Source organism: Bombina bombina, chromosome 4 (genome assembly GCF_027579735.1).
Source record: "Bombina bombina isolate aBomBom1 chromosome 4, aBomBom1.pri, whole genome shotgun sequence".
Classification (NCBI taxonomy): Eukaryota; Metazoa; Chordata; class Amphibia; order Anura; family Bombinatoridae; genus Bombina; species Bombina bombina.
Genome location: NC_069502.1, coordinates 241,915,025 through 242,059,203, shown reverse-complemented (window position 1 = coordinate 242,059,203; position 144,179 = coordinate 241,915,025). Strand labels below are relative to the sequence as shown.

The following is a 144,179-nucleotide window of genomic DNA, read 5'->3' as shown; positions in this document are numbered from 1 at the left end:
CAATTGGAACCAGATGCCTTAGGGGAAGGAGTGGTTTTTTGTTCTTTATTATGACGAAAGGAACGAAAACTATTAGGAGCCTTAAATTTACCCTTAGACTTATCTTGGGGTATAAAAACTCCCTTCCACCCAGTGATAGTGGAAATAATAGAATCCAATTGAGAACCAAATAAATTCTTACCCTGGGAAGATAGAGATAGTAATCTAGATTTAGACACCATGTCAGCATTTCAAGATTTAAGCCATAAAGCTCTTCTATCTAAAATAGCTAAAGACATAGATTTAACATCGATCTTAATAATGTCAAATATAGCATCACAAATGAAATGATTAGCATGTTGAAGCAGAAGAACAATGCAAGACAAATCAGAATCTTCTACCTGACGAGCTAAACTGTCCAACTAAAAAGTTGAAGCAGCAGTCACATCAGCCATAGAAATGGCAGGTCTAAGAATATAACCAGAATGTAAATAAGCCTTTCTGAGATAGGATTCAATCTTCCTGTCTAAAGGATCCTTAAAATAAGTACTATCTTCCATAGGGATAGTAGTACGTTTGGCCAGAGTGGCAATAGTCCCATCAAAACTCTAAATTAGCCACAGGTAAAGGATATGACTTTTTAAACCTAGAAGGAGGATTAAAAGAAGAACCAGGCTTAGACCATTCCTTAGTAATCATATCAGAAACAGCAAGACTTGCGTCACTATAGATGCAACTTCACAGCAAAAAAAATTTTGCGCCAAGAATGACGCCATAAAATATGGCATTTCGCGTCCTCACGAGCCTAGTTTGCTCGCAAATTTTTTTTTTTTTTTTAAGGCTTGGTCTTATTCCAATTTGAAGATGGTCTCCAATTGGAACCAGATGCCTTAGGGGAAGGAGTGGTTTTTTGTTCTTTATTATGACGAAAGGAACGAAAACTATTAGGAGCCTTAAATTTACCCTTAGACTTATCTTGGGGTATAAAAACTCCCTTCCACCCAGTGATAGTGGAAATAATAGAATCCAATTGAGAACCAAATAAATTCTTACCCTGGGAAGATAGAGATAGTAATCTAGATTTAGACACCATGTCAGCATTTCAAGATTTAAGCCATAAAGCTCTTCTATCTAAAATAGCTAAAGACATAGATTTAACATCGATCTTAATAATGTCAAATATAGCATCACAAATGAAATGATTAGCATGTTGAAGCAGAAGAACAATGCAAGACAAATCAGAATCTTCTACCTGACGAGCTAAACTGTCCAACTAAAAAGTTGAAGCAGCAGTCACATCAGCCATAGAAATGGCAGGTCTAAGAATATAACCAGAATGTAAATAAGCCTTTCTGAGATAGGATTCAATCTTCCTGTCTAAAGGATCCTTAAAATAAGTACTATCTTCCATAGGGATAGTAGTACGTTTGGCCAGAGTGGCAATAGTCCCATCAAAACTCTAAATTAGCCACAGGTAAAGGATATGACTTTTTAAACCTAGAAGGAGGATTAAAAGAAGAACCAGGCTTAGACCATTCCTTAGTAATCATATCAGAAACAGCAAGACTTGCGTCACTATAGATGCAACTTCACAGCAAAAAAAATTTTGCGCCAAGAATGACGCCATAAAATATGGCATTTCGCGTCCTCACGAGCCTAGTTTGCTCGCAAATTTTTTTTGGAAACAAAGTCAAATTGAAAGAACTGGAACCCCAGGTAAGAAAAAATTAAAATAATCTTCCCATAATTTCCATACTGAAACTGATAGTCTGCAAAAAATAGAGCCGACTCATGGCAAATATAAGCACACACATACATTTAAAACTTTACAATATAATATAAAGCACCAAACATAGCTGAGAGTGTCTTAAAAAATGATACATACTTACCAGAAGACACCCATCCACATATAGCAGACAGCCAAACCAGTACTGAAAAATATCAGCAGATGTAATGGTATAGGAGTATAATGTCGATCTGAAAAGGGAGGCAGGGGATGAATCCCTGCGACCGATTACAGAGAGCCTTTGAAAAGATTTCCCATGGGTGAAACCATAAAATCAATAGGCAATACTCCCTTCACATCCCTCTGACAAACACTGTACTCTGAGAGGAATTGGGCTTCAGAATGCTTAGAACCGCCTATCACACAATAAATCAAGCACAACTTACTTCACCACCTCCATAGGAGGCAAAATTTGTGAAACTAAGGTATGAACATGGTGGGAGGTGTAATTATAGGCATTTTGAGGTTTGGGAAACATTGCCCCCTCTTGGAAGGAATGTATATCCCATACGTCACTAGCTCATGGACTCTTGCCACTTACATGAAAGAAATTATATTAAGATTATGGAAATCACGAAAGGTTGCTATGCTAGAAAATGTAATACTAGAACTTTTTAGTCAGCTTATAATAGAACAGATACATCATTCCTTATAGATAGACGTATAAGAAGCTTCATACGAAAATGGGAACAATTTATCTTGATTCAGGATCTAGGATTCCAAAACAGATATTATACCCTTTTATAAATGCCACTCTATAAATAGATTATAGACTTCAAGGGCAATGGACTTTTGTGGATGAGTAAGAGATACAAGGAGAGAGGGGAGAGACGGAGACAATAAGTAATCAAATGGTATTTCATTATTGTTAAAAGTGATCTGTGTATCACTAATCTTTATTTTCTCAATGTATACATTTCTGTGAGTAAATTCAATCTCAAAGAAATAATAAAAAAATGAAATTATTAGCCATCTTAAGGACTTTAATGCAGTTGCGAATATCCTCAGAATATCAGAAACCATCTGACACAGAGAATCACACCAAGACACTGCAGCGGCCACACAAGTGAATGCAACTTCAGGTCTATGCTGAAGAGCTGACTGGGAGAATAATTTCCTAAGCAAGGACTCAGATTCACAATCCATTGGATCACTAAACAAAGAACTATCCTCCACAAGAATAGTAGTGCGTCTAGCCAAGGTGAAAATAGCTCCATTAACCTTAGGAACAACTAGACAGGCTGTTAAATTCTTCTCTGAAAGTGAATACATTCTTTTGACCCTGTTAGAAGATGCAAAAGGAATGCCTAGTTTCTTCCATTCTTTGACTATATAATCTGTAACCAAGTCTGGTGCTTCAAAGGCTTTAGGCACTTTGCCGGAGCATTAAAAACCTGATTCAATTTATTTACAGGCTTGGTATCCTCTGGATTCGGTTCTGATCTGATAGTTCTAAGGCAGGGGTCAGTGACCTTGGCCCCCCCAGATGTTTTGGAATTACATTTCCCATGATGTCCAGACAGCCTAAAAAGTGTCTCAGAATCATGGGAAATGTAGTTCCAAAACATCTGGGGCCCCAAGGTTGCTGACCCCTTTTCTAAGGTATTCAAAATCTCCAGAAGTAGGAAACGTATATGGTCCACTTAAAATGGAATCAGTTTCTGGCTCATTTATTGGATCAGGGTCCTCAGAGGAGATTTTACCCTTACAAAGAGACTCAGCCGAATCATAGCTTTGTAAGCTTGGTGTTAACTGAGTCTGGGTTATAGGACCCTGCATGTCACAGGTAATGTTAAGTAAATCTACTGATTTTCACTTACGCTTACTTGGTTTGGAGATAGCTGCTAAAAACTCTGTCATAGTCTTTTGAAGACTATATGTGCATATATACACATATACACACACACACACACATATATAAATATATACACATACACACACATATATATACACATTATATATATATATATATATATATATACATACATACACACACACATTATTTATATATATATATATATATATATATATATACATATACACATACACATACATACATACACACACGCTGTGCAGTACTTTGCTTATTGTACTACAAAACGCATACACATCAGAGCTGGTGTTTCTGAGCTCATGGCATGTCTTTATATGGAACCGGAGCACAATTGATGCCCCGGTTCCATATGAAGGCAGATGACAAATTGTTACAGACGGTGACACTGTGCGTCACCGTCTGTAACAATCATCTGCTGATGGCGGCAGGAGGGAATAAGGAGTGGGATGGCCCCTACACTACAAAAAAATAAAAGGAGGAGAGAGAGGGATGGGGAGCTACACTACAGCTGGACAGATAGCTGAGCATGCTAAGGCACTGTGGCAACCCAAGGGTTGCAGGTTCAATCCCTGGCGAGGTCCACTCAGCCTTCAGAGGTCGATAAAATGAGCAGCGTCTTGAGACCCTTACAGGTGGATATCCGCTCTTTTCAAGTACCCCATACATACAGAAAAAAGTAGTAGCTCCCTCACGATTGCCATAGGTGGAGGATTATCCGGTCAATTGTCCTGTTTTGCGAAATTGACGTTTCTGAGGCTTTAGCCTACAGACTTTGTACCCATATACTTCAGATCACATTGTGATAAATACAGTGCAAGTATCCTTTTTTAGTATTTTACTATATGTCATATTGTGTTTTAAAATATATATATATATATATATTGATCATGTAAAGAAGTTTTACTGTTCATTCGTTTCAAGTGCGGTCTTATATCTCCCTTGCTTTATAGGGAGATAGCTATATGCTTTAAATATATTGCAAAAGGATACTTGCAGATATACCAGCAACCCCTCAGGTGCAGGCTAAGATACCGGGTCACTGTGACGCCTGAGGGCAACTATGGCTGAGAGATTTACCTGTGAGGGTACTGACATGCTATAACTTAGGTATTACTTTACCCCTGCTTCACTCAAAATCATGGAGAAATTATCCTGAAGTCTTCCCAGAGCCAAGATGGAAGAGGGCTACTGGGTCTCAAGTCAGGTCTAAGCTCTGAATAAATATTTAGATAGAAAATAATACAATTTTGCTTGCAGTGCAACTCTCTCCTCTGAGACCAAGATAAAACTAAGTGGGGAGAGGAGGTGGGAGGGATTAAAGCTCTTGTGAGGGTTCTTGACCACCTTCTTGTGTCAAGAAATATATCCCACATGTTATGGACACCTATGGATCTAATCAACTTATGAAAGAAAACATAATTTATGTAAGAACTAACCTGATAAATTCATTTCATTCATATTAGCAAGAGTCCATGAGCTAGTGACGTATGAGATATACATTCCTACCAGGAGGGGCAAAGTTTCCCAAACCTCAAAATGCCTATAAATACACCCCTCACCACACCCACAAATCAGTTTAACGAATAGCCAAGAAGTGGGGTGATAAGAAAAAAGTGTGAAAGCATAAAAAATAAGGAATTGGAATAATTGTGCTTTATACAAAAAAATCATAACCACCTCAAAAAGGGTGGGCCTCATGGACTCTTGCTAATATGAAAGAAATGAATTTATCAGGTAAGTTCTTACATAAATTATGTTTTCTTTCATGTAATTAGCAAGAGTCCATGAGCTAGTGACGTATGGGATAATGAATACCCAAAATGGGGAACTTCCACGCAAGAGTCACTAGAGAGGGAGGGATAAAATCAAGACAGCCAATTCCGCTGAAAAATAATCCACACCCCAAAACAAAGTTTAAATCATATAATGAAAAAAACTGAAATTATAAGCAGAAGAATCAAACTGAAACAGCTGCCTGAAGTACTTTTATACCAAAGACTGCTTCAGAAGAAGAAAACACATCAAAATTATAGAATTTAGTAAAAGTATGCAAAGAAGACCAAGTTGCTGCTTTGCAAATCTGATCAACCGAAGCTTCATTCCTAAATGCCCAGGAAGTAGAGACTGACCTAGTCGAATGAGCTGTAATCCTTTGAGGCGGAGTTCTACCTGACTCAACATAAGCATAATGAATCAAAGACTTTAACCAAGATGCCAAAGAAATGGCAGAAGCCTTCTAACCTTTCCTAGAACCATAAAAGATAACAAATAGACTAGAAGTCTTACGGAAATCTTTAGTAGCTTCAACATAATATTTCAAAGCTCTAACTACATCCAAAGAATGCAACGATCTTTCCTTAGAGTTCTTAGGATTAGGACACAATGAAGGAACCACAATTTCTCTACTTATGTTGTTAGAATTCACAACCTTAGGTAAAAATTTAAATGAAGTTCGCAACACCGCCTTATCCTGATGAAAAATCAGAAAAGGAGACTCACAAGAAAGAGCAGATAATTCAGAAACTCTTCTAGCAGAAGAGATGGCCAAAAGAAACAAAACTTTCCAAGAAAGTAATTTAATGTCCAGCGAATGCATAGGTTCAGACGGAGGAGCTTGAATAGCCCCCAGAACCAAATTCAAACTCCAAGGAGGAGAAATTGACTTAATGACAGGTTTTATACGAACCAGAGCCTGAACAAAACAATGAATATCAGGAAGATTAGCAATCTTTCTGTGAAAAAGAACAGAAAGAGCAGAGATTTGTCCTTTCAAGGAACTTGCAGACAAACCTTTATCCAAACCATCCTGAAGAAACTGTAAAATTCTAGGAATTCTAAAAGAATGCCAAGAAAAATGATGAGAAGAACACCAAGAAATGTAAGCCTTCCAGACTCGATAATATATCTTCCTAGATACAGATTTACGAGCCTGTAACATAGTATTAATTACGGAGTCAGAGAAACCTCTATGACTGAGAATCAAGCGTTCAATCTCCATACCTTCAAATTTAAGGATTTGAGATCCTGATGGAAAAAAGGACCTTGCGATAGAAGGTCTGGTCTTAACGGAAGAGTCCACGGTTGGCAAGTAGCCATCCGGACAAGATCCGCATACCAAAACCTGTGAGGCCATGCTGGAGCCACCAGCAGAACAAACGAATGCTCCTTAAGAATCTTGGAAATCACTCTTGGAAGAAGAACTAGAGGCGGAAAGATATAGGCAGGATGATACTTCCTAGGAAGTGACAATGCATCCACTGCTTCCGCCTGAGGATCCCTGGATCTGGACAGATACCTGGGAAGCTTCTTGTTTAGATGAGAAGCCATCAGATCTATTTCTGGAAGTCCCCACATTTGGACAATCTGACGAAATACCTCTGGGTGAAGAGACCATTCGCCAGGATGTAATGTTTGGTGACTGAGATAATCCGCTTCCCAATTGTCTATACCTGGGATATGAACCGCAGAAATTAGACAGGAGCTGGATTCCGCCAATACAAGTATTCAAGATACTTCTTTCATAGCCAGAGGACTGTGAGTCCCTCCTTGATGATTGACATATGCCACGGTTGTGACATTGTCCGTCTGAAAACAAATGAACGACTCTCTCTTTAGAAGAGGCCACGACTGAAGAGCTCTGAAAATCGCACGGAGTTCCAAAATGTTGATTGGTAATCTCGCCTCCTGAGATTCCCAAACCCCTTGTGCTGTCAGAGACCCCCATACAGCTCCCGAACCAGTCAGACTTGCATCTGTTGAGATCACAGTCCAGGTCGGAAGAACAAAAGAAGCCCCCTGAACTAAACGATGGTGGTCTGTCCACCACGTCAGAGAGTGTCGTACAATCGGTTTTAAAGATATTAATTGTGATATCTTTGTATAATCCCTGCACCACTGGTTAAGCATACAGAGCTGAAGAGGACGCATGTGAAAACGAGCAAAGGGGATCGCGTCCGATGCAGCAGTCATAAGACCTAGAATTTCCATGCATAAGGCTACCGAAGGGAATGATTGAGACTGAAGGTTTCGACAAGCTGAAACCAATTTCAGACGTCTCTTGTCCGTCAGCGACAGAGTCATGGACACTGAATCTATCTGGAAACCTAAAAAGGTTACCATTGTCTGAGGAATCAACGAACTCTTTGGTAAATTGATCCTCCAACCATGTTCTCGAAGAAACGATACAAGTCGATTCGTATGAGATTCTGCTAAATGTGAAGACTAAGCAAGTACCAAGATATCGTCCAAATAAGGAAATACCACAATACCCTGTTCTCTGATTACAGATAGAAGGGCACCGAGAACCTTTGTAAAAATCCTTGGAGCTGTAGCTAGGCCAAACAGCAGAGCCACAAACTGGTAATGCTTGTCTAGAAAAGAGAATCTCAGAAACTGATAGTGATCTGGATGAATCGGAATATGCAGATATGCATCTTGTAAATCTATTGTGGACATATAATGCCCTTGCTGAACAAAAGGCAGAATAGTCCTTATAGTTACCATTTTGAATGTTGGTATCCTTACATAACGATTCAATATTTTTAAATCCAGAACTGGTCTGAAGGAATTCTCCTTCTTTGGTACAATGAAGAGATTTGAGTAAAACCCCAGCCCCTGTTCCAAAACTGGAACTGGCACAATTACTCCAGCCAACTCTAGATCTGAAACACATTTCAGAAATGCTTGAGCCTTCACTGGGTTTATTGGGACATGGGAAAGAAAAAATCTTCTTGCAGGAGGCCTTATCTTGAAGCCTATTCTGTACCCTTGTGAAACAATATTCTGAATCCAAAGATTGTGAATCGAATTGATCCAAATTTCTTTGAAAAATCGTAATCTGCCCCCTACCAGCTGGGCTGGAATGAGGGCCGCACCTTCATGTGGACTTGGGAGCTGACTTTGGCTTTCTAAAAGGCTTGGATTTATTCCAGACTGGAGATGGTTTCCAAACTGATACCGCTCCTGTAGGGGAAGGATCAGGTTTTTGTTCCTTATTGTGACGAAAGGAACAAAAACGATTAGCAGACCTAAATTTACCTTTAGATTTTTTATCCTGTGGTAAAAAAGTTCCTTTCCCCCCAGTAACAGTTGAAATAATAGAATCCAACTGTGAACCAAACAATTTATTACCCTGGAAAGAAAGGGAAAGCAAAGTTGACTTAGAAGACATATCAGCATTCCAAGTTTTAAGCCATAAAGCTCTTCTAGCTAAAATAGCTAAAGACATATACCTGACATCAACCCTAATGATATCAAAGATGGCATCACAAATAAAGTTATTAGCATGTTGAAGAAGATTAACAATGCTATGAGTATTATGATCTGTTACTTGTTGTGCTAAAGCTTCCAACCAGAAAGTTGAGGCTGCAGCAACATCCGCCAAAGATATAGCAGGTCTAAGAAGATTACCTGAACATAAGTAAGCTTTTCTTAGAAAGGATTCAATTTTCCTATCTAAAGGATCCTTAAAGGAAGTACTATCTGCCGTAGGAATAGTAGTACGTTTAGCAAGAGTAGAGATAGCCCCATCAACCTTAGGGATTTTGTCCCAAAACTCTAATCTGTCAGATGGTACAGGATATAATTGCTTAAACCGTTTAGAAGGAGTAAATGAATTACCCAAATTATTCCATTCCCTGGAAATTACTTCAGAAATAGCATCAGGGACGGGAAAAACCTCCGGAATAACTACAGGAGGTTTAAAAACCGTATTCAAATGTTTAGATTTAGTATCAAGAGGACCAGATTCCTCTATTTCTAATGCAATTAAGACTTCTTTAAGTAAAGAACGAATAAATTCCATTTTGAATAAATATGAAGATTTATCAGTATCAACCTCTGAAACAGAATCCTCTGAACCAGAAAAATCATTATCAGAAACAGACTCAGAATGATGATGTTCATTTAAAAACTCATCTGAAAAATGAGAAGTTTTAAAAGACCTTTTACGTTTATTGGAAGGAGGAATAACAGACATAGCCTTCTTAATAGATTTAGAAACAAAATCTCTTATGTTAACAGGAACACCCTGAATATTAGATGTTGATGGAACAGCAACAGGTAATGGAACATTACTAAAGGAAATATTATCTGCATTAACAAGTTTGTCATGACATTCATTACAAACAACAGCCGGAGGAACAGTTACCACAAGTTTACAACAAATACACTTAACTTTGGTAGATCCAGCATCAGGCAGCAATTTTCCAGAAGTATCTTCTGATTCAGGGTCAATCTGAGACATCTTGCAATATGTAATAGAAAAAACAACATATAAAGCAAAATTGATCAAATTCCTTAAATGACAGTTTCAGGAATGGGAAAAATGCCAATGAACAAGCTTCTAGCAACCAGAAGCAAATAAGCAATGAGACTTAAATAATGTGGAGACAATAATGACGCCCATATTTTTTGGCGCCAAAAAAAGACGCCCACATTATTTGGTGCCTAAATGCTTTAAGCGCCAAAAATGACGCCACATCCGGTGACGCCGACATTTTTGGCGCAAAAAACATAAAAAAAATGACGCAACTTCCGGCGACAAGTATGACGCCGGAAATGACAAAGAAAATTTTTGCGCCAAAAAAGTCTGCGCCAAAAATGACGCAATAAAAGGAAGCATTTTCAGCCCCCGCGAGCATAACAGCCCACAGGGAAAAAGTCAAATTTTAAGTTAAGAAAAATTGATTATTCATATGCATTATCCAAAATAATGAAACTGACTGTCTGAAATAAGGAATGTTGAACATCCTGAATCAAGGCAAATAAATGTTTAAACACATATATTTAGAACTTTATATAAAAGTGCCCAACCATAGCTTAGAGTGTCACAAAAATAAGACTTACTTACCCCAGGACACTCATCTACATGTAGTAGAAAGCCAAACCAGTACTGAAACGAGAATCAGTAGAGGTAATGGTATATATAAGAGTATATCGTCGATCTGAAAAGGGAGGTAAGAGATGAATCTCTACGACCGATAACAGAGAACCTATGAAATAGACCCCGTAGAAGGAGATCATTGAATTCAAATAGGCAATACTCTCTTTGCATCCCTCTGACATTCACTGCACACTGAGAGGAAAACCGGGCTCCAGCCTGCTGCGAAGCGCATATCAACGAAGAATCTAGCACAAACTTACTTCACCACCTCCATGGAAGGCAAAGTTTGTAAAACTGATTTGTGGGTGTGGTGAGGGGTGTATTTATAGGCATTTTGAGGTTTGGGAAACTTTGCCCCTCCTGGTAGGAATGTATATCCCATACGTCACTAGCTCATGGACTCTTGCTAATTACATGAAAGAAAATCCAACTTTAAAGGGACATTAAAGCCTAAATAAATGCTAGATAGAATGATGCATTCAAAGAAAATATTAGTCTGAGAATTACATGTAGATAAGTTTCATTAGATGATTAACCATTGAGAAAATGAGCATAAAGCTTTAGTGTATATAAAATAATTAGACCTGCCATGTTATAGCTTAGGTTGCCTTCTTGTGGCCAATTAGGGACAACTATAAATAGGTCACTAGAGTGTGCAGTCAATGGCTGTGTGGAATATAACAGTGTTCTGTACTTCTATTTCTAACAGGAACTGAAAATCTCACAACTTTAGAATGGAATTACAAAAAAAGGGGACAAATAACTGTGGCTAGCTGTGCCTCAGTAACAAATGCAGATCTGCTCATCCAAATAAAAAAAATGGCAGGTGGATTTTGGCTTTTGAAAAACAAGGTGATAATGCTTTTCAAATACAATAATTTTTGAGCAAAGTAAGATGCTCATATTTTCAAAAAAATATTTATCGCTTGAAGCTTTTCCGTTTTGCATATACAAATAGTGCTAAACTGAAGCCATATGCATGCTAATCTGTCAACCTTGTCATTATGATAATATATTTTAGAACTAGATAAAAAGTTAAGAAAATTATACTTACCAGATAAATTCCTATCTTTCCTGGAAGGGAGAGTCCACAACTTCATTCCTTTCTATTGGGAACAGTGTTAATTTCGTCGACTAAAACTAGACTAAAATGACTATAAAACTAAAGAAATTTTGATGACTAAAATACGACAAACTAAAATGACATTTTAGTCAAAAGACTATGACTAAAACTAAATCAAAATTACATTTTAGTCAAAAGACTATGACTAAAACTAAATCAAAATTTGCTGACAAAAACATTTTATGCAAGGTGTTAATCAATCCCTATCCAATTACTGCTCTTTTGTAAAATTTACTAAACTTAATTTTATTAAATTTTAAGCTAAATAAAGACATATTATATACCACAACAGTTAAATCTGTTACATCTGTATTGCATGTTCAAACCTTAATACCATAAATAAAAACAGGTTAATAAACCTTTACTCCAGGAGTATATAATGAGTTTGGAAGTTCTAGAGCAGTGCTAATATCTTTGCCGACATTTTTTCGAATCTGTGAACAATTAATTGATTCTTCCTATAGAAATAAGCATAACCCACGAGTATGGGTTTAAGTTATGCTGTGCCTGTGCTAGCTGCAGAAACTTTTTGTTGTGTTGAGTTACTTGATACTTGTTTTAATTATTAACAGAGAACTGTTAAAGTTTTTATATTGGGTAATATGTTCAATACAGCCAATACAGTTTACAGTTTTGTTTTTTATATTTTAAAGTTTAGCAAAGATGTTACATATCACAACGTCTAAATCTGTGTCTGTATTGCATGTTTAAACCTTAATACCATAAATATTAACAGGTGTTATGTTTACTCCTGGAGTATATAATCAGTTTGCAAATGATAGAGAAATGCTTAAACAATGCATTACACTTTAACTAAACCCCTTAGATTTTAGTCGACTAAAATCTACTGGAGATTCAGTCGACTAAAACTAAAACAATTCAGATGACTAAAATAGGACTAAAACTTAAATAGCATTTTAGTCAAAAGACTAAAACTAAATCGAAATTTGCCGTCAAAATTAACACTGATTGGGAATACAACACCTGGCCACCAGGAGGAGGCAAAGACACCCCAGCCAAAAGCTTAAATATCCCTCCCACTTCCCCTATCCTCCCAGTCATTCAGCCGAGGGAACAAGGAAAAATAGGAGAAACAAGGTATAAAGGTTTCAGAAGAAAAAATAAACAAGGAGCCGTCCATAGCAAAATATTATATGGCGGGGTCATGGACTCTCCCTGCCAGGAAAGAAAGGAATTTATCTGGTAAGCATAAATTTTGTTTTCTTTCCATAAGGCAGGGAGAGTCCACGACTTCATTAATTACTGTTGGGAAAACAATACCCAAGCTCCAGAGGACACTGAAGGAATAACGGGAGGGAGCAAGAAAGACCCTAATCTGAGGGCACCAAAGCCAGCAAAACCTTTTTCCCAAAAGCTGCATCAGCCGAAGCAAACACATCAAACTTGTAAAATTTAGAAACAGTATGTAAGGAGGACCAGGTAGCCGCCTTACAAATCTGATCCATAGAGGCTTTGTTCTTAAAAGCCCAGGAAGAAGCTACTGCTCTAGTGGAACGACAAGTAATCCTCCCAGGAGGCTGTTGTCCTGCTATCTCATAAGCTAGGAGGATGACACTAATCAACCAAAAAGACAGGTAAGGCGTAGTGGCTTTCTGACCCCTATGTTTACCCGCATAGATGATAAAGATGAATATTGTCTGAACTACTTAGTATCAATAGGAAAAAGAGTTCTGGAGCCGCAATAAAAATAATCTTCAGCTTTATTCCATAAAACAGATGGGTACAAAAAGACAAAAGACATGCCCTTTAGTGTATAGATCAGCTTACGCGTTTCAGCATATTTGCCGTACTCATAGCTTTCCTAATCACTTGGCTAAAGGGCATTCACAGGATTAACTCTTTCATCACTGTTTAACCTATTGTATGCCTGAGGTGTCTTTTGTAAAGGGCTTATTAAAGGGTGTAAAAACATTCAATTGGCTAAAGGGCATTCACAGGATTAACTCTTTCATCACTGTTTAACCTATTGTATGCCTGAGGTGTCTTTTGTAAACTGTCAATTCAATGACCTGTTAAATTTTTTCACTACTTTCTAACTAAGGTTCCACTCAAAAGCATTATATACGTATAAATGATGCTAGATAGTATATATATATATAAAAGGGAAATATGTATATTAAACCATTTAAATAGGATTAGGATTTTATATCACTATATTTGATGTATCCTAAATCTAAAAAGGATTATTTGTATCTTGTTGTGATACCTATTTATTGGTTCCACTATTGCAATGTATCAAAAATAAATTATTGTAAAGTCATATTTGCCTTTAACAATGTCTATGAGCTAACAAAAAGCATTTCACATAGATTTTAATACTAAATGCTGCTTCTATATTATTAGAGCTCACAGATTGCGTACAAATGTATATCTGCCTTTATTATAAATATTACCCTATTATTACTAATTCTAGCCCAGTTAAACCTGTAATGCCAATTCCAGCAAGTGTTGCTTCTCTGTCCCCACCTCTTCGTCCAGCATCCACTGTTTCTATTATGGTCCATTTAAAAGTTACACTCTCCTTATTATGGGCCAATTTGAAATGCTGTACGAGTGGGGTAGTCAGAGTGTCTGCCTTGATGTCAGAGAGGTGTTCCCTAATGCGTACTCTTGTCTCTCTGGTCGTCATTCCTACATATTGTAGGTCACAGGCCGTGCAGCCTGCTAAATACACTGTAAATGTACTTCTGCAATTCATGCATTTTCTGTGACTATACCTTTTGTTGGTGACACTGCATTTAAACCCTTCACCTATCAAAAGGTGTTCACACGCCTTGCACGTTATATTGCTACATCTGTATACGCCCTTGAATCTAAGCCAAGAACTAGGCTCATCTTTCTGTATGCTTTTAAGTTGCGTAGGGGCGAGAATGTTACCCATAGAAATTCCTCTCCTAAAGGAGCATTTACATCCTTTCTCTACTTTTTCTGCCAGAGCATTGTCTGCAGCCAATAGTTTGAAATGTTTTTTCACTATCTGGCAGATTTTGTGATATTGTACACTAAAATCCATTACAAAGAAAACTCCTTCATTTTTCTCTATCTTGGGTCCTACCTTGTTTAGTAATTTCTCTCTATTACTAGATACCAAATCCTTTCTAGCTTTACAGATGTCATGTGACTTATACCCTCTTTTCTTAAGGCGGTCAGACAATTGGTCCGCATGCATTTCATATTGTTCAGCATTACTACAGTTCCTTTTGAGTCTAGTGAACTGACCCTTTGCAACAGACTTAAACACCTGTTGTGGATGACTGCTCCTAGCGTGGAGGAGCGTGTTACCGGTTATTGGCTTTCTGTAGACTTCAGTCTCAATACCGACATTATGGATCCCTCTCAGGGTGAGATCCAAAACATTGATCTTCCTTTTATTGAGTTCAAAAGTGAACTCTAAACCAATGTCATCATTGTTTAGCCAATCCACAAACATTTTTGCACTTTCTTCCGTTCCCCTCCACACCAGGAGCAGATCATCAATATATTGTCTGTAAAATTGTATGCTGCTCTTGAAGGGGTTCTCATCTCCATAGATGCGGGACAGCTCCCACCACCCCATGTAAAGGTTGGCGAAAGACGGCGCAAATTTAGCGCCCATCGCTGTCCCGCATCTCTGGATAGAAAACCCCCTTGAAGATGAAGTAATGTGTCAATAGATACTGTACATACTCCACCAATTCATCAGTAAAGCCAACCTCCCTTCGTAGAAAGAATTCTAAGGCCTTGAGGCCTTTCTCATGTGGTATAGAGGTGTACAAAGACTTAATGTCTATTGTAAGCCACATATCTGTTTCATCCCAATTTAGTTTCTCCATTAATTTCAAAACATGTGTGGTGTCCTGTAAAAAAAAAACTGGTAAGTTTCCCTACCAGGGGATGCAATATAGCGTCTAGCCACTGGGAGACCCTCTCTAAGAGTGATCCTATGCCACTCACGATGGGTCTACCCGTGACTCCCTCCAAGGTTTTATGGACCTTCGGTAGATGGTTAAAAACAGGTAGGACTGGATTGGAAGTCAAAGGTAGACTCATCCAAAATCCCCACTTCACGACCATCATCCAAGATCTGGGTCAGTTCCCTCTTAAATCTGCTTGTGGGATCTCCACTCAAGACCTGATAAAATCTTGAGTCTTGTAACTGCCTTTTTGCCTCTGCTACAAATTGTGTTCTAGACATTACCACCACCGAACCACCCTTATCTGCATTTCTAATGACCAACTCTTCATTAGTTTGTAATTTCTTTAAAGCATCTCTTTCTTTGAGGCTCAAATTATGCAAGTTATTTGGGGTGGTCTGGTGTAGCAAATGTTAGATCTCTTTCAATCCTTTCTTGGAAAATTTCTAATATATTGCCTCTGTAATGTATGGGGTAAAACCTTGACGATTCTTTAAATTTTGGTTTAAGAACAATTGGTGTACATTCTTCTATTGTACCTTCCTGTAGCCATGCTTCCAGATTTAAGACAACACACCCTTCTTTAAAGGTAAGTTCATTTGTGACTGTCTGTCTGGTTTCACTGTTAGAGGACGCAAAATTAGTTTCTTCCGTATTCTTGTTATAAAAATGTTTTTACTGTCAAGCTTCTAATCATTTTATTTACGTCTATTAAGGTATTGAACAAATTAAACTTGTGTGCTGGTACAAAACCTAGGCCTAGATTTAGTACTCTAATTTCCATATCAGTTAGTGTATAGTCTGAAAGATTAATGACATTTACGTCACTAGTTACTGATACTTGCTCCCGTGTCTGTCCCGCCTGGTAGATTGGCGGTTCTGTTGTCCTGCCTGACCCCCTCTTGTTCCTCTCCCTCCCCACTCTGGTTTCTTGGGGGGAAGGGAAAAAATCTGTTCCAAATCTTGTTTATCATTGCGACTGATCCTAGCAGCCCCCCTCTATATTTGGTGGTTCCACATTAGGCATGTCATCTGGGGTATACTTAGATCCCCCCTGGCATTGTTTTTTTTAAGTATAGAGGGTATCACTGTACTCAAAGCTTTTGGTCTCACAACCAGTTGCTCTGAATCCAGGAGTACTAAGGAAATTGTTTCCTCATTCTCCTCTCCACCGGACACTGAGCTTTCGTCATAAGATTCAGCTTCGCTCTCTGAGAATTTAACTTTTTTCTCCTTCCCTTTTCTAGACTCTCTCTCCATCTGATCTTGATAATCATTATCCCTGTTATTTTTATTATTATTGTTAAAGAAGCCTCTGCCTCTTCCTCTGCCTCGTGACCAATTGTATGCTCTACGGCCTTCCAGTCTTTCCTTTTTGATCCAAATGTAAAGCCTATTCATGTCGTAATCCGATTGGTCTCTAAGGTATTTATTATGTTTAGTTGTAATTAACAACACCCTAGATTCTGTTAAAGTCTTTTGTAAGATGCCATCATATTTTGGAAATTCAAGTGCCTCACTCCTGAGATTTAGCTCTATTTGTAATGTCTCTATCTGTTGATTAATCACATTAAGGGATTTGGTTTTGTAATTAACCAAAAGGAGCATCAGATGTAATGAGCAGTCTGATAGGATTATATTCCATTCATTTATGAATTCACGGTCATCTGTTTGGAAAGTTGGAAATTTATTGACCCTCAAGCCTCTAGGTATAATTTTTAACTCATGGTACTTGTTGAGGGTCATTAAATCCCATCTCAATTTACTTTCTTTGAGTAGCAGGAATTCCATTTCTTCAAACAGTTTTGCGAACGTGAACTTAGATCTATCAGTACAAAACACCTCTTCTAAATCTAGGGTACTATTATCTCTTTCCTGAAAGGTTTTTTAATGAAAAGAATGTCCCTCCTTCATTTGAGACTGCTACCTCCATGTTTATATTACTGTTAGAAAGGTAGTTATTTACTTGTAGAATAATAAATAAATTTACTGGGCTCTCTTAACTTTCAAAGTTATTAAATAATCAAGCTCTCAATTGAAATACACTGCCTTCTACAAAACTATTTCTACCAAAATCCTATAGTAAGTGGGCAATTTGCTTGTAAATTATTAAATTACCAAGCCCTCTTTTCTCATAGTGATCACTGAATTTCCTAGCTCTTAAATATAATTAACAGGCTTCTAAGATTTTCACTCCCAAAATCCTAAAGTGTTTAGGATGGACAGTTATCTAAAACACTATAGTATAATTCTAAAGCTATACACACCATTGCTTTGAAACCAATCTATAAGCATGAAAATTTGATAATATATACAGTGAATGATATAATACAACACTATTATCTACTTCTATAAATATAAATGTTCTCTAAATGGAAACTTATAGCCTAGAAACAAACTCATCAGGCTTCTATCCCCCTTTCTGTTGTCACTGAGGAATATTATCCAGACCAATAGTCATCTATGTGTGAAAACAAATTACACATCAATGCATGAAGAGTAATACAGCAAGGCATAAACAATATAACAAGGCCTAGGTCACAAACTCCTTTGCACTCAAGCAAGGCAAAATTACAAAAATTAAGCATTAAAAATAAATGAGTCCACTTAGCAGTGTCCAGGTAACTGAATCACATATATGAAACCGGACTTTTTGTTATGTCCATTCTCAATCTTCTTATCACTTTGGGACAACTAGCGTTTATTGTAATTCATTTTTAAATGACGATATATTGATGATCTGCTCCTGGTGTGGAGGGGAATGGAAGAAAGTGCGAAAATGTTTGTGGATTGGCTAAACAATGATGACATTGGTTTAGAGTTCACTTTTGAACTCGAGAGGGATCTCTAATGTCGTTATTGTGACTGAAGTCTACAGAAAGCCAATAACCGGTAACACGCTCCTCCACGCTAGGAGCAGTCATACACAACAGGTGTTTAAGTCTGTTGCAAAGGGTCAGTTCACTAGACTCAAAAGGAACTGTAGTAATGCTGAACAATATGAAATGCATGCAGACTAATTGTCTGACCGCCTTAAGAAGAGAGGGTATAAGTCACATGACATCTGTAAAGCTAGAAAGGATTTGGTATCTAGTAATAGAGAGAAATTACTAAACAAGGTAGGACCCAAGATAGAGAAAAATGAAGGAGATTTCTTTGTAATGGATTTTAGTGTACAATATCACAAAATCTGCCAGATAGTGAAAAAACATTTCAAACTATTGGCTGCAGACAATGCTCTGGCAGAAACAGTAGAGAAAGGATGTAAATGCTCCTTTAGGAGAGGAATTTCTATGGGTAACATTCTCGCCCCTACGCAACTTAAAAGCATACAGAAAGATGAGCCTAGTTCTTGGCTTAGATTCAAGGGCGTATACAGATGTAGCAATATAACGTGCAAGGCGTGTGAACACCTTTTGATAGGTGAAGGGTTTAAATGCCGTGTCACCATCAAAAGGTATAGTCACAGAAAATGCATGAATTGCAGAAGTAAATTTACAGTGTATTTAGCAGGCTGCACGGCCTGTGACCTACAGTATGTAGGAATGACGACCAGGGAGACAAGAGTACGCATTAGGGAACACCTCTCTGACATCAAGGCAGGCACTCTGACTACCCCACTCGTACAGCATTTCAAATTGGCCCATAATAAGGAGAGTGTAACTTTTAAATGGACCATAATAGAAACATTGGATGCTGGACGAAGAGGTGGGGACAGAGAAGCAACACTTGCTGGAAGAGAGGTGTTTTGGATTTTCCAATTAAGAACTAGGCATCCTACTGGATTAAATTCAGCCTATGACCTTATAAATCATTGGCATTACAGGTTTAACTGGGCTAGAATTAGTTATAATAGGGTAATATTTATAATAAAGGCAGATATACATTTGTACGCAATCTGTAAGCTCTAATAATATAGAAGCAGCATTTAGTATTAAAATCTATGTGAAATGCTTTTTGTTAGCTCATAGAAGTTGTTAAATGCAAATATGACTTTACAATAATTTATTTTTGATACATTGTAATAGTGGAACCAATAAATAGGTATCACAACAAGATACAAATAATCCTTTTTAGATTTAGGATACATCAAATATAGTGATATAAAATCCTAATCCTATTTAAATGGTTTAATATACATATTTCCCTTTTATATATATATACTATCTAGCATCATTTATACGTATATAATGCTTTTGAGTGGAACCTTAGTTAGAAAGTAGTGAACAAATTTAACAGGTCATTGAATTGACAGTCTACAGAAAACACCTCAGGCATACAATAGGTTAAACAGTGATGAAAGAGTTAATCGTGTGAATGCCCTTTAGCCAATTGAATGTTTTTACACCCTTTAATAAGCACTTTAGCCACAAGGGATTAGGAAAGCTATGAGTACTGCAAATATGCTGAAACGCGTAAGCTGATCTATACACTAAAGGGCATGTCTTTTGTCTTTTTGTACCCCATCTGTTTTATGTAATAAAGCTGAAGATTATTTTTATTGCGCCTCCAGAACTCTTTTTCCTATTGATTCAATTGGGCCGCTTACATGGAGCCAGCATTTATATCCCAGCAACAGTGAACTCACTTTTTTGGATATGGTTCTACGAGGTGTAAGAGCCAGGACCAGTTATTTGTTCTCGGACACTGGGAACTCCTTACCCCCCATGAATCGGCAACCAGCGGTGACGTCATACCTGTGAGCCAGGGAGAGCAAGAGGCAGGCGGCGTCTGACGCGACAGCTTGTTTGAGCGTGGAGGCTTCAAGCTCAGTGCACGGCCCAGCAATCGCCCAGGAAGCAGGTCACTCCACCAGCGGCTCCTGAACAGGTAACCGCTTCAGAAGGTAAATCCGTGAAGACGGGGGTAAGTAGATGTACAGCACAATACTGAGTAGCCACACAGCTGATGGGCCACGTAAAGGTTTTTTGCTCCTTTGGGAACATTTGTTGTTTGAACTACTTAGTAGCCTGAAAGTAAAACTTCAAGACACAAACCACATCTAGATTGTGAAGCAACTGCTCCTTCGTTGAGGAAGGATTGGGGCACAAGGAAGAACATTCCAAGATAACAGTTTAATGCCAACATTATGCATGGGCTCAAACAAAGCCTGCTGCAACACATGAAGAACAATATTCAGGCTCCAAGGTGGAGCCACCCTTCAAAACACATGTCTGATCCTAGTCAGGGCCTCAACAAAAGACTGCCCATCCGGAAGCTCAACTAATCTCTTGGGCAGCAACACCAACAAGGCCGATATCTGTCCCTTCAGGGAACTAGCAGATAGACACTTCTCCAGTCCCTCCTGGAGAAAAGATACAATTCTGGCAACTTTAACTTTACGCCAAAAAAAAAACCACGTTGCTCACAACAGTGCAGGTAGATGCATCGAGTCACTGGCTTATAAGCCTGATTTAAAGTGTGACACTCAGAAAAAACTTCTCTTAGCTAAGACTAGGCGTTCAAAATCTATATTCTCTGAGGCTGACTGCGTGGAGATTGATGTAGAAATGGACCCTGTAGCAGCAGGTCCCTGCGACAGGGTAACCTCCACAGAGGAGATGAGGACATCCCCACCAGATCTTCGAACCAAGTCATTCGCGGCTAGGATGGAGCAATTAGAATCATTGATGCTTGCTCCTGTTTGATGCAGGCCACCACCCGAGGAAGAAGAGGTAATGGAGGAAACAGATATAAGAGTCTGAACCTCCAAGGAACTGCTAGAGCATCTATAAGTTCTGCTTGAGGATCCCTCGATCTCAAACCGTACCTGGGTAGTTTGGCATTTAGACGGGAGGCCATGAGGTCTATCTCCAGCATCCCCCATCTGCTGCATATATCTGTAAATACCTTGGGTGAAAGGATTACCTGCTGAGGAAGTCTGCTTTCCAGTTGTCCACACCCGGAATGTGGATCGCTGACAGCACACAATTGTGGGCCTCTGCCCAATCTAGAATTTGAGATACTTCTCTCATCACTAAGGAACTTCTCGTTCCTCCCTGATGGTTGATGTAGGCTACCGAAGTTATATTGTTTGATTGGAATCTGATATGCTGGGAAGAACCCAGCAGGAGCCAAATCTTCAGAGCATCAGATAAGATTGCCCGGAGTTCCAAGATATTGATCGGAAGAGAGGACTCCTCATGAGTCCACAGCCCTTGTGCCCTCCTAGCACCCCAAACGGCTCTACAGCCGGAGAGACTTGCGCACGTAGTCACAATCTCCCAGAATGGTCTCAAGAAGCACTGCCTTGAGACAGAGCCACCAAGAGAGCGAGTCTCTCAACAGGCTGTCCATTACTATCTGTTGGGACAGATCAGAATGGTCGCCATTCCATTGTCTCAGCATGCATAGCTGTAAGGGTCTGAGATGGAATCTGGCAAAGGGAATGATGTCCATACAAAACACTATGAGTCCAATTACCTTCATACACTAGGCCACCGAAGGTCTCAAGGAGGCCTGGAGGGCAAGACATGCTGGTGTTAGCTTGCAACGTCACTGATCTGTTAGAAAGATCTTCATGGCTATAGAGTCTATCACTGTACCCAGGAAATTCACCCTGTTATTTGGAGGAGTAGAGGACTACTATCTTCCATCCATGTGATCGAATAAGACTGAAGGAATTCAGAGAGCTCCCTTGCTAGACGTAAAGATGGTACTTGTTCTAAGATATCGTCCAGGTAAGGTGCTACTGCAATACCTCTTGCTCTGGCAACCGCTAGAAGAGCCCCCAGAACCTTTGTAAATATCCTTGGGGCAGTAGTTAAGCCAAACGGAAGTGCTATGAATTTTAAGGGCTGGTCCAGAAAGGCAAACCTCAGGAACTCAAAATGTTCCTCATGTATCGGAACGTGAAGGTCATAAACTGTCCTTCCTAAATCTGGGGAAGAATTGACTGTATTGTTTCCATTTTGATGGAGAGGATACTCAGAAACTTGTTTAGGCACTTCAGGTCCAAAATTGGACAAAAAGTTCCCTCCTTTTTGTGAACCACAAAGAGGTTTGAATAGAACCCCAGAAGTCTTTCTGTTGTAGGTACCAGGAAAATGACTCCTAAAGAGACTAGATCCCGAACGCAAGCTAAAAAGGCAGTCCTCTTTTCTGGTCTTGTAGACAGTCTGGAGAGTAGGAATCTGCCCCTGGGCGGATGAGATTTGAATCCTATCCGGTATCCCTGAGATATGACCTCCAGAACCCAAGGATCCTGAAACCATGTGTCTGAGAAAAGCGACAGTCTGCCCCCTACTCGATCTGATCCCGGATCAGGGGCCACCCCTTCATGCCGATTTGTTCTCAGCAGGCTTTTTTTATCTGTTTGGACTTGTTCCAGGACTGAGCTGGCTTCCAAGTACTCTTGAGCTGCATGGGTTTGGATGAAGGTTGAGATCATTGGGACTTGTCTAAACTAAAGGAATGGAAATTAGATGATTGCCGTCCTTTAGATCTGTTCTTATCCTGTGGTAGGAAGGCACCTTTCCCTCCAGTAACCGTAGAAATAATGGAGTCTAGCCCTGGACTGAATAATCTCTTTCCCTTGAAAGGAAGAGAAAGGAGTCTGAATTTAGAAGTCATATCCACAGACCAAAACTTCAACCAAAAAGTCCGGAAGGCTAGGACCGCGAAACCTGAAGCCTTTACATTTAGGCATATAATTTGCATAATTGCATCACAAATGAAGGAATTAGCAATTCTCAGAGCCTTAAGTCTCTCCTGAATATCCTCAAGGGGAGATTCCACCTCAATAAGTTCAGACAGAGAGTCGCACCAGTAAGTTGCTGCTCCAGCAACCGCAGCTACAGCTGCTGTCGGTTGGAATAAAAATTCAGTGTGTTGGAACATTTTCCTCTGAAAAGTTTACACAACTTTTTGTTAATAGGCTCTCTAAAAGAACTATCCTCAAGATGGATAGTAATACGCTTAGCGAGCATCGAAATGGCCCATCCATCCTAGGGATGGAACCTCACAGTTCCGATTGAGAGTCAGGGACTGAAAATTTCTTAAAAGGTTGACAAGGGAGAAAATGAATTTCGGTTTCTTTCATTCCAATTCGTTTACAAAAATGTTTGTCATTCAAACTGGTATAGGAAAAATCTGTGGGACCTTTCTGTCTTCATAAACCCTGTCTAACTTTGGGATCTTAGGTTCCTCAGGTAACTTAGCCTCTGGAACCTCTAACGTGGACAGGACCTCCTTTAGTAAAAAACGCAGATGTTCAATTTTAAATCTAAAGGAGGGTTCCTCTGCTGCAGGAAGTCTCTGACCCTCTGAGGCTACAGAGGTTAACTCATCCTCGGATAGCTGGGACATACAAGCTAGATCCGACAGAAACTTGACTAAGTCAGGAGAACTATGTTTGGCCTTTCTCTTGCGTTTCCCAGAGATAGGTAGGGCACACAGGGCCACAGACACCGCCGAAATGTAGCTGCGTGGTAAAGTCTGCATGAAAAAGGCCCTCTCCAGATGGAGAATTAGTTGTGCTGTGGTTTGAGTAGAAAGGGTAGTAATCTCTCGGGACATAGAATCCTGAGAGGTTGATGGCTCAGAGGGATTAAATTGTGCCATGTGCATTAGCAGACTTAGCTCCCTTTTTAGACTTTAAAACAGTACCTAGGCGAATGGAACAAAATTGAGTAGGTGGGCAAACCATAGCCTCCTCCCAATATAAATAGGTATTATTCACAACAGAAGGAGCAGAGCCTTCTAATGTAGCATCAGAGTCATCCATAGCTTTGGAATGTACTCTCATAGATGGAATAAAAACTGAACCAATTAAAGCGCTTTATATACAAAACGGCACCTTCACATTCCCAATGGCTGGGGCACTCACTACCTCTTAGACCCAGACAGGCTATCAGTGCAGCATGATCGTAAGGAAGTGAAAGAGACCACATCAGTACTCTCACTGAGAGGTTCACATTATTACTTAAAACTCCAGTCCTCTTTTGAAGGGAACATACTTATTACAGGACTATCCAAACTCTTCTGACAAGGTGTGCAAGACAGGACTTCCCTGCTATGAAAAAGGGCGCTAAGCTAAAATAAGCTGCGCAACTCCTCAAAAACAAAATCCCGTTTGTTCCAAGCTAAAAGCACACAGTCTTATGAGCCCAAACCCTCACAAAGTGAAAGCAGTACAGAAAAATTCCCTAAACAAATAATCTCCCTGAAGGAAATATTAACCCTTGATCCTATTGAGGTATTAAGGAGCCACACTGTGACCCTATATTAGAATCCCTGCTATATATAATAAATCTGTCTTACCCTCCAGGATCCACGCTATGGAACAGATACAGCCTCTCAAGTGTGACAGTCTTGCAGAGATGCTCTGACAGGGACCTAAGTGTGTAACAGCAAACAGTGAAACTCATTAACACTGATTGCTCAGGAGTTGTTAGTCAAAAGTCTGGATGGGTTTGCAGAAAAAAAACGTTTCCTGCATCAGTACTCTCACTGAGAGGTTGACATTATTACTTAAAACTCCAGTCCTCTTTTGAAGGGAACATAATTATTACAGGACTATCCAAACTCTTCTGCCACTTTTCTGCCACCTCCTCTAGTGATGAATGGCAAAGAATGACTGGGAGGATAGGGGAAGTGGGAGGGATATTTAAGCCTTTGGCTGGGGTGTCTTTGCCTCCTCCTAGTGGCCAGGTGTTGTATTTCCCAACAGTAAGGAATGAAGTTGTCGACTCTCCCTGCCTTATGGGGGGAAAAAAACAGCATTATTTTACTTTCTTTCAACAAGAGTATTTTTAAAATATTGCTTTGTATGAACAAGGGACCTATAGTTTAGAAATACCAAATACACTGAAAACATGTAGATTACACTTGAACTCCATAAATAGCAGGAAAAGTGTGGTCTAATGGGAAGCCAGAATGTGTCAATATGTACTTTGATAACCTACAACCTGGTAAACCATACAATGTGCTAACACTAAGCAAATGCCCATATATTGAAGTTTGTATGAAAATATATAAATATACTTTAAGTGTGTGTATATATATATATATATATATATATATATATATATATATATATATATATATAAAATATATTTACAAGAAAAGTTATTTTGAACTACTCTAAATGTGATGCAGGAATGTCTAATGAAATCTCCTGAGCGTGTACACTGTAGGGACCCACCTAACAACCAAACTACAGATGCTAATAAAATGGGTGCATGTTTATGGAATGCTGTTCCTGAAAAACACCCTCTCCATGCATGGCTGTTAAAGCTGTACCTTTGTTGCATAAAACTCTTGTTGTATTACAGTAGGAAAGCCCCCATATATAGTAAATCACGAGCTCGGCACATCGTCGGCTTGCGTGAGACTGCACACTAGTCATACAAGAGCACTGAACTAAAAAAGGCTCACACAGCAACTAAGATTGTTACATACGTACAGATATTAGAACCTGGGGTCGAATTGGCAAGTAAAAATTTTACTTTTGAATAATAATAAAAAAAATTTATTTGATAACTTTACAACATGCTAACAACTTAAGCTTTACTTTATATTTAAAAAGAAAAAAACATAAATTGATGCTTAACAGATAAATTCCTTTCCTTTCGGATAGGGAGAGTCCTCGGTTTCATTCCTTACTGTTTGGAAATACAACCACCAGGAGGAGGCAAAGACACCCCAGCCAAAGGATTAAATATCCCCACTTCATTACCCCAATCATTCTGCAGAGGGAACAAGGAAAAGTAGGAGAAACATCAGGGTATAAATGGTGCCAGAAGAATAAGATAAATAATAGGGGGCCGCCCTTAGACAAGAAAAAACATGCAGGGCCGTGGACTCTCCCTATCTTGAAGGAAAGGAATTTATCTGGTAAGCATAAATTATGTTTTCCTTCCTAAGATAGGGAGAGTCCATGGCTTAATTCCTTACTGTTGGGAAAACTATACCCAAGTTCAAGAGGACACAATGAATAACGTGAGGGAACAAAAAAGAAGAGGCAGACCATATTCTGAGGGCACACAGCCTGCAAAACTTTTCTCCAGAAAGCTGCTTCAGCCGAAGCAAAAACATCAAACTTGTAAAAATTAGATAAAATATGTAAGGAGGACCAGGTAGCCTTACAAATCTGATCCATAGAGGCCTCGTTCTGAAAGGCCCAAAAGGAAGCCACTGCTCTAGTGGAATGAGCCGTTATCCTCTCAGGAGGACGATGTCCAGCTGTTAAGCGGATGACACTCAACCAAAAATATAGGAAAGTCGAAGTAGCCTTCTGCCCCTTACCCTAAACTCCTTAGTAGCCTTAAAGGGAGTTTACTCAAAAATTTTCTCCCCTTTAATTTGTTCCCAAGCATCCACTTAACTTTCTGGAGTGTATTAAATTGTTTACAAGTAGCTCCTTTACCCTTATATTGGCATTTGAAATAGTTGATTTAGCTTGTGGTATCCCCAACTATTATGAAAGTTTGTGGCCGCAGGTCCAAGCTATAGCTAAGCTTTGTAAACACAGCCAGCAGAAGAAATTACACTCCCAGTGGCATATAGCAGAGATAAGGTAATAAAATGTTGATTTTCCATTGTTCTCTCCAAGTACTGGTGTTTGTTTTATGGACAGATATAAGATAAAGAAACATGTATATGTACACAATGTGATACAGTAATGAGATCTGATTATACCTACAAGCTCAACCCATCTTATTAGGTTGTGGCTTCAAACACAAAATCAGAGCTTTAATATAGACAAATAAACCTTAAAAAGCTAATTTTCATAAATGTTTTACTCTGCAGTTGGTAAAAAAAGCAATTGTAAACACATTAAGGGAAAAACTATTTTACAGTATACTGTCCCTTTAAGATAGAACTTCAAGGCACGAACCACATCCAAATGGTGAAGTAAACATTCCTTCGATGGAGGATTAGGACACAAGGAAGGAACCACAATCTCTTGATTGATGTTGCGATCGGACACAACCTTAGGAAGAAAAAACTTAATTTAGTACGTAAAACTGCCTTATCTGCATGAAAAATCAGATAAAAGAACTCACATTGCAAAGCAGAGATCTCAAACTCTGCGCGCAGAGGCAATAGCCAATAAACAGAGAAAATAACAATTTAATGTCAACAGAATGCAGAGGCTCAAACGGAGCCTGTTGCAAAACACGAAGAACAAGATATAGGCTCCAATGAGGAGCTCCAGATCTAAACACAGGTTTGATACTAATCAGAGCCTTAACCAAGGACTGCACGTCTGGAAGCTCAGCCAGTCTCTTGTGCAATAAAACCGACAGGGCCAAAGTCTGTCCCCTCAGAAAAAAATAGCAGAATGGTCGTTCTCCAGCCCATCCTGGAGAAAAACATAATTTATGCTTACCTGATAAATTCCTTTCTTCTGTAGTGTGATCAGTCCACGGGTCATCATTACTTCTGGGATATTAACTCCTCCCCAACAGGAAGTGCAAGAGGATTCACCCAGCAGAGCTGCATATAGCTCCTCCCCTCTACGTCACTCCCAGTCATTCGACCAAGGACCAACGAGAAAGGAAAAGCCAAGGGTGAAGTGGTGACTGGAGTATAAATTAAAAAATATTTACCTGCCTTAAAACAGGGCGGGCCGTGGACTGATCACACTACAGAAGAAAGGAATTTATCAGGTAAGCATAAATTATGTTTTCTTCTGTTAAGTGTGATCAGTCCACGGGTCATCATTACTTCTGGGATACCAATACCAAAGCAAAAGTACATGGATGACGGGAGGGATAGGCAGGCTCTTTATACAGAAGGAACCACTGCCTGAAGAACCTTTCTCCCAAAAATAGCCTCCGATGAAGCAAAAGTGTCAAATTTGTAAAATTTGGAAAAAGTATGAAGCGAAGACCAAGTTGCAGCCTTGCAAATCTGTTCAACAGAGGCCTCATTCTTAAAGGCCCAAGTAGAAGCCACAGCTCTAGTGGAATGAGCTGTAATCCTTTCAGGAGACTGCTGTCCAGCAGTCTCATAAGCTAAACGAATTATGCTACGAAGCCAAAAAGAAAGAGAGGTAGCAGAAGCTTTTTGACCTCTCCTCTGCCCAGAGTAAACGACAAACAGAGAAGACGTTTGTCGAAATTCCTTAGTTGCCTGTAAGTAAAATTTTAGAGCACGGACTACATCCAGGTTGTGCAGTAGACGTTCCTTCTTCGAAGCAGGATTTGGGCATAAAGAAGGAACAACAATCTCTTGATTGATATTCCTGTTAGTAACTACCTTAGGTAAGAACCCAGGTTTAGTACGCAGAACTACCTTATCCGAATGAAAAATCAAATAAGGAGAATCACAATGTAAGGCTGATAACTCAGAGACTCTTCGAGCCGAGGAAATAGCCATTAAAAATAGAACTTTCCAAGATAACAACTTTATATCAATGGAATGAAGGGGTTCAAACGGAACGCCCTGTAAAACATTAAGAACAAGGTTTAAACTCCATGGTGGAGCAACCGTTTTAAACACAGGCTTAATCCTGGCCAAAGCCTGACAAAAAGCCTGGACGTCAGGAACTTCTGACAGACGTTTGTGTAACAGAATGGACAGAGCTGAGATCTGTCCCTTTAATGAACTAGCGGATAAACCCTTTTCTAAACCTTCTTGTAGAAAAGACAATATCCTAGGAATCCTAACCTTACTCCAAGAGTAACCTTTGGATTCACACCAATATAGGTATTTACGCCATATCTTATGGTAAATCTTTCTGGTAACAGGTTTCCTAGCCTGTATTAAGGTATCAATAACTGACTCAGAAAACCCACGTCTTGATAAAATCAAGCGTTCAATTTCCAAGCAGTCAGCTTCAGAGAAGTTAGACTTTGATGTTTGAAGGGACCCTGTATCAGAAGGTCCTGTTTCAGAGGTAGAGACCAAGGTGGACAGGATGACATGTCCACCAGATCTGCATACCAAGTCCTGCGTGGCCACGCAGGTGCTATTAGAATCACTGATGCTCTCTCTTGTTTGATTCTGGCAATCAATCGAGGAAGCATCGGGAAGGGTGGAAACACGTAAGCCATCCTGAAGTCCCAAGGTGCTGTCAGGGCATCTATCAGGACTGCTTCTGGATCCCTGGATCTGGACCCATAACGAGGAAGCTTGGCGTTCTGTCGAGACGCCATGAGATCTATCTCTGGTTTGCCCCAACGTCGAAGTATTTGGGCAAAGACCTCCGGATGAAGTTCCCACTCCCCCGGATGAAAAGTCTGACGACTTAAGAAATCCGCCTCCCAGTTCTCCACTCCCGGGATGTGGATTGCTGACAGGTGGCAAGAGTGAGACTGCCCAGCGAATTATCTTTGATACTTCCATCATAGCTAGGGAGCTTCGTGTCCCTCCCTGATGGTTGATGTAAGCTACAGTCGTGATGTTGTCCGACTGAAACCTGATGAAACTCCGCGTTGTCAACTGGGGCCAAGCCAGGAGGGCATTGAGAACTGCTCTCAATTCCAGAATGTTTATTGGCAGGAGACTCTCCTCCTGACTCCATTGTCCCTGAGCCTTCAGAGAATTCCAGACGGCACCCCAACCTAGAAGGCTGGCGTCTGTTGTTACAATTGTCCAGTCTGGTCTGCTGAATGGCATCCTCCTGGACAGATGTGGCCGAGAAAGCCACCAAAGAAGAGAATTTCTGGTCTCTTGATCCAGATTCAGAGAAGGGGATAAGTCTGAGTAATCCCCATTCCACTGACTTAGCATGCACAGTTGCAGTGGTCTGAGGTGTAGGCGTGCAAAGGGTACTATGTCCATTGCCGCTACCATTAAGTCGATTACCTCCATGCATTGAGCCACTGACGGGTGTTGAATGGAATGAAGGGTGCGGCAAGCACTTTGAAGTCTTGTTAACCTGTCCTCTGTCAGGTAAATCTTCATTTTTACAGAATCTATAAGAGTCCCCAGGAAGGGAACTCTTGTGAGTGGAACGAGTGAACTTTTCTTTTCGTTCACCTTCCATCCATGTGACCTTAGAAATGCCAGTACTAACTCTGTATGAGACTTGGCAGTTTGAAAGCTTGAAGCTTGAATCAGAATGTCGTCTAGGTATGGAGCTACCGAGATTCCCCGCGGTCTTAGTACCGCCAGAAGAGCACCCAGAACCTTTGTGAAGATTCTTGGAGCTGTAGCCAATCCGAATGGAAGAGCTACAAACTGGTAATGCCTGTCTAGGAAGGCAAACCTTAGGTACCGGTAATGATCTTTGTGAATCGGTATGTGAAGGTAAGCATCTTTTAAATCTACAGTGGTCATGTACTGACCCTCTTGGATCATAGGTAAAATTGTCCGAATAGTCTCCATCTTGAACGATGGAACTCTTAGGAACTTGTTTAGGATCTTTAAGTCCAGGATTGGTCTGAAAGTTCCCTCTTTTTTGGGAACCACAAACAGATTTGAGTAAAACCCCTGTCCCTGTTCCGATCGTGGAACTGGGTGGATTACTCCCATTAACAAGAGCTCTTGTACGCAGCGTAGAAACGCCTCTTTCTTTGTCTGGATTGTTGACAACCTTGACAGATGAAATCTCTCTCTTGGAGGAGAGTATTTGAAGTCCAGAAGGTATCCCTGAGATATTATTTCTAGCGCCCAGGGATCCTGGACATCTCTTGCCCAAGCCTGGGCGAAGAGAGAAAGCCTGCCCCCCACTAGATCCGATCCCGGATCGGGGGCCCTCAATTCATGCCGTTTTAGGGGCAGCAGTAGGTTTCCTGGTCTGCTTGCCCTTGTTCCAGGACTGGTTAGGTTTCCAGCCTTGTCTGTAGCGAGCAACAGCTCCTTCCTGTTTTGGTGCAGAGGAAGTTGATGCTGCTCCTGCTTTGAAATTACGAAAGGAACGAAAATTAGACTGTCTAGTCTTAGTTTTGGCTTTGTCCTGAGGCAGGGCATGGCCTTTACCTCCTGTAATGTCAGCGATAATCTCTTTCAACCCGGGCCCGAATAAGGTCTGCCCTTTGAAAGGTATATTAAGCAATTTAGACTTAGAAGTAACATCAGCTGACCAGGATTTTAGCCACAGCGCCCTGCGTGCCTGAATGGCGAATCCTGAATTCTTCGCCGTAAGTTTAGTTAGATGTACTACGGCCTCCAAAATGAATGAATTAGCTAGTTTAAGGACTCTAAGCCTGTCCGTAATGTCGTCCAGAGTAGCTGAACTAATGTTCTCTTCCAGAGACTCAATCCAGAACGCCGCTGCAGCCGTGATCGGCGCAATGCATGCAAGGGGTTGCAATATAAAACCTTGTTGAACAAACATTTTCTTAAGGTAACCCTCTAATTTTTTATCCATTGGATCTGAAAAAGCACAGCTATCCTCCACCGGGATAGTGGTACGCTTAGCTAAAGTAGAAACTGCTCCCTCTACCTTAGGGACCGCTTGCCATAAGTCCCGTGTGGTGGCGTCTATTGGAAACATTTTTCTAAATATCGGAGGGGGTGAGAACGGCACACCGGGTCTATCCCACTCCTTAGAAACAATTTCAGTAATTCTCTTAGGTATAGGAAAAACCTCAGTACTCGTCGGTACCGCAAAATATTTATCCAACCTACACATTTTCTCTGGTATTGCAACTGTGTTACAATCATTCAGAGCCGCTAACACCTCCCCTAGTAATACACGGAGGTTTTCCAGTTTAAATTTAAAATTTGAAATATCTGAATCCAGTCTGTTTGGATCAGAACCGTCACCCACAGAATGAAGTTCTCCGTCCTCATGTTCTGCAACCTGTGACGCAGTATCTGACATGGCCCTAATATTATCAGCGCACTCTGTTCTCACCCCAGAGTGATCACGCTTACCTCTTAGTTCTGGTAATTTAGCCAAAACTTCAGTCATAACAGAAGCCATATCCTGTAATGTGATTTGTAATGGCCGGCCAGATGTACTCGGCGCTACAATATCACGCACCTCCCGAGCGGGAGATGCAGGTACTGGCACGTGAGGCGAGTTAGTCGGCATAACTCTCCCCTCGTTGTTTGGTGAAATTTGTTCAATTTGTACAGATTGACTTTTATTTAAAGTAGCATCAATACAGTTAGTACATAAATTTCTATTGGGCTCCACTTTGGCATTGCAACAAATGACACAGGTATCTTCCACTGAATCAGACATGTTTAACACACTAGCAAATAAACTTGCAACTTAGAATACAATTCAATTAGAATAATATTAAAAACGTACTGTGCCTTTAAGAAGCACAGAAAATCTATGACAGTTGAAAATTAATAAATTGAAACAGTTATAGCCTCAATCCTTGTAAACAACACAACTTTAGCAAAGGTTTAATCCCAATAGCAAAGATAACAAATTCTGAAAGCAGGAAACAATTACAGAATAAACGTTTTTTATCACAGTCAACTATAATTCTCACAGCTCTGCTGAGAGAAATTACCTCCCTCAAAATAAGTTTGAAGACCCCTGAGTTCTGTAGAGATGAACCGGATCATGCAGGAAATACAATGAGCTGCTGACTGAAATAACTGATGCATAGAAAAGGCGCCAAAAAACGGCCCCCTCCCTCTCACACACAGCAGTGAGAGAGAACAGAAACTGTCAGAAAAAGATTAAGCAACTGCCAAGTGGAAAAATGGTGCCCAAACATTTATTCACTCAGTACCTCAGCAAATGAAAACGATTTTACATTCCAGCAAAAACGTTAAACATAATTTCTAGTTATTAAACAGCTTTATGTACTTCTTACAGTGTAATTCTAGTGAAGTACCATTCCCCAGAATACTGAAGTGTAAAGTATACATACATGACATTATATCGGTATGGCAGGATTTTCTCATCAATTCCATTGTCAGAAAATAAAAGCTGCTACATACCTCTATGCAGATTCATCTGCCCGCTGTCCCCTGATCTGAAGTTTACCTCTCCTCAGATGGCCGAGAAACAGCAATATGATCTTAACTACTCCGGCTAAAATCATAGCAAAAACTCTGGTAGATTCTTCTTCAAACTCTGCCAGAGAGGTAATAACACACTCCGGTGCTATTTTAAAATAACAAACTTTTGATTGAAGATATAAAACTAAGTATAATCACCATAGCCCTCTCACACCTCCTATCTAGTCGTTGGGTGCAAGAGAATGACTGGGAGTGACGTAGAGGGGAGGAGCTATATGCAGCTCTGCTGGGTGAATCCTCTTGCACTTCCTGTTGGGGAGGAGTTAATATCCCAGAAGTAATGATGACCCGTGGACTGATCACACTTAACAGAAGAAATAGAAGATCCTGGCAACCTTAACTCTGTGCCAGAAAAAAACAAACTCTTCACACCAGAATAAGTAGGTCCTCCACCATTTGTGGTAGATACGCAGAGTAACTGGTTTACGAGCTTGAATAAGAGAAACCTCTCTTGGTTAAGAATAAGTGTTCCATCTCCACGCAGTCAGCCTCAGAGAATCTAGATTTTGATGAACAAATCGACCTTGTAAAAGCAGGTCTCTGCGACAAGGTAACTTCCACGGAGGAAATGAGGACATCCCCACTAGATTCGCAAACCATCTCCTTCGCGGCCACGATGGAGCAATCAGGTTAACTGATCCCGCTCCTGCTTGATGCGGGCCACCACTCGAGGAAGAAGCGGTAATGGAGGAAAAAGATACGAGTTTGAACCTCCAGGGCTCTGCTAGTGCATCTATTAGATCCGCTTGGGGTCCCTCGACCTGTACCGGGGTAGCTTGTATTTCTCTGCTAGCACTTTAGGATGGAGAGACCATTCCCCTGGGTGGAAGGATTGCCTGCTGAGAAAAATCTGCCTCCCTGTTGTCCACACCCAGAATGTGGATCGCTGACAGCAAACAAGCTGTGGGCCTCCACCCACTCCAGAGATACTTCCTTCATTGCCAAGGAACTCCTCGTTCCCCCCTAATGGTTGATGTAAGCCACTGAGGATTTATTGTCTGATTGGAATCTGATAAACTGGGACGAAACCAGGAGTGGCCAAGCCTTCAAGGCATTGAAGATTGCCCGTAGTTCCAAAATTGATCGGGAGGGAGGAGTTCTCCCGAGTCCACAAACCCTGTGCCTTCCTGGCACCCCAAACAGTTCCCCATCTGGATAGGCTTGTGTCCGTAGTCACAATCTCCAAGGATGGTCTCAAGAAGCACGTCCCTTGGGACAGATCTGGATAGAGCCACAGAGTGATTCTCTTGACCGGCTGTCTAATACAATCTGTAGAGACAGATCAGAATGATCGCTGTTCCACTGTCTCAGCATGCACAGTTGTAAAGGTCTGAGACGGAACCTGGCAAAAGTAATGATGTCCATGAGAACAATCACCTCCATCCACTGAGCCACAGAGGGACTCAAGGAGGTTCGGAGGGCAAGACAAGCTGAAGTTAGCTTGCAATGTCTCTGGTCTATTAAAAACATCCTCATGGATACAGAGGATATTATATTAACCCAGAATTCCACCCTGGTACTTGGGATAAGAGAACCCTTTTCCAAGTTTATCTTCCATCCATGTGATGGAAAAAGACTGAGAAGGGACTCAGAGTATTCTTCCATAAGATGAAAAGATGGTGCTTGCACCAGAATATTGTCCAAGTATAGGGCTATTGTAATACCCTGAGTTCTGGCAATGGCTAGAAGAGCCATCAGAACCTTTGTAAGGATTCTTGGAGCAGTAGCTAGGCCAAACAGAAGGGCAATGAAGAACATGGACGTGCTGGTCCAGGAATGCAAACCTCAGGAACTGAAAGTTTTCCCTGTGGATTGGAACATGAAGTTAAGTGTCCTTCAGATCTATAGTGGTCATAAACTGGCCTTCCTGAACTAAAGGAAGGATGGACCTTATCGTCTCTAACTTGAAGGAAGGGACACTGAGAAATTTGTTTAAGCACTTTAGGTCCAGAATTGGGTGGAAACTTCCCTCCTTCTTTGGGACCACGAAAAGGTTTGAATAAAACCCAAAACCTCTTTCTTCGATAGGCACCGGGACAACAACTCCTAAGGAGGATAGGTCTCAAATGCACCCTAGAAAGGCATCCATCTTTTCTGGTCTGGTAGACAGGTTCAAGAGTAGGAATCTGCCCCTGGGCGGATGAGATTTGAAGTCTATCTTGTATCTCTAAGTACGACCTCCAGGACCCACGGATCCTGTACGTCCCTGAACCAAGCATCTGAAAAAAAAAGACACACAGTGCGCCCCTTACACGATCTGATCCCGGATCAGGGGACACTCCATGCCGATTTGTTTTCGGCGGGTTTCTTATTCTGCTTGGACTTATTCCAGGACTGAGCCGGCTTTCAAGTACTCTTGGGTTGCTTGGGCTTAGGGGAGGATTGTCGAAGTTGGGATTTGTCAGAATGAAAATTAGAAGATTGTCGTCCATTAGATTTGATCTCAACTTGCAGTAGTAAGGCACCCTTGCCTCCGGTAGCCGTATAAATAATGGAGTCCAGGTCTGGACCAAATAAAATATTTCCCTTGAAGGGAAGAGAAAAGGAGCCTGGACTTATAAGTCATAACCACAGACCAAGACTTCAACCAGAGCGCCCGGCGGGCTAGGACCGCAAAGCCAGAGGCCTTTGCATTTAAGTGAATAATTTGCATGTTCGCATCACAGATAAAAGAATTAGCAATTCTAAGCTTTAATTCTGTCTTGAATATCCTCGAGGGGAGACTCCACCTCAATGAGTTCCGACAAAGAGTTGCACCGGTAGGTAGCTGCTCTGGAAACCAGGGTAACTGCAGCCTCCAGTTGAAACAAACATCCTGTATGTTGAAACATCTTTCTCAGAAAGGTTTCCATTTTCGTATCCATTGACTCTCTGAACGAAGAACTATCCTCAAGAGGTATAGTAGTACGTTTAGCAAGCATAGAGATAGCACCATCCCCTTAGGAATGGAGCCCCACAAATCCAGTTGAGTGTCTGGGAACAACTTTTTAAAAGTAGACAAGGGGGAAAGGAAGATCCAATTATTTCCCATTCATTGTTAATAATGTTCGCCATTTTAACCGGCACAGGAAAAATCAAAGGAACTTTCCAGTCTTCGTAAACTCTGTCTAATTTAGGTATCATAGGTTCTTCAGGCAGCGTGGCCTCTGGAACCTCTAACATAGACAGAACCTCCTTTAGATTTAAAATTGAGCACTTAAAGCTACAGAGATTAACTCATCATCGGATAACTGGGACATAATAGCTAAATCCAATAAATATTTAGATGACTCCGAGTCAAGAGAGCTATGTTTAACCTTTCTATTGCATTTGTTAGAGCGGAGTAATGCACTGAGGGCCACAGACACTGCCGTTTGTAACTGCGCAGCAAAGTCCACAGGAAGACCCCCTCCGGATGGAGGATTAGATGCTTTACGGGGAACTGCATGTGGAGTGGATAATGTAGCAAGGGTAGTAATCTCACAGGACGCAGTGTCCTGAGAGGTAGACGGCTCAGAGGGACTAATAGCCTTAGCAGGTTTGTCTCCCTTCTTAGACTTTATAACGGTGTTAAGGCATGTGGAACATAATTAAGTGGGCGGAAAACAAACGGCCTTCTCACAATATAAGGTATGATTTAGTACAATAGAAGTACCTTCTAACATGTCAGCTCAGGTTATACCCACAGAAGGACATAAACAAAAACTTTTTTTGTTTGTTTTTATATACTCCCAATGGCTGGGGCACTCACCACCTCCTAAACCCAGACAGTTAACAGACGAAACGCTCTCCTCAGGTTGAAGTCTCAGTTGGAATGGAGGGAATGAACATGGACCACATGCTATGAGAAGTACAGCAAGTTAATAGGAGCTGTGCAACACTCAAAAATGAAAGTGAAACCTGTTTGTTCCAGCCAAAAAACACAGTCTATAAGCCCAAAAAATAAAATCACACAAAGCAGCATGTAGATAATTAATACACCAATTAATTAATCCAAACTTTTCAATAAACACCCCTCAGAGGATATTAACCTTGAATCCTATAAAAGGTATAAAGGAGCCACACTGTGACCCTGTTATAACGTTTTATGTGCAAAAAATTGAAACCATCTTACCACCAGGATCCATGCTGTGGAACAGAACACAGACTCTCAAGTGTGACAGTCTTATAGCAGCGCTCCTGACATAGACCTGAGTGAGAAAAAGCAGGCAGTAAAACTCGTCAACACTGATTGCTAAGGAGCGGTTAGCAGCAGTCTCCAGACTCTAAACCTTTCATCAATACTCTCACTGAGAGGTTGACATGACTACTTAAAACGCAAGTCCTATCTCAAAGGGCAGATACCCTTTTTCAGGACTCTACATATCTTCTGACACTTCTCTGCCACCTCATATCGTGACGAAAGGCAAAGAATGACGGGGTAATTAGGAAGTGGGAGGGATATTTAAGCCTTTGGCTGGGTGTCTTTGCCTCCTCCTGGTGGCCAGGTGTTGTATTTTCCAAGAGTAAGGAATGAAGCCGTGGACTCTCCCCATCTTAGGAAGGAAAATATTTGAGTAAACTGTCCCTTTAAACTGCTATGAAAGATATGTGTACACAAAGAAATAAATAAGTGATCATAGAACTTGAAATTACAAAATGACCTCCGATTATTAACCTAAAACTTCCAGACTTGCTTAATTGTTCAGAAGGTGAAATCAATGACCCTTTTAATAGCTTCCTAAAGGTCTGTCTTGATACCGTTTGCTGTAGGGTTGAAGATCCATCTTCAGTTTTGATCTTTATGCAGGCTCTTGCTATAGTGTTTTTTTTTTTTTTTTTTTTTTTAAGATTCAGATCACTAATTTATTAAGTGAAAATGTGTAAAATATGGTTTAACTGAATAGTAGCAAATGTTTGTATACCTGCACATTACTATCAACTAGCCTGGGATCTTGTAACAATATTATACTTAAAACATTGAATATGATATTATGAATCACCAATACACTATTTTACTGTACAGTTTATTTTTTTTTTCTTTACGAATAAGAGGCCAAAAACTTATGTACACAGAGATTCTAAAGAAACCCGAAGCAAGTCCATACAAAGCTCAATTGTTTCCCCCCTCACCCGAGGCTTTGTTTTCTGCACCTTCCAGGGAATTTGGGGACATCAAATAACACATTTATCTGATGGGAACCAAACCACATGCAAAGCCCTGAGACTGTCCCAGCTGCATGCACAATGCAGGAAATCCCTCATACAATAAATAAATGATGTAAAAAAAAAAATGCAATGATTTCTTTGTTCATTATTATTTCACTGCTCTTTTCGTTTTAAAAATGTAATCAAAATTTAAAGGACACCCTCTGCATGACATGAAAAAGGTTTTATGAAGGTGCCCTCGTTACTGCCATTTGCCCTACACAGCTATGTACACTGATCATACACAAGACAAGCATGAATTTGCAGCTCACCTTGATACAGAACGCACACACACACACAAAATGCTTACTATCCTACTTCATACACAGCTGTTTCAAAGGCTTAACCACACATTACTATACCGTCCTCTCTTCTGCATGCATTGGAAGGCTCTGACAGTACAGTGAATGTGTGTTATAGCTCTTATTTTTCATAATAGGATAGTTTTGTTTGTATGTTTCTCATGTCTGAGGGACCTGCTCTGTGTGCGGAAGTGGGATATAGCAGGTTATTCTGCCTACTCAGGGTGAAGCAACAAAAATAACACTAGTCGTCACAAACACTGCCCAAAGAAAGGGAAGTTCATAAAATCCTCTATTCTTGATGGGTCTAAAAGCAGCATTTTATGTTCACAAACCTGCTGCTGCAAAAAAACTATTCTGACTGCATATTTCCAAGCACTGCCGGCAAGCAGAGTCCTAACCCCATTTAAGGGACAGCTGGTCATTAAACCAACTACCAATGCTCTTATTTAGTTTGCATGACTTTAGCATCCCTCACTAGGTATCATTTTCATTTAAGAGGCCTTGTAAAGTATAAATTAGATTATGATATGGAGTGTTCTGCTACACTGCAGGCACCTCATAAATCAAACAATGCAACAAGAATATAAGGAGCAGGTGTTAACAATATCTTACTGAATGGAGAATGTTTTGTACAAAGCAGAGTGTGTACAAAGATTTGGAATTCAGTTTACTGATGTTCAACAATCATTACTGTAAAGGCTAGAAATACCAACTGCTATTTGTGCCCCTTAAAAGTACAGAGTTGCACAGCATGATTTTATAAAGCAGCAATTTCAGGCGATTAAAACATTTTCACTAGGGACATAAAGTGCTGCTTTAAAGAAGAGGGAGAAAAAAAAAAAAAGGAAAAGAACAAAAAAAATCTTAAACTCCTGTTAAAATAAACACACGATCAAAATAAGCAAGTAAGCAGTTGAAAGGCAGATAATAAATGTACACTAATCTTTACATACCCTCTGTAGAATGTTCCTCAGAACTGACACTGTTAAAATACATGTTGGCTACAGAATCCTCATTTCCTACTGATACACTGTGGTCCACACCCCGCATTTTTATTACAAATAAAAGCACTGCAGTTTTGCATTTTACTGAATTGTTTTCTGTCTGAAATCAAGGCATAATATAGTCTTAAAACTAAGGTACCAGCTATGCACGGATCAGATTTGTGCTCGATTTCTATTACAAGTTTATGTGCAAATATGCTGATGGAAACAGATTCTTCCCATTGTATTTTTGCAAGCATGCAACGCCTTGCTTAAAAAAAAAAAAGAGAAAAAAAAAAGAAAAGGAAATAAAGTACACATAAGCCATCTTATCCAAAATCAGAACTAGTAAATGTACACTCGCTCCTGAGACACTTGTCTTTTGTTGTAATTCCTTTTTTCACTTTCTTCCCTCAGCACTCCAAAACTGAACAATCATTAATCCCATACTAAAGCAACAAAGGAGAAAAGAGGGAAGAAATAATCCCATCATGTACTATAAATGTGCAGGGGGGACAAACTAAAGTTAGCTATGCATTCATCCCTTAACCCCTGGGCTGCTGGAGGTGCGTGCAGCATTTGGGCTCTTCCAGCAGGGAAGGGGTTACACTCGGACTAAAACTTCAAAAACAAATGGAATAAGGTGAAAACCGTTCAGGATAGTAGTGAGGACGTTGCTTGCAAAGTCCATGGGATGCTGAATACTCTTGCAGTCAGCAATGGTTTGGGTCCCCTCACACTCTCAGGCATCTTGCTGTGCAGGTCTCTTCAGGTCCCGGATTTGTTTCACTAGGTAGGTTTTCTCGTCATTAAATTGCTCATCTTCAGTGCGGTCATTCTGGAACTTGCTGAGGAATTCAATAAGTTTGCTCTGATTTTTCAAGAGGATGTCCAGAACAGGCTGTGTCTTGTTGGGGTTTGCAACAAAAACCTGCACAGAAGGAGGAGAGGAAACAATTTTATAAATCAAGACATATTACTTGTTCCAGCTTTTCTCTCTTGAAATAAGCTAATTGGTTATTAAATTCCCAGGAATCATGGGTCAAGGAAAATAACTGATTAAAAGTCATGGTCACATTCTGTAATGGATTTATTTCAAAATACCCATTTAAATTTGCAAAGTAAAGAGCTGTTGATAAATAAAACATAATAATTTAAAAAGGATTTCCATTTACCAGCCATCAATGTTTCCACTTTTGAGCAATCCTACAACTTGTAATTAACTTTCTGGTATAAAAATAAAATTGTTCTTTTTTTTTTAAATGAACTCCATTTTCTCACCCTGAGCGTCCCCAGCTAAGGTATGTGTGTAGATGGATGGATGGACTGACTACATTTGTTAAATAGGTTTGCGTCCTTTCATTATTACTACATTGTTAGTTGAGAATATCATTCCTGGCCAGCAGGATGACGCAAAGAGCACCACAGCAAAGCTGATAAATATCACTTCCTACCCACAATCCCCCAGTCATTCGACCAAAGGAAAGAAGAGAAAGGAAGCAACACAAGGTGCAGAGGTGCCCGAGGTTTATACAACAAAAAAACCTGTCTGAAATATACAGGGCGGGTCGTGGACTCACCGTGTCAAGAAATAAATAAATTTATCAGGTAAGCATAAATTTAGTTTTCTTTCTAATGACACGTTGAGTCCACGGCTCATCATCAATTACTGTTGGGAATCAATAACCAAGCTAGAGGACACATGATAAGGGAGGGACAAGACAGATAATCTAAATAGAAGGCACCAGTGCTTGAAGAACCTTTCTCCCAAAAGCAGCCTCAGCCGAGGCAAACTATTTAACTATCAAATTTGAAACATTCAGAAAAATCAACAAATCTGATCAACAGAAGCTTCATTCTTAAACTCAAGAAGCAGATACAGCCCTAGAGAAAAGAGCTGTAATTATCTCAAGAGGCTGCTGTCCAGCAGTCTCATAATCAAAGGAATTATACTTCCAACCAAAGGGAAAGAGAAGTAGCTGTCCCAGAGAAACAAAACATCCAAACAGAAAACTGGCAAAATCCTTAGTTGCCTGTAGAAAGAAATTAAGAATATGCACAACATTCAAGTTGTGCCACCATCGTTCCTTATTGTAAAAAAGGATTGGGACATAGACAAGGACAACAATCTCCTTCATAACATTCCCATCTAACACAAGTTAGGAGGAAAACCTAACTAAATACGAATAACCACCTTATCTGCAAGAAAGATAAGATAAGGCGAAACACACTGCCAAGCTGAGAGTTCCGAGACTCTCCGAGCAGGAATGATAGCCTTCCAAGATAACACTTAATATCTACAGAATGTACCACAAAACCCTAAGAACAAGACAAGATTAATGCTCCAAGGGGGAGCAACCGACATGAAGGACAGGCCTGATAAAAAGATTGCACATCTGGCACGACCAGCCAAACGCATAAGTAGCCAAATAGATAAAGCAGAATCTGACCCAGCCAGGGTACTGACTGTCCCCAGACATCCTAGAGACCGGACAGATTTCTATGATCCTGACTCCACTCCAAGAGAACCATTGGATACACACCAATCAATAAAAATGTCATTTTATGGCAATTCTTCTAGAAACAGGAAAGCAAGACTGAGTCATAGTCTCAATGACTGACTCGGAATCCCAAGCTAACACAAAACAAAGTGTTCAATCTTCAAGTAGGCAGCATCGGAGAAACTAGATGAAGATGAAGGAAGGGATCCTGACTCAGAAGGCCTTCCTCAGGTACAGCCGCCAAAGAGAAGATACAACATTACCTATAGGTTGATGGGTATGTATGTATGTGTATGTATGTATATGTATGTATGTGTATATATATGTGTATGTGTGTATGTATATGTGTGTATGTATATATATGTATGTATATATGTATATATATATATATATATATATATATATATATATATATATATATATATATATATATGTGTGTATATATATTATATATATTATGTTATATGGGTAATTTGAATCTCACATATTAAGCATATTGAGGGTAACTTTAAATCTAGTATCAAATGTTTATAAAGCAGCATTCCACAAGTTTCTTTCTGTATAAGTTGTAACATATGTTTCTAATATAAGTTCCTCTCTACAAATGGATATGGGCATATTCTGTTATGTGCTATAACAACATTCTTATTTCCTGTGGGCCCCTTATGCAGATGTGAAGTTAACTACGTTTTTTATATATTTCCTGTGACCTCATGTATGACGTATACATTCCTATAAATTCTTTGTGTGTAATTCAAATAAACGGGACTTTTGTGAAAACACTCAGTTGCATGTGTGTGTGATTTCAGTGGTCACCCCAGGGCCCTGAAGAAAACGTGTGCCGCACCCTTATCAGCCAGAGCAGAGCTAAGGAACAAAAGAAGTGACCCTACAAAACTGGCGTCAGAAGTGGAATGAAACAGGGAACTCTCGGAAGGTAAGCTGAACAAAGAGTCCTTTTTATTCTGACCTTTTTTCTCTTACCACGAGACCCCTTAAGTTTCATTTTACATAGGAATAGTTGGGGAATATATACATGTGAATCTTTGGTAGATTCTAAAAGAGGAATAGTAGATTTTTTTGGTAAAAATCAGGTTAAATATATATATATGAATCTTTGGTAGATTCTAATCAAATCTTAAAAAAAAATAAAAAAATAAAAAATAAAAAGGGAATAAGATTTCTTTGGTAGAAATCAGGTTATATAAAGTCTGGCTGAAGGGTTAAAACACACGTTTTCTTATTGCTTGCTTTTGAAATATTGCTGTATGGCTAACATTGTTTTAAAGTTATAAGATAAATACTGCATTGTTTATATGAATTCTTATGCTGCTTGTTTTTAAATATGCTGTATGGCAAAATACTGTTTATTTGTATAAAGTGTTAAGGAAGTAAAATACTGCTTATTGTTTAAAGTATTAAGAAAGTAAACTGTTGCTTATATGTATTGCTGTTTCTGAATGTTAGTTAAAATGCTAAATTTTTTCTGGTGAAGGGTGACCTTTGACCTAGAGATAATTAATGCCAGAAACTACTGAAAGAATCAGCATAGTGATATTTTTTTTTTCTTTCTCTTGTTGTAAACTTAAGCATTAAGCACAATAACTGGTAACGGAGTACAACCATTCTAGTTAATGTGGTTTATGCAAAAAGATTCAATAATTAATTGCTCTTAAAGGTAAAGGTATTGTATTTTTTTATTTTTATTATTTTTTATTATTTATTTTTTTTGTTTTTTGTTTTTGTTTTGTATTGTATTATATTTTGTTGTAAATGTTTTAAAAGATAAGTTAGGAGTTGAGAATGGGCAAATCCCAGTCTAAACAATTTCCATCACCTAGACCAGGTGAAAATTGTAAAGATTATGTGGGAAGGGTGTCGCCCGATGGGTTTATGTATATTATTCCTTGGGTTCAGAATATGGCAGAATGGACAGAAGCTATGAGAAGCTCTGATCCATTCCCCAGAGAGGGGGATAATGATACATTTCATATGAAAATGGTAAAAGGGTTGTGTCTAGGTGATGAAGAGGCATTTCCATGGTATAATGGTGATCCAAGATGGAATATGGATTATATGAAAAAGGGTGGGGAAAATTGGCTGACTGTTGCTCCATACTGGCGATATATTGATATAGATGGGAATAAAAAGAAGGGTAAAAGTGAGAAGCAAAGACAGAAAACATATTCACCCCCCCTGCCCCATATAATGCCCCTCACCTACCTTTGCCATCATATAACAGACTATATCCTAGCCTCCCATCCCCTAGTGACATAGATCTAGAGACTATTGCTATTGCCTCTGCTCAGGTACCCCAGGAATGGACCTTGCCAGGACCTTCTGTAACTCCCCGATACCAGGTCACTAAACCCCCAATTATGCCCAAACCCCCGATTAAGGTTGAACCAGTAACACCTTCCTACCCCCCTACAATAACCCCACAATATAAAAGAGGGAATGAAGAAGTAGAGGAGGAGGAGGCAGCTGTACCAGAAGCTAGTATGCCATTTCTTACTGTGGGAGACCAATTAATTATTAAACCTTTGTCCCCGGGTGAATTAAGGGAAATTACCAAGGGAGCCCCAAATCCCCGTCAACATCCATCAGCTTGTATTATGTATTTAAAAAGAATGTTACAAGGACAAAACATGACACAGACAGATATAAGAATTATTATTGATGCACTTCTAGACTATGACCCTGAATCAGGTTGGGAGTGGGGTAATGTAAAGAGTATTAGTAAATTGAGTCGAGATCCAACAATTAACTATGCCCTAAACACACGTGAAGGACTTGATGAAATGTGGACAGAATTAAGTATAGAAATGCATAGAATATGGAAGGATAAACAAAGTATGTCAATTGCACTAGCGTGCAAACAGAATACAAAGGAAACAGTAGTAGAATTTGTTAAGCGTTTTTATAAATGCTGGAAGGAAGAGGCTGGAATGGAATCAGGAGATGCAATGGGCTCTCTGAAGGTCCAGACTTGCATTAGTAATATGCAACCTCAGCTTTCTTTGTTGGTGAAACAACTTGTCTCTGATTGGCCGGAGTTGACTCCAGCAGAATTCTTGAAAAGAATTCATGAAAAAGAAGGGGCAGGTTGTTTTGACATCAGGAAATTAGAAGGAAAAAATGCTGCTTTTTATCAAAAGCAGAGTTTACAACATTGTGATCCATTCCAGGCCAGGGAAAGGGATAATACAGGGAGCAATAGAATGTATGTGAGAAGTAGAGGGAGAGCTAGAGGAAGAGCTAGAGGGAATTATACTTCAAACAGAACACATTGTTTTAACTGTGGGGAACAGGGACATTGGAAAAATGAATGCCCAAAACCCCCTAATAATTCTGGCCCCCCTTACAATCCCCGACAGTATAACAGACAGCCTTACATAGCCCCTGCACCCATGGAGGCACCCAAACACAACATACAATGGCCATAGGGGTGCCTAGAAGGTAGCACTCCAATTTTTCCAGTGGTGTCAACAAGTTATCATGAGCAACCGTACTTAGTCCTAGAAGTAGAGGGAGAACCCCTACCATTTCTAGTAGACACAGGAGCTACATGCTCTGCCTTATGCTCAGATATGTATGATGGCATTACTGGAAAATCTGAACCTTCTCTAGGGATTAATGGAGTGCTGACTCAGACTCGCATCACACCGCCGCTTGAAGTTAGGGTACCCTGTACTGGCCAACAACTTTTGCACCCATTTTGTATTATAACTGGGTGTCCCCTTAACCTTTTGGGTCGTGATCTTATGGGTCCCCTTGGTTTGAAAGTAGCTGTCACTAGACAGGGTGGGTTAGACGTGAGTCTAGGGTCCACTAACCTGTGTTTTTTTAATGACATATTGACAGATGTCCCATCCTCTGTTTGGGCATCTTCAAAACTTGACGTTGGTTTAGTTCAGTGTACCCCATATAAAGCCAGATTAAAACCTAATACTACTCCAGTGTTTATTAAACAATATCCATTGTCTAGAGAAAAGAAAGAAGGGATAAGACCCATGATAGAGGAATTCCTTAAACAAGGAATCCTCCGTCCAGTAGTTTCTCCCTATAATACCCCCATAAATCCGATCCCAAAGAAAGACAATGAATATAGGTTAGTACAAGACCTAAGGGCAATTAATGAAATAGTAATCCCAATTGCCCCAATTGTCCCAGATGTTACAACCTTACTCACAGCCATTCCACATGATGCCTGTATATTTACAGTCATTGATTTAGCTAACGCATTTTTTTCAGTCCGATTGGACCCTGAGACACAGCTACTTATGGCTTTTTATTATGATGGGCGTCAGCTTACCTGGACACGCCTCCCTCAAGGCTATGTGGCCTCACCTGCGGTCTACTCGCTGGTGCTCCAACGTACCTTGCGGTCATGGACTCCCAGCCACGGTTCCGTCCTCCTTCAGTACGTCGATGACCTACTGTTGTGTAGTCCTAACCAGGAGGCTAATACAGTAGATACAATAAGTCTGTTAAAACACCTTGCTGCTGAAGGTCATAAAATAGCAAAACATAAGCTACAAGTAGGAGTGACAAAAGTGGATTACCTTGGTTTTGTGCTTTCCCAAGGCCACCGGTCCATTAGTCCCAAACGAATCCAAGCGATTCAACAGATCCCAAAGCCAGTTACTAGAAAGGACATGCTCACCTTTCTAGGTATGATTAATTATTGCAGACAATGGATTCCTGAGTGCTCCCATCATGATTCCATTCTAAGGCAAGCCACAAAAGGGGATAGCCCTGAACATATACAATGGACCACAGACATGACTAAATCCTACATAGCTCTGAAGACTAGCATTATTAGTGCCCCTGCTTTAGGACTACCTGATTATTGTAAACCATTTCACTTGTATGCGAGGGACAATTGTAAAACCATGGCTGCTGTCTGTGCCCAAGAGCATGGTGGAGGCAATATGCGTCCCGTAGCTTTCTTTTCCAAAGTAGTTCCAATACCGGTACAAGGGATGCCGGCGTGTCTCCGAGCATTGGCGGCTTGCGCCATGGCTGTAGAGATGGTTGAAACAATCACATTAGGCCATCCAATAGTACTACACACTAGTCACCAAGTTTTACATCTTGTAAAAAATGTCACTACCCAACACATGACTTCTCAAAGACTTTCTGGTTATGAATGTATATTACTGAATAATACAAATCTGACTATTAAATATAGTAGTGTATCCTCAGGGCCAACTCAAATACTTAGTGCCTTACTTACAGGATCACCAGACTTTCCAACAGATCATGATTGTATAGAGGTAATACACCACATTACCACACCAAGACCTGACTTGATGGATAAACCTTTTGACCATGCTGATAATGTGTTTGTTGATGGTTCTTGTTCCCGACCTAGTGATGGTATTTATAAGACAGGCTATGCCGTTGTGCAACTACCAGACATTGTTCTAGATGCAGGCCCCATTCCTTATCCTTCTGCACAAGCTGCAGAATTAATAGCACTTACAAAAGCATGTAAATTGTTTGAAAATAAATCTGTTAACATTTACACTGACTCTCGCTATGCTTTTGGGGTTGTGCACGATTTTGGTATGATATGGAAACAACGTGGTTTTGTTTCAGCAGATGGCAAGACCATCTCTCATACAGACCTGATTAATGACCTTTTAGAGGCCATACAACTCCCAAAGGACATAGCGATCATACATTGCCGTGCACATACATACAAGTCTGACCCTATTTCCTTGGGTAATGCACTTGCGGATAAAATTGCTAAAGAGGCTGCTTATGTTTCTCATACACCCAAATCCACCATCCGTATGTATGCTGTTTTAGCCCCACCTTCATGTCCTACAGACCATATGCTTCTTGAACTCCAGGGACATGCCACTCCTAGTGACATATCTTTCTGGACTACTAATGGGTTAGCTTTAGATGAGAATGGTTTGTTTTCTAAAGAGGGGAAGGTGGGCATACCGGAAAGCAGTGCACCACTCTTTATAGCACAAGCCCATGGTGTTGGACACCTAGGTATAAAACCAACAACTAACTTGTTGAAGCAATCTTTCTACATTAGAGGTATAGGTGATCATTGCAAGGCATATATTAATAGATGTGTATATTGCTTACAGACCAATGCAACCATTCCCAATAAAGCCCAGCATGACCACTTACCCCCACCTATAGCCCCATTCACACATCTACAAATTGATTTTACACATATTCCAAAAACTGGGACTAAACAATTATATCTGCTTGTAATAGTTGACCAATTTTCTAAGTGGCCAGAAGCTTTTGTTACCCAGAGGGAAGATGCAAAAACAGTCGCTAAAATTTTAGCCACTGAAATAATTCCCAGATTTGGTTGTCCGCTTCAGATTAATTCTGATAACGGTCCAGCGTTCATTAGTAAAATCACACATGAGTTAGTAGAATGGTTACAGATTAATTGGAACTTTCACATTCCCTACCATCCTCAAAGCTCAGGGATTGTAGAAAGAATGAATCGCAATATCAAGGAAAAACTTTTAAAGGCAACAGCAGGTACATGGGTTAAATGGCAAAACTATTTACCTGCGATTTTAGCAGAAATCAGAATGACCCCAAATAGGACAACCAGGTTGTCTCCATTTGAGGTCCTAATGGGTAGACCATTCCCAACTCCATGGGTAAAAGGCCCACTTATCATTAAAAATGGTGATTTAGATTGTATTAAGGAACAATATGTAAAACAATTGATTGATAAATTGAATGGCATCTATGGTGATGCGTCTTCCCGTTTACCTCTTCCCTCACAGGAACCAACCCATCCTTTCAAGCCTGGAGATCTGGTCTGCATTCGCCAGCTGAATAAAGCAAAGAAAGGAGGTTTCCCGTTCAGCAAGCCAGTCACTGTGATCGCTGTAACCAGGACTGCCGTACTGACTGATGACAAGGACATCTGGATACACGCTTCACGAGTGAAACTCTGTCCAAAGAGAGGAGAAGCGGGTGACAAGCTATCGGTCACCCCTCACAAAGGAGAAGTGGGTGATAAGGTATTGATCACTCCTCACAAAGACCAGGATGACCATCTCAATCATGGATCCAAGACATTTCTGCAAGATCTTCCTTTTCCTAATGGGGATATTGATATTTGTGTATATCCCAATAGTATTAATAACGGCATGTTATTACACACCTGAAGATGCTGAACACTTTACACCTATTTGTGAACTATTTAAAACAAATAATAACTCTAATCTTTTAGTAAGACCAAAAAGGTTTGCACCATTACATAGGACACCCCGTGTAACTGTCAAATGTTATAATTTGTTTGCTTGGTATGGTGATGCTATACATAATTATAGCATAAACCTAGAAGGTAGGGATCCAAAATGGTGTAATATCGAAGAAAAATGTGAAGTATTTATTTTGGAATCTGCATCAAAAAATCTATGTTACAATAACATTTCAAATATATTAACATTAACCCCACACAATGATATACAACAATGTAGCATGCAAGTTACTTCTTATATCAACTATACAAGCTACCTCTTGTCAGATCTTCCCCCCCGTTTTATGGGAATGCCAAATAAATTTAGTTTCAGAATGAATTCACGTTCAAGTACACATGAACAAGATTCAAAAATATTTGGTAACATACAATATTTTCTATCTTTTCTTTATCGTAACAATCTAACAATGCCTAACATAACAACAATACAGGATGGTGGAAATCAAACTACAGTGATTACATGGCCTCAGAATACATACCTTGTATTTATGAGTACACGGTTTAGAAAGGGTAGTTCCTCAGAAAGTGTGCATGGTGGTTTTATACACTTTTGTAATCCACACACAACACCCAGTATTACACAGTTACACACAATACCCCTTCCCCACACTTGTGTAAATACTACAACATTCTCCCATATGGTACACATTTCCCTGAATATTTCTACCCCAGATGTCTCCTTATGTCGCCCGTCACGCAGACGACGTGAGTGGTATGATACTTTGTTAGGAGGAACTGGTGTAACTTTAGGTGTTCTTAATGGTATTGATAGTGAAATTATACGTAACAAAATATCAACTGCTGGTGCAGATATTGGGTCAGCATTACATTTGACAGGTCAATGGGCTCCTACTATATATGAACCTCAACGAAAGGGATTGCAACTTGAATCTAGTATGTATAAATATTTGAATAACATCACAATGGCCGTAGAGAATTTAGTCTCTGATAGTAGTAGTTGGAGCCTTTGTGGTTTACGTTATGTATATATGAGTCAACAACGTTTAGATTTAGAAAACATTCTTAAGTTCCCTAAGAGTGATAAACTACGCACCTTGTTAGAATTAGATAACCCCAAGCATAATGTATGGTTGAATATTGACACTTCTAGTGTAAAGTGCGTTGAATGGGAACATAATGGTTATGTTTCAAAACACTATTGTCTAGTATCAATTACTGCCTACACACCTGATGTTGTTAAATTAGCTTGTAAATTTTTTGCTTTACCTCATCCAGTTTTTAATCTCTTACATTCTAATTGGACGTGGTGGAAACCTACATTTATTGGTAAATATATAATCCCTGCTGAAAACACCACCACATCCCTTGAGCATTGTGATAGAACTGATCATGGTTTAGCTTGTAGATATGCCTCCCCAATCTTTGAACCCTGTTTATTAGCATCTGAGATTAATTCTTGTACGTGGCAGATATATCCAGAGAGTTTTTCTGTCATGCTAGAGACAGCCCCTCAAACTGTGTGTATGTCTACAAGTGTGCCAGTTGACATTCCTATTATTGACAGTCAGCTACCATTTTCTGGCTGTGTGTTTAATGTTAGCTTTTTGACTTGGGATGATAATAGTTACTTTCTACACCCTGTACTTACTTTTCATGAACATACTTTCTTTGCACCCCATGCCCTACCTATTTCTTCTTATCAGTTACCTGTTTCTACCATCCTTCAATTAATGGAAGGTCAAAAAGAAATGTTCACTCACTTACAAGGACATGCTAAAGCTATCTCTCATGGGGAAATACAAACCCATTTTGTTAAAAACAAATTATTAACTGTTTCATCAAAAATACAACAAGATTTAAGCCATCATTGGTATGATTTTTTGACAGGATGGTCCCCCACTGGGACAAAAATGGTTAAATTTGCTTTTTATCCTCTGCTAATTATTGTATTTTGTTTACTATTATTAACATTGTTTAACTGTTACATGTCTTGTACTTTACGAAAGAAAATATCAGGTATGATACAAGATGCAGAAAAAGTTCAACTGCAAAATTTAATTAGAGGTAGACCCAGATAGTTTATATTGTAGGAACATTACAGATTATGTGATCACGATGTGATCAAAGAGGGGAATGATGGGTATGTATGTATGTGTATGTATGTATGCGTATATATATGTGTATGTGTGTATGTATATATATATATGTATGTATATATGTATATATATATATATATATATATATATATATATATGTGTGTATATATATTATATATATTATGTTATATGGGTAATTTGAATCTCACATATTAAGCATATTGAGGGTAACTTTAAATCTAGTATCAAATGTTTATAAAGCAGCATTCCACAAGTTTCTTTCTGTATAAGTTGTAACATATGTTTCTAATATAAGTTCCTCTCTACAAATGGATATGGGCATATTCTGTTATGTGCTATAACAACATTCTTATTTCCTGTGGGCCCCTTATGCAGATGTGAAGTTAACTACGTTTTTTATATATTTCCTGTGACCTCATGTATGACGTATACATTCCTATAAATTCTTTGTGTGTTCTTCAAATAAACGGGACTTTTGTGAAAACACTCAGTTGCATGTGTGTGTGATTTCAGTGGTCACCCCAGGGCCCTGAAGAAAACGTGTGCCGCACCCTTATCAGCCAGAGCAGAGCTAAGGAACAAAAGAAGTGACCCTACATAGGTCTGCACACCAGATCCTGCAGGGTCACACAGAGGCTATGAGAATCCCTGCTGCTCTCTCCTGTTGAATATGAGCAATGACTCGTGGAGGGAAGCAAACGGACGAAAAACAGGGATGCCAAAAAAAAACCCGCCAGATCATCAATCAAGGCGGTCAGTGAATCACTAGACCGTGAACTGAAACTTGGTGTTCTGGCGAAACGCCCTCAGAGGCCACTCTGGACCCCCCATCTGAGGATTTACCTAGAAACCACCTCCGGAAGGAAAACCCACTCCCCGGGAAGAAATAACTCATCAATTGTGAGCTCCCGCCCACTGAACCATACAAGTCACCTTCAATATGGCTAAGAAACTCCAAGTTCCTCCCTGATGGATGATACAAAACAAGGTGTGACATAGTCCGACTGGGACCAAGCTAAGAACGACTGATGCCAAGAGGCCAAGCTATCAAAGCATTGAAAATCACTCTCTACTGCAAACGTTAAAGAGAAGAGCAGATACTCTCGAGTCCATTATTTTAATAAAACCCAGACAGCATACCAGCCCAGAAGGTTGGCATCCGTGGATAGATCACTTAGGAATATCTCCAGAAGCATGCACCCTGAGATATATATACCTAAGAAAATACTATTATAAATAGAGACTTGACGACTGATCTATATCTATTCTTTGAGACAGATTTGAATTTTCTCCATTATATGGAAAATAGCAAAAGGAATGAAGTCCTTAGAAACCATAAGACCAATTCCCTCCAATATTGATTTACTTAAAAACAAAGCAAAAGCAGTGACAGATAGATCCTAACTCCCAACCTACTGGTTGTAAAAGGCTAAGCCATCTACCGGACAACTAGAGCTTGATGTAGACTGGACCTAGACTGCAGAGAAAGGAAAAGGAATAAACCCTTGACATCTGACTTCTGCTAGAAATCTTCTAAATAGAGTCTAAAAAGTTCACCCATGAAGATGGAACGCGGGAAGACCTCTCCAAGTTCATTTCCCATCCATGGGATGGTAGATTGGACCAAATTTCTTGAAAAAGATAGTTCGATGGAAGGATGACACCTGAACCATCTATAGTCCATAAGAACACCCTTGTACTACCCCAGGACCTAAAAGTCTTTCTCGGCTGCAGAACCCATAAACAAGTGAAGATCCTGAAACATGGGAACAAGAAACACACATCCCTCCAGTCTATGTTCTTATGAAGAACTAAAAAGGAAAATGGATATTACTTTGAAGGTCAGCACCAAAGATACTTGAGATAAAGACCCAGATCCCGTTCCCAGACAGGGGCTGGAACTCCCCAGAAAAGAAAGTCCTGAACCATGTTCAAGGAAGATTCTCATCGTACCTGAATTGCAGATACTCTAGAAGAGAAATCTGCCTCCAGGAAAAAATCCAGGAAAAAATCTGAGACTAGTCTAAAAAAAACCTGACCCCTGATGAAAAAGGAAAACATTCCTTTAGTCGTACCCACTTGACAAGTGATAGCAAAACACTTTCCACCTGCAAGACAGATTATAATACCATCAGACCAGGTCCAAACAAGGATTCATTCTTAAAAAGGAAACGCCAGAAGCGTTTTGAATCTGCCACAGCAGAATTATAAGGCCTAGACTATACCACTAAGTCACAAGTATGCTTCTCAGCTGAACAGCTGTAATGCCCGGCGGGTTAGGACAGCACATCTCCCTTATCCAAGACTAACCAGAAATTCCAGAGGACATGGGAACGGAAATGCAGCAACAGAAAGGATTTATTGGCCTAACAGCCTTTCTGACATTGATCTCCTCAAGGAGTCCACCAAAATGGAATCCGACAAGACGACGCACCAAAAAGATGCCAGACAAAGAGTCATAAACGTACGGCTAAATAAGGATTGAAGTTCTCTTAACCAGAATATCAATGGCCCCTTTACCTTAAAGGGCCACTGTAAGTAAATATTTTCTATGCCTGTTACTAACTAACTACCTTGTTTAGCTTAAAAATTATAACAGAAAGTAATCCTTTAAGCATCATGATATTTAAAGGAGACATGCTATTACAGACAGGAGAAGGGGAAAAGGAATCCTTAACCTCTCCCATACCTGAGCAAATTCTTCTAGCACGGTCGAGAACAGGACATTCTTTAACAAATTAATCCTAGTAAATATAAAATTCACTAGATTCTTGAGTATTGACAAAGACAGGAGAGTCAAAGTTTTTCAAGTGGCCAACCCTTCCTAAATAAAAGCAAGATTAGGCTTAAATTCTGAACAGAACCACTTCAGTACCAGAAGAAGGAATTACACTGTTCAAATCAGAGGTTTAACCCTCAGATGCTACCAACTATCCTGCTCATAAAACTATAAGAAGGACAAAATGCGTAGCAGAAAACAGACCTGATTCCTTAAAGAACCTCTTGCGATTTCCCTTAAATAAAGGAAAGGCAGAGAAAGCCACAGACGTCAAAAGCCACCTTGGCAGACAATTCTGCAAGCAAATAACTCCTCCAGGAGATTGAGAGAAACCGCAGGGCACTGCATGTGATGCCATAAAGGCTTGGGACGTTAAGGAGAAAACTGCGGCAATGCCTATACAGTATCATCCTGAGAGACATAGGGCTCAGAGAAAAATAAAAGGAAGATCCCTTTAATATTTTCATAAAAACTCTATAATGTAGTTCATAGCAGACATGTGTCCGAAGGAGCAGACATTACGCTCCAAGAACAAACACAAGGAAAACAACAAAAACAGAATTTATGCTTACCTGATAAATTGCTTTCTCTTGCGGTGTATCCAGTCCACGGCTTCATCCTTTACTTGTGGGATATTCTCATTCCCTACAGGAAGCGGCAAAGAGAGCACACAGCAGAGCTGTCCATATAGCTCCCCCTCTAGCTCCACCCCCCAGTCATTCGACCAAAGATTAGGAAGAAAAAGGAGAAACAATAGGGTGCAGTGGTGACTAGTTTAAACAAATATTTTTTTACCTGACTTAAATGCCAGGGCGGGGCCGTGGACTGGATACTACCGCAAGAGAAAGCAATTTATCAGGTAAGCATAAATTCTGTTTTCTCTTGCAAGGTGTATCCAGTTCACGGCTTCAATCCTTTACTTGTGGGATACCAATACCAAAGCTTTAGGACAACGATGAAGGGAGGGAACAAGACCGTACCTTTAAACGGAAGGCTACCACTGCTTGCAAAAACTTTCTCCCAAAAATAGCCTCCGAAGAAGCAAAAGAATCGAATTTGTAAAATTGTGCAAAAGTATGGCAGTGAAGACCAAGTCGATGCCTTACAAATCTGTTCAAAACAGAAGCCTCATTTTTGAAAGCCCATGTGGAAGCCACTGCTCTGGTAGAATGAGCAGCAATTCTTTCAGGAGGCTGCTGGCCAGCAGTCTCATAGGCCAAACGGATGATGCTTTTCAGCCAAAAGGAAAGAGGTAGTCAGTCCTCTTTCTGACCTCTCCTCTTACCAGAATAGATAAAAAACAAGGAAGATGTTTGTCTGAAATCCTTAGTTGCTTGTAAATAGAACTTTAAAGCACGAACTACATCAAGATTGTGTAACAGACTTTCCTTCTTCGAAGAAGGATTAGGACACAGAGAAGGAACCAACTATTTCCTGGTTAATATTCTTGTTAGAAACAACTTTAGGAAGAAAACCAGGCTTGGGTACGCAAAACTAGACCTTATCTGCATGGAACACCAGGTAAGGTGAATCACACTGTAAGGCAGATAATTCTGAAACTCTTCGAGCAGAAGAGATAGCTACTAAAAACAAAAACTTTCCAAGATAACAACTTAATATCTATGGAATGTAAAAGTTCAAACGGAACCCCTAGAAGAACTGAAAGAACTAGATTTAGACTCCATGGCGGAGCCACAGGTTTATAGAAAGCTTGATTCTGACTAAAGCCTGAGCAAACGCTTGAACTCTGGTACCTTCTGCCAGACGCTTGTGTAAAAGGATAGATAGAGTGGATATTTTGTCCTGTTAAGGAACTAGCTACAAACTTTCTCCAATCCTTCTTGGAGAAAGGACAATATACTGGGAAGTCCTAATCTTACTCCATGAGTAATCCTTGGATTCACACCAACAAAGATATTTCCGCCATATCTTATGGTAGATTTTCCTGGTGACAGGCTTTCTAGCCTGAATCAAAGTATCTATAACTGACTCAGAGAACCCACGCTTTGATAGAATTAAGCGTTCAATCTCCAAGCAGTCAGACGTAAGAAACTAGATTTGGATGCTTGAACGGACCCTGTATTAGAAGATCCTGCCTCATTGGCAGTGTCCATGGTGGGACAGATGACATGTTAACTAGGTCTGCATACCAAGTCCTGCGTGGCCACGCAGGCGCTATCAGAATCACCGAAGCCTTCTCCTGCTTGATTCTGGCGACCAGACGCGGGAGGAGAGGATACGGTGGAAAAACATAAGCCAGATTGAAGGATCAAGGCGCTGCTAGAGCATCTATCAATACCGCCTTGGGGTCCCTGGACCCTGGACCCGTAAAGAGGAAGTTTGGCATTCTGACGGGACCCATCAGATCCAATTCTGGAGTGCCCCATAGCTGAGTCAGCTGGGGCAAATACCTCCAGGGGTGGAGGTTCCCACTCCCCCCGGGTGAAAAGTCTGACGACTTAGAAAATCCGCCTCCCAGTTTGTCTACTCCTGGGATGTGAATTGCTGAAAGATGGCAGGAGTGATCCTCCGCCCACCTGATTATTTTTGGTTACTTCCGTCATCGCTAGGGAAACTCTTTGTTCACGACCCTGATGATTGACGTAAGCTACAGTCGTGATGTTGTCCGACTGAAATCTGATGAATTTGGCCGCAGCTAGTTGAGGCCATGCCTGAAGAGCGTTGAATATAGGCCCTCAGTTTCCAGAATGTTATATCGAGAGAAGCGTTTCTTCCCGAGACCATAAGCCCTGAGCTATTCAGGGAGTCCCAGACCGCACCCCAGCCTAACAGACGGGCGTCGGTCGTTACAATTGACCCACTCTGGCCTGTGGAAACATATTCCCTGAGACAGGTGGTCCTGAGACAACACCAGAGAAAAGAATCTCTGGTCTCCTGGTCCAACTGAATTTGAGGAGACAAATCTGCATAATCCCCATTCAACTGTTTGAGCATGCATAGTTGCAGTGGTCTGAGGGTGTATCCGAGCAAAAGGGACTATGTCCATTGGCCGCTACCATTAATCCGATTGGCCTCCATGCACTGACTACAGATGGCCGAGGAATGGAATGAAGAACTCGGCAAGTAGTTAAAAGCTTTAATTTTCTGACCTCCGTCAGAAATATTTTCATTTCTTACTGAATCTATTAGTGTTCCTAGGAAGGGAACCCTTGTGAGTGTGGACAGAGAACTCTTTTTGACGTTCACCTTCCACCCGTGAGACCTCAGAAAGGCCAATACAATCTCCGTGTGAGCCTTGGCTCTGTGAAAGGACGGGGCCTGAATTAAGATGTCGTCCAAAATAATAGGCGCCGCTTCTATGCCCCCGCGGTCTTAGAACCGCCAGAAGGGGACCCTAGCACCTTTGTGAAAATTTCTGGGAGCAGTGGCATAAACCGAATGGAAGAGCCATGAACTGTAAATGCTCGTCTAGGAAAGCGAACCCTGAGGAACTGATGATGATCTTTGTGGATAGGGATATGCCAGGTACGCATCCTTTAGATCCACGTAGTCATATATTGACCTTCCTGGATCATAGGTAAGATTGTCCGAATGGTCTCCATCTTGAATGATGGGACCTGAGGAATCTGTTTAGAATTTTAGATCCAGGATTGTCTGAAAGTTCCTTCCTTTTTGGGAACCACAAACAGGTTTGAGTAAAAACCCAGACCTGTTCTGCAATTGGAGACTGGGTATATCACTCCCATCGTATGTAGATCTTCTACACAGCGTAAGAACGCCTCTTTTCTTTGTCTGGTCTGTAGACAGATGAGAAATGTGGAACCTTTCCCCTTGGAGGGGAGTCCTTGAATTCTAGAAGATATCCCTAGGTAACAATCTCTAATGCCCAGGGATCGTGAACATCTCTTGCCCAGCGCCTAGGCAAGAGAGAGAGTCTGCCCCCTACTAGATCCGTCCCGGATGCGGGGCTACCCCTTCATGCTGTCTTGGGTAGCAGCTGCAGGTCTTTTTTGGCCTGTTTTCCTTGTTCCAGCCCTGTAAGGCTCCAGTTGCCTTGGGCTGTGAAGCGTTACCCTCATTGCTTTGCAGCTGTAGAGGCTGAAGCCGACTCGCTCCTGAAGTTATGAAAGGAACGAAAAACATAATTTATGCTTACCTGATAATTCCTTTCTCCTGTAGTGTAGTCAGTCCACGGGTCATCAGTACTTATGGGATATTAACTCCTCCCCAACAGGAAGTGCAAGAGGATCACCCAAGCCGAGCTGCTATATAGCTCTCCCTCTACGTCACACCCAGTCATTCGTACCGAGAACCAAACGAGAAAGGAGAAACTATAGGGTGCAGTGGTGACTGGAGTATAATTTTAAAAATTTAGGGCCTGCCTTAAAAAACAGGGCGGGCCGTGACTGACTACACTACAGGAGAAAGGAATTTTATCAGGTAAGCATAAATTATGTTTTCTCCTGTTAAGTGTAGTCAGTCCACGGGTCATCATTACTTATGGGATACCAATACCAAAGCTAAGTACATACAACGGATGACGGGAGGGACAGGCAGGATCTCTATACGAAGGAACCACTGCCTGAAGAACCTTTCTCCCAAAAACAGCCTCCGAAGAAGCAAAAGTGTCAAATTTGTAAAATTTGGAAAAAAGTATGAAGAGAAGACCAAGGGTGCAGCCTTGCAAATCTGTCAACAGAGGCCTCGTTCTTAAAGGCCCAAGTGGAAGCCACAGCGTCTAGTAGAATGAGCTGTAATCCTTTCAGGAGGTTGCTGTCCAGCAGCCTCATAGGCTAAGCGTATTATGCTACGAAGCCAAAAAGATAGAGAGGTAGCAGATGCTTTTTGACCTGCTCCTCTGTCCAGAATAAATGACAACAGGGAAGAAGTTTGTCGAAATTCTTTAGTTGCCTGTAAAGTAAATTTCAGGGGCACGGACTAACATCTAGATTGTGCAGGAGTCGTTCCTTCTTTGAAAGAAGGGTTAGGACACAATGATGGAGACAACAATCTCTTGATTGATATTCTTGTTATGTGACTACCTTAGGTAAGAACCCAGGTTTAGTACGCAGAACTACCTTATCTGAAGTGAAAAATCAGATACGGAGAATCACAATGTAAGGCTGATATTCAGAGACTCTACGAGCCGAGGAAATAGCCATTAGAAACAGAACTTTCCAAGATAACAGCTTGATATCAATGGAATGAAGGGGTTCAAACGGAACACCCTGTAAAACGTTAAGAACTAAAATTTAAGCTCCACGGTGAGCACAGACTAAACACAGGCTTAATTCTGGCCAAAGCCTGACAAAAAGCCTGAAACGTCTGGAACTTCAGACAGACGTTTGTGTAAAAGGATGGACAGAGCTGAGATCTGTCCCTTTAAAGAACTTGCAGATAAACCCTTTTCTAACCTTCTTGTAGAAAAGACAATATCCTAGGAATCCTAACCTTACTCCATGAGTAACTCTTGGATTCGCACCAGTGTAAATATTTACGCCATATTTTATGGTAAATTTTCCTGGTAACAGGTTTCCTAGCCTGTATTAAGGTATCAATTACTGACTCCGAAAATCCACGCTTTGATTAAATCAAGCGTTTCAATCTCCATGCAGTCAGCTTCAGAGAAATTAGATTTTGATGTTTGAAAGGACCCTGAATTAGGAGGTCCTGTCTCAGAGGCAGAGACCAAGGTGGACAGGATGACATGTCCAATAGATCTGCATACCAGGTCCTGCGTGGCCACGCAGGCGCTATTAGAATCACCAATGCTTTCTCCTGTTTGATCCTGGCAATCAATCGAGGAGAGCATCGGGAAGGGTGGAAACACATAAGCCATCTTGAAGGTCCAAGGTGCTGTCAAAGCATCTTTCAGGACCGCTCCCGGGTCCCTGGACCTGGTCCCGTAACAAGGAAGCTTGGCGTTCTGGCGAGATGCCATGAGATCCATATCTGGTTTGCCCCCAACGTCGAAGTATTGGGCAAAGACCACCGATGAAGTTCCCACTCCCCCGATGAAAAGTCTGGCGACTTAGGGAAATCCGCCTCCCAGTTCTCCACGCCTGGGATGTGATCGCTGACAGGTGACAAGAGTGAGAATCTGCCCAGCGAATTATCTTTGATACTTCCATCATCGCTAGGGAACTCCTTTTCCCTCCCTGATGTTGATGTAAGCCACAGTCGTGATGTTGTCCCGACTGAAACCTGATGAACCTCAGAGTTTGCTAACTGAGGCCAAGCCAGAAGGGCATTGAGAACTGCTCTCAATTCCAGAATGTTTATTGGAAGGAGACTCTCCTCTTGAGTCCATGATCCCTGAGCCTTCAGGGGAATGCCAAACAGCGCCACAACCCTAGAAGGCCTGCTGAAGGGCATCCCCCTGGACAGATGTGGCCGAGAAAGCCCACCATAGAAGAGAATCTCTGGTCTCCTGATCCAGAGTTCACGTAGGGGACAAATCTGAGTAATCCCCATTCCACTGACTTAGCATGCACAATTGCAGCGGTCTGAGGTGCAGGCGTGCAAAAGGAACTATGTCCATTGCCGCTACCATTAAGCCGATTACCTCCATGCATGTGAGCCACTGACGGGTGTTGAATGTAATGAAGGGCACGGCAAGCATTTAGAAGCTTTGTTAACCTGTCCTCTGGGTCAGGTATATTTTCATTTCTACAGAATCTATAAGAGTCCCCAAGAAGGGAACTCTTGTGAGTGGTAAGAGAGAACTCTTCTCCTCGTTTACTTTCCACCCATGGCGACCTTAGAAATGCCAGTACTAACTCTGTATGAGACTTGGCAGTTTGAAAGCTTGATGCTTGTATCAGATGTCGTCTAGGTACGGAGCTACCGAAATTCCTCGCGGTCTTAGTAACCTGCCAGCAGAGAGCCCAGAACCTTTGTAAAGATTCTTGGAGCCGTAGCCATCCCGAAGGGAAGAGCTACAAACTGTAATGCTGTCTAGGAAGGGCAAACCTTAGATACCGGTAATGTTCTCTGTGAATCGGTATGAGAAGGTAAGTGCATCCTTTAAATTCCACTGTGGTCATGTACTGACCTCTTTGGATCATGCATAAGATTGTCCGAATAGTTTCCATCTTGAATGATGGAACTCTTAGGAATTTGTTTAGGATCTTTAAATCCCAATATTGGTCTGAAGGTTCCCCTCTTTTTTGGGAACCACATACAGATTTGAGTAAAACCCTTGTCCGTGTTCCGACCGCGGAACTGGATGGATCACTCCCATTAGTAAAAGGTCTTGTACACAGCGTAGAAACGCCTCTTTCTTATCTGGTTTGTTGACAACCTTGAAAGGTGAAAATCTCCCTTGTGGAGGAGAACTTTGAAATCCAGAAGATATCCCTGTGATATGATCTCCAACGCCCAGGGATCCTGGACATCTCTTGCCCAAGCCTGGGCGAAGAGAGAGAGTCTGCCCCCCACTAGATCCGTTACCGGATCGGGGGCCCTCACTTCATGCTGTCTTAGGGGCAGCAGCAGGTTTTCTGGCCTGCTTGCCCTGTTCCAGGCCTGGTTAGGTTTCCAGCCTTGTCTGTAGCGAGCAACAGCTCCTTCCTGTTTGGAGCAGAGGAAGTTGAAGCTGCTCCTGCCTTGAAGTTACGAAAGGAACGAAAATTAGACTGTCTAGGCCCTTGGGTTGGCTCTGTCTTGAGGCAGGGCATGACCTTTACCTCCCGTAATATCAGCGATAATTTCTTTCAAACCGGGCCCAATAAAGTCTGCCCCTTGAAAGGTATGTTAAGTAGTTTCGATTTAGAAGTTACATCACTGATCAGGATTTTAGCCACAGCGCTCTGCGTACCTGAATGGCGAATCCGAATTCTTAGCCGTAAGTTTAGTTAAATGTACTACGGCATCAGAAATAAATGAATTAGCTAGCTTAAGGGTTTTAAGCTTAAGTGAAATCTCATCTAATGTCGCTGAGTCAAGGGTCTCTTCCAGAGACTCAAACCAAAATGCTGCCGCAGCCGTGACAGGCGCAATGCATGCAAGGGGTTGTAATATAAAACCTTGTTGAACAAACATTTTCTTAAGGTAACCCTCTAACTTTTTATCCATTGGATCTGAAAAAGCACAGCTATCCTCCACCGGGATAGTGGTACGCTTAGCTAAAGTAGAAACTGCTCCCTCCACCTTAGGGACCGTTTGCCATAAGTCCCGTGTGGTGGCGTCTATTGGAAACATTTTTCTGAATATAGGAGGGGGTGAGAAAGGCACACCGGGTCTGTCCCACTCCTTAGTAATAATTTCAGTAAGTCTCTTAGGTATAGGAAAAACGTCAGTACTCGTCGGTACCGCAAAATATTTATCCAACCTACACATTTTCTCTGGGATTGCAACTGTGTTACAATCATTCAGAGCCGCTAACACCTCCCCTAGCAATACACGGAGGTTTTCCAGCTTAAACTTAAAATTGAAATGTCTGAATCCAATTTATTTGGATCAGATCCGTCACCCGCAGAATGAAGCTCTCCGTCCCTCATGCTCTGCAAATGTGACCAGTAATCAGACCATGGCCCTAGCATTATCAGTATACTCTGTTCTCATCCCAGGAGTGATCTCGTTTTACCTCTAAGTTCTGGCAATTTAGACAAAACTTCAGTCATAACATTAGCCATGTCTTGTAAATTGATTTGTAATGGCCGCCCTGATGTACTTGGCGTTACAATATCCACGCACCTCCTGAGCGGAGATGCTGGTACTGACACGTGAGGCAAGTTAGTCGGCATAACTTCCCCCTCGTTGTCTGGTGAATGTTGTTTAACATGTACAAGATTGACTTTTATTTAAAGTAGCATCAATGCAATTAGTACATAAATTTCTTATTGGCTCCACCTTGGCTTTTGAACATATTGCACAAAGAGATTCCTCTGTGTCAGACATGTTTAAACAAACTAGCAATTAGACTAGCAAGCTTGGAAATACTTTTCAACTAAATTTACAAGCAATATGTAAAAAACGTTACTGTGCCTTTAAGAAGCACACAAAAAACTGTCACAGTTGAATAACAATGAACCGGATTAGTTTATAGAAACCAAATTTAGCAAAGATTGCAATCATTAGCAATGGATATTAACCCTTAATATCAGAAAAAAAAACGTATAACAATTGACAATATAAGCGTTTTTATCACAAGTCAAGCACAGTCTCACAGGTCTGCTGTGAGTTGATTACCTCCCTCAAAACTAGTTTTGAAGACCCCTGAGGCTCTGTGGAGACGTCCTGGATCATGCAGGGAGAAAAAGACAGACTGTGACTGAATTTCTGATGCGTAGTAAAAGCGCCAAAATAGGCCCCTCCCACTCACACTACTACAGTGAGGGAAGCTCAGTAAACTGTTTTTAATTTAAAACAAACGACAGCCATGTGGAAAATAAGCCCAAAACAATTTTCACCAAGTACCTCAGATATTAAAACGATTTAACATGCAGTAAACGTTTAAAATCTAATATATGAAATGTCATTAAAAAGCCTGCTGCTAGTCGCTCACACTGCAAGTTAGGCTAAAAGTTATATGCATACAGTATTTTCCCAGTGAAGTGCCATTCCCCAGAAATACTTAAGTGTAAACATATATACATATCAGTCCTGATACCAGTTTGCTACTACTGCATTTAAGGCTGTACTTACATATATCGGTATTAGCAGTATTTTCTCAGTCAATTCCATTCCTTAGAAAATATACTGCAACATACCTCTTTGCAGGTGAACCTGCCCGCTGTCCCCTGATCTGAAGTTACCTTACTTCCTCAGAATGGCCGAGAACAGCAAACGGATCTTAGTTACGTCCCTAAGATCATATACAAAAACTCAGGTAGATTCTTCTTCAAATTCTGCCTGAGAAGGAAACCAACACACTCCGTGTCGTTAAAGATAACAAACTTTTGATTGAAGATATAAAAAACTAAGTTTAATCACCACAGTCCTCTCACACATCCTACTCTATTAGTTGGGTGCAAGAGAATGACTGGGTGTGACGTAGAGGGGAGGAGCTATATAGCAGGCTCTGCTTGGGTGATCTCTCTTGCACTTCCTGTTGGGGAGGATGTAATATCCCATAAGTAATGATGACCCGTGGACTGACTACACTTAACAGGAGAAATTAGCTTTATTTCTAAGCCTTAAAGGCTTGTCCTGAGGGAGGAGCATGGCCCTTTCTCCCCCAGTGATTTCTGAATAATCTCTTTCAATTCTGGCCCAAAAGGGTCTTTCCCTTGAAAGGGATATTTAATCATTTGGATTTTGACGACACATCGCCAACCAATGACTTGAGCCAAAGGCGCTCTGCCATCCATAATGGCGAAACCTGATTTTTTTTGCCGCTAACTTAGCTAACTGCAAGGCGGCAATCCTGTGATAAATGAATTAGCCAGCTCTAGAGCCTTAATTCTATCCATAATTTAGTCACATGAGGTCTCCGTCTGGAGCGACTCCTCCAGCGCCTCAAACCAGAAAGCTGCTGCAGTAGTTACAGAATAATGCAGGCAATAGGTTGGGAGAAGGAAACCTTGTGAACAAAAATTTTTCTTAAGTAAACCTAATTTTTTATCCATAGGATCTTTAAAAGCACAACTGGTCTTCAATGGTATGGTTGTGCGCTTAGCAAGTGAAGAAACAGCCCCCTCTACCTTAGGGACCGTCTGCCACGAGTCCCGCCTGGGGTCAGTTATGGGGAACAAAAGGGACACCTGGTCTATCCCCCTCCCTAGTAACAATATCCGCCACCCTTTTAGGGGATCGGAAACGCATTAGTGATACAGGGACCTCTATGATACTTGTCCATTTTACAACAATTTCTCTGGGACCACCATAGGATCACAATCATCCAGAGTGGCTAATATCCTCCCTGAGTAATACGCGAGGTGTCCTAGTTTTAAATTTAAACGCTAACCGAATCTGACTCTGCCTGATGAGAAACCTTTCCTGAGTCGGGGAATTTCTCCCTCAGCACATCAAATCACTCACCCCCACTTTGGAGTGTTTTGAGGGTACATCAATAAGGCTACCAAAGCTTCAGACTGCGCATAATCTGTTCTTAAAACAGAGCTATCACGCTTTGCAGGAAAAACTGGCAGTTTGGGATAGAAAGGCCGCAAGGGAATTATCCATGACTGTCGCTAGTTGTTGCACATGTAATAGGGGTAGACGCACTAGAGGTACTAGCATTGCTTGAGCGGGCGTAACTGGTTGTGACACATGGGGAGAGGTAGAGGCGGACTATCCTCATTACCTTCATCTGAGAATCATCTAGGACCACACTTTTAAGTGCAACAATATGATCTTTTAAAGTGTATAGACATATTAGTGCAATTGGGACACATTCTGAGAGGGGGTGTCCACCATGGCTTCTAAACACATTGAACAAGGATTTTCCTTAGTGTCAGACATGTTTAACAGACAGTAGCATACACAAGCAGCTTGAAAACACTTTTAATCAAATATAAAAACACAATTTGAAAAAACGTTACTGTGCCTTTAAAAATAAAAAGAGCACACAATTTTACAAAACAGTGAAAAATGCACCAATCCTTTTGAAATTTTCACAGTATGTACCTAAGGCTTTAAAATGATTGCACCACAAGTTTCAGAACGATTAACCCCTTAATTGCCCAAACCGAGAGCCTAAAGCCCACAACCGGTTATTAACTACAGCACCTTGCCACAGCTTACTGCTGTGGCCCTATCTGCCCTTAGGGATCAGTTTTTGGGGAATAAAGCTTCTTCTAGGCCCTCAATCAGCACTGGACCCCTCCATGTGAAGCAGCATGAAACAGTCCATTTCAATTCTAACTGCGCATCTGAGGCGTGAAATTAGGCCCCTCCCACTCCACTCCGAGTTGTGAGGCCTACAAAAATCACTTCTAAGTGTCTAAATTTATGCCATGTGTATAATTAACCCCAGTAAAAACACTCCAAAGTGCTTAAAAAGGTGGTCTCCAAACGAGTATTTCTTAAATAAATAATCGATTGCCCTGCATTAGTGGCAACCACCTATTTAGCCCTGTCATGTAAGCATTCAATTATATACTAAGTCCTCAGAACATAGCTTACCCTCCCCACATGGGGATCTGTCAGTCTTCTAGCATTACTCAGTCTTGTCTAGAAATAAATGACTGAACATACCTCATTGCAGTCAAGCCTGAAAACTGTTCTCCACCCAACTGAAGTTTTCTGGTACTCCTCAGTCCCGTGTGGGAACACATTGGATTTTAGTTACAACATGCTAAAATATTTTCCTCTCAGCAGAATTCTTCATCACTTTTCCTGCTAGAGAGTAAATAGTACAAACCGGTACCATTTAAAAATAACAAACTCTTGATTGAAGATATAATACTACAAATCTAACACCACACTTCACTTTACCCTCCCGTAGAGAGACCCTAGTTGCTTAGAGCCGGCAAAGAGAATGACTGGGGGTGGAGCTAGAGGGGAAGCTATATGGACAGCTCTGCTGTGTGCTCTCTTTGCCACTTCCTGTAGGGAATGAGAATATCCCACAAGTAAAGGATGAAGCCGTGGACTGGATACACCTTGCAAGAGTAAACAAAATTGTTTTGTCACTTTAAAAAATACAAGGTGTAGACTAAGACATTCTATATAAGAAATAACATCTTAGAGTATAGATTAGGGATTCTCCTAAAATCACCAAACTGTCACTTTAAGGATTGAAACCCATAACATATATAAAAACTCTCTCTCAGCCTGCTTTACCATCGCAGGCTTATATAAATATAGGCGAGAGACACAAGCCAAATATCTGATTATTATATACTAAGCTCTTAGGAACCAGGTATTCTACAAACTGCAGGATTTAAAAACCTTAAAAGGGACAGTCAAGTCAAAAAAAAAAACTTTCATGTTTCAAATAGGGCATGTAATTTTTAAACAACTTTTCCGATTTACTTTATCACCAATTTTGCTTTGTTCTCTTGGTATTCTTAGTTGAAAGCTAAACCTAGGAGGTTCACTGTGCTAATTTCTTAGACCTTGAAGGCCGCCTATAAAAGCATTTTAATAGTTTTTTCACCACTAGAGGGCATTAGTTCACGTGTTTCATATAGATAACATTGACTCATGCACGTGAATTTACCATGGAGACAGCTCTGATTGGCTAAAATGCAAAGTCTGTCAAAAGAACTGAAATAAGGGGGCAATCTGCTGAGGGCTTAGATACAAGGTAATTACAAAGGTAAAATGTGTATAATTATAAATTATAACTGTTGGTTATGCAAGAACTGGGGAATAGGGTAAGTTAATGGGATTATCTATCTTTTAAAACAACAAAAATTCTGGTGTTGACTGTCCCTTTAAGTCATCCTTAATACATAAGAATTATCCTTTAATCACCCATATTAATACATAAGATTTAAATAAGAATACAAAGCATTCATGTTTATCCCCACACTTGGGGCAGAAACCTCATTGCTCCGATCTCAAATGGCGCAGCCGCTTCCTCCCTGAAGGTAAAAAATGCGCTTTTAGAAAGGCGGCAACAAAACTCAGAAATAGAAAAAAAAGGAGTGCTAAGCTTACTACTATCAACAGACGGACTACAACCGTCTCACTGCTCTAACTAAGAGCGAATATACATGAAGGAGGAGACACATATCGGACTGAGGAGAAACAGTGCTTAATAAAATGCACGCTTCCCAGCCGATAGAAAACAAAACCTCCCTCTCACTAGAAAATGTGTAAAGTCTGCCACAAAAATTAGCATATATACACTTGTCCCACAAGCCTATATCGCCCATCTGATTCCTTCTTCATAAATAGCTTAAGGAAACAGAGCTCTACACACAGATTAACCCCTTCAACCAGAAGAAACAGTTTGTGTCTCAAAAAAAAAAAAAACACGAGCGCCTGCACGCCTGCCCATAATACCCCAACAAGGGTATAAAATGTCCCAATCATTGTTGCAGTAAATATAAAGTGCAATATCTCCCATCTTTTAGAAGATAATAGGCACCTGCATTCTAGTCATCCGGCAGCCAGACGACTCACAAAGTATGAAAGGATGCCGCTCCTCACAGAGAACCTGTGTAAAAAGAAAGACAGAGTAAGCTTACTCAGGCTTTCAATACCAGGGGCAGCAACATGTTAGGAAAACACAGCAAAGCCCACTTTACAAGTTCCTAACTGCTTTAAAGCCACCACGACCCTACTGAAGAGAGTAACGGGGAGTACAGCTATACCAAAGATGTGATGGAAGGCCAGAGCAATATTGCCCAGACTTCAAAATAAAATAAAAAAAATCTTGATAGAAGACACCTAATTACTTCACCTTCTCCTTGCTCTAGAGGGCAAAGAGAATGACTGGGGTATTGTGGGGTAGAAGTGATATGTATAAAGCTTTGCTGTGGTGCTCTTTGCCTCCTCCTGCTGGCCAGAGTGATATTCCCAACTGTAATTGATGATGATCCGTGGACTCACCGTGTCATTAGAAAGAAACAAATGCTTACTTGATAATTTTTCTTTTCTTCTGATGGAAAAACAGAATTTATGCTTACCTGATAATTACTTTCTCCAACGGTGTGTCCGGTTCCACGGCCGTCATCCTTACTTGTGGAATTGGCAAAGAGTCCCCAGCAAAGCTGGCCATATAGTCCCTCCTAGGCTCCGCCCACCCCAGTCATTCGACCGACAGGACAGGTAGGAAAAAATAGGAGAAACCATAGGGTGTCGTGGTGACTGTAGTTAAAGAAAATAATTCATCGGACCTGATTAAAAAACCAGGGCGGGGCCGTGGGACCGGACACAACCGTTGGAGAAAGTAATTTATCAGGTAAGGCATAAATTCTGTTTTCTCCAACTTTGTGGTGTCCGGTCCACGGCGTCATCCTTACTTGTGGGAACCAATATCCAAAGCTTTAGGACACGGATGAAGGGAGGGAGCAAATCAGGTCACCTAAACGGAAGGCCACCACGGCTTGCAAAACCCTCTCACCCAAAAAATAGCCTCCGAAGAAGCAAAAAGTATCAAATTTGTAAAATTTGGCAAAAGTGTGCAGTGAAGACCAAGGTCGCTGCCGTTACATATCTGAATCAACAGAAGCCTCGTTCTTGAAGGCCCATGTGGAAGCTACAGCTCTAGTGGAGTGAGCTGTGATTCTTTCAGGAGGCTGCCGTCCAGCAGTCTCATAAGCCAATCGGATGATGCTTTAAGCCAAAGGAAAGAGAGGTAGAAGTTGCTTTTTGACCTCTCCTTTTACCAGAATAGACGACAGAACAGAGAAGAAGTTTGTCTGAACTCTTTTGTAGCTTCTAAGTAGAATTTTAGAGGCACAGGACTACATCTAAATTGTGTAGCAAACGTTCCTTCTTTGAAACTGGATTCGGACACAAAGAAGGTACAACTATCTCCTGATTAATATTTTTGTTGAAAACAGACCTTTGGTAGAAAACCAGGCTTAGTACGCAGAACAACCTTATTCTGAATGGAACACCAGATAGGGTGGAGTACACTGTAGAGCAGATAACTCAGAAACTCTTCTAGCAGAAGAAATAGTAACCAAAACAAAACTTTCCAAGATAACAACTTAATATCTATGGAATGTAAAGGTTTCAAACGGAACCCCTTGAAGAACTGAAAGAACTAGATTTAAACTCCAGGGAGGAGTTAAAGGTCTGTAAACAGCTTGATCCTAACCAAAGCCTGAACAAATGCTTGAACATCTGGCACAACTGCCAGTCGTTTGTATAGTAGGACAGATAAAGCAGAAATCTGTCCCTTTAGAGAACTCGCAGATAATCCTTTATCCAAACCTAGGAATCTTTATCTTATTCCATGGGAATCCCTTGGATTCACACCAGCAGATATATCTTTTCCATATTTTATGGTAAATCTTTCTAGTTACCGGTTTTCTGGCTTGAACCAGAGTATCTATCACGGAATCTGAAAAGCCACGCTTTGATAGAATCAAGCGTTCAATCTCCAAGCCGTCAGCTGGAGGGAGACCAGATTTGGATGTTCGAATGGACCCTGAACAAGAAGGTCCTGTCTCAAAGGTAGCTTCCATGGTGGAACCGATGACATATTCACCAGGTCTGCATACCAAGTCCTGCTATCAAGATCACCGAGGCCCTCTCCTGTTTGATCCTGGCTACCAGCCTGGGAATGAGAGGAAACACACATAAAACTAGTTGAAGGTCCCAAGACGCTACTAGTGCATCCACTAGAGTCGCCTTGGGATCCCTGGATCTGGACCCGTAGCAAGGAACCCTTGAAGTTCTGACGAGACGCCATCAGATCCATATCTGGAATGCCCCATAGTTGCGTCAACTGGGCAAAGATCTCCGGGTGGAGTTCCCACTCCCCCGGATGGAATGTCTGACGACTCAAATAATCCGCTTCCCAGTTTTCCACACCTGGAATGTGGATCGCAGATAGGTGGCAGGAGTGATTCTCCGCCCATTGTATATTTTGGTCACTTCTTTCATCGCCAGGGAACTCCTTGTTCCCCCCCTGACGCAACAGTCGTCATGTTGTCTGATTGGAATCTTATGAATCTGGCCTTTGCTAGCTGAGGCCAAGCCCTGAGAGCATTGATATCGCTCTTAGTTCCAGAATGTTTATCGGGAGAAGAGACTCTTCCCGAGACCACAGTCCCTGAGCTTTCAGGGATTCCCAGACCGCGCCCCAGCGCACTAGACTGGCGTCGGTCGTGACGATGACCCACTCTGGACTGCGGAAGCTCATTCCCTGGGATAGGTGATCCTGGGTTAGCACCAACGGAGTGAGTCTCTGGTCTTCTGATCTACTTGAATCACTGGAGACAAGTCTGTATAGTCCCCCATTCCACTGTTTCAGCATGCACAGTTGTAATGGTCTTAGATGAATTTGCGCAAAAGGAACTATGTCCATTGCTGCAACCATCAATCCTACTACTTCCATGCACTGAGCTACGGAAGGACGAGGGAATAGAATGAAGAACTTGACAAGCGTTTAGAAGTTTTGACTTTCTGACTTCTGTCAAGAAAATCCTCATTTCTAAGGAATCTATTATTGTTCCCAAGAAGGGAACTCTTGTCGACGGAGACAGGGAACTTTTTTCTATGTTCACCTTCCATCCGTGAGATCTGAGAAAGGCCAGAACGATGTCTGAGTGAGCCTTTGCCTTTGAAAGAGACCACGCTTGTACTAGAATGTCGTCCAAGTACGGTACTACTGCAATGCCCCTTGGTCTTAGAACCGCTAGAAGGGATCCGAGTACCTTTGTGAAAATCCTTGGAGCAGTGGCTAACCCGAATGGGAGGGCCACAAACTGGTAATGTTTGTCCAGAAAGGCGAACCTTAGGAACTGATGATGTTCTTTTTGGATAGGGATATGTAGATACGCATCCTTTAGATCCACGGTAGTCATAAATTGACCTTCCAGAATTGTGGGTAGAATCGTTCGAATGGTTTCCATCTTGAACGATGGTACTCTGAGAAATTTGTTTAGGATCTTTAAATCCAGGATTGGTCTGAAAGTTCCCTCTTTTTTGGGAACTACAAACAGATTTGAGTAAAATCCCATTCCTTGTTCCGCCGTTGGAACTAGGTGTATCACTCCCATCTTTAACAGGTCTTCTACACAATGTAAGAATGCCTGTCTCTTTATTTGGTTTGAGGATAAGTGAGACATGTGGAACCTTCACCTTGGGGGTAGTTCCTTGAATTCCAGAAGATAACCCTGAGAAACTATTTCTAGCATCCAGGGATCCTGAACATCTCTTGCCCAAGCCTGAGCAAAGAGAGAGAGTCTGCCCCCCACTAGATCCGGTCCCGGATCGGGGGCTACTCCTTCATGCTGTTTTGTTAGCAGCGGCAGGCTTCTTGGCCTGCTTACCCTTGTTCCAGCCTTGCATCGGATTCCAGGCTGGTTTGGTCTGTGAGGTAATACCCTCTTGCTTAGAGGATGCAGAATTAGAGCCCGGTCCGTTCCTGAAATTACGAAAGGAACGAAAATTAGACTTATTCTTGGCTTTGAAAGGCCTATCTTGTGGGAGGGGCGTGGCCCTTTCCCCCAGTGATGTCTGAGATAATCTCTTTCAATTCTGGCCCAAAGAGAGTTTTACCCTTGAAGGGGATATTAAGCAATTTTGTCTTGGATGATACATCCGCTGACCAAGACTTTAGCCAAAGCGCTCTGCACGCCACAATTGCAAACCCTGAATTTTTCGCCGCTAATCTAGCTATTTGCAAAGCGGCATCTAAAATAAAAGAGTTAGCCAACTTAAGTGCGTGAACTCTGTTCATAACCTCCTCATATGGAGTTTTTCTACTGAGCGACTTTTCTAGTTCCTCGAACCAGAACCACGCTGCTGTAGTGACAGGAACAATGCACGAAATGGGTTGAAGAAGGTAACCTTGCTGTATAAAAATCTTTTTAAGCAAACCCTCCAATTTTTTATCCATAGGATCTTTGAAAGCACAATTATCCTCGATAGGAATAGTAGTGCGCTTGTTTAGAGTAGAAACGCCCCCCTCAACCTTAGGGACTGTCTGCCATAAGTCCTTTCTGGGGTCGACCATAGGAAATAATTTCTTAAATATAGGAGGGGGAACAAAAGATATGCCGGCTTCTCCCATTCCTTATTCACTATGTCCGCCACCCGCTTGGGTATAGGAAAAAGCGTCGGGTGCACTGGAACCTCTAGGAACTTGTCCATCTTGCATAATTTCTCTGGAATGACCAGGTTGTCACAATCATCCAGAGTAGATAACACCTCCTTAAGCAGTGCGCAGAGATGTTCTAATTTAAATTTAAATGTCACAACATCAGGTTCAGCCTGTTGGAAATTTTTCCTGAATCTGAAATTTCCCCATCTGACAAAACCTCCCTCATGGCCCCTTCAGATTGGTGTGAGGGTATGACAGAACAATTATCATCAGCGCCCTCCTGCTCTTCAGTGTTTAAAACAGAGCAATCTCGCTTTCTCTGATATGCAGGCATTTAGGATAAAATATTTGCTATGGAGTTATCCATTACAGCCGTCAATTGTTGCATGGTAATAAGCATTGGCGCGCTAGAAGGGCAAAACTGGTGTAGACACAGAAGGAGATGATGTAGAACCATGTCTACTCCCTTCATCTGAAGAATCATCTTGGGCAACTTCATTATCTGTGACAGTACTGTCCTTACTTTGTTTGGACGCTTTGGCACAATTATCACATAATTTAGAAGGGGGAGACACATTGACTTTCATACATATAGAACATAGCTTATCTGAAGGCACAGACATGTTAAACAGGCTTAAACTTGTCAGTAAAACACAAAAACCGTTTTAAAACAAAACCGTTACTGTCTCTTTAAATTTTAAACAGAGCACACTTTATTACTGAATATGTGAAAAAATATGAAGGAATCGTTCAAAATTTACCAAAATTTCACCACAGTGTCTTAAAGCATTAAAAGTATTGCACACCAATTTTCAGAGCTTTAACCCTTAAAATAACGAAACCGGAGCAGGTTACAGTTTTAACCCCTCTACAGTCCCAGCTACAGCCTTTGCTGCGACTCTACCAAGCCCAGAGGGGAATACGATACCAAATGACGCCTTCTAGGAACTTTTCCAACTATTTTCAGGTCCTCACACATGCATCTGCATGTCTTGCTCTCAAAAACAACTGCGCAGTAATGGCGCGAAAATGAGGCTCAGCCTACAACTGGGAAGGCCCTTCCTGGAAAAGGTGTCCAACATAGTGCCTGACGTTAAAAAACGTTCCCCAAGTTTATAAATGTGAAAAACCAGCATAAACATGTATAAAATGCCCAAATAAAGCAATCGATTTTGCCCATAAAAGTGTCTACCAGTTTTATAGCCCATATTAAGCCCTTTATTCTGCTTGAGACTAAGAAAATGGCTTACCGGTCCCCATGAGGGGAAATGACAGCCTTCCAGCATTACACAGTCTTGTTAGAAATATGGCTAGTCATACCTTAAGCAGAAAAGTCTGCTGTTTCCCCCAACTGAAGTTACTTCATCTCAACAGTCCTATGTGGAAACAGCAAAGGATTTTAGTTACTGTCTGCTAAAATCATCTTCCTCTCACAAACAGAATTCTTCATCTTTTTCTGTTTCAGAGTAAATAGTACATACCAGCACTATTTGAAAATAACAAACTCTTGATAGAAGAATAAAAAACTACAACTAAACACCACATACTCTTAACCATCTCCGTGGAGATGTTGCCTGTGCAACGGCAAAGAGAATGACTGGGGTGGGCGGGGCCTAGGAGGGACTATATGGCCAGCTTTGCCATTTCCTGTTGGGGAAGAGATATTCCCACAAGTAAGGATGACGCCGTGGACCGGACACACCAATGTTGGAGAAAAGAGTCCACAGCTGCATTCATTACTTTTGGGAAATAAGAACCTGGCCACCAGGAGGAGGCAAAGAAACCCCAGCCAAAGGCTTAAATACTCCTCCCACTCCCCTCATCCCCCAGTCATTCTGACGAGGAACTAGGAACAGTAGAAGACATATCAGGGTGAAAGGTGCCAGAATAAAAAAATAAGGACATCCACAAAAAAATAACAGGTGGGGAGCTGTGGACTCTTTCCATCAGAAGAAAAGGAAATTATCAGGTAAGCATAATTTTTCTTCTTAAATGGAGCTGCATTCATTATTTTTGGGAAAACAATACCCAAGCTATAGAGGACACTGAATGCCAAGACGGGAGAGTACAATAGGCGGCCCATTCAGAGGGCACCAAGCCTGAAACCACTGCCCACGAAAAAAAAAAAGCTTTGTCCCAAAGCAGAGAAAACTTTGAAAAAGGAAAAGCCCCGAGGACACTGACCCGCAGGTACTCCAGGGCCTAGCTAGAGACCTCAAAATTGGACTCAACTGAGCCAACAGGCCTCTAGGAGACACCGTCTCCCATCAATCGGTTCCTCACCACTCACTAAAGAAGGGAACACAAGCCTAAACTCCCAAAGGGATAGGGCCAAGAAGAACCGAAGTAAAAACCAAAGGTGAAAAAACCCATAAAAGGAAAACCCCCTCAGAGTAAGCCCAGCTCACAAGAGCCCAAATGGGACCTGACAGACAAGGAGAGACTATGCCTAGACCAGGAAAAAACGGGGTATAGGGACAGAGAAACCTGTCTCTCAAACGTCATGAAAAAGCACCAAAAGATAACAGAAGACGGAGTCCTCACATCGTCCGAACTTGGAATACTAGAGTATTCTGCTTACAAAAAAAGTGTAACAATCCCAGATCAAAAAGTCAAGACATGCCGCCATCAACAGGATGAAACAGAGAATACTTGCTGAGAAGTAAAAGTGGCCAGCAAAGGAACAGATTGCAAGGAAAACTCCCAGACAGAGGGTACACTCTAGACAATCCAAGCCGCCAGACCTACCTACAGGTCTTCCAAAAAGGGGAAGCACATAACCTCCACGAGGCCCGCCCCCCCCAAGAAAGAGAGGCAATACCCAGAACCCAAGGTGGACCAATCCTAGACCCTCTGCTTGTAAACTAATGGAGCTAGTTACAATGCCCACCTAGATCCTGAAGATAACATCTCTCAGAACCCAATCCCAGCCGGGCCAGCCCCAGCAACGGCAGGTCTGAACCAGGGGACAGAAGAACCCCAAAACCAGCTCAAAGACGAGCGGAAGAATGGCCACAGCCAATCCAACATAGCACGGGGTGCAACCCGACTCCTCAGAACAGACTACAGAACCGTAGACCCAAAGGATCTAGCAAAAAAGTCCAACTTAGTCTCGACACGGAGCGAGCAAGACTCCAGATGGAACGTAACAAACCAGAGAGAATACCCCTCTCTGCTAGGAAAACTCACCGTTCCCATCTCCTGAATCCAGGAGAAGCCCTAAGAAAAGGACCACATCTTCATAAAAAGGAGAATAAGCCCTCACCCAAGAAGGGGAAAAGGCTAAAGGGTAGCACCTACCACAAGCCACAGGCTAAAGGAGAGAACAATCCAGCGCAGAAGCCCTGGAGTAAGGGACTCCCTTAAAACTAGCTTGCTAAAACACAACCAATGTGCAATAGTAGAAGCAGTGACACTGCAAGTCCATTCACATGCAGAGCAGTGAATACAATGGATACTACAGCAAGCTGACCAAGGGAAACCACCTAATGTGCAAAACAAGCCCAATGAGCAACGGCACTCCGAAAACCTGGCCAACCAATCCGAGTAAAAAAGACATAGCCCAAGTCCAGCCCTGGAGACTAAAAGTCTGGTAACAACCCACAACGGGGTCCCCAAGGGAAAATGCTGAGTGAAACTCAGCAACCGGAAGCCCCAGAAAGAAACAGGTCAGAGCCCCCAATTGTTTAAACAAACAATACCAGAAAACTGAACACCCCGTCTGATACAACAATCCAGACCACAGGGGATAATAATGCAATATCCAGATCCACCCAGACGAGAAACTTGCAAATGCCAACCTAAGGAAGAGACTACCCCTTGCCGAAGTCCCACTCTCCAAAGGAGCTAAAGCGAGAAAAGCCGTACAACGACACTAGAGCCCCTAGACTCTCCAATAGCCTCAGGACAATAAGGCAAGGGGATACCTCAAGGTCAAACCCACTCAAACAAAGGCTGGTCTCCACATCACCTCCAAACAAGCAGATGATCACAGGGAGAAAGGAGCACGAACCATAAGCAAGCCCAAGGAGACCATGCCCAGTGTCCCAAACAGAGAACAAACATCTCCCAGGCCCCTAAAAGGAGACCTAACCTGGAGACCACGGAGAAAGACCAAAAAGGTCTCAGAAAAACAGCTAGACAGTACACAGTCAATGTGCAATAACTGCAGCTGGTTACATTTTGCAAACCATCCTCTGCAAGGCAGCTAAACTACCCTTTAAACTACTAGCAGCAGAGGACCAAGTTTAAAAATGTCATCCCGGAGCCTCAAAAGAAAAGGCCAAACCGCTCACCCAGCGGTAAGAAGGCGCTAAGCCCTCCAACTCTCCACAACATGGGGGAGAAAACTCTATAGTCCAGGAATACCAGATGCAAGAGAAAGTGACGCAGTAGAAAACCCACTGACCCAGTCATCCAAAAGAAAGGCTATAAGGACAGAGACAATCATGTAATGACATGTAAAACAAACGATAACATGAGCACTCTGCGCCTCAACCGAACCAGCTAATCAGAACGGCGCCACGTGTCTGAACAGCCACATGACAGAACCACACCCAACAGGACCAGCCTGCAACCCGGGTCCTAACCGTGAAGCTGCATAAATCCTCCCTCAGAGGGAAGACAAAAAAACAGACAAACATATGACTAACATGTCCCCAAAAACACTTCTGTAGAAGTAACAGAGTATCGATCCCAGTTTACGATTCCTGAAGGAAACAAACAAAATAAAAGACATCCTAGTCGGATAAAAAGAAAATATAAGGCAAACCGGAGGTTAACACCCAATAAGAAAACAGGCCTACCACAGGACCAACCAAACGGAGCCCTAATTTTCCAAAAACTGGGAAGGATCTAAAAAAAAAAAAAAAGAAAAAAAAAAAAGGAGATTACATCATCCCCACATGTCTAATGAGGTGAAAAAAAGCAGAGAGATATGAAAATGTCATATAAAGGTTATATTTACAAAAAAAAAAAATTACAAAAAAAAAATCACAAATCATGAGACATCTGTCAATATAGATGGAATGTAAAACAGCATGCTCACGAAACGCGTCTGCATTGTACCTTGTTGCTCAACCGGTTGTTTTTAATATGTGTGCTTTTTTGCCATTTGGGCTTTTTTTGTGCTTTTATACGTTTGCTAATTAAACTTTGGACTTTTTAAGCCTATGTCCTCAGGTTATTTGGCTGCCGTGCGCCTCTCTTGGACTTTTTGTATCTTACTTGGCGAGGAGGGCAGACCAGCCTTGGCTGCATAGCGGCTTACCTCTACCTGCACACCCACTCTCCATTGTGCCGTGGCGGGAGATTGGATTTGAATTTTCTCCTGCATCTACATTGTAGCGGTTTTTAGTGCGTTTTGATACACAGTGCTCTACTGTATTTTTGTCTAATGAGGTGCACCATTCGAAGCAGACTGAAAATTCCCATATCTGATAAAGGATAGGATCATTTAGTAATTGAAAAATATGTCTAAGACGCGAAGGGACAAAAGGCAAAGAATGACTGGGGGATGACGGGAGTGGAGGAGTATTTACGCCTTCTGCCGGGTGTCTTTGCCTCCTTCTGGTGGCCAGGTTCTTATTTCCCAAAAGTAATGAATGCAGCTGTGGACTCTTTCCATTTAAGAAGAAAATAAGGATTAGTTTAAAATGTAGTATGAGGTCAATTCATTTTACAATAATGGGCATTTTTCAAACATCTAGAAGACATCACATATTCTTGGTATTGCAGTTCTCAAGACTGTATAAATAGCATGCTGCCTGTATAAATAGCATGCTATAAAATAAACATAGGAAGTTGAGAAATAAACCTTAAAAAGGTGACTTATTTTAGGATTCAGACAGAGCATAACACGTTAAACAACTTTCAGATTTCCGTATATTATTAAATTTGTTTTATTCTCTTCCAATCCTTTGTTAAAGGAGCAGCAATGCACTACTGGGAGTTAGCTGAACACATAGGGTAAACTAATGACAAGAGATGTGCAGCCATAAATCAGCAGCTAGCTCTCAGTAGTGCATTGCTGCTCATGAGATTACCCAAGTATGCTGTTCAAAAAAAAGTTACCTAGAGAACAAAGCAAATTAGATAAAAAATACATTGGAATGTTTAATATCGCATGTTCTATCTGAATGCTGAAAGTTTAATTTTGACTTTACTGTCCCTGCTAATCCCATTGTTCTCCTGCAATTCTATGAACACAGAATCCACCTCTTACAAAGTCTCAAGAAGCTAAATTAATAGAAAATTGTTTGGAGTGAAATAGATCTGCACAAGGACCTAAGTGTAAGAGGGAGGGGCAAGCAGTAAAAATTAAAGTGAAACCTATAATGTTAAATTATTTAAATTGTTTTTAAAAAAAGGTGATAATTACTTTAGTAGTTAAGTAATACTATTTAAAATTGTTTTTATTAAGGCAATGCTTATTTTTCTTCATCCAAAAAAGTACAGCTGAAAAGTTGATCAAATATGAATGATTAAACTTATTAGCTGGAGATAGTTCCCCTCCCAATAATTTATTGTGGTATATAACTAAATCATTTTTTTTTATATAATTTGAAAAATAATCTAAAAAACATTCTAGAAATGAAACCTTTATGTAGAAAACCATGATTTAAATCAAGTCCACCCTTCCTGCATTAAAAAGATTATTATTTTTTTGTGTAATACATGATCAAGCTTTCAATAACACAAATAATTTTCAACAAATTGAGAGCATCTATTTTCTATTTAGAAATAGTACAATAGATCACAACAATGCACCATTTCAGTGTTTTCTTAAGCCCCCTTTATACCTTAAATACATGGAAAGCCTCAAACTGGATATTACGGCTCTTGTCACGGAGAAGATTCATCATCAACTTTAGATTTTCTGGTTTACTGATATACTTGGTCATGATGGTGAAGTTGTGTCTATCCAAAAGAAGCTCACCAAGAAGCTGCAATCAGAATGATGGCAACAGTAAAACAGTTGGAGATCCAAAATAATGAAGATTTACAGGAAATCAAGAAAACTGGACAGAGATTTAGCATAAGCTCATAAACTTGTGTACTTTCAGATATTTTTAGGCATCAAAACAAAACACCACAATCTGATTTTATTAAGGTAAGAGGGTTCAGAACATCCGCAGCTACTTACCTTCAGTGACTGTCTTTTTGTTACATAGTTTTCTGAGTGCAATAACTTCTCATATTCACTGAAGAACTGGAATATATAAAACCATATTATTAACACTGTAAATGCACTAAAGACATTGCTGATTATCTATCTAAACCTATATGTGGTTTTGTTTTTAAATAAAAGGTTAAAATATTAGATCAGGTTAATTGAAATTAGGGTTTATTTTTACTTTGCTCATTTTAAACTTAACTTTAAAGCTTGTGATATTCTAAAAAAAGAAAACATTGAAAGCGACAGGAGGCAAAACGGGAACATTTAAATTGGTTCATACAAGTCTACTTAGATCACCATCATGCATGTTCATTAGTCAGGAATTCCAAAATCCGAACTTTTTAAAATTATCACCTCTCCAAACAGTACCATTTTAAAGATGCAAATATTAAAAAATCCAAAGTATTCCAAAATTGGAAGATGATATGAGATTTATAAATGAGATCTCATACAGTAAATAAAATTACAACCTAACTCAGAGTTTAAGCCACTACCAATTGTGTATTCTATATCTTTACTATATCTGTGCATGTGGATGGGTGCAGACACATCTCCAGTAACCTTTGGATAATAAAGTTTTGAAGGTATTTTGTATATTATATAGTCCATGTTATTTCGATCTGCTTTATTATGCATGGTTTAGAAGTCTAATTTAGCAAGTTTCAGAGGCTTTAGTATTTCTATTCTTGGCAACGGTTTTATGATCTTTTGGGCACAGATAATTGTTACACATGGCATTACTAGTTTATATATAGTTGTTTCGACAATATTTCAGACAATCTACATGATGATATTATATTATAGGGCCCAAGAGTGGCCTACCAGTTTTCATAGATCCCCCATATACAAGTTGTATTAAAGGGATAGTAAAGTCCAAATTAAACTTTCATGATTCAGATAGGGCATGTAATTTTAAACAACTTTCTAATTTACTTGTATCATCAAATTTGCTTTGTTCTCTTGTTATTCTTAGTTGAAAGCTAAATCTAGGTAGGCTCATGTGCTAATTTCTAAACCCTTGAAGGTCGCCTCTCATTTGAACGCATTTGACAGTTTTTCACAGGTAGAGGGTGTTAGTTTACATGCTTCATATAGATAAATGTGCTCATGCACGTGTTATTTAAGAGTCAGCACTAATTGCCTGAAATGCAAGTCCGTCAAAAGATCTGAAATAAGGAGGCAGTCAACAGAAGCTTAGATACAAGGTAATTACAGAGGTACAAATTATATTTCTAGAACAGTATTGGTTATGCAAAATTGGGAAAAGGTTAATAAAAGGGATTATCTATCTTTTTTAAACAATATCATTTTTGGCGTTTACTATCCCTTTAATATATTGAGGTCCAAGAATGGCCTACTATCTTGAAGGGGACCTTTTCTAGATAAAATAGAGATTTTGTTTATGTTGTTTAGTTATACCTGCAGACAACTTATTTATATGCATTTCTCACAAGCTGTTATACTTGGTATTGTACATTTAGAGATTGTTCCAACTGCATTGGACTAGCTTTGTCTGTAATATGTACCTTGAAACCTCAATATAAATTAAAGGGACAGTCTACACCAGAATTTTTATTGTTTTAAAAGATAGCTAATCCCTTTATTATCCATTTCCCAGTTTTGCATAACTAACACAGTTATAATAATATACTTTTAACCTCTTTGATTATCTTGTATCTAAGCCTCTGCAAACTGCCCCTTTTTCAGTTCTTTTGACAGACTTGCAGTCTAGCCAATCAGTGCCTGCTCCCAGATAACTTCTCGTGCATGAGCACAGTGTTATCTATATGAAATACGTGAACTAACACCCTCTAGTGGTGAAAAACTGTTAAAATGCAATCTGAAAGAGGTGGGCTTCAAGGTCTCAGAAATTCGCATATGAACCTCCTAGGTTAAGCTTTCAACTAAGAATACCAAGAGAACAAAGCAAAATTGGTGATAAAAGTAAATTGGAAAATTGTTTAAAATTACATGCTCTATCTGAATCATGAAAGTTTATTTTGACCTAGACTGTCCCTTTAAACAAAAAAACAAACATTAGTGCACAATAAGGTGCTTTACAAAGGCTAAACTAAACATATGCAAAAAGGGAGTGGTGTAGGTGGGGCAGTTGGTGTGGGCGGGTGAGAATATATGTATACATACATATTATATATATATATATATATATATATATATATATATATAATTTTCTAATGTTGTGTTTATTACAAGCAATATATACAAACTACTAAAAGAGGGAAATCATAAATTATCACTAACAAGTATTTGCAAATGAGACTATGGTCTCAGACGTTTTTTTCTTTTTTGAGATTTAAGATTTCCCCTATTAGGATATTTGTTATTTTGTTTGATAAGCTTCTTCAGCTACCATGGAAGATAAACTACAGTAAGTTCCGACAGCCAAAGAAGTCTGCCCAAGGAAAATATATTCTATCACAGAAGTCGCCAAGGATTTTGTGTTTCCTGATGTTGCAAACATGATGTCATTGTTATCACACCGATTGCTTCACTGCAAAAAACTGTGTTTAACTCCAAAATAATTACTGGTTTTATGCACTAAACTTTATGATCCACCAATCAGACAGGTGGGAAATCCAAATTATCCTATTTTGCTTTCCTTACTTTTAGTCTGGCAGCCTTTAATCAAACTTTCACTGCGGCTCACACAATCACATCAGTCTGGTGAAAATCTGATTTTGTCTCATTCATACATATATTTTTATGAGCCATCAACTGAAACAAGAGCTCCACCTCATGGAGCACCTTTGTTATGCAGGCTTGTAGAAGACAAGCAGAACCTGAGTAAGATCACAAATTAATAATCCTTTGTAACTATTAAATTATTTATTTACTCTGCACACTTGCTTGCTTTGTCATGTCTATATACTGCATGCTTTAAAATGAAATGCAAACAATGACGTGCAAACATATTTAAAGAGATATGAAACCCAAAACATTTCTTTTGTAGTTAAAAGGACACTGAACCCAATTTTTTTCTTTCGTGATTCAGATAGAGCATACAATTTTAAGCAACTTTCTAATTTACTCCTATTAACAATTTGTCTTCGTTCTCTTGCTATCTTTATTTGAAAATGAAGGCATCTAAGCTTTTTTTTTTTTTTTTTTGGAAAAATGCTTTATTGAATGACCAGAATTGAGAGTCTTACAATCATTGATAAACAAAGGTAACAGATTACATATTATGCATATTGATAGGACAGCAAAAGTAACAGTGCATAAGTAAAAATTTTCTCGAAAATGCACTCCCGGTATAAGTTTCTGGCACATTGTTAACAATTTCAGCATATCTTTTACGCATCAAAATTTTTGAATGCTGTATCCAATAGTTAGGATAGGAAACTAGCCCGGGTATCGAGCAATACCCAACCAGAAAAATGAGAAGATAGAAAGAAGAGAAGAGGGGAGGGGAGGGGGAAGGGCAGAAGCATGGGAAAAAAAAAAAAAAAAGGGGTTTATTACAGTTTTCTAATCTCAACATTCCCTATATCTCACACCATTCCAATGCACTAGTATATATGTGTACCTCCCAGTTCCACATCCTCACATCAGTGAAGTTAGCACGCTACCCCTGGAATTCAGATGCTTTTCCCTTCCCAGATCAAACTCATATGTTCGTGTAGATCCAGATTTCCTATTTTAAGGTAGTGAAACCTCTCCAGACCGAGCAGATCGCTTACCCCATTCTTCCACTCAGTGAAGTTTGGCACAATAACCGACTTCCAATGTTTTGGGATCAGACTCTTTGCACAATTCAATATCAATAGAAAAAGTCTATGTTTTGCCTCTATAACAATTTTGGGTAGATTATGATATAGCAAGTATTGAGGGTTCGGGGGTATAATCACCCCGAGAAGCCGACTACTCTCAGCAAGAACTCTCTCCCAGAAGTCATGAATTCTCGGGCATGACCACCAAATGTGCAGAATGGTGCCCATCTCCCCGCAACCCCTCCAGCACTCATCGCTTGCCTGTGGATAGATCTTATGCAGCCGTTGCGGGGTCAGATACCACCGGCTTAGGAATTTAAAGTGCATCTCTTGCAACTTCATGGATACCGATGTCGTCTTTGCCCTATTAAAGATCTGCCACCACTCTTTGCGGGTGATGTTTAAGTCAAGTTCCGCTCGCCATGCCTCTGTGTAAGAGGGCAGCATCTCATCATTCCTTGTCAGTAGAAGCTTATATAAACGGGAGATCAAATGCCCTGGCGTTTGATCCATTGTGCAGATATTTTCACTCTCGTGAGGAGGGTCACATCTTTGTGCCCCTTAATATAGTGATGGAACTGTGCCACTCTGAACCAAGACGAGAAAAGCCATCGATTCCATTTCCTTAGACTTTTCTGAGTTTGGAGCTTGCCTTCATCGAATGCGTTAAATATGGCTGCTTCTGCTAGGGTATAAATATGTCTCTGGGATCGGGCTTCGTTTGCTAGAGCGTTGTCTAGATTTTCAAAGGCCGGCGTTACCGGTGACGGTTTAGAAGAGATGGACGCATCCTTTTTGACCCATGCGTCCCACCCACTGAAGACATTACTCAGAAGAGGATATTGGTGTATTAGAGGGGACCGATTTTCAATCGATATCCATGCGAGTGTACCCACATTACCCCTTTGCAAGATTTCACAGTCCATATGAACCCAGGCTTTGTCTGCCTTGTTATGACACCAATGAACTAGGCGCTGGGCATTTATTGCCTTGAAATATGTTTTCAACAATGGGACTCCAGTGCCCCCCCTATCTCTAGGCATATACATTGTGCTCTTCCTAATTCTTGGCCTTAAGCCATTCCAAATATATGCTTTCATTTCTGACTGAATCTGGTGAATAAGGGGCATAGCCGACCAGAGAGGGAGTGCCTGTATGACATACAGGACCCTTGGCAGCACATTCATTTTGACCGCATGGATGCGGCCCATCCACGAGATAGATTTATTTTTCCATTTGGTCATGTCCTCTGTCACCGCGTCTCTAATCAATTTGTAGTTTATTTCAACCATTTCAGTCAAAACCGGAGTGAGATAAACCCCCAAGTACTTCAGGCGGTGTGGAGCTATACTGAGTGGACATTTGTCACAAGCTTCAAGAAAGGCATCAGTCGGTATTGTCACATTCAAAACCTCAGATTTTGATAGGTTGAGCAAAAAGTCTGAGACCTTTCCAAAATCCTCAAATTCAGTCAATAAGGCTGAGAGTGATAACGATGTATCGGAGAGCGTCACTAGGACGTCATCCGCATACATTGCCAGTTTATGCTCCCTGGGACCAATAACTACACCTGAAATGTTAGGATTGTTACGAATCTTACAGGCGAGCGTCTCCATTATTAGAGCAAATAGTAGGGGCGACAGGGGACACCCCTGTCTCGTCCCGTTAGTGATCGAGAAGGGTTTTGAGAGCATACCATTTACCCGGACCTTAGCGCTAGGTGTTGAGTATAGCGAGAAGATTGTACGGATGATGCCTTCACCGAATCCCAGCTTGACCAGTGTGTGTCGCATAAATGACCAGTTGATCCGGTCAAAGGCTTTTTCAGCATCCGTGGACACAAGTGCCAACGGAGCTGAAGTATTATGCGCGAAACATATCAATTGGGTCACCTTGAGAATGTTATCGCGGGCCTCTCTGCCCAGGACAAACCCTACCTGGTCCGTAGAAATAAGTTGCGGTAAAAGCTTAGCAAGGCAATTCGCTATGAGTTTTGCTAGGATCTTTATATCCGAGTTTAAGAGCGATATCGGCCTGTAGCTACCAGGCTGCTTTTCAGGTTTCCCTGATTTATGTATGACTGAAATATGCGCCTCAAGCATAGACCCCGGCAGGACCGCGCCTTCTGAAATCTGATTAAACATTCGTAGTAGATGAGGTATCAGTTTGTCCTGGAATATTTTATAATACTGCATGCCGAACCCATCTGGGCCCGGACTTTTACCTCCTGGAAGTAATTTGATCGCTAGCTGAATCTCCTCTACCGTGAATGGGGCCTCAAGTTGCTCAGCTTCTGTTTGCTTTAATCCGGGCATCTCTAATCAGCCCAGGTAGTCTAGGATAGCTTTCTCTCGGTTTTCTTCAAGTGCCCCATCTTGGCTCCCTATGTCTCTAGGGTGCAAGTTATATAAGGTTTCATAGAAATGTCCGAAGGCGTCAGCAATTGCTGGGCCTTCTTGCTGTTCCTCACCAAATTGATCAGCAATTTCATAAACATAGGTTTTGAGTCTCTGGCGTGTTAGAGCACGGGCTAGCAGCTTCCCTGCCTTATTACTCTGCTCGAAGTAATGTTGTCTAAGCTTGAGAGCTTTTGCTTGTTGTTCCTTTTGTAAATAACTCAAAAGTGCTGTTCTCGTCCTTGCCAGATCTGTCTGCAGTGTGACATCAGCCGGTCGTGTCTTATGTGCGCTTTCAGCCTGTGCTACACTCTCCAAGAGAGCAGCATAGTGGGATCGTCGCTCCCGCCGTATAGCCGACACATGCCTGATCAAAACGCCCCTTAGGACGCACTTATGTGCCTCCCACACTGTGGTGTCAGCCAGCCCCTCTCTTGTGTTATTGCTGAAATATTCTTCAATAGTGCTGTTTAGTTTTTGTTTCAACATGTTGTCATCCAGTAAGGATTCATCCAGGCGCCATACAAATGGGGTGATTGGCTGCTCTGGCCACTCTATAGAGCATTTCACTGGGGCATGGTCAGACTAAGTGATTTGTCCTATATTACTGCTAGTTACATAAGACAGCCCCGTAGAATCTGTGAAAATGTAATCAATCCTCGTGTATTTCCCATGAGGATGGGAATAGAATGAATAGTTCTTAGTGGTTGGGTGCATTGTGCGCCATACATCATGGAGAACCAAATCTCTCATACATTTAGCTATCTGCTTAACTACTTTATGATTGGTACTAGATAGACCATCCAAAGCATCAAGAGTGGGGCAAAATAAGATGTTAAAGGGACAGTATACTGTAAAATAGTTTTTCCCTTAATGTGTTTACAATTGCTTTTTTTACCAACTGCAGAGTAAAAATGTATGAAAATGAGCTTTTTAAGGTTTATTTGTGTATATTAAAGCTCTGATTTTGTGTTTTGAAGCCACAGCCTAATAAAATGGGTTGAGCTTGTAGGTATAATCAGATCTCATTACTGTTTCACATTGTGCACATATACCTGCTTCTTTATCTTATATCTGTCCTTAAAACAATCACCAATACTTTGAGAGAACAATGGAAAATAGACATTTTATTACCTTATCTCTGCTTTATTACACTGGGAGTGTAATTTCTTCTGCTGGCTGTGTTTACAAAGCTTATCTATAGCTGGTACGCGCGGCCACAAACTTTCAGAATAGGTGGGGATACCACATGCTAAATTAGCTATTTCAAATGCCAATATAAGGGTAAAGGAGCTACTTGTAAAGAATTTAATACACTCCAGCAGGTAAAGTGGATCATTGGGAACAAATTAAAGGGGAGAAAATTTTTGAGTAAACTGTCCCTTTAAAATCCCCTCCTAGGAATATAATCCCTTTCTGTGCTTCTAGAATCTCGTTCTTCAGTTTTTTAAAAAAAACATCTTGTGCCAGGTTTGGGGCGTAAGCATTAATGAAAGTTACATACTTTCCATATAAAGTTCCGACCAACATCAGGAATCTGCCATCTGGGTCTTTTATAGTCTGCTCCATCCGGAAAGGCACACAGGATCCCCACCCCATTTTTCTTGATCGGGCCAGAGGCAAAGTACGCCACTGGGAAGTTTTGGTTGTACCACTTGGGTTCTCTATATTTGGAGAAATGCGTCTCCTGGAGGTACACAATATCCCCTCCCATCCTTTTAAGATCCCTAGTCACAATTGATCTTCTCCCTGGGCTGTTAAATCCATCGTCGAGTTATCAGTGCCTCCCATATTGCAATCTAGGGGATAGACTGTGATGGGTAAGGTAGATTATTTGGTAATGAGGGGGTAGTGTGGCAATCAAGGTAGAAAAGAAAAAGAAAAAAAAGGGGGGGAGGAGAAGAGGGAAGTAAGGGAAGGGAAAGGCAAGGGAAGGGGGCTAAGGTATAGTTAATGAACTGTATAAGCAAGAAAGCTAAGATAAGAGGGGTGCTGAAAGAGAAAAATGATATAACCGTCCTACAGGGGGCCTTAAGAAGAGCCAAGAAGTGGGAAGTTAGTAATCAAGAAAAAATAAGAAAAGGATGAGGAAAAGAAAAGAAATCTAGACTATAAAGTGGAGAAAAGGTATAGTCACTCTCCACTAATAAGTATGAATAAACAAATAAAGGGGGTAGTAACCCCTATACTCTCAGCAAATGAAATATTATATATAAATTATATAACTTGTGGATAAACACAACAATTTGGTAATAGAACATGAATTTTGACTCATTGTGTCAAGCACAGAGGGTGCACTCCATGAATGGCTGCCCGTAATCTAACTGTAGATGCTATAAAGGCGCTCGGCGCTATGAGATCCCCAAAGTGACCCTATCTCATGTACTAAGGGACCCCGGCTTGTCTGGCTCTATTCAAAGCTACATTTTAACTTAGTGGGCGAAATTGACTAGTCGGTTTCATATGCTATATCCCTAGATGGGGGTGAGCCTTAAGGGCCTAACTCCTGGCATTTTAGGGGATTGAGATCCTATCTAGAGTAAGGTTATATTTCGATATCCCTTTTGTGATGTGGGGAACATAGTTAATAGTATCATACAGCGCACATTTAATAGGGCAGTATAGTGCTAATGTGCCCCCATGCTCAGTGTGGAATCCACAAAGCATGGGTAGCATAGCCAAAGATCAAAGCACCGAGTTATGGCAAGACACAATTATATTTGGAATCAAAATATGCTGTTATAAACCTAGAATGAGCAAGTGTAGTGCTGACTACCTTAGACATATATGAACTGTGCTTAAACAGTGACATTAAACATTTATAGGTTTCATTTCTAAGAACATTATCTATTAATAATCAATATTGCTCTACAGTCAACACGTTTAAATCAGCCATTACCGATTGCGGCCTGAGCAGCATATCAATCATATGGAGCATTTGATATAGACCACAGATATAACAAATCACTCACTGAACTACAGTTTTCAACATTCAATAGCAGTATATGTTAAACAGCAAGCACTCTGATGAAGTCATGTCCATGGCCAGGTCCAGGTAGCTAATGTCTCCCCCAATTGAGAGAGTCTTTTATGTAGAACAGTAAAGATCTATTCTAAGTTAACCAGAGTGCAAATATAAAGAACATAACATTTGTTATAAACTGTAGACATTATAATTTACTAAATTAACTGCATCTTTCAACATTCACCAACAGTACAAATTAAACAACAGTCACTCTGATGGTGTCATGTCTATGGCCAGATCCAGGTGGCTAATGTCTCCCCCCTTTGAGAGAGTCTTTTAAGCAATAGGGATCTATTCCATAAACTTCTGAGTGTAAATATGAGGAATATAACAAACATTGTACTTAGCTGCCAGATGTGTCAATCTAAGTCTTATATGCATGGAGTCTGCCGTACTCGGTGTATGACCAGCTTCGTGGCTCTACCCACGAGCCTATGCCTTGTCTGCACCATGGAAGGGTACAAGAATCAAGGAGGCCCTCTGCCTTGCAGGATACTTTCTGCTCTGTGATTTTCTCCTCCTTGTGCTTGTCCAGCCAAGGGCCAACATGCCTAATTTGTAATCCAAGGGCTTGATTAAAAGCAGGTAGGTCAGTCTCTGTGCGATATGTGGCTGTAACTCCATCCTTGGAGGCTATCAAAGAGGTCGGAAAGCCCCACCGGTATGGGATCCTGTGTTCTTTGAGGCTTAGAGTAAGAAAGTGCATTTCTCTCCGTTTTTGTAACGTTGCAGGACACAAATCCGTGTAAACCTGGATCTCTACTCCCTCGTGTGTCAGGGGTTGCCTATTTCTGGCATGTCGGAGTATGTCTTCTCTATCCCTGTAAGATAAAAATTTGACAATAATGTCTCTAGGTGGAGCCCTGGCTGGTGGCTTAGGCCTTAAGGCCCTGTGGGCTCTTTCCACATGGACATCTTCGTCTTCTGGGTTGTTTTTGATGTCTTTAAACAGCTTCTGTATATATTTGTTTATTTCTGCTGGAGCCACAGCCTCAGGAACTCCCCTTATTCTCAGGTTGTTCCGTCGGCTCCTATTTTCTAGGTCTTCAATTCTCTCATTCAGGTTCATGATAGTTGTGTCCTGTGTCTGTATGCAATTAGTATTGTGCTGTACATCAGAACGCAGCGCCTCCTGCGACTCTTCCACAAGCGTGACTCTGTGGTCTATAGTAGCAATGTCTTTCTTAAGTTCACCAAACATATTTCTCATTTCCATGATGGCTTCCTTTATGTCACTCTTAGATGATAGATGTCTTATGTCATCTTTTGTAATATAATTGCTGTGTTTAGGATCAACGCTATGTGCAGCTGCTGCTTCCTGCATGCTAACTGAGTCAGAGGTGTCCTTATGTGATCCCTGTCCTAGATCTTCTGGAATAAGGTAGCTGTCCATGTTAGAGGAGTGTGTGGCCTTTTGGGGCTTGGTACCTCTCTTATTTGACATTTTTATAGAGTGAGCTACATATGCCTCAAAGGACAGGTCTTTCTGCTGAACTCTTGATTAGTAATATAAAGGCTAATAGCCCACATGTGGCGCTGTATAAATGGCAGCCTTGCAGCAATCACAAACTCCCAACTGCGTAATATTTATATGTCTCAACAGTCCTGTGTCACTTAGTAAGAGAACCACAATGCGTTAAAGATTTCTCATATGGTTTCGTGCACCAGCTTTTTAGATATACATGTAGGCCGGTTCCCTAGTAATTGTGTATGTCTGCTCTTTGTGGTTTTCGGTGTGTCTGGTACCTAAGTATAATACGCGCCAACTGACGCCACTCACCGCCTCACCGGCGAACTCTTTAATCAACTTGCAAGCTGTCGGTAGCTGTGTTGCATGCTCCCCTGTCTCCTCTTACTTCAGGAATCCCAGCCGGTGGGACACACAGCGGCCCAGTCGCCACTTCACAGCCCGATGGGGGCCGCAACTTCGCTAGCGTGTGCCGTACTGCGGCGAGTGTGGTGCTGTCACAGCCGCTTTAGTCAGATCATAGCCCAGCACATGTGTACATTAGCACACCGGCTGCTGCTAGCCTCCGCCGACAGGCCGCTTTGCCTTTTCAGGTTACAGGGCGCGGGAATCAACAAGGCGCAGTACTGATCCGGTGGTTTGCAGGCCTCTCCTTATGCTGCCCCTGCCGATCGGTCACTGCGTTCAATTTCACCTCAGATTCTTTTATTGTCATATGGTAGAGCCAGCTGTGTCAGATTATTACCGGTTTAAGTGCTGGTTGTCGTGCTTATCCTAGTGCTGAGAGTATTAGGGTATCAGAGCACTATCAATGTGCGGCCATTAACTTTAACAGCCAGGCTCCCCCCCCCTAAGCTTTTTTTTTTTTGGTTCAGAACTCTGGATAGCACTTTTTTTATTGGTGGATGAATTTATCCACCAATCAGCAAGGACAACCCAAGTTGTTCGCCAAAATTGGGCTGGCATCTAAACTTACATTCTTGCATTTCAAATAAAGATACCAAGAGAATTAAGAAAATTTGATAATAGGAGTAAACTAGAAAGTTGCTTAAAATTTCATGCTCTATCTGAATCACGAAAGAAAACATTTGGGTTCAGTGTCCCTTTAAGACAGAACATACTACTTTAAAAAAAGTTTCCAATTATCAAATTTGATTTGTTCCCATGATATTCTTTGTTAAAGAGATACCTAGGTAGGCATTTGGAGCACTGCATGACCGGAATTAGTGCTGTTATCTAGTGTTCTTGCAAATAAATAACATTCTTGTAAAACTGCTGCCATATAGTGCTCCAGAGATGGGCCGGCTCCTAAACATACGTCTCTGCTGTTCAACAAAAGATTCCAAGAGAAATAAGAAAAATTGATCATAGAAGAAAATTAGAAAGTTGTTTAGAATTGCATGCACTATCTGAATCATGAAATGTGTAATTAATAGTAAAAATATTTGTAAGAAAAAAAAATGTCAAGATCTGGTAATAATCAAATTAATATTAGCAGCTCCAGAATAGCAGTTCTTGTTAGTGTAAATTAAAAGTATCTTCTCAGGCTAAAGAACTGACATACTGTAAGCTTTATGAGTAAAGAGGATATAGACAGAAAGACATAGATAGAAGATAGACAGACAAGCACTTGTGGCAAAATTAGTGAGCAAAGAAAATACATTACACATTTGATTTGTATGAACAGAAAACCTTGATTGCGCTTAGTTTTCCTTTTTAAAGCAGTATTGTCCAAAATTTTAAAGGGACACCAAAACGCAGTATTTTTTTTCATCATTCAGGTAGAGAATACAATTTTAAGGAAAAAAAAGTTTCTAATTTACTTCTATTATTAAATTTGCTTCGTTCTTGTGTTATTTGTTGTAGAGATTTTTAGGTTTTATGTCCTTTTAAGTGTATACACATTTTATTTATTGCTAAAAGGAGGTATGGTATGTACTTGTTAAAAGGAACAGTAAAAACAGTAGAATTGCATAATCAAATGCATAATAAAAAGACAATGCAGAAGCACTTTGTTTGAATTTCACAAGTAGACCTTTTTTCTGACAAATTTCAAAGATAACAGAATTTATGCTTACCTGATAAATTACTTTCTCTTACAGGTGTATTCAGTCCACGGATTCATCCTTACTTGTGGGATATTCTCAATCCCTACAGGAAGTGGCAAAGAGAGCACACAGCAAAGCTGTCCATATAGCTCCCATCAGGCTCCGCCCCCCCAGTCATTCGACCGATGGTTAGGAGAAAAAGGAGAACCATAGGGTGCAGTGGTGACTGTAGTTATTGTAAATTAAATTTGAACCTGACTTAAATATCAGGGCGGGCCGTGGACTGAATACACCTGTAAGAGAAAGTAATTTAACAGGTAAGCATAAATTCTGTTTTCTCTTAATTGGTGTATTCAGTCCACGGATTCATCCTTACTTGTGGGATACCAATACCAAAGCAATAGGACACGGATGAAGGGAGGGAACAAGTCAGGTAACCTAAACGGAAGGCACCACTGCTTGCAAAACCTTTCTCCCAAAAATAGCCTCCGCAGAAGCAAAAGTATCGAATTTATAAAATTTGGCGAATGTATGCAGTGAAGACCAAGTCGCTGCCTTACAAATCTGTTCAACAGAAGCCTCATTCTTGAAAGCCCATGTGGAAGCCACAGCTCTGGTGGAATGAGCTGTAATTCGTTCAGGAGGCTGCTTACCAGCAGTCTCATAAGCCAATCGGATGATGCTTTTCAGCCAAAATGACAGAGAGGTAGCAGTCGCTTTCTGACCTCTCCTCTTACCAGAATACATAACAAACAAGGATGATGTTTGTCTGAAATCTTTGGTTGCTTTTAGATAGAACTTTAAAGCACGAACCACATCGAGATTGTGCAACAGTCGTTCCGTCTTAGAAACTGGATTAGGGCACAGAGAAGGAACAATGATTTCCTGGTTAATATTCCTATTAGAAACCACCTTTGGAAGGAAACCAGGTTTAGTGCGTAAAACAACCTTATCTGCATGGAACACCAGATAGGGCGAATCACACTGCAAAGCAGACAATTCTGAAACTCTTCGAGCAGAAGAAATCGCTACTAAAAAACAAAACTTTCCAAGATAATAACTTGATATCTATGGAATGCAAAGGTTCAAACGGAACCCCTTGAAGAACTGAAAGAACTAAATTTAGACTCCATGGAGGAGCCACAGGTCTGTAGACAGGCTTGATTCTAACTAGGGCCTGTGCAAACGCCTGAATGTCTGGTACAGCTGCCAGACGCTTGTGTAACAGAATAGACAGAGCAGATATCTGTCCTTTTAAGGAACTAGCTGACAGACCCTTCTCCAAACCTTCATGGAGAAAAGACAATATCCTTGGAATCCTAACTTTACTTCACGAGTAACCCTTGGATTCACACCACCAAAGATATTTCCGCCATATCTTATGGTAAATTTTCCTGGTGACAGGCTTTCTGGCCTGTATCAGAGTATCCATAACTGAATCAGAGAAACCCCGCTTAGCTAGGATTAAGCGTTCAATCTCCAAGCAGTCAGTTGCAGAGAAACTAGATTTGGATGCTTGAAAGGACCTTGGATTAGAAGATCCTGCCTCGATGGCAGTTTCCATGGTGGGACCGATGACATGTCCACTAGGTCTGCATACCAAGTCCTGCGTGGCCACGCAGGCGCTATCAGAATTACCAAAGCCTTCTCCTGTTTGATTCTGGCTATTAGCCAAGGGAGAAGAGGAAACGGTGGGAAGACATAAGCTAGACTGAATGACCAAGGCGCTATTAATGCATCTATCAATGCCGCCTTGGGATCCCTGAATCTGGATCCGTAAAGGGGAAGTTTGGTGTTCTGACGGGACGCCATCAGATCCAACTCTGGAATACCCCATAGCTGGGTCAGCTGAGCAAAAACCTCCGGGTGGAGTTCCCACTCCCCCGGATGGAAAGTCTGACGACTTCGAAAATCCGCCTCCCAGTTGTCTACCCCTGGGATGTGAATTGCAGATAGATGGCAGGAGTGATCCTCCGCCCATTTGATGATCTTGGTTACTTCCTTCATCGCTAGGGAAACTCTTTGTTCCTCCCTAATGATTGATGTACGCCACAGTCGTGATGTTGTCCGACTGAAACCTGATGAATTTGGCCTCTGCTAGTTGAGGCCACGCCTGGAGCATATTGAATATCGCTCTCAGCTCCAAAATGTTTATCGGGAGAAGAGATTCTTCCCGAGACCATAGTCCCTGAGCCTTCAGGGAGTTCCAGACTGCACCCCAGCCTACCAGACTGGCATCAGTCGTGACAATGATCCACTCCTGTCTGCGGAAACTCATTCCCTGAGACAGGTGAACTTGAGACAACCACCAGAGAAGAGAGTCTCTGGTTCTTTGATCCATTTGAATTTGAGGAGACAAATCTGCATAATCTCCATTCCACTGTTTGAGCATGCACAGCTGCAGTGGTCTGAGATGGATTCGGGCGAAAGGGACAACGTCCATTGCCGCAACCATTAAACCAATTACTTCCATGCATTGAGCCATGGAAGGCCGAGGAATGGAATGAAGAACTCGGCAAGTATTAAGCAGTTTTGACTTCCTGACCTCTGTCAGAAAGATTTTCATTTCTACCGAGTCTATTAGTGTTCCCAGAAAGGGAACCCTTGTGAGCGGGGACAGAGAACTCTTTTCTACGTTCACCTTCCACCCATGAGACCTTAGAAAGGCCAGAACGATGTCCGTATGAGCCTTGGCTCTGTGAAAGGGCGACGCCTGTATTAATATGTCGTCTAGGTAAGGTGCTACTGCAATGCCCCGCGGTCTTAGAATCGCTAGGAGGGACCCTAGCACCTTTGTGAAAATTCTGGGAGCGGTGGCCAACCCGAAAGGAAGGGCCACGAACTGGTAATGTTTGTCCAGAAAGGCGAACCTTAGGAACTGATGGTGATCTTTGTGGATAGGAATATGTAGATACGCATCCTTTAGATCCACGGTAGTCATATATTGACCTTCCTGGATCATCGGCAAGATTGTCCGAATGGTTTCCATCTTGAAAGACGGAACTCTGAGGAATTTGTTTCGAATTTTCAGATCCAGGATTGTCCTGAAAGTTCCTTCCTTTTTGGGAACTACCAACAGGTTTGAGTAAAAGCCCAGTCCTTGTTCTGCAATTGGAACTGGGTGTATCACTCCCATTTTTAGAAGATCTTCTACACAGCGTAAGAACGCCTGTTTCTTTGTTTGGTCTGAAGACAAACGAGAGATGTGGAACCTTCCCCTTGGGGGAGAATCCTTGAATTCTAGAAGGTACCCCTGAGCAACTATTTCTAATGCCCAGGGATCTGGAACATCTCTTGCCCAAGCCTGAGCAAAGAGAGAAAGTCTGCCCCCTACTAGATCCGGTCCCGGATCGGGGGCTACCCCTTCATGCTGTCTTGGTAGCAGGAGCAGGCTTCTTGGCCTGTTTACCCTTATTCCAGCCCTGCAAGGGTTTCCAGGTTGCTTTGGGCTGTGAAGTGTTATCTTGCTTTGCGGCAGCAGAGGTTGCAGCAGGTCCGCTCCTGAAGTTGCGAAAGGAGCGAAAATTAGCCTTGTTTTTGGCCTTGAACGGCCTATCTTGTGGAAGAGCATGGCCCTTTCCCCCGGTGATATCTGAAATAATTTATTTCAGCTCTGGGCCGAATATGGTTTTCCCCTTGAAGGGAATATTTAACAGTTTCGTTTTGGACGACACATCTGCCGACCACGATTTGAGCCAAAGCGCTCTTCGCGCCATGATGGCAAAACCTGAGTTTTTCGCCGCTAACTTAGCTAATTGGAAAGCGGCATCAGTGATAAAAGAATTAGCCAGCTTTAAAGCATGAATTCTATCCATGACCTCATCGTATGAAGTCTCCCTCTGGAGCGACTCCTCCAGAGCCTCAAACCAAAATGCAGCTGCAGTAGTTACCGGAATAATGCAGGCAATTGGTTGAAGCAGAAAACCTTGCTGAACAAAAATTTTCTTCAGCAATCCTTCCAATTTTTTATCCATAGGATCTTTGAAAGCACAACTGTCCTCTATTGGTATAGTTGTACGCTTAGCCAGTGTTGAAACAGCCCCCTCTACCTTAGGGACCGTCTGCCACGCGTCCCGCCTAGGGTCGTTTATGGGGAACATTTTCTTAAAGATAGGTGGGGGAACAAAGGGTACACCTGGTCTCTCCCACTCCTTAGTCACAATATCCGCCACCCTCTTTGGGATCGGAAATGCCTCAGTGTATACAGGGACCTCTAGAAATCTGTCCATCTTACACAATTTTTCAGGGACCACCAAGGGGTCACAATCATCCAGCGTAGCTAAAACCTCCTTAAGCAGGACGCGGAGGTGTTCCAGCTTAAATTTAAACGCTAAGGAATCTGACTCTGCCTGCTGAGAAACTTTTCCTGTGTCAGAAATTTCTCCCTCAGACAGCCCTTCCCTCACTGCTACCTCTGAGTTTTGTGAGGGTACTACAGATAAATTATCCAAAGCTTCAGATTGCTCATCCTCTGTATTTAAAACTGAGCTATCGCGCTTTCTTGGAAAAACTGGCAGTTTGGATAAAAATGCTGCAAGGGAATTATCCATTATTGCTGCTAATTGTTGTAAAGTGATAGGGGCCAATGCGCTAGAGGTATTAGGCATCGCTTTCGCGGGCGTAACTGGTGTAGACACGACGTGGAAGGAGGAAAAAGGACTATCCTCATTACCCTCCGTTAAGGAATCATCCTGGGCAGCATTTTTAATTGTCACTGGATGATCTTTAAAATGCTTAGATGTTTTTGCACACTTTAAAAATAAATGCAATGGGGGTACTGCCATGGCTTTTGAACATAAAGAACAAGGTCTATCTGAAGGCTCAGACAACACTAAAATGTTGAAAAAACGTTACTGTCTCTTTAAATAATAAAAGGCACACACTTTTTTTACCAAATCATCAAAAAACATCCGATCTTAATGAAATTTTCACCATATGATCCTAATGCCTTGAAATGATTGCACACAAATTTTCAAATCGTTTAAACCCTTAATGCCCAAACCGGAGCAAAATGAAGTAAACACCCGGTTTAACCCACTACAGTACGATTTCACAGTTTTTGCTGTGGCTTTACCTTCCTTTAGGGTTAATTGCAGGTGTAATTAGGCCTCCCTGAAGTCCTCCAGTACTCTAAAGGCTCTGCACATGAAGCTGCATGGAGCTGTGTTGCAAATTTGAGGCGCGAAAATGAGGCCCCCTCCTCCATCACTCCAGAGTAATGGGGCCTTTCTGAGTCAGATTAGCTGTTTTACAAAATGCCAGGAATAAAAAAGTCCCCAAAAAGTGTTTCCAACGTCTAAAACGCTTAATAAACATAAGATTACCCTAATAAAGTAATCGATTTAGCCCATCACAGTGTCTGCCAGTATTAAAGCCTTTAACTGAAGCCATCATTCTATACTGTGTCTCAGAAAATGGCTTACCTTCCCTCATTGGATTTCTGTCAGTCTTCTAGCACTACCAGGTCTTGTTAGAAAAAATTACTGAACATACCTTAAGCAGTATAAGCCTGCAAACTGTTCCCCCCAACTGAAGTTCTCCTGTACTCAACAGTCCTGTGTGGGAACAGCAATGGATTTTAGTTACAACATGCTAAAATCTTTTTCCTCTCAGCAGAAATCTTCATCGCTTTCTGCCTCAGAGTAAATAGTACAAACCGGCACTATTTTAAAATAACAAACTCTTGATTGAAGAAATAAAAACTACAAATCTAACACCACATACTCTTTACCCTCACGTGGAGATGCTACTTGTTAGAGCGGCAAAGAGAATGACTGGGGGGGGCGGAGCCTGAGGGGAGCTATATGGACAGCTTTGCCGAGTGCTCTCTTTGCCACTTCCTGTAGGGATTGAGAATATCCCACAAGTAAGGATGAATCCGTGGACTGAATACACCAAGCATCATGTGACAGTCATCAGCCAATCACAAAATGTGTATACGTATATTCTATGAATTCTTGCACATGCTCAGTAGGAGCTGGTGCCTCAGAATGAGTGCAATATAGAAAGATTGTGCAAAATTAGATAATGGAAGTAAATTGGAAATTTGTTTAAAATTGTGTGCTCTATCTGAATCATTAAAGTTTAATTTTGACTTGAGTGTTCCTTTAAGTAGCTAATCAGTAATATAAGGGTAGGAAGTGGGTCAATATGTCCAAGAGAGTAAACTCATTGTGTTCATGCCACAGCAGGGAATGTATGTTTTGTTTATCAGAAACAAGCAGCATGGTATTTAACTGAGACATGAAACGTAAAAAAATGTTCATGATTCAGATAGAAGTAAATTGGGAAGTTGTTTAAAGGGACATGAAACCCAAATGTTTTTCTCTTTCATGATTTAGAAAAAGCATGCAATTTTAAACAACTTTCTAATTTACTTCTATTATCTAATTTGCTTCACTCTTGATATTCCTTGCTGGAAAGCATATCTAGATAGGCTCAGTAGCTTCTGATTGGTGGCTGCACACATATGCCTCTTGTGATTGGCTCACCCATGTGCATTGCTATTTCTTCAGCAAAGGATATCTAAAGAATTAAGCAAATTAGATAATAGAAGTAAATTGGAATGTTTAAAATTGTTTTCTCTATCTGAATCATGAAATAAAAATTTTGGGTTTAATGTCCCTTTAACATTGTATGCTCTATTATCAAATTTGCTTCATCTTCTTGCTATCCTTTGTTAAAGGAGCAGCAATGCACTACTGGGAGCTAACTGAACACATCAGATTAGCCAACGGCAAGAGGCATATATGTGTAGCTACCAATCACCTCCCAGCAGTGCATTTCTGAGCCTACCAAGGTATGCTTTTCAAGAAAAGCCTATCGAGAGAAGGAAGCAAGTTAGATAACGGAAGTAAATTGAAAAGTTATTAAATTTATGCCATATTGGAATCAAGAAAAAAATAGGGTATGATGTCCCTTTAAATCACCAAAGGAAGCTTAATTCTGGTAAACACCAAAGTGAAAAGGATGTCTATTTAGGTGAATGGATACAAAGAACATTTAACATTACAGGAACAATCAGTAACAAAGAGCATGCTATGGGTTTTGTGCTATTGTCTTACACGATCATAATGCTGCTCCAGAAATTCTGCACTCAATAGTTTATGTCTTGTGAGCAGGTCCTGAAATTAGAGAAGAGAATTATTAACAAATGCCAGCAAGTGTGTGGGGCCACACAGGAGAAGTCATCATAGGTTACAAAACCTCAATAAAAATAAAGGATGAAACGCTGGTAAAGAACTTATTAACAGGTAGATGACCAAATATATCAATGGTAGAGTTTTTAAAAAGTATTACCTTAAAGGTGGCAAAGGCATCAGATGCAATGTCAAACGTAGACATCTCTACATATCTGAAAAAGTCATAGAACTGCTCCGACCACAAGATAATTTTGGCAAGTGGTTCATGCCGGATACATTCTCGTAGCATTATACCACAGTTTAGAGCAATCTCAGGAGACTCGTACCTGATGAGATAATATGAGAATTCATAAGACAAATAATGAAAAACAATGCAGAATTCAAACTGACAAACTAAGTGAGGTAAGAAGTTTAAAAGGGACATGCCAGTCAAAATGTAAATGCACAAAGATGAATTAATCTTTCAACTGAAACATATTTGCAATATACATGAATTGGCAAAAATACTTCTAATAAAAATTATCACAATTTGAGTGTTGGTATTTTTCTCTGCAAGTGCATGTGAATAATAGCTAGATTTTAAGGGGGCGAGGCGATTTATCAAGCTGAGGCGGACAGGGGCGCACATACGTACCCCTGTCCGCCGTAGCTCGCCTATGGTGGGCTGAATTCCCCCGGCGGAACTCAGCATTGATCATGAGCACTATTTTGTGCTCCCGTGCAATCCCGCGCCCTGCCCGCAAACAGGAAATCACGCGCGGACATTAGCTGTCAATCTCCCTGGTCGGATAAGACCAAGGAGATTGAATTTCGCAACCTAAGAAGTGGCGAAAGATTAGGGAAGCAGCGGTCTGATGACCGCTGCTTGTTAGATACGGCGAACATGTTCTCTTGTGAGAACCTGCAGCCGTAGGGGGTTGACTTTGATAAATCAACTGCTAAATACTGCAGCTGCTCAGAGAACCAGTGTGGCTTGTATCATGTCAGCAATTAAACAGTCATGATGGTATAAGCCACTTAGGCTCCCTGAGCAAGTAATGTGTTTAAAATGCTGGTGCACGGTGCATACTTAAACACTTTTGAAACCGCTATAACTATTATTAGAAGAATTTTTGCAATACATGTATATTACAAAAATGCTTCTATTCAAAACTGAAATGCATCCATGTGGATTACAATTTTGGCTGTAATGTCCCTTTAAAAGCAATAAGGCATAATGAGGGAGGAAATAATTTATATGATAGGCAAGAGATTCAGAAAGTGCAAGTGAAAATCTAAAGAAAACAGACAGACACTGGTAATTGGATATCAATGACACAGAACCTTGTCATATTAAAAGGAGGTAATGGCAAAACTGTGGATAAAGCAAGAGACAAAGAAAAAGAATACAACAGCTGAACGTGAAACTGAAAAAATAATAAACACAGAATGTTATCTCTACATAAAATAATATACTTGCTCACAGGTACATTTATAGAATCATATTTTGATACTTCTGGGTAAATAGCCTTGTTTACTCTTGGAATACGAAGAAGCCTCCAACACATTCTTAGAGTATCCTCTATTAGCATCAATATTAGCTCTATTGGCAAGGCAGGAAGTAGGGGAAAAGTGAACTGAGATTATGACTAATAGACCTAAATAGACCAAGCAAGCTTGATTAAAATGTGTCTCGTCACTTTTTTTTAAAATGAATATCATGTTATCATACTCCATGTTTCCAGTGATCTCTAAAAGGACATGGTGTTGTACAGGAAAAAAAAAAAAAAAAGGAAGGCTGTACCACTTCACTTTTTTCCCACATGTTGCAGCCTTATGCTAAAATGGTTTCAATTACTTTTTCACATAAATCTACACTCCATACTCCAAAATGACAAAGCAAAAAACAGATTTTTGAAAAACAAATATCACATTGACACAAGTATTCAGCCTTTGCTATCACACTTAAAATTTAGCGCAGCTGCATCCCATTTCTCTGGATTATCTTTGAGATGTTTCTACACTGATTGGAATCCACCTGTTGCAAATTAAATTGAATAGATATGATTTGGAAAGGCACACACACCTCTCTGTATGAGGTTTCATAGCAGAAAATGCATATCAGAGCAAAAACCAACCATGAGGTCGAGCTCAGAAACAGGATTGGGTCTGGTGAAAGCTACATATAAATCTTGACTACATTGAAGGTTCCAAAAAGCACAGTGACCTCCATAATTCCTAGATGGAAGAGGTTTGGAACAACCAAGACTCTACCTAGAGCTAGCCATCTGGAAAAACTGAGCAATAGGGGGAGAAGGGCCTTGGTAACCAAGAACGGAATAGTCAAGCTGGTCAAGCTCCAGAGATCATGTGTGGAAATAGGAGAAACTTGTAGAAGGACAGCCATCACTGCAACACTCCACCAATATGAGCTTTATGGCAGACGAAAGCCTTTCCTCAGTGCAAAACACATGAAAGCCCGGTCAGGCTATGAGGAAAAACTGAACGCAGCAAAATACAGAGATATCCTTAATGAAAACCTGGTGCAGATCACTCTGATCACTCTGAGCCGAAGTTTAATCCCCCAAAAGGACAATGACCCTAAGCACACAGCTAAGACATAGCAAAAATGTCTTAGGAACAACTCTGCGACTGTCCTTGAGTGGCCCAGCCAGAGCCCCGACTTAAATTCATCTCTGAAAAGACCTAAAAAAATGGCTGTCCAGCGAAGGTCCCAAAACAACCTTTAGAGCTTGAGAGGATCTGCAAAGAAGAATGGCATAAAATCCCCAAATCCAGGTGTTGCATCATAACCAAAAAGACTTGAGGATGTAATCACCGAGTTAAGGGCAATTTGATATTTTAGTTCTTTTCTTTTTGATAAATTTGCAAAAATCTGCTTTTTGCTTTGTCATTATGGGCTATGGAGTGAAGATTGATGTGAAGAAAAAAAAATGAATTGAGGTCTGAATACTTTCTGAATGCACTGTAGGTATAATATGGCAGGTGTTTGCATGAGCGTGGATACATTGACTTATTCCAACTCGAAATATCATATTGGTACTAGTGGGTCAGTACCAAAAGCTACTCATATAAAGACAAGAAAAATAAATATCACTACATAGGACTGAAGTACTGTTTAAGGCTTTCCTTTCAAATGCTGCTTGCGATGTACACACATTTTACTAATAAAAATTTGTGAACATAAGGAAAGCCAAGAGGCTGCCTTGATGAATTGTTTCAAGGAAGTTTATTATGGCTCTCTCATAAATAAGGCAGAGACATAGTAAAATGTGCCCATACTTACAAAGGTTGGGTCTTTGAAGCATTAAATTAATCAAATTGGCTAAAGAATGGACACTCTTGGAGCTGTGACAACCAAAATGAAGAGGCACAAATGCCAAGTGCTGGATAGGTAAATGGGAAAATGAATATATTTGTCCTTAAAAGGCACAGTCTACTACAGAATGTTTGTTAAAAAAGTTAGATAATCCCTTTAATACCCATTCCCTAGTTTTGCATAACCAACATGGTTATATTAATATACTTTTTACCTCTGCCCCCTTATTTCAGTTCTGTTAACAGACTTGTATTTTAGCCAATCAGTGTTGACTCATGATGAGTAACTCCACGGCTGTGAGCACAGGGCTATCTATATGACACATAAACTAGCGCTGTCTATCTAAAAAAATACAGAGGCAGCCTTCATGGGCTTAGAAATTAGCATTTGAGCCTACCTAGGTTTAGCTTTTAACAAAGAAAGAGAACAAAGCAAATTTGATGATAAAAGTAAAGTGGAAAGTTCTTTAAAATTGCATGACCTATCCGAATCATTTTTGAGTAGACCGACTCTTTAAGCCCTTAAGTAGATAGTGCAATGGTCTGGTTCTATAGGAATAAGGATGGCATGGAGGGACTCCATTTTGAAAGGTGGCTACTTAATGAACTACCAAGACCTAAGGTGGAAACTGGCTTGGGACAGTTAATACATCTGAATAAAACACTTGGCTTTGCTCTGAGGTGGGAACAGGTTGTAGCACTCCAAACTCTAGGGTTGTACAAAAATCCATAAATGTGTGCATTGCAATTTTAGGCTGACCCGAAATTACTCAAATGCTGCAGACATCTTCAGCATTTGTGTCACAAAGTTGAATTTAATTTCCCTGTCTCCATATATCATGTGATAGCCCATAAGCCAATCAGTATATACTGTGAACTCCTACACATGCTTAGTAAGAGCTGGTGCCTCAAAGTGCACTAAAAAAATAAAATAAAACCCCACAAATTATGCTTACCTGATAAATTTATTTCTCTTGTGGTGTATCCAGTCCACGGATCATCCATTACTTGTGGGATATTCTCATTCCCAACAGGAAGTTGCAAGAGGACACCCACAGCAGAGCTGTTATATAGCTCCTCCCCTAACTGCCATATCCAGTCATTCGACCGAAAACAAGCAAAGAAAAGAGAAACCATAGGGTGCAGTGGTGACTGTAGTTTAAATTTAAAAATTACCTGCCTTAAAAAGACAGGGCGGGCTGTGGACTGGATACACCACAAGAGAAATAAATTTATCAGGTAAGCATAAATTGTGTTTTCTCTTGTAAGGTGTATCCAGTCCACGGATCATCCATTACTTGTGGGATACCAATACCAAAGCTAAAGTACACGGATGAAGGGAGGAACAAGGCAGGTACCACTGCCTGTAAAACCTTTCTCCCAAAAATAGCCTCCGAAGAAGCAAAAGTATCAAATTTGTAGAATTTGGAAAAAGTATGAAGCGAAGACCAAGTCGCCGCCTTGCAAATCTGTTCAACAGAAGCCTCATTTTTAAAAGGCCCAAGTGGAAGCCACAGCTCTAGAAGAATGAGCTGTAATCCTTTCTAGGCTAAGTGGATTATGCTTCTTAGCCAAAAAGAAAGAGAGGTTGCCGAAGCCTTTTGACCTCTCCTCTGTCCAGAGTAGACAACAAACAAAGCAGATGTTTGACGAAAATCTTTAGTAGCTTGTAAGTAAAACTTTAAAGCACGGACCACGTCCAGATTGTGCAATAGACGTTCCTTCTTTGAAGAAGGATTAGGACACAAGGATGGAACAACAATCTCTTGATTGATATTCTTGTTAGATACCACCTTAGGTAAAAACACAGGTTTGGTACGCAGGACTACCTTATCCGTATGGAAAATCAGATAAAGAGAATCACATTGTAAGGCAGATAACTCGGAGACTCTACGAGCCGAGGAAATAGCTACCAAAAAAAGAACTTTCCAAGATAAAAGTTTGATATCTATGGAATGAAGAGGTTCAAACGGAACTCCTTGAAGAACCTTAAGAACCAAATTTAAGCTCCATGGCGGAGCAACAGGTTTAAACACAGGCTTGATTCTAACTAAAGCCTGACAAAACGCCTGAACGTCTGGAACATCTGCCAGACGCTTGTGCAAAAGAATAGACAGAGCAGAAATCTGTCCCTTTAAGGAACTAGCTGACAATCCTTTTTCCAAACCTTCTTGGAGAAAGGATAATATCCTGGGAATCCTGACCTTACTCCATGACTAACCCTTGGAATCACACCAATAAAGATATTTACGCCATATCTTAAGGTAAATTTTCCTGGTGACAGGCTTTCGTGCCTGTATTAAGGTATCAATGACTGACTCGGAGAAGCCACGCTTTGATAGAATCAAGCGTTCAATCTCCAGGCAGTCAGTCTCAGAGAAATTAGATTTGGATGGTTGAAAGGACCCTGAAGTAGAAGGTCCTGTCTCAGAGGCAGAGTCCATGGTGGAACGGATGACATGTCCACTAGATCTGCATACCAGGTCCTGCGTTGCCACACAGGCGCTATCAAAATCACCGATGCTCTCTCCTGCTTGATCTTGGCAATCAGTCGAGGGAGCAGAGGAAACGGTGGAAACATAAGCCAGGTTGAAAGACCAGGGCACTGATAGAGCATCTATCAGCGTCGCCTTGGGATCCCTGGATCCGTAACAAGGAAGCTTGGCGTTCTGGCGAGACCCCATGAGATCCAGTTCTGGTTTGCCCCAACGATGAATCAATTGTGCAAACACCTCCGGATGGAGTTCCCACTCCCCCGGATGAAAAGTCTGACGACTTAGAAAATCCGCCTCCCAGTTCTCTACACCTGGGATATGGATAGCTGATAGGTGGCAAGAGTGAATCTCTGCCCAGCAAATTATTTTTGAAACTTCTAACATCGCTAGGGAACTTCTTGTTCCCCCTTGATGGTTGATGTAAGCCACAGTCGTGATGTTGTCCGACTGAAATCTGATGTACCTCAGAGTTGCTAACTGAGGCCAAACCTGAAGAGCATTGAATATCGCTCTCAGTTCCAGAATATTTATTAGAAGGAGGGTCTCCTCCTGAGTCCACTGTCCCTGAGCCTTCAGGGAGTTCCAGACTGCACCCCAACCTAGAAGGCTAGCATCTGTTATTACAATTGTCCAATCTGGCCTGCGAAAGGTCATACCTTTGGACAGATGGACCCGAGATAGCCACCAGAGAAGAGAATCCCTGGTCTCTTGATCCAGATTTAGTAGAGGGGACAAATCTGTGTAATCCCCGTTCCACTGACTGAGCATGCATAGTTGCAGCGGTCTGAGATGTAAGCGTGCAAACAGCACTATGTCCATTGCCGCTACCATTAAGTTGATTACTTCCATACACTGAGCCACCAAAGGGCGCGGAATGGAATGAAGAACAAGGCAGGAATTTAGAAGCTTTGATAACCTGGACTCAGTCAGGTAAATTTTCATTTCTACAGAATCTATCAGAGTCCCTAGGAAGGAAACTCTTGTGAGTGGGGATAGAGAACTCTTTTCCTCGTTCACTTTCCACCCATGCAACCTCAGAAATGCCAGTACTACGTCCGTATGAGACTTGGCAATTTTGAAGTTTGACGCCTGTATCAGGATGTCGTCTAAATAAGGGGCCACTGCTATGCCCCATGGCCTTAGGACCGCCAGAAGCGACCCTAGAACCTTCGTAAAGATTCTTGGGACTGTAGCTAATCCAAAGGGAAGAGCTACAAACTGGTAATGCCTGTCTAGAAAGGCAAACCTGAGAAACCGATGATGATCTTTGTGTATCGGAATGTGAAGATAAGCATCCTTTAAATCCACTGTAGTCATATATTGACCCTCCTGGATCATAGGTAGGATGCTACGAATAGTTTCCATCTTGAATGATGGAACTCTGAGGAATTTGTTTAAGATCTTTAGATCCAAAATTGGTCTGAAGGTTCCCTCTTTTTTGGGAACCACAAACAGATTTGAGTAAAAACCCTGTCCCTGTTCCTCCTTTGGAACTGGATGGATCACTCCCATAACTAGGAGATCTTGTATACAGTGTAAGAATGCCTCTCTCTTTATCTGGTTTGCAGATAATTGTGAAAGGTGAAATCTCCCTTTTGGGGGGGAAGCTTTGAAGTCCAGAAGATATCCATGGGATATAATTTCCAACGCCCAGGGATCCTGGACATCTCTTGCCCACGCCTGGGCGAAGAGTGAAAGTCTGCCCCCTACTAGATCTGTTACCGTATAGGGGGCCGTTCCTTCATGATGTCTTAGATGCAGCAGCAGGCTTTTTGGCCTGCCTACCTTTGTTCCAGGTCTGGTTTGGTCTCCAGACCGTCTTGGACTGAGCAAAAGTTCCCTTTGTTTTGCATTAGAGGAAGTTGATGCCGCACCTGCCTTGAAGTTTAGAAAGGCACGAAAATTAGACTGTTTGGCCCTTGATTTGGACCTGTCCTGAGGAAGGGCATGACCTTTTCCTCCAGTGATATCAGCAATAATCTCCTTCAAACCAGGCCCGAATAGGGTCTACCCCTTGAAGGGAATGTTAAGCAGCTTAGATTTTGAAGTCACGTCAGCTGACCATGATTTAAGCCATAGCGCCCTGCGCGCCTGTATAGCAAAACCAGAATTCTCAGCCGTTAGTTTAGTCAAATGAACAATGGCATCAGAAACAAAAGAATTGGCTAGCTTAAGTGCTCTAAGCTTGCCAAGTATGTCATCCAATGGAGTCGCTACCTGTAAAGCCTCTTCTAGAGACTCAAACCAGAACGCCGCAGCAGCAGTGACAGGAGCAATGCATGCAAGGGGCTGTAGGATAAAACCATGTTGAATAAACATTTTCTTAAGGTAACCTAATTTTTTATCCATTGGATCTAAAAAAACACAACTGTCCTCAACAGGGATAGTAGTACGCTTTGCTAGAGTAGAAACTGCTCCCTCCACCTTAGGGACTGTCTGCCATAAGTCCCGTGTGGTGGCGTCTATTGGAAACATTTTTCTAAAAATAGGAGGGGGAGAGAACGGCACACCTGGTCTATCCCATTCCTTATTAATAATTTCTGTAAACCTTTTAGGTATTGGAAAAACATCAGTACACACCGGCACTGCATAGTATTTATCCAGTCTACACAATTTCTCTGGCATTGCAATTGTATCACAGTCATTCAGAGCAGCTAAAACCTCCCTGAGCAACACGCGGAGGTGTTCAAGCTTAAATTTAAATGTAGAAATATCAGAATCAGGTATCTTTCCTGAGTCAGAAACATCACCCACAGACTGAAGCTCTCCTTCCTCAGCTTCTGGATATTGTGAGGCAGTAACAGACATGGTTCTTAAAGCGTCAGTATGCTCTGCATTTCGTCTAACCCCAGAGCTATCTCGCTTACCTCTAAATTCAGGTAGTCTGGCTAATACCGCTGACAGTGTATTATCCATGACTGCCGCCATGTCTTGTAAAGTAATCGCTATGGGCGCCCTAGATGTACTTGGCGCCATTTGAGCGTGAGTCCCTTGAGCGGGAGTCAAAGGATCTGATACGTGGGGAGAGTTAGTCGGCATAACTTCCCCCTCGTCAGATTCCTCTGGTGATACATTTTTTAAAGACAGAATATGATCTTTATTGCTTAAAGTGAAATCAGTACATTTGGTACACATTCTAAGAGGGGGTTCCACCATGGCTTTTAAACATAATGAACAAGGAGTTTCCTCTATGTTTGTACAGACTAGCAATGAGACTAGCAAGCTTGGAAAACTCTTTAAATCAAGTTAACAAGCAAATATAAAAAACGGTACTGTGCCTTTAAGAGAAACAAATTTTGTCAAAATTTGAAAAACAGTGAAAAAAGGCAGTAAATCAAACAAAATGTTTACAGTGTATGTAATAAGCTAACAGAGCATTGCACCCACTTGCAAATGGATGATTAACCCTTTAGTTCAAAAAAATGGATAAAAAAAAAACGATAGACTTTTTTTTAACAGTCACAACAAACTGCCTCTGCTGTGGCCCTACCTTCCCCAATAAACGACTTTGGAAAGCCTTTGAGCCCTTTAGAGATGTCCTATAGCATTCAGGGGACTTCTGAGGGAAGCTGGATGTCTCAGTCTGTAATTTTAACTGCGCAAAAAAGCGCTAAAATAGGCACCTCCCACTCATACTACAACAGTGGAAAGCCTCAGGAAACTGTTTCTAGGCAAAATTTAAGCCAGCCATGTGGAAAAAACTAGGCCCCAATAAAGTTTTATCACCAAAGCATATATAAAAACGATTAAACATGCCAGCAAACGTTTTATATTGCAATTTTATAAGGGTATTACCCCTGAAAGTAAGCATGATACCAGTCGCTATTAAATCACTGTATTCAGGCTTAACTTACATTAATCCGGTATCAGCAGCATTTTCTAGCATTTCCATTTCTAGAAAAAAATTGTAACTGCACATACCTCATAGCAGAGTAACCTGCACGCCATTCGCCCGATGAAGTTACCTCTCTCCTCAGACATATGTGAGAACAGCAATGGATCTTAGTTACAACCTGCTAAGATCATAGAAAACTCAGGCAGATTCTTCTTCTATTTACTGCCTGGGATAAAATAGTACAACTCCGGTACCATTTAAAAATAACAAACGTTTGATTGAAGAAAAAAAACTAACTATATTTCTCTCTCTTACTACCTCCATGCTTGTTGAGAGTTGCAAGAGAATGACTGGATATGGCAGTTAGGGGAGGAGCTATATAACAGCTCTGCTGTGGGTGTCCTCTTGCAACTTCCTGTTGGGAATGAGAATATCCCACAAGTAATGGATGATCCGTGGACTGGATACACCTTACAAGAGAAAATGGAGGATTATAAAAAGACTTTGGGAAGAATGCACAGGCAAGGAAAGGGAGAAACAGAGGCTCAGAGAAAACACTATAAAAAGCACTAGACTGTAACAGGGATATGTTACATTGCTTATATAAATGAATGGGTTAATAAACATTTTCAAAGCTAGATTAAATGAACACTGAGTTGAAGAAATGTTTCAAATTGTAATACACCATTGTACATATTTAAGCTTACATATTTCTAACGAATACAGAAACGTAAAAATATTGGTATTTAAGACCATTAAATACAGTAGAATTGCATAATCAACAAAGGCATATTAAAAAGAAAATGCAATATGCAATTTGAAATGAGCAGTATATTTTACTCATAACGGTTTTAACTGTTTTCCAATCGGCGCTCTAGCTAAAAAAAAAATATGCAAAAATCGTCACCGTGCAAGTGCCGTATGGCTAGATCGACGATAAGAGAACAGTTCAAATGGTTAACTCACAAAAAAAAAAAAGTTGAAGTGGCCTGCCAGAGCACAGGGGATTTGAATTTCAGTGATACATTAAAAAGTAAGTTCTACCATATCTTCATTACAACTGATCAATTAAACTCAAGCTAAAAGATTGCTAACATTCCGGATCTGTTTATACAAAGGGGAAAGTTTACCATCACTTTAAAATGATCTATTTTGCAGGATTGTTACCAGTTCAGCTATGAAATTCCAAAATGAATCACACTAGACATTCTAACAGTCTAATGCTGCTCTTGCCTTTAAAGGAATCTGTATTACTGCTGTTTTGGGAAGTTTCGGACCAATTCTGGACTTAATGACGTTAACTAAATTTTCAAAATAGTAACAATCTGGACAATTCTACCCCTTATTTAACAGGGTCAATTTCTGACAATGTTTAATATGGAGGATGCCTTTCGTTCCTCTTCCTAGACCATCTCCAGTTCTAAGATTTGCCTTTTAGGACAAACCTTTTTAGTTGGAGGCTCTTCAATCTGGTCTATCTAAAGCAACCAGAATTTTTTTACGAAGGTTCTAGGAACTCTCTTGTCTGTAATAAAAAAAAAAAAAACATGTAGTTCAGTGGTTCTAAACCTGGATGAAATATTGAGTCCGACTCCATTGTTTCCTTCAGCTGTATTTTCATATCAGCCGTTTACTGTTGGTTCTTTGCAGACATGGTTGGAGAATTAAAGAGTCCTATTTTTCGTTTATCAAGAGTCTTATTTCTAGGAGTCATTATAGACTCAGCGACTATGCAGCTTTCTCTAAAGGATCAGGGATCAAAATAAAAGTCAGCTTGCTCACTGCTAAACTAAATTTCCAATGCATATTTATGGAAGTGTTAGGTCTGATGATTGCAGCATCAGATGTTCTTCAACTTTGCTTACTTTGACAATGGTGAAAAATCTTAATCAGCTAGCTCATAGAATCCTATAGGATTCTTCAGTGGATAGTTTTCCAAACTATTTTTCTGGGGACGTCTTTATATTTGCCCAACTTGTAAAATAATATCTGCAGACACCATTCTCTGGGATTGGGATTAAGTCTGGAGGTCCAGGAGAGCACAGGGAGTTTGGTTAACAACAATTATCTTAGACTTAGTGCTATCTTTAGTTCCCTTCAGGGCTTTCCTCTTCTGAAAGGAGAGCCTTATCAGAGTTTTCATTTAAGCCATGTTACAGCTGTGGCTTATGTGCATCAAGGGGGAACTAGCAGTTCCTTAGCAATAATTTAGCAAGTCTCAATGTTTTTTGATTGGACACAAACATTTTCTATATTTTGCAACCCAGTAAGGAAATCTGGGAGGCAGATTTCCTTAATAGATAATCCCTTACACAGGAATCTTTTCCCCAAGTAGTTTTCTACTAGATTGAGGAACAACGGGGTCTACCAGAAATAGAGCTGATGACGTCCGTTTCTAAGAGACATAGTTTGAATTGAATAGAGCATTCTTAATTAATCTGAATGCTCCAGTCAGGACCCACAGAACTTGGTTTGCAAATCTAACTCAGATGTCAAGCTTTCTCCAATCATCAAGATCTCGAGTTTCTCATCTAGATGGATTAGTGATTGTATACCAAATTTTTTTTTTTTTTTAGTTTTATTGATGCTATATTGAAATCCTTATTTCAGGCCATAAAGTAAAATTTCTCAAATGATTTGGAAGCGTTTGCCTGCTTTTGAAAACTAGGGTTTTAGCTGTTCTTTTAGAATTCTTCTCATCGCAAGTCAGTTCGGACAATGACTTATCTGCCAACTCTTTAAAGAGACATATTCAGATGTTTCATACTACAGGAAGTTTGCCAAGTGTCTTGACATCAAGGCTTTGTTCAGGCTTAGTCAGGACATATCCAGCCTCTCAACCAATTTCTTCTCCTTGAAACATTAATTTATTTTTTTACAAGCGTTACAGGTGTCTTTTCGAACCTGCACGCTTGGGAAATTTAGCTTTTGTCTTGGAAGTTTGTTGTTGTTTTTAGCAATATCTTTTTTTAACCTAAACGTTCTGATTTTTTTTTTTTTTTACCTAAAGTGATTTTTCGGGTATAAATCAGGGGATTATAGCCCATCTCCTTGTCCTAATCCAAATCATTAATTTGATGAAGAGCATTAGAATTCTACTATCAAATAAAGGCTTTTAGACAATTCTTTAATTTGTTTGTCCCTTGGTCCACGTAAAAGTCAGAGTTCAACATTTGTTTCTTTAGCTCTTCTGCTAAAATCTCCTGATGACCAAGGTTAACTTGGAGGCAGGATAATCTTTTTCCAAAACGCATTATTGCCCTTTTTTCTAGATCAGTTTCTTCTTTGTGGATTTTTAATAATGAGGATTATATTGAATACATTTGCAAGGCAGCAACATACTCTCTCTAAATTCTACCACTTTGATTGGTAGGGAAGTCCTTCAGGCATTAGTCTTACTCATGGACTCCACAGCTTGGGTATTAGTTCACAAGACTAATGGCTTGTGGACGCTCTCCAACTTATAAAAGAAAAAAAGTATGCTTAACTGATAAATTAATTTCTTTCATGGTGGTGAAAGTCCACAAAACCCACCCATTTTATTTTGTACTTATTTTTTTCTGGCAGCAGTTCTATCTAGCACCTCATTTTCCCTACTTTGTCCTTTCCTACCTTTTGACTTTCTTGGCTATACGTCTGACTAGAATACCAAAGGGGTGGGAGGTATTAAGTGTTCTTAGTGCTTTCGGAATATTTGCCTCCTCCTAGTGGCCAGGAGTTGAATCCCAGGACTAATAGCTTGGGGACTCTAAACCATCAAAGAAATGAATTTACCAGGTAAACATTTTTTTTTACCAATTTTAAAATGTATTTCAACTTGCTGGCCCCCTGTATCATGTATCAGCCAATCATAGACTCATATACGTATACACTGAACTCTTGCCCATGCTTGGTAGTAGCTGGTGCCTCAGAAATTGTGCAAAACTGTGTACAATTTGATAATTAAAGTAAATTTGGGAAACTACTTTTTTGTTACAATTAATGTTAGTATATATATATATATATATATAACATTTTGTGAAACTACATTTTGCATGTTTAATAAGAGTGAGAGGGATAACCTTTAAATAAATTTATAAGCATTATTAGCAGAGTTCATTTTCCACAGTTAAATCAAATACATTGGATATGATTATACAGTATAGTCCGTTTTCTTTGTTACTACCAAAATGCGCACAGAGGCTAAATGTGTTTTCCTGCTGGACAGATTCAGAAAGCACCTTTGTTCCTACCTACATATATCATGACATGGTTCTTACCCTTTAAGGAGCATGAAAAGAATATTCTGCTGGGTGCAAATATATTCCACTGTTGGGGTCCGTGTGCCAATCTGTCTTCGTAAAATATTGTTAAAGATTTGAGCAACATCCTTCTTGCCCTGAAAACAGAATATGTACCATGATCATGTAACACTTGTATGGATACTACGCAAACTAGCCTTAGTAATTATTCAACATATTGCTTTATAAAAGTTATTAGCATTTACAGTTTAAAATAATAAAAGTACCACCTGTTGTGTAAATATGTCACTGTCTCTTATGGACGACATGACAATACCAACTTCCTTATTACTTATTGAGGTCACTGTCATGTGTGAATTATGTTTCTGAAGCTACTGCCTCTCACTCAAACATCTCCATATGTTATTGAGCACATGCAGATCATGAGTAGAGGGCACTGTAATTTTTAAAGTAATTTTTTAGATACTAAATATAAATTGTCACCTCAAAATCTATAAGCTGCAGGTCAGCCACGAGCGTTCCTAAGAGACCACTGTTGTAGAGTTCCTGAGCCAGCTGTGCCACGGCTTCTGTCTGAGGCTCTTTCTCATTTGTCCCATATAAAATCTCTTTCATGGCCACCAGGTTTTTAGACACTTCTTCAGTTGCCTATAAAACAAAACTACTAGATTAAAGGCGGCAAATACCACTACTCTTTTTCAGTTTTCCAGGAAAGCATTTCAGAATAATAAACAACCCTTTGGGTTTATATTGGTCTGTGTTACGCTAGGATTCCATAAAATTTCTGAGTAAAACAACTGGCTACTAGTCATACAAGGTTAACTAAAAATCCCTATTTTTTATTTAAATGATCAATTCTGAAATGTTGTATTTATAAGGTTAGAGTTTATATGTGTCTATATATGCACACATTTAAGTTGTATTCCTTGCTCACAGATCAAATGAACATGGTAGAATATAAAGTGCAGTATATAAATAGCTAATCATTAAAAATGCTGCACAAATAAAGAAAAAAATTCAACTACCCTTTTACAAAAGCTTGGACATGGGAGTCAAAGAAGATGTAGGAACCTTTAGATCATACAGCCTAATCTACAAATAATAGCTTGGAGACTGGGAGTGTAAGCTGTTAAATGTGAGATTATAAAGTATGTTCACTTTCCCATGTGTACAAGCAATGCATCTCTGGCAGCATTCCAGTTTAAAACACATAACAACCAAATAGACATGCGTTTTGTACAGAGTTATTAGCACAACAGTCTTCCACAAAAAGATCCTAAGTATAATTTAAAGATAAGATACAAGAAGAACATGAGAAGACAGGTCAATACCATTTAAACATACAAGTATTAGTATCTACAGACAAACAGTATCATCAGCAGGGGACACAGTGACCAAAGACAGGGATTGAGTGACACAGAAACAATATAGTACCTGTGATTGCTACTCATTTTTGTGGTTATTCATTTCATGCATATCAAACTATATCAGTTTGTTTCTCAGTTAAATATAAGCTCTGTGATTCACATCCACTTGTCTTTCATCACTTAAGAAAATACATCAATGCAAACTATTACAATAAGGTCAAGATGAACCCCATAAAGAGCAACATTCTTGTCACAGCAACCAAAGACTGGAGTGTCCACTGTCATAGGTGTCATTAGTTGATTGTCCTGTAAGGAAAGTTAGTAATTTCATCAGTGAGGATTTCCTCCACCAGAAGACCCTAAAAAGGAAAACCCTACAATAGGGCACATGTATGTATTAACCGATAAGACAGCCGTTCTGTCGATCTTCGGCTTCCCAGATACAAACGAGTTCCTTTTGGACCACGGTAGTTTCTTTATGTCCTTGTTCTTGATCTGCATGTCATCCGAAGAGTACCCGGCAAATGTGCTGTTTGGACTTCGAGAGGGGGGGCTAAAGGAATTGGTTTGGAGAGAAGGGGAGCTCAATGTGTGACTTATCAACCCTCCTCTCTGCTGAAAAATGAAATAGCATATCATTTTTATTTTTGCAAAACACACATACACAAAAACAATCATGGCCTAACCATGTCCAAATACAGAAAATTTGTCCCAAGAATTTTATCAGTAAGCACCCATGTAAAAAAATGTTTACATTTTGAGTTAAAAAAGTAGGAAAATGTGAAAGCACATAGAAAACAAATGTTTCTAATAAGAGCTGGTTAGCCGTTGCCCTCTAAAAAAAACAAAAACAAAAAAAAAAAAACATGTGAGGCAATGTTTGATATCAATTTCATTTGTAGTGGATAATGGTTTTATCAATCTTACTTCATAAACCTTAATCATCTGTTTATGCTGACAACTCCAAAAGGTTCATAAAATGTGTCCAGAGACCGATTCAATATTAAACACAACAAACCACAATGAAAAAGTTAACCTTTGATACTTGCATTAATCATTTTGATGCTCAATTAAGTTAGCCCATTTCACTGGAAAGGGGCCATGTTGTGGACCAATTATTTTTGGTTTCAAATATACTTATTTTTCTCTCCATGGCCTATGGTTTGGATTTCTAAGGAGCAAAATATAATCAAACAAAAGATTGTGTGTTTTTTTTAGAAGCGATTACTGGCCCAATGACTGGGTATGCAGTTCTTACAAGGGAGAAACCAACACCAACAAGAATAACCATCATTTACATCACACCAAACCAGTACTGTCTACTGATCAAATGGAAGAGGAGAGGTGTATGCCTCAAAAATAGCAATATCATTACGTCCAAATGCTTTTCTGCTTACTACAGTCTAGTGTTCCAACCTAACATCACAGAGATAGATTGTAAAACAGCCTATGTTGGTACAACCTCCATATTGCTAACATGATAAAAAAAAAAGAGAGCTACTACAGAACATTTGTATATGAGATATGTTGATCCCCTAACGACAAAAAAGTTAAGAGATAATAAACATTAAATAAATGTTAAAAAAAAAAAAAAAAAAAAAAAAAAAAAAAAGAAGAATGAAGCATCCAAAGCAAAGATTGGCATGAAAAAACTACACAAATGTATTTTATCAAATAAACATTTCTTTATAGCTAAAGGGCATATGTGAGATTTTTTGTGGAGGTCATCAATTTAAATTGTGTTTGTTTTGTTTTTAAAATCTTTTCTTTTTTTAAATTGAAATACATTGTGCAAGTGGTTAGATTAGCGCCATTTTGTTTTTAAATTTAGCCTGAGATTGTACATAAACATGCAGGGGCCATGTAACAAGCCACGTAAACACAGCCAGCAGAATAAATTTACTCTCCCAGTGGGGAGTGAGAGAGTTAACGTTCTAAAGTGTTCATTTTCAATTGTTCTAAGTATTGTACAGAGACAAAAATAAGAAAGGGATGCATTTGAGTAGTATGATAATGAAGTCTTATCTCTCTGCAAGCTTAGCCAATTTTGATGGGTTGTGGTTTCAAAGTGCAAATTTGGTTATTTTCATTTACAAAAAGAATCAAAGGATCAATCTCACACATTTTATACTCTGCAGTTGGTATAACAAGTCATTGGGAACAAATTAAGGGAAAAACATTACACAATTACAGCACACTGTCCCTTTTTAGTGTTAAAGGACCAGTAAATAAACTAGATTTGCATAATCAACAAATGCATGATAAAAAGACAATGCAATATCACTTGGTCTGAACTTCAACTGAGTAGTAGATTTTTTTTCTGACAAATTTCAGTTATGTATATTTCCACTCCTGCTGTATCATGCGACAGCCAATCACAAATGCATATACGTATATTATGTGAATTCTTGCTCATGCTCAGTAGAAGCTGGTGACTCAAAAAGGGTAAATGTAAAAGACCAAAGATCTTGTTAATGGAAGTTAATTGGAAAGTTGTTTAAAAATGCTTGTTTTATCTGAATCATTAAAGTTGAATTTTGACTTGAATGTCCTTTTAAAAAGGACAGTAAAGTTTGGGGAAAATGTAACATAATTCTGCACTTTGCGTAGAATTATGTAACATGAGGATAACTTTTTTTTTTTTTAATCCCTGATTTGTCACCTAAAACTAAACATGTTATGGCTCATTGTCTATTCCCAGTTAGCCGATCTTGCCATTGAACTACATGTAGCACACAGTGCAGAGTTATGTAACATTTTTCCTAACGTTTACTGTCCCTTTAAACATTTTCAGCTGTACAGCTGTGCCTTTTCTTTCGCACAGTATTTCACTCAAAATACATACATTTTGCAAAATAAATAGCTGAATTTGCTCTTTGAAACCACAGCCCATCAAAATAGGCTTGGCTTGCTGACAGATCTCATTATCCTATCATGCAAATGCTTCCCTTTATTATCTCGGTCTCTGTACAATACTAAGAAATAACCATTAAAAGAACATTTTAGAGCTTTCTCTCTTCCACCTCCCACTGTGAGTGTAATTTATTTTGCCGTCTGTGTTTACATAGTTTCTCAATAGCCAATACCTAGGTATAGAAACTTTCAAGGGATACTACAGACTAAATCAGCTATTTCGAATTTTAATATAAAGGCTAAGGAGCTATTTATAAACAATTGAATATGCTTCAGCATGTAAAATGGATCATTGGGAACAAATTAAAGGAGAGAAAGTTTTTGGGTAAAATGTCCCTTTAAGATTTTCACAGAGAAGAACTTTCCTGAAGTACTGTATATCAGTAAATCCTGCTTAACAAGGTCAGTCCAGTCCCAAAATACCAGGCACTCATCTGAAAAAGGAACATGAATTCCCCAGACAGACAGACAATTGTTTCAGAATTCTGTAGGCCTCATCAATTAGGTGCAGCCATATCCCTCCAAGCACATTGGGCAGGGCAGTCCACATATTATTTCCCTCCATCACCCTTGTGGAGACTTCACCAGGGTCATTATGCAAATTAGCGGCCTTCTAATTACCAAAAAGTAATACCAAAGCCATATAAGTCTGCTATTTCTGAACAAAGGGGATCCCAGAGAAGCCTTTACAACCATTTGTGCCATAATTGCACAAGCTGTTTGTAAATAATTTCAGTGAGAAAGATAACATCTGTGAAAAAGTTAACAATTTATTTTTATTTGATCGCATTTGGCGGTGGAATGGTGGCATGAAATATATCAAAATGGGCCTAGATCAATACTTTGGGTTGTTTACTAATATATATATATATATATATACATATACACACACATCAAGGGATATTCAGGGATTCCTGACAGATATCAGTGTTCCAATGTAATTATCGCTAATTTTGAGGGGGAAAAAAATGCTTTGGAAATAGCAAAATGCTACTTGTATTTATGGCCCTATAACTTGCAAAAAAAGCAAAGAACATGTAAACATTGGGTATTTCTAAACTCAGGACAAAATTTAGAAACTATTTAGCATGGGTGTTTGAGCCCCAAAATCTGTTACACATCTACAACCACCAACAAAGTTAGAAAAAGTGTGTTTTTTCCCAATTTTTTCATCATATTTTATAAAAAAAATGTTATAGTAAATTAAGATATGATGAAAATAATGGTATCTTTAGAAAGTCCATTTAATGGCAAGAAAAACGGTATATAATGTACCGTGGATACAGTAAATGAGAAAGAGGAAAATTACAGCTAAACACAAACACCGCAGAAATGTAAAAATAGCCCTGGACCTTAAGGTGTTAGAAAAAAGAAAAAAACATAATTTATGCTTACCTGATAAATTCCTTTCTTCTGTTGTGTGATCAGTCCACGGGTCATCATTACTTCTGGGATATAACTCCTCCCCAACAGGAAATGCAAGAGGATTCACCCAGCAGAGCTGCATATAGCTCCTCCCCTCTACGTCAGTCCCAGTCATTCGACCAAGAATCAACGAGAAAGGAGTAACCAAGGGTGAAGTGGTGACTGGAGTATAATTTAAAAAATATTTACCTGCCTTAAAACAGGGCGGGCCGTGGACTGATCACACAACAGAAGAAAGGAATTTATCAGGTAAGCATAAATTATGTTTTCTTCTGTTATGTGTGATCAGTCCACGGGTCATCATTACTTCTGGGATACCAATACCAAAGCAAAAGTACACGGATGACGGGAGGGATAGGCAGGCTCATTATACAGAAGGAACCACTGCCTGAAGAACCTTTCTCCCAAAAATAGCCTCCGAAGAAGCAAAAGTGTCAAATTTGTAAAATTTGGAAAAAGTATGAAGCGAAGACCAAGTTGCAGCCTTGCAAATCTGTTCAACAGAGGCCTCATTCTTAAAGGCCCAAGTGGAAGCCACAGCTCTAGTGGAGTGAGCTGTAATTCTTTCAGGAGGCTGCTGTCCAGCAGTCTCATAGGCTAAACGTATTATGCTACGAAGCCAAAAAGAGAGAGAGGTAGCAGAAGCTTTTTGACCTCTCCTCTGTCCAGAATAAACGACAAACAGGGAAGAAGTTTGGCGAAAATCTTTAGTTGCCTGCAAGTAGAACTTGAGGGCACGAACTACATCCAGATTGTGTAGAAGACGTTCCTTCTTTGAAGAAGGATTTGGACACAAGGATGGAACAACAATCTCTTGATTGATATTCCTGTTAGTGACTACCTTAGGTAAGAACCCAGGTTTAGTACGCAGAACTACCTTGTCTGAGTGAAAAATCAGATAAGGAGAATCACAATGTAAGGCTGATAACTCAGAGACTCTTCGAGCCGAGGAAATAGCCATTAAAAACAGAACTTTCCAAGATAACAATTTTATATCAATGGAATGAAGGGGTTCAAACGGAACACCCTGTAAAACGTTAAGAACTAAGTTTAAACTCCATGGCGGAGCAACAGCTTTAAACACAGGCTTGATCCTAGCTAAAGCCTGACAAAAGGCCTGGACGTCTGGATTTTCTGACAGACGCCTGTGTAACAAGATGGACAGAGCTGAAATCTGTCCCTTTAAAGAACTAGCTGATAGACCCTTTTCTAAACCTTCTTGTAGAAAGGACAATATCCTAGCGATCCTAACCTTACTCCAAGAGTAACCTTTGGATTCGCACCAGTATAGGTATTTACGCCATATTTTATGGTAAATCCTTCTGGTAACAGGCTTCCTAGCCTGTATCAGGGTATCAATAACCGACTCAGAAAAACCACGTTTTGATAAAATCAAGCGTTCAATTTCCAAGCAGTCAGCTTCAGAGAAGTTAGATTTTGATGTTTGAATGGACCCTGTATCAGAAGGTCCTGTCTTAGAGGTAGAGACCAAGGCGGACAGGATGACATGTCCACTAGATCTGCATACCAAGTCCTGCGTGGCCATGCAGGCGCTATTAGAATTACTGATGCTCTCTCCTGTTTGATTTTGGCAATCAATCGAGGAAGCAGCGGGAAGGGTGGAAACACATAAGCCATCCCGAAGTTCCAAGGTGCTGTCAAAGCATCTATCAGAACTGCTTCCGGATCCCTGGATCTGGACCCGTAGCGAGGAAGTTTGGCGTTCTGGCGAGACGCCATGAGATCTATCTCTGGTTTGCCCCAACGCCGAAGTATTTGGGCAAAGACCTCCGGATGAAGTTCCCACTCCCCCGGATGAAAAGTCTGGCGACTCAAGAAATCCGCCTCCCAGTTCTCCACTCCCGGGATGTGGATTGCTGACAGGTGGCAAGAGTGAGACTCTGCCCAGCGAATTATCTTTGATACTTCCATCATTGCTAGGGAGCTTCTTGTCCCTCCCTGATGGTTGATGTAAGCTACAGTCGTGATGTTGTCCGACTGAAACCTGATGAACCCCCGAGTTGTTAACTGGGGCCAAGCCAGAAGGGCATTGAGAACCGCTCTCAATTCCAGAATGTTTATTGGCAGGAGACTCTCCTCCTGATTCCATAGTCCCTGAGCCTTCAGAGAATTCCAGACAGCGCCCCAACCTAGTAGGCTGGCGTCTGTTGTTACAATTGTCCAGTCTGGCCTGCTGAATGGCATCCCCCTGGACAGGTGTGGCCGATAAAGCCACCATAGAAGAGAATTTCTGGTCTCTTGATTTAGATTCAGAGTAGGGGACAAATCTGAGTAATCCCCGTTCCACTGACTTAGCATGCATAATTGCAGCGGTCTGAGATGTAGGCGTGCAAAAGGTACTATGTCCATTGCCGCTACCATTAAGCCGATCACCTCCATGCATTGAGCTACTGACGGGTGTTGAATGGAATGAAGGACACGGCATGCATTTTGAAGCTTTGTTAACCTGTCTTCTGTCAGGTAAATCTTCATTTCTACAGAATCTATAAGAGTCCCCAAGAATGGAACTCTTGTGAGAGGAAAGAGAGAACTCTTCTTTTCGTTCACTTTCCATCCATGCGACCTTAGAAATGCCAGAACTAACTCTGTATGAGACTTGGCAGTTTGAAAGCTTGAAGCTTGTATTAGAATGTCGTCTAGGTACGGAGCTACCGAAATCCCTCGCGGTCTTAGTACCGCCAGAAGGGCACCCAGAACCTTTGTGAAGATTCTTGGAGCCGTAGCCAATCCGAATGGAAGAGCTACAAACTGGTAGTGCCTGTCTAAGAAGGCAAACCTTAGATACCGGTGATGATCTTTGTGGATCGGAATGTGAAGGTAAGCATCCTTTAAATCCACAGTGGTCATGTACTGACCCTCTTGGATCATGGGTAAAATTGTCCGAATAGTTTCCATTTTGAACGATGGAACTCTTAGGAATTTGTTTAGAATCTTTAAATCTAAGATTGGCCTGAAAGTTCCCTCTTTCTTGGGAACCACAAACAGGTTTGAGTAGAACCCTTGTCCTTGTTCCGACCGCGGAACCGGATGGATCACTCCCATTAATAACAGATCTTGTACGCAGCGTAGAAACGCTTCTTTCTTTATCTGGTTTGTTGACAACCTTGACAGATGAAATCTCCCTCTTGGGGGAGATAATTTGAAGTCTAGAAGGTATCCCTGAGATATGATCTCTAGTGCCCAGGGATCCTGAACATCTCTTGCCCAGGCCTGGGCGAAGAGAGAGAGTCTGCCCCCCACTAGATCCGGTCCCGGATCGGGGGCTCTCGGTTCATGCTGTCTTTGGGGCAGCAGCAGGTTTCCTGGCCTGCTTGCTCTTGTTCCAGGCCTGGTTAGGCTTCCAGCCTTGCCTGTAACGAGCAACAGCTCCTTCCTGTTTTGGTGCAGTGGAGGTTGATGCTGCTCCTGTTTTGAAATTCCGAAAGGGACGAAAATTAGACTGTCTAGCCTTAGCTTTGGCTTTGTCTTGGGGTAGGGCGTGGCCCTTACCTCCTGTAATGTCAGCGATAATTTCTTTCAAACCGGGCCCAAATAAAGACTGCCCCTTGAAAGGTATATTAAGTAATTTGGACTTAGAAGTAACATCTGCTGACCAGGATTTTAGCCACAGCGCCCTACGTGCCTGTATGGCGAATCCTGAGTTCTTAGCCGTAAGTTTGGTTAAATGTACTACGGCCTCCGAAATGAAAGAATTAGCTAGTTTAAGGACTCTAAGCCTGTCCGTAATGTCGTCTAGCGTAGATGAACTAAGGTTCTCTTCCAGCGACTCAATCCAAAATGCTGCCGCAGCCGTAATCGGCGCGATACATGCAAGGGGTTGCAATATAAAACCTTGTTGAACAAACATTTTCTTAAGGTAACCCTCTAATTTTTTATCCATTGGATCTGAGAAAGCACAGCTATCCTCCACCGGGATAGTGGTACGCTTAGCTAAAGTAGAAACTGCTCCCTCCACCTTGGGGACCGTTTGCCATAAGTCCCGAGTGGTGGCGTCTATTGGAAACATCTTTCTAAATATTGGAGGGGGTGAGAACGGCACACCGGGTCTATCCCACTCCTTAGTAACAATTTCAGTTAGTCTCTTAGGTATAGGAAAAACTTCAGTACTCGCCGGTACCGCAAAGTATTTATCCAACCTGCACAGTTTCTCTGGTATTGCAACGGTGTTACAATCATTAAGAGCTGCTAAGACCTCCCCTAGTAATACACGGAGGTTCTCCAATTTAAATTTAAAATTTGAAATATCTGAGTCCAATCTGTTTGGATCAGAACCGTCACCCACAGAATGAAGCTCTCCGTCCTCATGCTCTGCGAGCTGTGACGCAGTATCAGACATGGCCCTAGCATTGTCAGCGCACTCTGTTCTCACCCCAGAGTGATCACGCTTGCCTCTTAGTTCTGGTAATTTAGACAAAACTTCAGTCATAACAGTAGCCATATCTTGTAATGTTATCTGTAATGGCCGCCCAGATGTACTAGGCGCCATAATATCACGCACCTCCCGGGCGGGAGATGCAGGTACTGCCGCGTGAGGCGAGTTAGTCGGCATAACTCTCCCCTCGCTGTTTGGTGAAATTTGTTCACATTGTACAGATTGACTTTTATTTAAAGTAGCATCAATACAGTTAGTACATAAATTTCTATTGGGCTCCACCTTGGCATTGGAACAAATGACACAGATATCTTCCTCTGAGTCAGACATGTTTAACACACTAGCAAAAAACTTACAACTTGGTTATAATCTTTTTTAGCAAAAACGTACTGTGCCTCAAAGAGGTACTAAACGATTAAATGACAGTTGAATAATGAACTGAAAAACAGTTATAGCATCAAACTTTAAAACAACACAACTTTTAGCAAAGGTTTGTTCCCATTAGTAAAATAACAATAACTAAATTTGACATAAAAAATACAAAGCAACGTTTTTATTCACAGTCACTATAAGAATTCTCACAGCTCTGCTGAGAGAATTTACCTCCCTTCAAAGAAGTTTGAAGACCCCTGAGATCTGTCAGAGATGAACCGGATCATGCAGGAAATATAAAAGTAACTGACTGTAATTTTTTGATGCGTAGCAAAGAGCGCCAAAAACGGCCCCTCCCTCTCCCACACAGCAGTGAAGAGAAACGAAACTGTCACAAATAAAAGCAAAAAAGGCTGCCAAGTGGAAAATAATGCCCAAATATTTATTCACACAGTACCTCAGCAATGTAAACGATTCTACATTCCAGCAAAAACGTTTAACATGATAAATAGTTATTAAAAGGATTAGTGACCTTTAACAGAGTAGTTCCGGTGAAATACCATCCCCAGAATACTGAAGTGTATACATACATGTCATTTTAACGGTATGGCAGGATTTTCTCATCAATTCCATTCAGAAAATAAAAACTGCTACATACCTCAATGCAGATTCATCTGCCCGCTGTCCCCTGATCTGAAGCCTTTACCTCCCTCAGATGGCCGAGAACAGCAATATGATCTTAACAGCTCCGGTTAAAATCATAGTAAAAAACTCTGGCAGATTCTTCCTCAAACTCTGCCAGAGAAGTAATAACACGCTCCGGTGCTATTGTAAAATAACAAACTTTTGATTGAAGTCATAAAAACTAAGTATAATCACCATAGTCCTCTCACACATCCTATCTAGTCGTTGGGTGCAAGAGAATGACTGGGACTGACGTAGAGGGGAGGAGCTATATGCAGCTCTGCTGGGTGAATCCTCTTGCATTTCCTGTTGGGGAGGAGTTATATCCCAGAAGTAATGATGACCCGTGGACTGATCACACATAACAGAAGAAAAAAATCTGTAGTGTAGCTGCCCACCCTTTATGCCCTAATTAATTGTTTAAAAATACATACTCTATCTGAATCATGAGTTTATTTTGGCCTAGACTGTCCCTTTAAGACCTCTAGCTGCGAAAAACTGCCAAATGCATTGAAATAAGGGGTGGCCTTCAAGGTTTCAGAAATTAGAAAATGAGCCTACCTAGGTTTAGCTTTCAATAAAGAATACCAAAAGAACAAAACAAATTTGATGATAAAAGTGAATTGGAAAGTTGTTTAAAATTGGATTCCCTATCTGAATCATGAAAGTTTAATTTTGACTAGACTGTCCCTTTAAGCATTTCATGGCTATTAAAATGTGTCTTTCTCCCTCATAAATGACTACATCTTACATTCAATATACATTTGTTAATAGCGGCAGAAGTTAAATAACAAAACAAACTTGTTTTACGATTACATGAGCCATATTAAAAAGTCTCTCAACCTCAGTATGTCAGTGTAAGAAAAGTAAAGCAGTTATAAGATTGAATGACCCCTCCTCAGAGGCAGTAGATTCTGATTTTTGATCTGAGAAAGCAAATACAATAAGTCAATATGCAGTTTGGAAGTGTCAGAAAATAATAAAGGTGTCATAAAAGGGGTGCATGAGCTAGCAGGGTGTGTATTATGTAGGTCATGCTGCTCCTCCTTGGATAAAATATGAATCACTTCCTAAACATAACACATGGTACTGTATGGAACTAGTTCTCACACCACCAAACATAAGTATTTAATGATGCAAAGCATTTAAGTTTAAAAACAGAGGAATCAAAAAATTTATGAATTCAAAACAAATGTTTTAAAACGGTGTTCTCAAAGTACTGGTCGCTGAGCCATATGCCGCCCTCAAGATAGTTTCATCTGGCCCTCCCTTGTTTATCAGGTTTATCATTAACCCCTTAAGGACCAGGAATTGCAGAGAAAAAAATTGTCTGAAAGACCAGAACATTTTAAAGCATTTTTGCTATGACTTGTATTTTTTACCTATTAAAACTATATATTATTTTTTTTCAGTAGACAACCCAAGGTATTAATCTAGGCCCATTTTGGTATATTTCATGCCGTTTCGTCACATAATGCAATCATATTAAAATTTTTTTTAACTTTTTCATAAACGTTGGGTTCTCACTGAAATTATTTACATACTGTGTATGCAGTCATAAGATAAATGGCTGTAAAAGCTTCTATGTTATCCCCTTTGTGCAGAAACAGCAAACATACTTGGCTTTGCCATTGCTTTTGGCAATTAGAATGCTAATTGCAGCTGCGCACCACACTTCTGCAATTCCTGGGAGTGAAGGGGTTAATCAGGTAGTTTGTAAGGTTATGGTTAGCTGTAGTGTAGAGATTTCCCTCCCAGCTGACACCTCAAACCCAATGATTCCTACCCAATACTTCCCAGGTATGTTCTCTCTTAGCATTTAACTACATTTTTTAACTTTAGGATTTAATAAAAAAAATATGGAGTCTTGGACTTATGGGGTATGGCAAGTCCTGCTATTCACTTTGGGATTTTACATTAAACAAGATGTCTCGTCTTTAGGACCTTGAATGCTTTAAGAAAACTGCTGTTTTAGAATTGCATTAAAGTGCAATAAGAAAATATGCCAACGTGTTAGAGCATATTCTTATTGCACTATTGCTTGTACATAATTATGTGTTTAATCCCTATAAAGGGATCATAAGCTAAGTAAAATAAACAGATCCTTGTAGAATAATTTACCAAATTCTTGTTACTATCACCGACAACATGCATCAAACTCAAACGTTAAAAGAAAATTTGTGGTGAGAGGTCAGTCAGTATTTATTCAAACATCACTGGACTGACGACATTAAAGAGAAAGTAAGTCCTAGCGTTTTACAAACGCTAGGATTTACTATTGAAACAAATAAAGGGCAATTTCATTCATGAAGTATAAAGATACTTCATGTAGAAAGCTCCTTTATTTGATTCAATCAATCGCCGTTTTTAGCTGCTACAGCAGCCCACAGCTAAAAACATTTTTGGCTAAGAGGTGACGTTTTCACCTCTTAGCCAATAGCCGTGCAGTAAAGTGAAAACGTCACCTCTTAGCCAAAAATTTTTTTAGCCATGCTCTGCTGTAGAAGCTAAGAGCGGCGATCGGTTGAATCAAATAAAGGAGCTTTCTACATGAAGTATCTTATAATTCACGAATGAAAGTGCCCTTTATTTGTTTCAATAGTAAACCCTAGCGTTTGTAAAACGCTAGGATTTACTTTAACTTTAAGCATACGATCTACCCATAAACACTCTTTTTAAAGGAAAATGCTTTATGACTGGGAATTTTAAAACTACCACTAATGTGCTACTTTCTTCTGATATCCCTTTATATAAATGTCTATAACTCGTTTCCTCTAAGCTCCAAAACTCACACAGAAATGGGGCCTAACATGATAAAAACAATAGACAAAGAATAGCCCGAGCGGGGCATGACATTTTTGTAAAGTTTATGTCATATCCATTAAATTAGTCTATATAACTCCATACCTTCATATTTTATGGCATCTCCTGTAAGAACATTTCCCATAAAGGGACATAAGTCAAAACAAATTCATTTAACAGAATTATTTTTGCCGTGCAAGTTAGCAAATAAATGCCTCTAGCAAAACCTATCCTCATTAGAGAGGGATAGCTTTCATTGTGGACGGACATACAGAGCATATGTACACATGCTCTCATCTACATTCGAACAATAAGCCTCCTCAGAGAAATAACAGGCACTACTGCACTTTTTAAACAGGCAGTTCAAGAAAATAAAGCAGTTTCTGGACTCAGCACACCTAAGGTGCGGTTATGTATTTATAAGTGATCAATAATTAAATGTTCATAAAGCATGCAAATTACATTTAAAAGGAAAATAGTCAATTTAAATATCACCACATTACCAGTACATAGGCTCACACTATCCACTGTCATTGTCCCAAAGAGTCCATCCTTGTGGAACAACATAAATGTATATTAAAGTGTCAGTAAACGTTAAAAATAATGTTATATAATTCTGCACATAGTGCAGAATTATATAACATTATAATAGCCAAACATTATAAAACAATGTACCCTATTTTATTTTATTTTTTAAAACGCTGTTTTACAGACCCGCTCTCTGTACTCTGCTGAGCGGGTCTGTTATATTTACTCAGCGTATCGGGCCAGCTGTATAGTCACAGCCCAGCCCGACCGCGCCATAGCACTAAGTGCAGCTCGCTCCCGCTGTCAGACAGAGCAGGAGCGAGCTGCACTTCGTCTTATGGCGCGGTCGGGCCGGGCTGTGACTATACAGCTGGCCCGATGCGCTGAGTAAATATAACAGACCCGCTCAGCAGAGTACAGAGAGCGGGTCTGTTAAACAGCGTTTTTTTAAAAAAAATGAATAGGGTACATTATGTTTTATAATGTTTGGCTATTATAATGTTATATAATTCTGCATTATGTGCAGAATTATATAACATTATTTTTAAGGTTTAATGTCCCTTTAAACCTGACCTTAAACCAACAATAAGGGAAGATATTTATGATGATGCAGGTGATAATGTAGAGACCCTGAGTTAAGTTGAGATAGCGTTGGGTTGAAAAAATCAAAACACAAAACTAGGAATATGCTATAAGCCCGCCAACATTTGTGACATGGAGAAAACTCAAATACTATTGCAAACGGGAAAGGCTGCTAATAATACCAGTGCTGTAAATATGGGAAATTTTATCCCGACATAAACTGGGCCAATAAAACTAGTATTGCAGCTAAGAAGATATATGTTACATGTTCTCAAGGATAATACCTTATATAAATTTAAAAATGGTTTAGATACATTTCTGACTAGAAATAGAAATCAGAGATATGATTGCTTGTGTTAAATGGGTCACCTTTTTTAATGGGATTAATTTAAAGTGATAGTAAATCCTAGAGTTTGAGAAACGTTAGGATTCACCAGTGGAACAAAAAGGGCACTTTCAGTCATGAAGTATAAAATATTTAATGCTGAAAGTTCCTTTATTTGTCTGACGCGTTCGCCATGCTGAGCGCCTCAGGCAGCCCACGGCAGAACACTATTTTGCTGTGAGGTGATCTTAGCCAATAGCGTGCTAGCTATCCGGCAGGGAGCCAGCTGGCCCGCACGGCTATTGGTTAAGAGGTGGAAACGTCACCTCACAGCAAAATAACGTTCTGCCGTGGGATGCCTGAGGAGCTCAGTGCGGCAAATGCTTCAGACAAATAAAAGGAACTTTCAGCATGAAGTATTTTATACTTCATGACTGAAAGTCCCCTTTGCTTCACTGGTAAATCCTAGCGTTTCACAAACGCTAGGATTTACTATCACTTTAAGCTCAACTGAAGCTTTTATTGTAAGTATATTAAGATTTGTATAGGTTGAACTCAATGGACTTCTGTCTTTTATTCATTTACTATGTATACACCAAACTAATACAAGAAATAAGATGTTAAAAATACACTGCATTAAGAAAATACCCAAAGAGAACTTTTAATTTAAATAAAGTTTGAAAAAAAAAAAAAAAAGATGGGTTTATATTATTGTACCTTCTCTGCCTTTTTGTCAGATATGTCCTGCTTTTCCAATACAGCTATGCTCTCCTTTAGATTCTTAACTATGTCTGCAGGAGACTTGTGGGACTTCCCAAAGGGAAACGGCATGGCTTGTGGCGTCACGCTGCGCTGCAATCCTGCACCTCCTGCCAGAGGAGAAAAAGGAAACATGAAGTGTACGATGTCAGCGTGATAAAATCAACATAAATCAAGGCAATGTCTATATGTAGTCACCCAATAAATATACCTACCTGAACTTAAAATAAAAAAAAAACACATAAAAATTCCCTTAACAACACACACAAACAAAGCATATGTTAATAATGTGCCATGGTAGACTTATCTGTCTACACATTTAGAGCTTGGAGTTGTATTGTACAATTGTTAAGCACAACTTAGTCACCTGGAGGGCTGCTCTGAGTATTCCAATCACAGGTGGGGAGCCAGCGTCTGAAAGATGTCCACAAATCTTTTGAGTGGTCTAAGAATAGAAAAAAAAAAAAAAAAAAAAAAAAAAAAAAAAACACACCACTATTACATCTTTCTATTTACAATTTGTAAGAAAATAAAACATTCAGATTGATTCTCAGTTCCGAAAAAAACAACCACAATACATATATAGCTAATGTAATGTACTAGTGTAAAGTCAGAGGAAAACAAAAGAAGACTTGAAACATCTTGATTTCTGTCAATATGTGATCAGGACTACATCATTATAGTGTTTTATTTATAGACAGTAATTATTATTATCATAGCATATAAATATAATACAAAAGGTTAAACATATTAACCTTTAAAAACAACAAAGGCAAAATACATATACAATCTTATGCAAAAATACAACCAAAAATCTAAATTTAATTTATTAGCAGCATATCTCAAGATAGAGATGTATATATCTGTATTATTTTTTTAAACAAAACTATATCACTAAGGTTTGGTCTTTTGTTGTGCATTTATATCCAAGGCATTAGTGGTATCTGTATATAGATATATGGAGAACAACCTAAAAAGTTTAAGTGAAGGTCAATTTTGACGAATTAGTGCACGGTCTTTAATAATCCTATTAAAAACAAGGGCACTTTAATTCATCAAAATTGACATTTCAAGTGTTTTCTTCAAAAACGTAGCTTTTAATCCTGAGAGCCGCTGCAGCGCTTCCTCCGCAAGTCCTCTTCGCGGCTCCAAAATGACGAATCCGGCTTCATCCAATCACGGCTTTCCCTCAGGCCATGATCCCCCCCGGGAGGGATCGCCTTGATTGGAGAAAGCCGGATTCGTCATTTCTGACGTAAGCAGAGGCTTCCGACCCCAGGGGAATCGATGGAGCAGCTCTCAGGATTAAAAAGGTAAGTTTTTGAAGAAAAAGCTTGAAATGTCAATTTTGTATTTTAAATAGATTATTAAAAACCGGGCACTAATTCGTCAAAATTGACCTTCACTTTAAAAGTCAGTGGCCCCCTGGCGCCTGGGTTTTTTCAGCCATATATAGAGTATATATAAATAGGGATGGACAAAAGTTTCTGGGTGCTAAATCTTTTGGCTGACCCATAGAGTTTGAACAGAATTTGTTGACCCCTGACCTGTCACTGTATTTAAAGTGACAGTATACACCATTTAACTGCATGTACACTACTATAAAGAATAATATGCACAGATACTGATCTAAAAGTAAAGTATAAAACCGTTTACAACCTTACTTAGAAGCTCCCAGTTTAGTTCTGTTTAAAAGGTTAGTGAAACACCCACTGAAAGTGGTTGTATAGCAGACCCTCCCCCCTCTCCCCTTCCTCTGCATATGAAAAGACTTTACACAAACAGGAGCAATTTGGAGTAGGTATACATCAGTATACTCCTAAAACTTTGGGGCTTGGTTAAAAGTCTGGAAATCATCGCAATGTTATTAAAAAACAAAAACACTGTATAGGCTATATAAATGGATCATCTACAAAACATTTATGCAAAGAAAAATCTATATAACGTCCCTTTAAAACTCTTTTTAAAAAGGGACAATCTAGGCCAAAATAAACTTTCATAATTCAGATAGGGCATGTAATTTTAAACAACTTTCCAATTTACTTGTATCACCACATTTGCTTTGTTCTCTTGTTATTCCTAGTTGAAAGCTAAACCTAGGCGGTTCATATACTAATTTCTTAAACCTTGAAGGCCGCCTGTTAACTGAATGCATTTTGACAGCTTTTCACCACTAGAGGGTGTTAATGCATGTGTGTCATATAGATAACATTGTGCTCATGCACGTGGAGTCACCTAGGAGCCAGCACTGAATGGATAAAATGCAAGTCTGTCAAAAGACCTGAAATATGGGGGCAGTTTGCAGAGGCTTAGATACAAGGTAATCACAGAGGTAAAAAGTGTATTAATAGAACGGTGTTGGTTATGCAAAACTAGGGAATGGGTAATTAAAGGAATTATCTATCTTTTAAAACAATAATTCTGGTGTAGACTGCCCCTTTAATCTAGGGCTTATCTTTTTCCCTCAATTAATTCTCCCAAGCTGATGCTTCATGTGTGATGTAGATGCTATTAAAAACTCTATATATTTTTGAAAAAGCATAACATTTTAAAAAGTTGCATAATAAAGTGTTTTACTGTGTACAGTAATGTGCACTGGTAAAAAAAAAATAAGTGTTTTTATGTTCTCAAAATGATTTATCAGTTTTATTTGCTACATTAAAAAAAATATTATAAATACAATACCTAATGACTTCCAGTGGTTAAAATGACTGCATATCAATAACAGGAGGCAACTAGGATTTATTATAATAATAGGTAGGAAGACTTAAGAAATTTGGTAGTAACCATTGTATTCCCAAGCCTTTAAAGGGACATTAAACACTAAATACATGCCAGATAGAATGATGCAATCAAAGAAAAGATTAGTCCATGAGTAACATGTAGATGTATTTTTTAAAGTTTCATTAGTGGTTTAAAAAGTGACAAAATAAGTGTAAAGTTTTAGTGTCTATAAAACACTGGGAGCTGCCATGTTGTAACTTGTGTTACCTTCTCTGCTGTGGCCAATTAGGGTCAGTTATAAATAGGTCACTAGAGTGTGCAGCCAATGGTTGTGCTGGATTTAACAGTGTTCTGCACTTCCATTTCTAACAGGAACTGAAAAGCTCACAATTTCAGAATGGAATTACAGGAAAAGAGGACAAAATAAATAATGAAAGTATATTGCAGAGTTGTTTTATTATATACAATTTATCATTTTATATTACCATCGCAAAGTGTTTAATGTCCCTTTAAGATGTCCCGAACCCTATACATGATATTATCTAAGAATCTAAGAGATATCAGACCAGAGAACATAAGGCAAACCACCCGAATGAAATTAAAAGGGTATTAAAACACAAAAAAATTATTTTGTGATTCAGACAGAGCATACAATTTTAAAAAAAAGTTTCCAATTTACCTATATTATCAAATTTGCTTTGCTCCCATGATATTCTGTGTTGGAGAGATACCTAGGTAGGCAATCTGGAGCACTACATAGCAGTAAATAGTGCTGCCATATAGTGCTCTTGCAAATAGATAACATTCTTGTAAAAACTGCTGACATATAGTGCTACCGAAATGGACCAGCTACTAAGAATACATTCTGTTTTTCAACAAAGGATACCAAAAGAACAAAGAACCATTGATAAAGGAAGTAAATTTAGAAAGTTGCTTAAAATCACATGCTCTATTCTGAATCATGAAAGAAAAATCTTGGGTTTCATATCCCTTTAAAGGGATAGTCAAGATTCAGATAGGAGCATGCAATTTTAAGCAACTTTCTAATTTACTCCTATTATTTTTTTCTTCATTCTCTTGGTATCTGTGTTTGAAAAAGCAACAATGTAAGCTTAGGAGCCGGCCCATTTCTGGCTCAACACCTGGGTAGTGCTTGCTGATTGGTGTCTAAATGTAGCCACCAATCAGCAAACGCTACCCGGGTGCTGAACCAAAAAAATAGGCCTGCTCCTAAGCTTACATTCTTGCTTTTTCAAACACAGATACTAAGAGAATGAAGAAAATGCGATAAAAGGAGTAAATTAGAAAGTTGCTTTAAATTGCATGCTCTATCTGAATCACGAATGTTTAATTTTAACTAGACTATCCCTTTAAGCCAATCAGCTGATATCACATTTCTCAATTTCTCCAATGTTTTCAATGTTTGTTCATTAAATCAATGTTAAATTATGGAATTTGTGTGTGCTTTAAAAGCATGTAAACTGGCATTCGGTTAGGAAATGTTGCATTATTTTGCAGTACCATTTTTAAAGCCTCTTATCTCTGCTGCTGAATTTAAGTGATCAAAACAATTACTGTAGTAGAATGCAGCAGGATTAGACTTGGATTGCGCACTTCCATGATTTACAAGGATTCAATCAAAAACGTAAAATTTCCAACTACGTTGTTGGAAGAGAGGGCAAAGTAAATAATAAAGGGACAGTAAGCGTTAGTACTGTTTGATCGTAGTACGGACTTACCCCTGTGAAGGCTCGAGGGTTTTCACTTTTTGAGATGAGATTTGTTTAGTGACATTTTTTTCTGCAGGTCATTTTTTAATAAAATAAAATTTTAAAATTAGGCAGTTACACAAAAAGACAAGATCAATTGCAATGTGTCGATTAACTGGAGAATAAAGCAATTTTTAGGTTTTATAATATATTGCAACAGTTGAAAATTACATTGCAAGTTAGCTGCGCAGAAAAAAAAAAATACGTTCTTAAAATCTCTCTTGAATAAATCCATTTCCTTTGCTCTTGGTCTAACACATAATTATAAGGTAAAAATGTAGTAACAAAAGATGCATTCCTCACAAGAATGACACTTTCAGGAGTCACAGCTTTGCAGACCAGGAAAGGCTAGGGGGCAGGGTTGCAAAAAAGCCTGAGACAGTCAATGCTCTACTGCTTTGTTGTACTGCTCTGCATTTGACTGTTCTCTTCAAACAGTGCCTTGCTCTAGCTGCACAATGTTTGAGTTTAATATTGCAGAGTCAGGCTTGTAAAGTTTGGAATCAGCTTGTTCAATTCTTGCAGGAATTGTTAAGCCAACCATTTTCAGAAATAAAGGGATAGGAAAGTCAAAATTGAAGTTGCATGATTCAGACTGAGCATGTCATTTTGAGACACTTTTAAATTCACTTCTATTTTCAAATGTGCTTCGTTTTCTTAGAATCCCTTGTAAAAAAAAAAATGAATATGCACATATCCTACACTAGTGGGAGCTGCTGCTAATTGGTGCCTGCACATATTTGTCTCTTGTGATTGGCTAAACAGATATTTTCAGCTTCCTGTCAGTAGTGCAGTGTTGTCCCTTCAGCAATGGATAACAAGAGAATGAAGAAAATTTGATAATAGAATTAAATTGGAAAGTTGTTTGAAATTGTATGTTCTATATGAATCACAAAAGAAAATTTTGGGTTTACTATCCCTTTAATCAGAACACAGCATTATTTGAAAAAGAGCAGTGTGATGTGGAGCAGCGCTGCAAAGCAAAAGTGTAAACAGTTTCTGAATGCACCTCGTTCTTTCTGCAGACATGCTGCATTTTCTGTGAAGACATCTCAGATCACATGTTCATTCTTGGGGAACACTGAAAATTGGCAATTGGTAGCCGTGAGTTGGTGGAAATGGCCTCTTTAAAGTAAAACACTTTTTGTATATATCATTAATAGGGCAGAACAGAACTTCCCATGCTGTTCTGCCCACATTACTGTCATGTACCCAAAGATCTAGGTGTATTTGCGCGCACACACCTACTACATACAGTAGCATGTATGGGCCCATTCTGATTTTATGCATGTCATATTACGCTACATCTAAACAGTGGTGCTGGGGAGCAAAACTGACCAAGTATACCGCACTCTGACACACTAAAAAAAATGATATTGGCATTTGGGGGCCATGTGTAATGTTTCCATTGCTACTTCGCATTACAAAATGTTAACGTCACCCTCAAATTCCTTCACAGGTGTAAGTCAGTACTATGGGACTTGGTCAAGAGTAATGTTTACTGTTTGAGTATTTGGCATTGGGTTTTTTACTAAGCATAATTAAAGATCTTACTTTATACTCAAAAAAAAAAAAGCAATCAAATCAGTTATAAAGCATTTAAAGTACCTGTGCCACATAATAAAAATTCTGAGGGGAAATGTTATTCATTCACAATATATAGCACAACAAACTATTAAAATTACTGAGTTTCCCAAAATGTCACCAATTACAAAGTCACCTAGTTCACCCATGAATGTGGGCACATGGAAGCTTGTATCTATCAGCCATAAATCACAACTGGCTACAGCAATAACTTGTCATCTCTATTGCCTATGCCAAGGGCTTCATAAGAGCTACCTGATCCCCAAAAAAGACATAAGCATTTGGCAGCAGGAGGGACTAAGGACCAATCTTTTGAAAAAAAGAGGAGCGCCTCTTTAAAGCAATGGGTATCACAGGCCTCTATGAATCATAAAGGTAAACACCTCATGATTTTGCAACTTATGCAAGGACTCGACATACCCAGGCACCTTAGAATTATAGCCCTGGTTTAGAGTCAACCAGCTGCATCTACAAGTTAGCTTGGTGTGGCTGGATTCCTTTCTAGGCCTTACATCTGTGAAATACAAATACAACTTTTATTTGATTATTATATAATGTATGTGTATGAGATTAGATAGATTTACTTTAACTACATTACGTAGACGATCGCCAGTAAAATGTTAATCACCTGTCAACTATGGGTGCATGAAATCCTTAAGAGGGCTGCCCTCTTCCAAAAATAAAATGTAATTCCCTTCCACTGTGTTTTATTGTGACAAGGGCTATGAAAATCCAAATTCCTTGACAAAAACTACCCTGATGCTTAGTAGGGCAAGAGATCACCTGCAAATTATAGGATGTTGTGACACATTTTAAAGAAAGATTTTTTTCTGTTTCAACGTCCTTTCAGAATGAAACAGAACAGATGCCCTATAACTGAATCCCTCTTTAGAAAAGAAAAAAACTCATCAGTATTCCCATTGAGGCATCTTTAATGGTGATTACTTGCATCCTAGTGCAACAAGAGGGGATTCTCCCTTTACAAATCCAGGACTCAATAGTTTAACCTCTGCTAAAGCTTAAAGCTCCTAGTGCTATGGCGATTACATGCATCCTAGAGGAGCATGCAACTGCTCATTAGGAAGCACCTGAAGGCTGCCTCTTATCTCAGTGGATTTTTTTTAGCTTTTCAAAGCTATACAGTGTTAGTTTGTGTGTGCTAATATGGATAACATTGTCCTCACTCCCGTGGAGTTATGCACGAGTCAGCACTAACTGGATGAAATGCAAGTTTGTAAAAAGCACTGAAATATGGGGGCAGTCTGCAGAGGTTTAGATACAAGGTAATCAGAGGTAAAAAGAGTATTAATATAACAGTGTTGGTTATGCAAAAACTGGGGAATGGGTAATATGGTGATTATCTTTCTAAACAATAAAAATGATCAAGTATACTGTCCCTTTAAGCAAAAAGATATCACAGCTTCAGAACCAACCTGGCTGTGATCTATTTTACTTAAAAGTACAGTCTACTCCAGAATTTTTATTGTTTAAAAATATAGATAATCCATTTATTACCCATTCCCAAGCTTTGCATAACCAACCCAGTTTTTAATATACTTTTACCTCTGTGATTACCTTGTATCTAAGCTTCTGCAGACTGCCCCATGTATCAGTTCTTCGAAAGACTTGCAGTTTAGCCAATCAGTGTTGACTCATAAATAATTCTGCTGGAGTGAGCACAATGTTATCTATGCGGCACACATGAACTAGAGTTAACTAGCTGTGAAAAACTTTAAAAAGCACTGAGATAAGAGGCGACCTTTAGTGGCTAAGATACTAGCATATGAGACTACTGTACCTAGGTTTAGCTTATAACAAAGAATACCAAGCTAACAAAGCAAATTTGATGATAAAAGTAAATTGGAAAGTTGTTTCAAATGGCATTTCCTATCTGAATCATGAAAGATTAATTTTGACTAGACAGTCATGTTGGAATACTATGTCATATGTCTAAAAATATTTATGCAATTTGTTAAATTACCAGGTATTAAATATTTTTAAAGATGATAAAGCTGAAGGGGATTCAAATAGAAGCTACTCACTAATAAAATGTAACAATAATATAAGTTAATGTGAAAATGTAGTTGATAGACTCTTTATCATAAAGTAAATTCACATCAGAAAAGGGATGAAATAATCTAATTGCCCATACCCAGGTTCAGGAGCAGCAATGCATTGCTATGTCTGTTGCCATTAGATCGCCAGATGTGTTCAGCTATCTCCCAGTAATGCATTAATGCTCCTTCAACAAGGGACACCAACAGAATAAAGCAAGTTAGTAAACTGGAAAGTTACTTAGACGGACAAGAAACACGTTTCTTTTGTCATGATTCAACATACATTTTTAAACAACTTTAAAATGTACTCTTATTCTTTTTGATTCATTCTCTTGGTGTTCTTTGTTAAAGGAAGAGCAGTGCACTACTGAGAGCTAGATGAACACATTGGTAAACCAATGCCAAGAGGCATTTATCTGCAGCCACCAATAAGCGGCTAGCTCCCAACACCTAAGCCCAATCCTATGCTTTTCAACAAAAAATACCAGAGAAAAATAGGTAATAGAAGTAAATTTGGTAATAGAAGTAAATTAGAAACGTTATAAAATTGTATAATCTATTTGAATCATAAAGGAAAATGTGATGCATGTGCTTTTTAGTTGACAAGGCTTGCAACTATTATTTTGTAAGTAAAATTTTGCATTGTTTTGCAATATATCTAAAGAGGCAAACTAGGGACAGATATTCAGCAGGTTAGGGTACTGCAGTCTACAATTCACAATGGAAGATGGAGAAAAATAAATGAAGATAGTATACAGCAAATCATATTTTGTATAGGAATAATTGAACATTGTATATTATAATCTCAGTGTTTAGGTCCTTTTAAAAAAAAAAAAACTGTACTATATAATGTTTTATATTCAATCCTGAACATGCAGCAGGGTATTATCACTGTGACAATGAAGATGGCTCAGTGTATTATAATTATATTAATCCATATATAGACATCCGTAGAAGGTAATTGACACAGTGCAATGTATAGTATGTTATATTGTTATTGATGTTAAAATATCTACCCACAAATAATGAAAATACCAAATGATAAGTATATTCTGACATACAGAATGTTTACATTAATAGAACGAGTATTTGAATACAGATGATTAATGTAATGTGACAAGCATCTATATTCTATACAGAGACAATGAATATAGTGTTGGGAATAATTATGACAACGATATAAAAGTACGTTCCTCGTATTGAATATTTACAACTTGATAGATGCCATTATATCAAAGCTGGTATGTTGATGTAACCGGAGTACAATACAGGATAATAACAAATACAAAGCACAGTACAATTGTATTGATTTTACACCGATTGCTGACCTAATATGCTCCAGGCACTGGGACACACCCTCCTTTGGGCTCCGTGTCACACTGAGCTCACTCTGGTCGCGGGGTCACTCTGGGGTCTCTGTGTTCTCGGGTCTCCTGTACACTCCTCCTCGGACTCTCTTTCAGGGTATATCAGGTTACCGGTAGCAAGTTAATATCTCGGTGACTCTCCTATCGTTTCAGTTCCGTATATTACCGATTTCAGGTCACTCCAGGGGGTCTATCTCCAATCCGGTCACTCCGGGCGGATCCTCCCGTCTCTATGGTATTCTCTCAATCCCAGATGTTTTAGTTCCGGCGCGTGTAGTGACGTCACTTTGGCAGCGACATCCGGAGTATTGGAGTACACATTGCAGTATTCTATCTACTTACTGTTGTGTTGTTTGGCCTAAAGAGCGGCACCTAGTGATTAAGGTTCTGTATTAATGCTCCAGACTAAATGAAGCTATGCACGGGATTCAGTTAATCTTTCTATAAGTATGGTCCTTAAATAAATTTCCCCAATCAGTTGAAGAGATATTGCACATAGTTGAATTGCACATATATGTGTTCCAGTTTTCAAAAGACGGCTATTTCCAATACACACTTGACATATTAGTAAACATGCTTCTAGTAAAATCACAGTGTGCACAGGAGCATACTATGCACCCACGATCAAACACTAATCAAGCTGTCACTTTAAAGGGATATGAAACTCAAAAATCTTGTGATTCAGACAGAGCACACAATCTTTCAAAAGTTTCAAATACTTCTTTTATCCAATATGCTTTGTTCCCACAATATTTTTTGCTGAAGAGATACCACGGTAAGCATCTGGAGCACTACATGGCAAAAAAAATAGAGCTGCCATCTAGTTTTCTGTCAATTTAATACATTCTTGCAAAACTGCTGCTTTATAATGCTCCAGAAATGGGCAGTCTCCTATGCTGAAGTTTCTGTGTTTTAACAATTGATACTAAGAGAACATGAAAAATTGATAATAGACGTAAATTAGAAAGTGGTTTAAAATTAGATACTTTATCTGAATCCTAAAGAAAAATGTTGGGTTTCATATCCTTTAAAGTTCAATATTTGAAAACCTAACAATTTGTTGTTGTTTTTTAAATTAATTTGTTTAATGTTTGAAATTTCTTACTAAAATTTTTAATTTGTAACCAAATATTTTCAAAGGAGCTGTAATGCTGCTCACTAATAGAATGTGCACTTATTTAGCAATTAATAGGTTCTGTTCATTCAGCATGGGGGTCAGAGGTGTAAGAGATAGAAACGTTTCATGATTCCGTAAACAAATAATCAAATAGTGAAAGTATTTAAAATGTTAAAACAGTTTTTAGTCCTCTCAGGAAAAAAACATATACGCATGTTCCCAGACTAGCTATGACAAGCAACTAAGACTTTTTAAATCTGGGCACATGTTTCCTGGACAACGTGCAGAGGGCATCACTGTTTGTTGAAAGCGTATACATTTTACGTTTTCCCAAAACTGAAACAAGAGGAGTGGTTGTGTGCAAGACTTTGTAAGTGCAGATTGATTAAACCTGTATGCAGATGAAACTTGAACAGCAAATTCAACTGAGCAGACAAACTAAAACGAGTTGGTTAGCTGAAAAAATGTGTTAATAGAGATGCTTCTAAGCAAAATAGCGGACTAAACCCTGAACACAGTAATTGATAGTTGGATGTACAAAACGCCTGAAAGGCTGAGGTATTGAGGGAATAGATATCTCTAAACTGGATGTATAGGTCCTAAAGATACATGTGATATAGTGGATGTAGTAACATTTAATTTATTACAATATATACAAAAACAATCATAAACAATCAAAAATACGGTTAAAACATTGATTAAAAGCCAATCAAATAGAGAGACAGCTTGAATAATATCCCAGTTATGGATCAATAATGTCTAAAGATGTGAAATTAATATTTGATGTGAGAGATGAGTGTCCTAGTGATGGCAGTGGAAGTGTCCAAATATCAAATAGTTGTGTCCAAATGTCAAATAAATCATTCTGTTAATCCAAATAGTGAGGTAGTGAAGTGAAAAAATTGGAAAATATAAAAAATAAAAATATAAAAAATATATCAATGAGATATAAAAATAGTGAAAAATGAGTGGAAACCAAACAAAAATAAAAATGGTAGGATAGATGTGTGTTAACACAAAAATAAAAATAAAAAAGCCAAATGTGAGCAATGTTCCTTCAATATGATCCTAGTAGCGCTCTGTATCCTTCTATTTATGTTACTGAATGTCCTATAAAAAAAATAAAAAACATAGTGTAGAACATACAAAATAATTTAGGAGTATTAAAAATATGCTTACCAACTGTCGACGTGTTTCGGCCCATGCAAGGCCTTTTTCAAGACAATAATTTTGTGTGGCAATAGTGGCCTTATATAGGGTAAGCTATTATGATTTGTTTGGCTCCAAAACATCCATTTTGGGCCGCCCACTTCCTGGTAGATGCATCATGGGTAAAAATAATCATTTTAAACTTATTTTTATATTTATATACATTCAATAAGAGTACTTGTCTAAAACTGTACATAATAATATTGAAGTAGAACTAAAAATTGAGAATTATGTCAGTTGCTTTAAAGATTGAAACAATATTACATCAAGTTTTTTTCATGGTAGTGACGTCACTTACGGTTTCGGCAGCTCCGGAAATGACAGATAGAGAGAAACGCTTCTATATAGAGAGATATATATCATAGTGATTTAGTGGCTTCGTAGGCTATAGCTCATATTGGTATATTCCTATATTTATATACAATCATGTATTTGGTATATTCAACCTTTCTGCGATCAAGTTATTTCCGGTTTTGGCAAAACTGGAAGTGCGATCGTGATGTCACTTTCGGTTTCGGCAACACCGGAGGTTCCAGAATTTGATATTGATTCCGGTTTCGATTGTTTGTGAAAGAGAGGCACTGAATCTAACATATATTGTGTATCAAGTGAGACAGATAGCATGTCTGTACAGATGTCTGTTGCAGATATTTAATTGGTGGAGATTCTGTGTTAAGTTGTCAAATATTATAAAGTGATGACATCACTTCCGGAATCTACTGTTATCGGAAGTGTTGGGCTCCAAGGTGCTCTCTCTTGAATTTACATGTAATCGCCGGTCTTCAGTTCCAGAGTGGACTGTCTTCAGCTCCGTCGTCATCGGTCTTCAACTCCTCCGCTCCGCGCCGGCTAGTTCCTGGAAGAAGATGTCGCCGCTTGGAAGAAGACTTCACCGCGTGGAACAGGACCTTCTCCGCTGGTCTTCAGGACAGGTAAGGACCACTTGGGTGTTAGGCTTAGGTTTTTTTAAGAGGGGATCGGGTGGGTTTTAGAGTAGGGGTGTGTGGGTGGTGGGTTGTAATGGGGGGGGGGGTTGTTCTTTTTTTTACAGGTAAAAGAGCTGATTACTTTGGAGCAATGCCCTGCAAAAGGCCCTTTTAAGGGCTGGTAATAGAGCTGATTACTTTTTTAATTTAGTTTAGGGTAGGGAAATTTTATTATTTTGGGGGGCTTTTTTTTATTAGGGGGCTTAGATTAGGTGTAATTAGCTTAAAATTCTTGTAATCTTTTTTTATTTTTTGTAATTTAGTGTTTGTTTGTTTTTGTAATATAGTTTAGTGTATTTAATTGTATTTTAGTTGAGATAATTGTAGTTTATTTAATTAATTTATTGATAGTGTAAGTGTTAGGTGTAATGGTAACTTAGGTTAGGATTTATTTTACAGGTAATTTTGTAATTATTTTAACTAGGTAGCTATTAAATAGTTATTAACTATTTAATAGCTATTGTACCTAGTTACAAAGTTACCTGTAAAATAAATATAAACCCTAAAATAGCTACAATGTAATTATTAATTATATTGTAGCTATTTTAGTGTTTATTTTATATGTAAGTATTTAGTTTTAAATAGGAATAATTTAGTTAATAATATTAATATTATTTAGATTTATTTCAATAATAATTAAGTTAGGGGGTGTTAGGGTTAGACTTAGGTTTATTTAATATAGGTGGCGGCGGTGTAGGGGGATTAGATTAGGGGTTAATATATTTAAAATAGGTGGCGGCGGTGTAGGGGGGTCAGATTAGGGGTTAATAAATGTAATATAGGTGGCGGCGGTGTAAGGGGGTCAGATTAGGGGGTAAGACATATAATATAGGTGGCGGCGGTGTAGGGGGGTCAGATTAGGGGTTAATATATTTAAAATAGGTGGCGGCGGTGTAGGGGGATCATATTAGGGGTTAATATATTTAAAATAGGTGGCGGCGGTGTAGGGGGATCATATTAGGGGTTAATATATTTAAAATAGGTGGCGGCAGTATAGGGGGATCAGATTAGGGGTTAATATATTTAAAATAGGTGGCGGCGGTGTAGGGGGATCATATTAGGGGGTAATATAGTTAATATAGGTGGCGGCGGTGTAGGGGGATCAGATTAGGGGTTAATATATTTAAAATTGGTGGAGGCGGTGTAGAGGGATCATATTAGGGGGTAATATATTTTAAATAGGCGGTGTAGGGGATCATATTAGGGGGTAATATAGTTAATATAGGTGGCGGCGGTGTAGGGGGCTCAGATTAGGGGGTAATACATATAATATAGGTGGCAGCGG

At 40.0% G+C, this 144,179-nt stretch overlaps 1 protein-coding gene and 1 long non-coding RNA gene across 3 annotated transcripts; one reads left to right on the top strand and one right to left on the bottom strand.

Moving 5' to 3' along the window:
• Positions 1-38,371: 38,371 nt before the first annotated feature.
• On the bottom strand, positions 38,372-139,838 carry LOC128656132 (calcium-binding protein 39). Of its 2 annotated transcripts, XM_053709856.1 has the most exons (11): positions 139,544-139,838; positions 130,449-130,526; positions 130,040-130,191; positions 115,701-115,913; positions 114,415-114,579; positions 113,950-114,068; positions 100,200-100,368; positions 99,965-100,024; positions 80,200-80,265; positions 79,856-79,999; positions 38,372-40,787 (listed from the first exon to the last, which is right to left on the bottom strand). In XM_053709856.1, the coding sequence occupies exons 3-11, from the start codon at positions 130,151-130,153 to the stop codon at positions 40,599-40,601; spliced, it is 1,239 nt and encodes a 412-aa protein (XP_053565831.1). In that variant the 5' UTR covers positions 130,154-130,191; positions 130,449-130,526; positions 139,544-139,838; the 3' UTR covers positions 38,372-40,598. The 2 variants fall into 2 exon arrangements, with proteins under 2 accessions (XP_053565831.1, XP_053565832.1); XM_053709857.1 differs by lacking the exon at positions 115,701-115,913.
• On the top strand, positions 42,749-49,937 carry LOC128656134 (uncharacterized). The gene is made up of 2 exons (XR_008401978.1): positions 42,749-43,294; positions 49,137-49,937. It is a non-coding gene; the product is annotated as an uncharacterized LOC128656134 (long non-coding RNA).
• Positions 139,839-144,179: the final 4,341 nt, after the last annotated feature.

Coding starts and splice junctions, on each gene's coding strand:
- LOC128656132 (XM_053709856.1), bottom strand. CDS start 130,153: ATGCCGTTTCCCTTTGGGAAGTCCCACAAGTCTCCTGCAGACATAGTT. Junction 114,580..115,700: donor ACAGAACGGCTGTCTTATCG/GTTAATACATAC, acceptor TTTGTTTTATAG/GCAACTGAAGAAGTGTCTAA. Junction 114,069..114,414: donor TGCAGCTTATAGATTTTGAG/GTGACAATTTAT, acceptor TTCTGTTTTCAG/GGCAAGAAGGATGTTGCTCA.